This window comes from Macrotis lagotis, chromosome 3 (assembly GCF_037893015.1).
Source record: "Macrotis lagotis isolate mMagLag1 chromosome 3, bilby.v1.9.chrom.fasta, whole genome shotgun sequence".
Lineage (NCBI taxonomy): Eukaryota > Metazoa > Chordata > Mammalia > Peramelemorphia > Peramelidae > Macrotis > Macrotis lagotis.
In genome coordinates, this window is record NC_133660.1 from 204829170 (window position 1) to 204951354 (window position 122185).

At 35.5% G+C, this 122185-nt stretch overlaps 2 protein-coding genes across 4 annotated transcripts; one reads left to right on the top strand and one right to left on the bottom strand.

Annotated features, from left to right (window-relative positions):
* Positions 1 to 6972: 6972 nt before the first annotated feature.
* Positions 6973 to 39262, bottom strand: BST1 (bone marrow stromal cell antigen 1). 2 transcript variants are annotated; one of them, XM_074229755.1, is made up of 10 exons: positions 39067 to 39261; positions 38746 to 38943; positions 35348 to 35474; positions 30589 to 30724; positions 29135 to 29217; positions 25119 to 25195; positions 21934 to 22026; positions 16098 to 16184; positions 11050 to 11109; positions 6976 to 9153 (listed from the first exon to the last, which is right to left on the bottom strand). In XM_074229755.1, exons 2-10 carry the CDS (start codon positions 38910 to 38912, stop codon positions 9045 to 9047), a joined length of 939 nt encoding a protein of 312 aa, XP_074085856.1. In that variant the 5' UTR covers positions 38913 to 38943; positions 39067 to 39261; the 3' UTR covers positions 6976 to 9044. The 2 variants fall into 2 exon arrangements, with proteins under 2 accessions (XP_074085857.1, XP_074085856.1); XM_074229756.1 differs by lacking the exon at positions 21934 to 22026 and having other exon boundaries at positions 6973 to 9153; positions 39067 to 39262.
* Positions 39263 to 67412: 28150 nt separating this feature from the next.
* Positions 67413 to 119315, top strand: FBXL5 (F-box and leucine rich repeat protein 5). Of its 2 annotated transcripts, none has more exons than XM_074229757.1 (11): positions 67413 to 67605; positions 83287 to 83502; positions 87411 to 87506; positions 89300 to 89486; positions 91645 to 91827; positions 93760 to 93888; positions 99566 to 99714; positions 100017 to 100099; positions 100310 to 101032; positions 105946 to 106094; positions 118521 to 119315. In XM_074229757.1, exons 1-11 carry the CDS (start codon positions 67522 to 67524, stop codon positions 118595 to 118597), a joined length of 2076 nt encoding a protein of 691 aa, XP_074085858.1. In that variant the 5' UTR covers positions 67413 to 67521; the 3' UTR covers positions 118598 to 119315. The 2 variants fall into 2 exon arrangements, with proteins under 2 accessions (XP_074085858.1, XP_074085859.1); XM_074229758.1 differs by having other exon boundaries at positions 67414 to 67605; positions 93763 to 93888.
* The last annotated feature ends 2870 nt before the right edge of the window (positions 119316 to 122185 follow it).

Below are 122185 nucleotides of genomic sequence, written 5' to 3' on the forward strand. Positions count from 1 at the left end.
GAATAAAACAGATTGTAAACTCTGTCTAAATTTAACAGGACTGCCTCTCCCTGAGGCATACAAAAGGCTTCAACATTATGAAATCTCTGGAAAACCCAGCATTGGGAATTCCAAGGAAATGCCAAAATATATACAGGGAAAACAGATACAAGATGGGTCAGATAGAATTCCAGGGAAATTAATAGTTTTGTCCCCCTTACCATACACAGGAATATATGAAAAAGATGGTGAGAAAATAGTTAGTACAGGTGACTGATATGTGAACTCCAGCAGCCTTAGTTTCATGGGAAAGAATAAAAAAGTCACAGAAACTGTGGCTTCTACCAACTAGGCCAAAAAGAAAAATTGGTTATTGTAAGAATTAACGGATGGGTGGACAAGCATAAAGACCCTCACTACAGACTGTTAAGGAAGTGTATCAAAAAAAACATTACCTACAGAAAAAAATAAAAATCTTCCCATTAAAAGAATTGCTTAATTAATAATCCTAAATGAATTAACAATTATACAATGTAGTAGTAATAAATATGGTAACAGACAGGTTAAGGTCATCATGGTCTGAGTAGGGATAAGAAATTAACTATATGACTATTACTTAAACTTGTAATCACATGATTAAAACTTGTAACCATATGAACTATGTGATTGATGATGAAAATTGTACACTCTTGTAACCAAGGAAATGATCTTAGCTTGCTTGCTTGAAACATACATGATCCTGAAACTATAAAAATAAATCCAAGCAGCTGACAGTCAGTCAACTTGCTCCTGCCTTTACCCACTTGTTGACTCAACTCATTTCGCCGACTCTATCTCTCCTGTCAGGTTCCAAGAACCCCGCGGAGGCTGGACCCCCGCATAATTTCAACTCTGACTTTCAAACAGAAGAGAATGAGAGGTTACAATAGCAAAAAGAACCTTCAACCCCTCCTCAAACATGCAAAAACTATGATACAGGAAGAAATGTCTCTCTTTGACAGGTAGCAGTTTTCTGTAGATATTCCTATCTGCACTTGACAGAGCAAAACTCCATGAAGAAAGAAAGAAAGAAAGAAAGAAAGAAAGAAAGAAAGAAAGAAAGAAAGAAAGAAAGAAAGAAAGAAAGAAAGAAAGAAAGAAAGAAAGAAAGGAAGGAAGAAAGGAAGGAAGGAAGGAAAGAAGGAAGGAAGGAAGGAAGGAAGGAAGAAAGAAAGAAAGAAAGAAAGGAAAGAAAGAAAGAAAGGAAGGGAGGGAGGAAGGGAGGAAGGGAGGAAGGAAGGAAGGAAGGAAGAAGGGAGGGAGGGAGGGAAGGAAGGAAGGAAGGAAGGAAGGAAGGAAGGAAGGAAGGAGAAAGAAGGAAGGAGAGAAAAATGAAAAAAGAAAGAGGGAGAGGAAGAGAGGAAAGAGAAGAGAGAAAAAGACAAAGACAAAGAGGAAGGAGAAAGAGAAAAAAGAATGAGAAAAAGAAAATGGAAAGAAATAAAGAATAGAGGGAAGAAGGAAGAAGGAAGACAGAAAGAAAAGAGAGAAAGAAAAGAAGGAATGAAAGAAAGAAGAGAGAAAGAAAGGAAGGAAGAAAGAAAGGAGGAAGGAGAAAGGAAGGAAGAGAGAATGAAAAAGAAAGAAAAGAACGAAGGAAAGAAAGAAGGAAGAAAAAAAGAAAAAAATTTTCTGTCAAAGGCTGCTATAAGTCCAGTGAAGCCTGATGCCACCTTGTGTGAACTTGGAGAAACTGCAGAAAGTTGCAAACGTAACAATATCAGACATTCCTGGAACTCAATGAGGAGCTTCAGGCATCAGCTCTATGGGGATCTCTTCTTAGTGGTTGCTGTGGCTGAGACAAAACAACCAGTATCAGTGGGTCATTGAACAGTGTCACTGAAGTCCAAGACATCTGTTGTCCATTTCTATAAACTGGTGATTATAAAGGGAATTGATGCCAGCCTACTAGATGGTGACAGGTAAAATTTTCCAAATTTTCTGAATGAGGGCTACCTTGCCAAGAGTAAACACATTTTTTTAAAGAAAACCTAGATCTTTCATGTCATGAAAACTTCTGACACAATAGTTACATATGTGATAATAGTGTATTTATGTTGCACTTCAAGGCTTTCAAAGTGCTTTATGTTTATATTTTTAAAATTTGGTATTTATGACAGTCCTGTCAAAGAAGTTGATGAGATTTTTAGACATTATTATGCCCATTTTATAGATGAGGCAAGTGACCTTCAAAGAGGTTGTCCTCTATCCCAAGTCACACAAGCAGCAATTTTCAGAGGCTAAATTTGAAATTAGTTCAGTGGATTACTAATGCTACCTCCCTGCAAGATAACAATGTCAGATATGACTTGACAAGAGGTTATTTTAAACAGGGAGGACCTCTCAAGGCCCTTCCAATTCAATTAGTATTTGTTTAGGATTCACTTTGTATTTAGCATTTTTCTAGGCTCAATGGAAGATGTGAAAGCTTAAGGTTACTGTATACTAGCTTAGGCACTGCAGAAGATAAAAAAAAATTATTCAATTATAATCATTTCAAAGTCAAAGTCAGTATACTCTGAAGTATACTGGCCATAACAGGAAATGATAAATTTAGCCATCTTGTCAGGGTTTTTTTTTTAATTAACAAGTATTTAGTCTTAATCTATCTCTCTCTCTCTCTCTCTCTCTCTCTCTCTCTCTCTGTCTGTCTGTCTCTCTCTCTCTCTCTCTCTCTCTCTCTCTCTCTCTCTCTCTCATCCCCTTCCCTTAGCCCCTTCCTAATAAATAAAAAAAAACCTAATGAGTTGTTAAGTATAAACGACATTGGCCTTGTTGCCTTAGTTTGTTAATTAATCTATCACATCTCTGTAAAGAGGTGAGTAGCACAGTTTATCTTCAGTCCTCTGGAATCATGATTTCTTTTTTTTATTATTATTATTTTATTTATTTTTCTAACAACATGCAATGGTAGTTTTTGCCAATCATTTTTTGGTAAGGTTTTGAGTTTTATAATTTTTCTTCCTCCCTCCCTTCTTCCCCGCTCCCCCTGACAGAAAGCAATCTAATACAGGCTCTACATTTATAACTATGATCAACATAGATCGATACTTAACATATTGTGAGAGAAGAATCAAATCCAAACAGAAGAAATAAAACATTGGAGAGAAAAAAATATTACATATTACAAAGACAACTTTTAAAAATTGAAGATAATAAACTCAGGTCTTCTGTTAAAGTCTATAGTTCTGGGGTGGCTAGGTGGCGCAGTGGCTAAAGCACCGGCCCTGGAGTCAGGAGTACCTGGGTTCAAATCTGGGCTCAGACACTTAATAATTACCTAGCTGTGTGGCCTTGGGCAAGCCACTTAACCCCATTTGCCTTGCAAAAACCTAAAAACAAAAAATAAACTCTATAGTTCCTTCTCTGGTTATATATTTTATTTTGCATCACTAGTCTCTTACAATTATCTTTGATTATGTACTGCTGAAATGAACAAGTCCATCATGGTTGATCATCACCCCCATGTTATTATTAATATGTACAATGTTCTTCAGTTCTGCTCATTTCCCTCAGCATCAATTCATCCAGTTCTTTTCAGGCTTTTCTGAAATTCTGTCCCTCATGATTTCTTATAGAACAATACTATTCCATCATATACATATACCACAATTTGTTCAGCCATTCTCCAATTGATGGACATTCCCTCAATGCCAATTCTTTGCCACTACAAAAAGAGCTGCTATGAATATTTTATGTACATCTGGAATTTTTACCCTTTTTCATGATCTCTTCAAGATACAGATTTAGTAGTGGTACTGCTGGATCAAAGGGTATGTATATTTTATTACTCTTTGGGCATAATGGAATCATGATTTCTAACCATATTATTGTGGAATTAAATTAATATAGATGGAAAGAGGAAGGAGCTTAAAGTCAGAAGTCCTGAGTTGCCTTAGCTTGTTACTTGCTAGATTTTTGACTTGGCATAAGTCACTTAACTTCTCTGTAAATTGAAATTATTAGAAAAGTCATTAATCATTGGAAATAGTTCCGTAATCTACTTAATAAGATTACATTGGTGAGCCATAGCTTGAAGACAACAAAAGGGCATCTTCTCATGGGATGTGGCATGCTTATTCACACCATAGAGTGGACCTGTTCAGAGAAACCCTTCTGTGGAATGGAACCCAGATCATATACTAGAGAGTAGATCCCATCAGGTAGAGGAGAATGAGAATGAGTAAAAGCCTGATGACACTCACATTCCAAAGATGGGGGGTAGGGGTAGAAGTAGGAGGAGTGAAATTCCCATCCCTCTTCCCACTAGCAGTTCAGCCAGAGAACTTCTTTATCTCTTATGACAAATCTTCACAGACTAACTATTGCAAAAGTTTAAAAGGTATGTCTAAAGTTATGGGCAAAAGAATATTTTATTCTCTTCTTAACTGAGATATAACTATATCTTGGTTCCATCAGATATACAGGTCTTCAATTTGCTTTTTCAGTGGTATTTCACCTTGCTCCCTATGAAGCACTAAATTCCTTCCAAAATGGCCTATTTTAGGGTGGCTAGGTGGCACAGTGGATAGAGCCCTGGCCCTGCAGTCAGGAGTACCTGAGTTCAATTCCAGTTGCAGCCACTTAATTACCTAGTTGTTTGGCCTTGGGCAAGCCACTTAACCCCATTGCCTTGCAAAAAAAAAAAAAAAACCCTTAAAGATGACCTATTTCCCTAGACCCCAAGAAAAGGACCCATATGTGTAAAAATATTACAGCAGATCTTTTTGTGTAGCAGAGGACTGGTCCTTAAGGGGGTGTCCATCAATTGGGCAATGACTGAAAAATTCATTCATATGAAGATAGAGCCCTTGACATAAAAAAGATAGTTTGGAGGATGGAGAAATTAATGGAAAAGATGGATTTGAGGGACATTGAAGAATATGTAGAAATTATGTTTAGGAAAGAGATGAGACCTACAAAGAGATAGGAATTGGGAGCAAATGAACTCACCAAAAGGGGGAAGAGAAGAGACTCTTAAGATCAAGCCCTGAAGAACACCTAGGATAGGAAACTGGCAATGAATGATGGATGACCCAAGAAAGACGAATATTGAAAAGGAGCAGAGTGATAGGAAGAGAATCAGGAAACAACAGGGATAGGAAGAATTAATGAAAAAAGAGCATCAAGGAAGATAGGACACCAAAAATTTCCAAGAGGCCAACTGTTTTCTTTGGCCACTTTATCCTTGAATTTGATATCCAATACCTAGACTGAGGTGGAGAGGGAAGGAGGACAAGCACATGAATGAATAAATGAATGAAAAGCATCCAAAGAAGAATGAGGATTGAGGACTAGCAACTAAGGAGAGAGCAGATTCAAAAAGGGTTGGGGCTAGAAACCAGATTGCAAGAGTCTGATAAGTGATTGGGAAGTGAAGAAATAGAAGTAGGTTAGATTAGGATAAACATGAAGATGATTCTTTCTTGGTTGCAATCTTGGAAAGGGTGAACAAAGATATAAAATGATAGCTTTAGTGGACGGGGTCAATTGAAAGATTTTTATTTTTTTAATTATACTTTTTCATTCAGCAAAATCTGCCCTCTTACTCTCCCCTCTTCTAATTCAGGATTGGAGCCAAGCAATAGAGGAATACAAACACACAAACACACACACACACACACACACACCAACCAAACCCTATTATAAACATTTATTGTCAATCAAAATACATTGGTTGTGCCTAAAAAAGTTATTTTTCTTATTCTACTCTGAGTCCCTCATCTCTATCAGGAGACGAGTAGCATTTTTCATCATTAATCCTCTGGAATAATGGTTGGTGTTTATGTTGTTTACCTTTATCAAAATGTTGTCCTTGTCCAAAGTGTTCTAGTTCTGTACATTTCACTTGTATCAGATCATATAAATCTTTCTAGGTTTCTCAGAAATTACATCACTTCATCTTTTCTCATAAGACTGACCATAGTATTCCATCATGTCTATATACCATAATTTGCTCAATTCCTCTGTTTATGGACACTCCCTGAGATTTCCATTCTTTGTTACCTGAAAAGAATTACAAATATTTTTATGCCTGCTTAGTTAGAGTTTGTTTTGCCTAAGACTCATCCCTACTCATCCCACATCTAATCTCTCCCTAATTCTCCTTCCACCTTTCTCCCATTTTCCTCCTATTTCCCTGTTGAAAGAAAAATATTTCTGTACCTAATGGTATTGTGCATGTATTCTTTCTAAATGAAGATTAAAAAACAGAGATCTAGTTACCTTTAAAGGCCCAATAAGAGCTTTTGTCTTGTCATCATGACCAGCTATCTCTGCCTATTATTGTTCCATTTATCCCTCTTTTTAACATTTCTAGATGTTCTCTAACCCTCCCTAGGAAAACATGTTCTAAAAATTTCCCAATAATCTAAATCCAGTTCACTACTTTACAGTTTGTGAATTCCATTATTTTTCTTTTTTGAAAGTTGGGAAATCTGGCCTTTTCTGATCTCGCAGCAACATTCTTATTTCCCATAAACTTTCTTTCTTTTTTTTTTTAGGTTTTTGCAAGGCAAATGGGGTTCAGTGGCTTGCCCAAGGCCACAAAGATAGGTAATTATTAAGTGTCTGAGCCCGGATTTGAACCCAGGTACTCCTGACTCCAGGGCCGGTGCTTTATCCACTGCGCCACCTAACTGCCCCTCCCATAAACTTTCAAAGATCACTGCCAGTGGCTTAGTTGTCACATCTGCTGATTCTTTCAGTACCTTGGGTCTGGTGATGTTCCCCAAGGAAAGTTCTTACTATTTCACTATATAGCATAAGTGCTATGTCAGTGCTATGCTAGTTATTTTAATTTTGTCCAAAAATCATTCTTGCGGGGTGGCTAGGTGGCGCAGTGGATAAAGCACCGGCCCTGGAGTCAGGAGTACCTGGGTTCAAATCCAGGCTCAGACACTTAATAATTACCTAGCTGTGTGGCCTTGGGCAAGCCACTGAACCCCATTTGCCTTGCAAAATCCTAAAAAAAAAAAAAAATTCTTGGCAGGGAAAAAAAAATCTATGACAAGTATAAGCCACCAAGTGCCATCATTGAGCAAGGCAGTCTGAGCTGTCCATGGTGCCCTGGGACAGAGGTCTTCCTGCCTGAGCATGCTTGGAATTGCCTCATCCCTCTTTTCAGAGTCATGATTTTCTTTACAAAATCAGAATACCAACATGGCCACCCCAACCTTGCTCATTCTTGGGAATTTAAAAAAATATTCAAATTTTACTGTTTGCCCAATATTCTTTTACCATTTACTATTCTTTGTGATTATGAACTTGATTGAAAGCTCCCAGTCTTATTCAATTAAATATCTCTAAATTTTTCATCTCTGAAAAGGAAAAATCTACCTTCTTATAAACTTCCTCCTTTCAGTTAAATACATAAACATTAATTAAAATACAACCATGAACTGGAATTTATGTTAGCCAAAGTTTTTAGCACTGATAAGAAGCATCAGAAAGGTAAACATTTAAGGGAAATATAAGTTTCAGACATGATGGAATTAATTAGTTCCAGGGAGAGCTATTTTCATTGGATTGGAGAAATGGAAATAAGAAGAAGAATATTTACCATTCCCCCTCCTTACTTACTCTGGGTAAGCAACATAGAACTCTCCTATAGATCCTTGGTGTTGATTCCCAGGAAAAAATTTTTCCCAACCTTTCCCTTAGCTTAGTATGTCATCTGTATAATTACTTTCTCCCATCCTCCCGTTTTCCATTTCTTTCTGTTTTTTCTGCCCATAAATCCCCTTCCAATGGATTAGGGGTGGGTGGAAAAATTAGCTAAAGAAGTTAGGTCAGCACACTCCATGGAAGGATGCTGCCTCTAGTTCTCTTGAATCATTGTCATGAGGGTTTCCTAGTAACCTAAGCAGTGATTCTATTCTTTCTTTGATATTCCACTTTTCCCCCAACCACATTTTTGTTATCCTTAACTTTCCTTGGCAATCTCAAGTCATTCTGGTTATCTGCCCTAGTTTTCATCTTTTGCTTTTTAAATTTAAGTTGGAATATTATGGTGACCTAGAAAACCCTGGAGAATTAAATGAAAAAAAAATTGAAATAATTAGCAACTTCAGTAAGTTTGCAGAATATAAAAGAAATGCACATGAATCAATAGCAGTCCTGTATTTTATAGTAATGTCCAACAGGAAAAAATAGAAAGAGAAATTCCATTTAAAACAGCTATAGAAAATATGAAATACTTGGGAGTCTACCTGCCAAGATATACCTAAGAAGTGTATGAACACAACTACAACACTCTTTATATAAACAATAATAGATCTTAACAATTGGAGTCATAACAATTAATTGCTCAAGGGTAGGCCAAGTAAATTTATTTTTTCAATGCCATATCAAATTGTCATAGGATTACTTTAGAGAACTAGAAAGATTACAAAATTCATCTGAAGGAATAAAAAGTTAATATATCTATATACATAAAATTCATTTGGAAATGTCCTGATATTCATTTAACAGTTAAAACCTCCATGATAGAGAGTAGACAGCTAGGTGGGAGAAAAGTAATACAAAGGTATAGGCTATTGTCATTCCCAATAATTTACTATCTTTTATGAAAAGGAAATCAGTGATTTTGGACAGGGGTTCATACCAGGCCTAAAGTCTTCTTTTAGGAGTGAATCACTCTCAAAATCTCCTGTCTTACTAAGAAGTTAAAGTTGACAGAAAAACATTGTACACCCTAACTGCAACAATCAGGCACAATTTTGGGACATCTGCAATGGAGAATACCATCTGTATCCAGAGAAATAATTGTGGAGTTTGAACAAAGACCAAAGACTATTACCTTTAATTTAAAAATAAAAGTTATCTTATTATGTAATTTTGCTATCTCTTATGCTTTTTTCCCTTAAGGATATGATTTCTCTCTCATCACATTCAACTTAGATCAGTGTATACCATGGGAATAATGTAAAGACTAGCAGACTGTCTTTTGTGGGAGTGGTGGGGGAGAGAAGCAAGATTAGGGGGGAAATTGTAAAATTCAAAATAATTAAATTTTTTTTAAAAAGTTAAAGTTGAATTCCTGAAGCCAGTGTAGAGAAAAGAAAAAGGACAAAACTGGAGTGCCATTCTCCTTCAAAAAGAGATGGTAATCTTTGTTGTGTTGATTCTGCTGCTCTGAAAATACAAAAGGAAAGAAATAATCACAGGTCAGCTAGTATAGAAAAGTCCATACTGCCTTCTATTCCCAATTGCAGGTAGAGGTTGGCCAACAGGGACTCTGTGTCAAAGGACAGGCTTGGACTTGGGGTCTTTTACTAATAATAAAAATCTATTTGCCAAGGAATCTAAAGCTGTCATTAAAACACTTCTATATGAGTTGGTCTGACTCTCTCTGTGAATATCTAGTGACTCAGCTACAAGAAACAAGGCAGAGCCCACCCTCAGCTTTCACTTGTATCCTGTCTATCTACTAGAGTTTCTCCCTTATGAAGCAAATAATTGTAGAGGTTTACTTTACCTTATACAATATATGTGTTGTATAAATTGATTTTTAAAACAAAGTACCCAATATAAAATAAATTTTAGAAAACCTTTTCATAAAATGAGTATTTTGTGAAATGAATTTATCTTAGTAAATTGTATTGTCATTTTTTAAAGATTTTCATGTGTCATATGACAAGATCATATATTCAAAACCAAAAGTTACCTTGGAGGTCATCTAGTCTAATCCCAGTTTTATACATGAGGAATCTGAAGGCTGAAGATAGAAAATGTCTGCCATGTGGGCAAGGTGGTCTTGATTCTCCAGAGAACATACCATAAAGTTTCTGTATAGCTGTTTTAATCTTTGTTCCTCCATTTCCTTCACTACTAGCTCAAGGAGAAGAATTTAGCCACCAAAATCTCATGCATGGTCAGAGAATTAGAGCTAGAAGGGACTTTAAGGATCATCTGGTCTAGCTGCCCTGTTTTACTGAGACCCAGAGAAGCCTACTTGCCCAAAGGGTCACAGATGCCAAGTTAGAGAGTTGCAGTTTGAACTTGTCTCCAGATTCCAAATCCAGCTCTAAGGCCACAGCACCATGCTCGTGGTTTGTTCCTGTTGTTTTTTTTTATATTTTCTTTTTTGGAGCAAGGCAATAGGGTTAAGTGACTTACCCAAGGTCACACAGATAGGTAATTATTAAATATCTGAGGTCAGATTTGAACTGTACCACTTAGCTGCCCTGTTGTTGATATTCTTAAGGAAATATGAAAAAAATTGATCTATATCTTGCTTCAATTTTTTAAAAGTGAAAATAACTGATTTCTTATCACTTTAAGGTTTTCAAAGCACATGATATCTAGACACATATATGCATGTATACACATGTACAAATAACATATATGTGTGCATACAGTATATCAAATAACATATATGCATATCTGTATGTGTGGTATGGCTATAAATGTGTACATATATATAAAATGTATCTATAAAAATATACATGGATGTATAGTTTTTTTATGGATATATAGTTTTGTTGAACATGATTGAAATGATTGAACAATAACAATAAAATGGGCAGCTAGGTGGCACAGTGCAGGACCTGGAGTCAGAAAAATTCATTCTCCTGAGTTCAAATCTGGCCTCAGACACTTACTAACCAGGAGACCCTAGGCTAGTCACTTCACCCTGTTTGCCTCATTTGTAAAATGACCTGCAAGAGAAAATGACAAACCACTCCAGTATCTTTACCAAGAAAACCCCAAATAGGATAATGAAGACTTGGACATAAAAGGACTGGTTGGTGAAGTGGATAGAGCATGGGCCCTGGAGTCAGGAGGACCTGAGTTCAAATTACAGAGCTAGCTGTGTGACCTTGGACAAGTCACTTAACCCCACTGCCTTGCAAAATAAAAAAAAGAAAGGACTTGCCCACCATCATACATCTAGTAAATGTCAGAGGTAGAATTCACACCCAGTCTCCTGACTAGAGATCTTCCTGCTTCATCGTGCAAAAGTACTGAGTTAAATTATAGCTTTCTTAGGTAGGTTTGACACTGTTCAAGGGTCAAATGATTACTTACGAAGTAAAAACACAATCAGAGTGGGCGACATAGTCCACACACTTTAGGAGCTTCACAGGTCTGTAAAAAGAAATCATTCTGATTTGATTTAAAGTTTTTATTTCATAACAATCCAAGATAATTTCAAAGGACTCATGATGAAAAATGCTATTCAATTTCATAGAGAGAACTGAAAATCTGAGTGCAAATTGAAACATGATTTGTTTTCACTTTCTTTACTTTTCTTGCTTTTTTGGGGGGGGGAAAAAGGAGTCTAATATAGGGACAGCTAGATAGCCCAGTGGATAAAATGGATAAATGCCCTGCAGTTAGGAGAACCTGAGTTCAAATCTTGCCTCAGACACTTGATACTTACTGTTGATCACGTTAATCCCATTGCCTCACAAAAGATAGAAAGAGAGAGAGAGAGAGAGAGAGAGAGAGAGAGAGAGAGAGAGAGAGAGAGAGAGAGAGAGAGGCAGGCTAATGTATGTTTTGCATTATATCACTAGAATAATTGATATAGTTTGTCTTCTCAATGGGTGGGTAAAAGGTAGAGGGAGAGAGGGAATTTGGAACTCGAATTTTTTTAAAAAGAATATTTTAAATAAATATATTTTAAAATAATAAAGCATCTATTTTTGCCTTGAATGTAAACTTCTGGCTGTGTCTGACTTGCTTTCTTTTCCAGATGTCTTTTCTGCAGTCCACCAGCTTCTCACAATTGACCACATGAGGGCCTCAGAGAATCACAGAATCAGAGTTGGCAGTGCCTTGGAGATCCCCTAAGAGCCCCTCTTTTGCCTGAAGTATGAATTCTGTCTAGTCATGCTGAATGTACTAGCTTTTGCCTGAAAATGTTCAGGCATCAGACAGATTTACCATTTGACCATTACCTCTCCAGACAGCTCCACCCATTATAATGATCCCTATAATTTCTACTATCTGGATATGCTGGAGTCAGCTCTTTCCCATTGTTAAATTTGTAGTAAGCACATTTAGATCTCAAAAATCAGCAAACTCAACAAATTGACAGTTGATTTATTATCTGATTGTCTAGACATAAGAAAGTAATGGAGATAATTTTAATAATGCAAATTAAACTTTAAAGTGTGTCATTCATACATTTGGAAGAAAGGGCACTCAGTTAAACATTTACAGGCACATTCATGCCACTAATCCTAGTTCTGTTCTTTGAAATTATAATGAACAATCATATCCTTTTTTCCTATGGAAAACCCTTCAGATATTTAAGGGACATATCACATATATCCTTACTGTCTCATCTTCTCTGGGTTTAACATGCCCAGGAGCTCCCTGTGTGTAGTTTCAAGACCCCCTGCAATTCTAAAATTATACTTAACCCTTCTCTGGATATGTTCCAGCTTGACAAAGTTCATGAGATTCCAAGATGTCCCTAAGGGAGGACTAAAGGACTCATTTGAGCTTGGATTACTCCACTGGCACCTTCTCTACTCTTTAATTCCTGCTGTCAACCACTGGATTTTCAGGGAACTCTTCTCCTTGAGAGGAGGCAGAGGTGGGAGAGCTCTCAGAGCCTAATCAGGATATTGTGTGGAATATTTTATTTTAGGTTTTATATTTTGTTTTGTTTTTTTTAAGTGGCATTTATTTGTCCTTCGATTGGGGAATGGCTTAGCAAACTGTGGTATACGTATGTCATGGAACACTATTGTTCTATTAGAAACCAGAAGGGATGGGAATTCAGGGAAGCCTGAAGGGATTTATCTGCGTGAACTGATGCTGAGTGAGATGAGAAGAACTAGAAAAACACTGTATACCCTAACAGCAACATGGGAGTGATGATCAATCTTAATGGACTTGCTCATTCCATCAGTGCAACAATCAGGGACAATTTGGGGCTGTCTGCAATGGAGAATACCATCTGTATGCAGAGAAAGAACTGTAGAATTTGAACAAAAACCAAGGATTATTAACTTTAAAAAAAGATATCTTATTGTCTGATCTTGCTATTTCGTATACTTTATGTTTCTTTCTTAAAGATATGATTTCTCTCTCATCACATTCAATTTGGATCAATGTATATCATGAAAACAATGTAAAGACTGGCAAATTGCCTTCTGTGGGGGTAGGGAGAGGGAAGTAAGATTGGGGGAAAAATTGTAAAACTCAAAATAAATAAAATCTTTAAAAAAGAAACAAGAATGGCATTTATTTTAATCTATCAAGAGGAAAAAATTTGTTCTTAAAATGAATGTGTTTATCATTATTATTTCTTTGTTTTTTCATCATGAAGGTTTTAGTGGGAAATAATAATAGTTACAATTTCTAGAATTTTAAGGTTTTCAAAAGTGTTTTACAAATAGCAATTTAAAGCAGAAAAAGCAGTTTAAAGAGTTAATGATATGATTAATATGAATTTATGTTTATATTAGATTGCTTTTTGCCAGGGGGAGGAGAGAAGAAAAGGGAAGTGGGAGAAAATTGTAAAACTCAAAACCTTGCAAAGAAATGATTGTTGAAAACTACTGTTGCATGTAATTGGAAAAATAAATAAAGAAAATATTATTTCCTGAAAAAAAGTTAGTGATAAAAGCTAATATATCTCACTTTCAAGTTTGTGAAGCACTTCAACAACAAGCATTGATTAAGTGGGAACTTTGTGACAGACAATGTGGATATAAAGATAAAATGAAACAGTCCTTACACTTAAAGAGTATATTTTATTGAGAGAAAGTTACATGTACATACCTAGGTGAACCAGTAGATAAAGAATGGGAATTAGATTCAGGAAGATTGGAGTTCATAACCTGCCTCAGACATTAACTAGCTATGGGCAAATCATTTAATTACATTGTCTCAATTTCCTCTTTTGTAAAATGGGAAATAATAATAATAATAATAATAATAATAAATAATAAACATCTCTCTTTACAGAATTGTTGCAAAGATAAAAATGATTTAACATGTGTATAACATTTAGTAAACATTCAAGCCCTAGGTAGCCTAGATAGCCATTGTTATTATTATTATGTTTAAGTACAAAGGATGTAAATAATGTGTTAAAAACACATACAAAATAATATCTGAACCAAGGGTAATATGAAGAGCAGCTGCTTAAAAATAAAACGATGATTCCAGAGATTACAATGGAAAGATGGGCTATTGTACAATGGATGGATGAGATGGGGAAATTAAAGAAAGGGTGCAATAAAAAAAAAGCTTGTGGAGTTTGTGAAGTCCTGGCTCATTTACAACTCAGAAGGGCAAGGATACTAAGGGTGGTCATGGGGGAGACAACTGTTACATCCTTCATAGGGGCAAAGGTAATGTTTATTTGATCATCATCCCCTGAGAAAGATGTGGATAGGCTGGTAGGGTACTTGCAACATAATTTGGTCCTTGGCACTGCTTAACAGTCCATAAATTATCTTTTTTGTTCTTTGCCAGAAGGCTCTGTTTTTATCCCCATTTTTAAAGAAGAAACCTGAGTCTTAGACAGATTAAGTGATTTGCTCAAGGTCACCCAGCTACTAAGTGTCTGCATCAGGATTAGAACCAAGGTCTTCCTAATTCTAAAACTAGCAGTTTTTCAAGCTATTCCACTTCTGTCAGTCAACTTATTGTCCCAAAGAGTCATTTGACTTCTAAAGAGTTGGTAGTATGAGAAAAGAGACCTGGAAGTGAAATCAGAAGCTTCCATCACTCTTGAGACTGGCTGAGTGTTTTCCATTTTCTGGGTCTCAGTTTTTTCTTCTGTAAAATGATGGAATTGGACTAGCTCAAAGGTTATTTAACCATTTTTTTGGTCATGGACCCTTTGGCAGTCTGGTGAAATCTGTGGACTTTCTCAGAATATTTTTTCTTTTTTTCTTTAGCATTTTATTTTTTCCCAGTTATGTTTAGAAATAAATTTTAACATTCATTTTTAAAACTTTGAGCTCCAAATTCTCTCCTTTTGTCCCACCCCACTACCCCCTCATTGAGAAAGCAAGCAATTAAGGGCAGCTAGGTGGCACAGTGGATAGAGCACAAGCCCTGGAATCAGGAGTACCTGAGTTAAAATCCAGTCTCAGACACTTAATAATTACCTGTGTGGCCTTGGGCAAGCCACTTAACCCCATTGCCTTGCAAAAAAAAGAAAAAAAGAGAGAAAGCAAGCAATTTGATATAGTATATAAATGTGTAGTCATGCAACATTTCCATCATAGTCATGTTATGAAAGAAAACATAGCCCCCCCCAAAAAAAATAATTTTAAGAAAAATAAAGTTAAAAAAAAAAGAATGCTTCAATCTGTGTTTAGGCACCATCATCTTTTTCTCTGGAGACAAATAGTATTTTTCATCATAAGTCTTTCAGAGTTGTCTTGGGTCACTATATTGCTGAGAAAAGCTAAGTCATTCACAATTGATCATCCTATAATATTTCTGTTCTCTTGTACACAATACTTTGCATCAGCTCATGAAAGTTTTTCCTGGTTTTTCCCTGAAAATATCCTAGGCATCATTTTTTTATAGCAGAAAAGCAATCCATCATAATCACATGCCACAGTCTGGTCAGCCATTCCCCAAATGATGGTCATCCCCTCAAATTCCAATTACTTGCCGCCAGAAAAGAGTTGCTATAACTATCCTTGAACATATAATAATTTTCTTGGGAATTACATAGCTAATAAATCTCTGAGGAAGGATTTAAACTCCAGTCTTCCTGACTCCAAGTCTGACATGTTATCTCTCATTCAATTACATCATCTTTGTATTTTCTGTTTCCTGATTCTTCTCTTATTAATGATGTAATGCTGGTAGTTAGTAGATATTGTATATTGAGAAACAGATAATGTTTGCAGGGAGGGGCAAATAATAAGATAAAGAGGTTACTAGAGGAGATAGAAAAGAAGGAAGGGCCCTGACATAAATATCCCAATAGTAGCAAAAGTTCTTAGACTATGGAATACTATCTTCTACACCCACAAACCATTAGGGAACTTTAACTTAGTAATTAGCGTATTGCCTTATCAGTTAGTTAATACAAGCTTGCACATGATATGAGCTTTCCTCAAACTATCCACCAAACAGATTTCATTTACCTGTAATCATTAATGCATTCATATTTAAACTGCATACTTTTCAGTCTGTTTTCCAGTATTTTCACACTTCCTTTCCCACAGGATTCCCTATAAAATAAAATTTCAATTACCAAGGATCTTGTCCTAACAATTAGACCAACTTGATTATACAACTATCTTGGAATGATTCATTACCACAAACTCTAGTGATTAGTGGTGAGCCAACTCTGTTTGATAGGAAACTGGCTATCAGCTTTTACTATGGGTCCCTCATTGGTAATCTGATGAAATCTATAGACCCTTCTCATAATAATATTTCAAAATAATATACAATAAAATACATAGAATTATAAAGGAAATTAATTATATTAAAATACAATTATCAAAATATATTTTTAAAAGTCCAAAGACCCAAAGTTGCCACTATGGTTTCCCTTATGCTATAGCAGGAATGTGAAAAGAACATGAAAAATGTTTTAAATTATTTATTATTATTATTAATTATTATTATTACTATTAAAACCTACATGTTTCTCGCAGATTTGTAACTTATGGTGGTTGTTGGAAAATCCTTATTTCCTATAGATAAAATAGATTTACATGCATCAATAGAGGAAACTAGGACCATTCAAAGTTGTAGCAGGTCCTTAGGGAGCTATGATGTCATCCTTTCCTTTTAGGGAAGGATTCTTTTTCTCATGTTAGGTAATTTTGAAAGGAGACCAGACTAAGGCAGAATCACTGGTATAGTAGATAATGAAGAGTTACCATGGAACTCTCTCTCAAACCCCAGTAAGGTTGTGAACATTGAGAATTCAGAAATGTTTCTCTTCTTAGAACCTAACAAGTTGTTATGCATTTTAGGAAGAACTTTTAAAAAACAGGTTATTGACCAGAGGAGCAATGATGTGTGAAAGCAATAATAATTTTTCATAACTGTTGTGATAGAATTTTAATTTTCTTGGTTTTTTTGTTTGTTTGTTTTAGATTTTGCAAGACAATGGGATTAAGTGGCTTGCCCAAGGCCACACAGCTAGGTAATTATGAAGTGTCTGAGGTCAGATTTGAACTCAGGTACTCCTGACTCCAAGGCCAGTGCTCCATCCACTGTGCCACCTAGCCACCCCAGAATTTTAATTTTCTTTGGAAAATTTTTCTTTGGCTTCATATCGGGTCACCTTGCCTTGTTAGTTAGAAATTAAGCTCTCTATGTTATTACAAATTTAGGAGAATAATGCTCAGAATGTAAGGAGACCATCCTCCCAAGAAGAGAAAAGAGAAGAATTCAGGAAAAGGTACAAAGATGATAATCTTTGTAGATCAGTTTTGGTTAAAGGTATGTTAAAGATTTTTGCCATTTCCCAAATGATAGAAGAATCCATTTATTTTCCCAGTATCCTTGTGACCATCATGGGATGGCCTCCATTACCTATAGGTTTTGTTTGGTAAATTTCAGTGAATAAAGTTCATGTTTTCTGTTATGTTTGTTTTCATCATATGTTTTTGAGGTCCTTGCAATTTTAGGGTTTACAATAATAAACTCACTCCCCCATCAATGTAAACTTTTTGAAGGACTTCTGACTTTTAAATCCAGTACTCTTTTTTCTATACCATAACCCTCTGTCACTGATTTTTTTTAGGTTTTGCAAGGCAAATGGGGTTAAGTGGCTTGCCCAAGGCCACACAGCTAGGTAATTATTAAGTGTCTGAGGCCACACTTGAACTCAGGTACTTGCGACTCCAGGGCCAGTGCTCTATCCACTGCACCACCTAGCTGCCCCTATTACTGATTTTTGACCAATTCTATATTAAGTCACTATCAAGAGCATTTATATACTAAATCTAAATTTGTTGTGACAGGTAGTATTACTTGTCAAAGTAACAATTATTTCATTTTATGCTGACAGTTGTTAGAAAGTGAATTAAACAGATGCAATTCTTGCCATCTGAACAATGAGAGTCTAAATGAGATTCAAGGAAAAAGAGAAATGTAAGAAAACAATAAATGGACTGAATAGGCAAATGAGCTCCTTGTAAGGAAATTTATTATCTGCATGTAATAGGGAAGATAGCAAGAGATGAAAGTCACCATGACTTGAGGTTTTTTTATTTCATCCTGGAGTGGGGAAAGGATTGGATTTTCAGGGAGGAAAATCTGAGTTGAAATATTAGTTCTGCTACTTTTTACCCTTTTCCATAGATTGAGATATGAGACATAAAACTGTAAACCTTAAAAATATAAGGTTAAAATAAAATAGCAGAAAATATAGGTTAAAACTGAAGTTTTATTCTCTGGGATTTACCATTAACCTATAGATGGAGATTAACTATTCAAGATGATCATCTAGAAAGAGGGAAATAGACTTATTTATCCAAAGACAAAAGATAGCAGAAGTCATGAACTTTCTTGGTGGTCCAACAATGAAGATTACACAATCTTAAATTACCAAATTGCTCCTCAAAGTCTATCATCCTTATACAATACAATCTGATTGCTATCTCTTCCTGGACTTCAAGCATCAAGAGAGCAGAACAAGTCTTCCAACATCCTGATCATTGTCTCCCTGATTTTATAATTAACATGGGGGGAGAAAGTCAATGACTTCTTACTGTAAAGTGAAGGTTGAATATTATTCTAAAGAAATCAGTCTTCTTACCAGAAAAAAAGTTTTGAAAAACTCATTATTATTATTATTATTATTATTATTATTATTATTATTACTATTATTCTTTAACAGAAAGGAATACATTAGAATTCTAAAGTTATTCCTAGTTCTAAAATTATTATCCTTTAAATCCAAATGGATTTATGTGGGATAAGAGTTTCATCTTCTCTACTGTGAAAATGTGCTACTGAGAGAATTATAAAAATTGTGTTTCAGTTAGGAGGGAAAAGGATCAAGAAGTGTCTGAATTAAGAGGGAAGAGGTTTTAAGCTTAGTTTAAAATTAGAAAACAGCTTCATCAATATAGACATTATATTGAAGACAACCATTGTTCCAAACTAATCATTATTAAATGCCTTTCGAAGAGAGGAGCTTTATTGCAGGTACAAAATTTAAAGTGATCAGAAGGGAATCACAGGCAAAATTCAAATTAAGTGACTTGTCGAAGGACACACAACTAAAAAGCATTTGAGTTAACATTTGAACCCAGAACCTAACTGGAATCAGTGCTCTTTCTAGTATGCCAAGGAGAATTTTATTCCAAACTTTGTCTCATATTTTAACTATATATATATATATATATATATATATATATATATATATATATATATATATATATATATATAAGTTTGGCCTTAAAAAAATAATTAATTTAAAGTGTTAGCTTTCAGAGTTGTCTTAATAAGGAATAAACATTTTAAGGGATGTTAAAAGATGTTCAAAGTAAAAATAGATTTAAGTTAACATAAACATTAAGGAGGACATACCAGGAAGAAGGACTCCTCCTATCCCAGGATCTCTGTGCTTTATCAGTTATACTAAGATCTATCCAAAGCTTTGGAACCTTTCCCCTGATGGACATTGGTGCCCACCTAATTGATATGTTCTGGAGATTCATTAGAGGTCAAAAATATAAAGAACTATCAAGGACTTAACCCTTCTATTTCCCAAAAACCAGGGTCTAATGTGTGTTTTCTCCTAGTGGCCCCTAACTTTTATTAAGTACCCTTTTCACATTTTCTCTATTTCCCTCTTCTAAAATTATTCTCATTTTCCCCTGCCAGTCTCTCCTCCCCCTCCCACCTCTCCAGAAGGAGTGTGAATAAGAAAGTGAAAGATGTTAGGGATAGAATGAAGGGGGGGTGGGGAAGAAAAGAACATCATCGAGTTATCTTTTTTTTAGACATAGAGAACAAAATGGAAACTAGAAAGAATCACAGACAAGTTTTGTCAAGTTCCAAAAACTACAGTTTGAATTTATACTTAAGAAAACCAGGCTCTATGTAATAGAGATTTGCAGTTTCATGGGCATAATTCTGTGAATATGGAAATGGTCATTTTATTTGGAGTTATTAAATTCAAAATAAAAATAAATTTTTTTAAAATTCTCATTTACATGCAAATCTTTCAACAAAGCTCTTTGAGCCTCAACAAACCTGAGTTATAATGCTGTAGTCATCTCTATTATTTAATGAATTTGCATTTTAGGCAATTCCCTTTAAAGGAATTCTTAAAATTGTACTCCAAATGTATACTTCCATTCACCTTCTAAACTAGGTTGGAAGTAATCCACTTAAGTGTGAAAATATTTACCATTTGAAAACTTTCCTGGTTGCAAGCCCTATCCAGGTTGCCCCCCACTCCCCAGGATACACAGCTTTGGAGTAAGATTTCCAGAAGTATTTCAAAAGTTTAGGCATCTTGGTTCCCCGGAGTAGGATCTACTGTCTAGAGAGTTGGTAGATTACCAACTCAACAGAGTGGGGCAAAACATGAGAGCTAAGAGTATGGGGTACAAACTAAATGACCCATCTTTCAGCTAATGGAGCCCATATGAGCCTCACATCTGCAACAACTACTTTATATGGAGGAAATGGACACAGGCATATGAAATGAATTTGATGATGATGATGATGATGATGGTTTGTCCTTTGTTTTCAAAGAAGACCATGACTTCAAAGGAGGTGATGCCATGATAAGTACATGAATTGGATTTGAGTGATGGAGCTATGCTAAGTCACCAGTCTCACTTTCTCCTCCAGAACCATCTGAGTCCAGGGGCCAGATAGGAATCAGAGCAACTTGAGATGGTCTTGGATGAGAGGCAATCAGGATTAAGTGACTTACTTGCCCAGTGTCACCCAGTTAGTAAGTGACAAGTGGCTGAAGTCAGATTTGAACTCAAGTTCTCCTGATTCCAAAGAAACCATCTTTTCTCCTTTCAGTATTTAACAAGCAAACTTAAAAGGCAAAGAAAATTCAGTCTGCAGGATTATATAAAGGAAAAACTGACTCTCAGATTCTATCTCACTTCAGGTCCCACCTAAACAATTTTGATGAAAATAAATGACTACCCTACCTGGATAGAATTGATGAGACAGGTGGCATAGTGGATAGACTGAGTCAGGAAGATACATCATCCTGAGTTCAAATTTGGCCTCAGACACTTATTAAATTTGTAACCCTGGGCAAGTCACTTAACCTGTTGGCCTCAGTTTCTCATCTATAATGAGGTGGGGGGGGGGGCGGCTAGGTGGCGCAATGGATAGAGCACCGGCCCTGGAATCAGGAGTACCTGAGTTCAAATCCAACCTCAGACACATAATAATTACCTAGCTGTGTGGCCTTGGGCAAGCCACTTAACCCCATTGACTTGCAAAAAAAAAAAAACCTATAATGAGGTGGGGAAAAAATGGCAAATGACTCCATTATCTTTGCCAAGAAAATTCCAAATAGGGTCACGAAAAATTTAAACATGACTAAACAACCCAAAAACCCCACTCTCTCCTCTGGTCCTGGTTGCAAAACAATCAAATAGTGCCCTAGGAAGATAAGGAGAACAATGCCAAATCTTCTTCCCCAGCCTTTGAAAGTAGAAGGGGAAAGATCTCACAGGAACTTGATATTTTGATGACTCTTTTGGACCACTAGCTATTCTGTGGTAGGTCAGATTCCCTTGGGAACAACTTCCCCTTTCCTTTATGTGACTATACCAGGCTTCAATATCCTTTCCTCTGTGCCTTCCCAGAGAACCAAGGTCTTTGCCTTTGTCTAATATTTGACTAGAAACTGATAACTTGTCATTTTACATGGAGTAGATTATTTTTGACATACTTTTAAATAACTTGTTTAATGGTTTGATATATTTAGTTTTTAAATAATTGTTAACTTTGAATAAAGTCTCAACTTACAAATATGGTCCTCCAATTTCATGCATAATCCAGATCTCAAATTGTGTGACTTTATCTTTTTGGAAGTTGGGGATTTCATAATCTGCAAAAAAACTCAATGAAAGAAAGAAAATCTTAAACTGTCAAAGCATATTTTTCATTTCAGTTATCAACTCATTTGTATACTATTTTTTCAGCTAAGTTAAATTCATTTACTTTACTTTGAAAACAAAAAGGTGTTTTGGTCCAGGTACTCTTAATTGTAAAATAATTAATATAGTCTTAGCAAATGCTTGAAGCTTATTATTTAAAGCCAGCAACTTTAGCATGATTTTAATGTGATCTGAGAAGATTTCTTAACAATTCTGAGCAATATTCTTCTTAAACATATTTTGAAAAATGAAAGAACTTTGTTTTTAATAAGAAAATTGAATAGTACCTACAGTCATAGAATTGTTATGGAAGTGTTATTTTGAAAAATATTTTGAGAGAAATATTTCCTATTTGAGTTCATGTGTAGATAAGTATTGCTGAAATTTATCTACCTCAACACAGAAACTAGGATTTTAAAATCTAGTTGCAGAGGAGTAGAAAAAATCATCTCTGTAAGAGATTAGAATTTTCTGACAAGCTTTCATAGAAAAAATATTTTGGAGAAACAGATAACTAATTTTTAAATAATACAATCTCATGCATCCTTTTAGGCTATAGAAGTTTAAATTGTTTTTTTAATAATTTCATAAACTCATGCTTCCTTCAATATCATAAAAGTTGAACAAACTTACTTAAGCTGAGTCATTATACATATATTCCCTATGGAAAAAAAACCTGGTTAACAAACTCTATAGGTAAACTAAGTCAGGTTATAGATTAAACAATGAGATTGCAAAATCTTACAATTACAAAACAACAAAGTTATATTTTAAAGAAGTCATGATGGACTAATTGAAAGGAAAGGACTAATTTACACATCAGTAAGATTTAGTGTCAGGGAAATTCTTCCACAAATAAATTATTTTGGGGAGGTTTTAAGACAATATATTCCCTTCTTCCTCTCATTTGATTTCCTAACTAAAGAATATCAAAAGTCTTCCCATAATACTCTTAAGAGTCACATTATGGTCAGATAAGGTTAATATTAAAAGAATACAGTCAAAAATTTCAAAAAGAATAGTTCTGAGCTGTAAATAATAAAAAATAATAAAAGAAAGCCAAAAATTTCCATAGACCATTTAATCCAACCTTCTGACAGACCGATGGATTGTTTCTTCAATAAGCTTATAATGGCTTTTGCATTTTTTTTTAGGTTTTTGCAAGGAAAATGGGGTTAAGTGGCTTGCCCAAGGCCATAGGGCTAGGTAATTATTAAGTGTCTGAGGACGGATTTGAACCCAGGGACTCCTGACTCCAAGGCCGGTGCTCTATCCATTGTGCCACCTAGCCGCCCCTGGTTTTTTTCATTTTTAAGTCTTACTATATTTAAAAATTCTTGGGGGCACCTAGGTGGCACAGTGGATAGAGCACCGGCCTTGGAGTCAGGAGCCGTGTGGCCTTGGGCAAGCCACTTAACGCCATTTGCCTTGCAAAAAAAACTAAAAAAAAATTCTTGGATATCTCCAGAGTTGGAAGAACTCACTAGCTAAAAAAAAAAAAATCAAGCCATTCCACATTTTAACAGAAAATCTTTCTTTGAACTTAGCCAACAACTATACCCTTGATAAGCTCCACTTACTTATTTTATATGATTCTACTCCAAATATGCAATACATTTTAAAAAATTTATTAGCTGAGTGCCTAGTATATAATAGGCACTTAATAAAAGCTTGTTACTTTGACTATTTTAATGTTTTAAATATTTCCAATTCCTTTTCAATATAAAAATCTTTTTGATTATTTTAAGATCATACTCCTATATACTCTAAATTTTCTTATTTAATCTTGCAGTTTCTGGAATTAATCCCTATAGTTTTAGAACCTCTGAAAAAGATTCTGGTCTTTCTCTTTGTGATCTGCTCCAGTGACTCCCCTTTAAAAATAAATACCCAGAAATTAACTAGGCTTTCAAGATGTAGCCTAAGTCATACAGGAAGGGTTGGTACTGAACTTATTAAAGTGGTCTAATTTCATATTTTTTTAGTATTTTATACCACACTATGATTCAGGAAAGTGATATGGCTTCCAAATTATATTTATGGTACTGATTTTTGAATTTCTAAATTATAATTTTATATTTGTGCCTATAAAATTTCATATATTATATGGTGGATTATTTTATTCTACTTGAATTTGGTGGAGGGAAATGTTAATAAAGTGTTTATAGACAATCTAAAAATAGTGTGATTTTTAGCACCCTCCCCCCACAATTATTAAAGAGAATGGCATTTTGTATTTTCCTTTGTGGCATGGGTTGCCATGGCCATTCATCATTAAGGGCTGACCTACTTCGGTTGTAACCTTTCCATGCTCAGCAAGGCTGGTTGCCAGGACAATACTCAAAGTCTCTACAGCTTGCTATAGCCTGCCAGCTTTCACATGCCCTTGGCATAATCCTCAAAAAGGGGGTGGGCACTTCAGCATCACAATGAGGGACACTCCCATAGCCTGCACATATTCTTGAGAACTACAGGTGTGGCAATACCAGTGCTCTAACTTGTTGCCAGATCCACCAGCTGGGCTTGCTAACTTCAATACTTCCAGAAACTATGACTCTATTAGGGTAGATACTTCCTCCACCAGACCTGCCAAAGCATGCACTCCACTGGCCCAAGCAAAAAGAGCCTATAATCATCTCCACCTCCCTATGAGCCAGAAGAATAAGACTATAGAAAAGACTGACTGTGTTTTTTAATTCTAAATCCATGATCTCCTCCATCTTGTCCCCTCTGCATACATAGCAGCCCATACACATATAAACCAAATTCCCTAAAAAATTTTTACCATGAAAAATTACACTACTATAGGTAAAATATTAGTTAAGTAGTTACCAATCTCTATTTCCAAAACTCTTGTACATTTTGTAGCAAGGGTCATCCCTGCTCTCTGAGCTATTTCACTGGTCTTGTGCTATTTAGAAATTTGCAAAGGTTTTCTGTTATATTGCAAGGATTTGTATTGATTTGCAGGTAGTGGTTCACAGTCCATCTTTTTTTCATTTTCCATCAACTTTTTGATTCTTCTCTGATATATTAAGCAAATTTTCCACTTACCCTTTTATTGGATAGGCTCCAGATGACTCTGAACCATTCAACATAACATGTATCACTCCTGAGCTATCATGTGCATACTGTGAAAGAAAACAAATTTTTAAAAAATCAAATAATTAGCAACTGGTGGAATAACACTTAGATGAAATCAGAATTTTTTGAAGTATATGTTTTTTAGAGTGGAAGGGATTATGAACTCCTTGAGGATAAAGCCTATCTATCATCTTTTTTGTATCCCTAGAATTTACCACAATCCCTGGGATATAGTAAGTGCTTAATAAATGTTTATTGACAGAAAAGGAGATTGAATGAACGCCAATTACAAAATGAAGTTGTTTGGATTTGGAAATCAAGAAAACCAATTAGATTCTATCTCAAGAACATGACTCTATCTTGTGCTACCACATGTTTTCTCCTCCATTTCATTGTTTTTCTACAAATCATCCTTGGAAAATTAGATGGGTTAAGCCATCTATTATTTTATAAAATGCTAATCAATACAAGTAATCGACATATCTTTATTCTGGAGAAAAAAGATCCCAAAATCTATTTGTTCCCCTCCCAACTTGACCAAAACTTACTCCTCCCCACTTCCAATTTGGAAAGTTCCTTAATTTTTTCTCCATTTAGAAATCAGATTATCTAATTTGTATCCTGGTTATTTGCTTTCTTATAATTAATTCATTTTCTTTGACTAGTTGTTTTTAATACAAAAAAAAATCTGTTTTACTCTGTATTCTTTGGACTGATTGGGGAGTCCCCTGACCCAATTATTATGCCTGTTTTGTTAACAAATCTTATAGGCTGAGTTGTTTTTCAGTTATTATTAACCGTTAATTAAAACATGACAAACACATGAATTGGATTGAGCACCAGCCTCACTTTCTCCTCCAGAGCCATCTGGATCCAGTGGCCAGATATGAATCAGGATGAGTGTAGATGGCCTTATATGCAAGGTCATCAAGATTAAGTGACTTGTCCAAGATCACACAGCTAGTTAGTGTCAAGTGTCTGAGGGAGGATTAGAATTCCTATCCTCCTGACTCTAAGGCCAATGCTCTATCCACAGCTTCATCTACACTGGGAGATGCAAATAATTAATTAATCAGAGGACATATATGCATTGTCTGTCCCAACATTTATGAAACCAAGACTCTTATTAAACTCATTCCAAATTCTTAGGATTATGATGGGCAATTTACAGTAGAATTTAGGATTGCTCTTACAGATGAATGAAGTCTTCAGTCAGTTAATGTAATACTGTTTGCAAAGAGTTTTGCTCACAAATGTAATTCTGCCAAGGGAATGTAAGCTCCTTGAAGGAAAGAATTGGTTCTCTGCATTTGTATCCCCATAGCAGTTACAAGTTCATGGTATATATTTAATAAATATTGTTGAAATGAATTGAATTATTCTGTAAAATAGGGATAAACTCTTGTTGATGGATGAGAAATAAAAGATCCTTAATTTTATGGATACTGGGGTGGCTAGGTGGTGCAGTGGATAAAGCACCGGCCCTGGAGTCAGGAGGACCTGGGTTCAAATCTGGTCTCAGACACTTAATAATTACCTAGCTGTGTGGCCTTGGGCAAGCCACTTAACCCCATTTGCCTTGCCAAAAAATCCAAAAAAAAATTTATGGATAAAGAAGCTAAAGATTTAATTACTTATCCAAGGTTACAAAGCTAGTAAGAAGGTGAAAGTCAAACTCAAATCTTCTAATTCCAAATTTACTGTCATTTCCACTTTGCCACATATCATCAGGAATCATTTATCCAATTGCCCTCCTTTGTCACCAAATAGAGAGCAAGGCCTTGAAAGAACCTTGAGTGTGTGTTTTGACTGGGAATAAAGGTGATGATCACCATAGTAGGCAAAGGCTATGAGGACACCACCTACCTGGGGAGTGGGATAGGGACAGGAGAAGCTTATAGCAAAAGGAAACAGTGATATAGTGAAAAGGAGAATTAAAGTACCCTTAAACACAAACTTCAACTACTTTAGGAATGTTCAGAGGACTGGTTTTCATGACACAGAATTCAAGTGACCTTCTCTGGCATTTCAGAGCCATAAAAAGGCCAATGGATATATTGTTCAGGGGTGGGAGTTGGGGAAAGGGAAGGGGGACATTGGAGAACCCCCCTTTTAATCTTACTGCACATGGCCCAGATGCCTAATACACAACTTCAAAAAGTCAGTGCAGACCTTGTCAAAGCAATTTGTTACAACTACCTACCTTGTTAAAATAAGATTCTACCATGTTTTCTTTCCTGATCCTGGGTATAAATACTGAGCCTAGTCTTAGCTCTCCTTAATTCCGATTTTCAGCAGATTCTAAGAGTTGAAGCTGAGCAAGCAACCTTGGGGTGGATCTAGGAAGAGTTGAGGGGATGTTAAAAGGGGAATCCCCCTCCTAGAATAATAACTGGGGAATGTTTTTGTCTTTTCCCAAATGACTCATTTCCTGATGCTTCTTCCGCAGGACAACGTTGCCCAGATAGTATTTTGGTTTTGTATTTGGATGGTTATAACAAGTGCTATCACTGAATATTATCCCTGGCCCAGAAGGGGATAATATCCCAGGGGACCTCCACAAGAAAACTGGTTTAGAGAGAGACAGAGAGAGAGAGAGAGAGAGAGAGAGAGACAGAGAGAGAGAGAGAGAGAGAGAGAGAGAGAGAGAGAGAGAGAGAGACAGAGACAGAGACAGACAGAGAATGTTTGTGTATCTGTACATTCTTATATAAACAATTCTAACTTTTATGACTACATTTTCAAACTCCAGTCTTTTGATCTTTTTAAAATTCTTTCTCTATTTCCTCTTACTCCATTTTCTTGGATTTCTTTGACTTACCCAAGTGGGTTCTGGAATGTCCCTGGTAATAGGCATCTTCTAATTCTTAAGTTGTATAGGCTTATTGCCTTATGAACAGAAGTTCCCAAACTGTCAGTATGGTACCCTCCCGAAGTGTATCTGTAATTTTTTTCACAGTACTCCTAGGCCAACAGAAATAGCCAATTCTTCTGTTAATTAAGTAGTTAGTTCCAAACAATTAAATAGGCAACGGGGTGGCACAGTGGATAGAAAACTATTGGGTCTGGAGTCAAAAAGACCTGAGTTCAAATATTACCTCAGATAAACATGGACAAGTCAATTAAGCTCTATTTGCCTCAGTTTCCTCAACTATAAATTGGGTATAAGAAGAGTATCTACTTCCCATAGTTGTTGTGAGGATCAAAGAAATGTACTTACTTCAATACCACATCATATTTGCTGAATAAATGCTAGCCATCAATATTATTTTTACTGCTATTATCCTAGTAAGTTAGTAGTCTTTTGAAAAAAATAATACAATTGAAAGAAAAACTATTTCATTTTATTCTTAAATAATCACATGTGTGCACCTGTTAAGCACTGTATAATTTCTCAACCTTTGAAATCCTACTGGACACTATCACCCTCATTTCTTATTCCCCTTTGATAATCTTGCCTTTGGAAAGATACAGCATAGCAAATGAAATTAGGATTCCGAGTCTTATTATTTTTCATCTTCTTGATCATTGATTGATTGTTTCTCTAGAAACTTTATAGATATTATTAATTTAGAAATATTCTTGATTCCAAGTTATATGTGAACAGAAAAGGCATAATTTAGCAGCTGCAGGTTGACCTAAAAGTAAGGAAATCCCTTATCTACCCCACCTAAAAAAAAAACAAAAAAAAAACTCATCTGCCATACTTCAGTGCAGCCAGTAAACTATGGCTTTGTGAATATGTTTCTCATCAGACCTGTGATTTTACTGATGGAAGGAACTCCAAAACTCCTACTACCAAACCTGAGGGGCATGTTCTCCTCATGCAAGGGGCATTGATAGGTTAAGTGACTTGACCAGGACAGGACCTGAATTCAGGTCTTCCAAGGCTCAGAGACCAGCTCTCATTTTACTACTCCATGCTACCTCTCTCTCCACCCTTGGATTCCAACACATGAGAACTAAACATTTACCAGCAGAATTACCTGGGAGGATACTCTCTTCCAGAAGGCATCCACAGCATTGTTCTCACACTCTTCTGCTGTGGGGCAGGATTGGTAATCAAAATCTAAGGAAAAATTCAAAGTCTTTTATGATTTGTTTTATCACAAGGCAAAGAAGTTAAGACTGACTAGAATATATTAGAGATCTGTGAACCTGGTAGAGGAATGGAACTTATTGGTCAATGGCTTCCCACAACAATGGACTTTAGATCTAGAAATGACCTCAAAAGATCACCTTTTTAGGGCCATGTCTTCTGCATGTGTATTTTTGCCAATTATAGAAGGAATACTTGAGGCTCAGAATAAGTAATATAACTGCTCAAGGTCTAGTGATAAGGCTGCCACTAGAACCTCTGATCACCTACTTTAAAAAAAAAATCACTTCCTCCAGTGATTTCTTGTGCTCAAAGTTTTAGATTTTTAAACTGAATCTTAATAATGATAAATAGCTAGAATTTACATAGCCCTTACCACAGGCCAATGCCCAACTGGGCTAAGCACCTTATAATTATTATCTCATTTGATCTTCATTTTACAGTTGAGGAAATTGAGGCAGATTTAGGTTAAGTAACTTTCACAGAGAGCAAATCTCTGAGGTCAAATTTGAACTCAGGCCTTCCTGACTTCAGGTTCAGTGTTCTACCTACTGTACCACCTAGTTCCCAGTTTTTACCTATTTGTACTATCTTGTTTTGTATTATAAACAGTAGCAACTACTTCTAAAAATAATTTATTTTTTGAAAATTAGGAACTTTCATGGTGAAAACTCCTTTCACCAATTTGTTTAACTTTTTTTATGGGGGGTTTTCTAGCAAGGCAATGGGGTTAAGTGACTTGCCCAAAGTCACACAGCTAGGTAATTAAGTCTCTGAGGTTGGATTTGAACTCAGGTTCTCCTGACTCCAGGGCTGGTACTCTATCCACTGTGCCACCTAGTTGTTTGCTTAACTTCTAGAGAATTGCTTAGGGACTCTGAGGCATCAAGAAATTTGAGCATGGTCTCAAGGCTACAGTTTTATTTATTCTATTGCATTTGAATGGGGGAAATGGATATGTAAAATAAATGTTATAGTTTATAACTAATTTTGATGTTCTCTGTTGCAACAGTTTCTCTCCATAGAAGTGAAAAAGAGGGCACAAGTCAACACAATTCTCTTAAGATAGTAGGGGATCAAAAACCCAGGTCTAGGGGATGGGTGGGTCAGCTAGGTGGCACAATGGATAGAACACCAGCTCTGAAGTCAGGAGGATCTGAGTTCAAAGCCTGTCTCAGAGACTAATATTTACTTAGCTATGTGACCTTGGACAAGTCACTTAATCCTATTGCCTTGCAAACAAAAAAAAAAAAAGACCCTGGTCTCTGTCTCCAAGTCTAGAGCAAACTTATGATCAGCTTCTCTATGTTGATTCTCCTTTGAATGACAAAGTAATCTTACCTGTACCATTTTTTTCTGGACACCAACTGAAAAGATCTCCTACTCTGCCATATAGCATATCAGTTACAGGCATCAACCGGCGGGTGTTATCAGCATAGGCAGTAACAAGCAAGTAGTTATGTTCCCAGAACAATGACTGGAAAGAAAAATATTAAAATGACATAGGAAAAAAAATCTCACTACCAGATTTTAAAGCATATAAATCATGCCAGTTTTATGTAGGACCAAAAGAGTTGCATTCTATCTTACTTTCATTTCTAACTTGCTAGGTGACAAATGGTTAGTCCTGGTTTATCTTAAACTATTTTCCTCTTAGAAAAGGATTTAAATTTTATTTAATACTTTATCATAAGAAAATTTTGCAAAAATTAATGAAATGTTCAACCCATTATATAAAATTCATATATATATATTTAACTTTTCAGCATTTCAATGGCTCATATTCATGTAACAGGGACTCGTCAATGTATCCAGTCTGTATGATCATGTATGGAGTACTCATTCTCCATGAGACCTTTGGGGTGTGGGGAGATTCTTTAACTGGTTCTGGCTCACAAGTTTAAGAGCAGTCTTTTTGTTGGACCATGGGGATGGAAATGGATTTGATTCACAAGGCATTAATCATCAAGAACCAGTTCTTTTTTGTTTTGACTGTTTCCTAATTGCATGCCTTCTGGTTAAAGAAGAGAGTAAAAGGAGAGGGATTCTGACCCTCCTCATCCAAGGCCAAAATGTAACCTATAAATACAAGCCTTTCAGTTCTTTATATTGTGCTGGTTCTTTTCCTACATTCTAGGTTTTATAGCCAGCCAGTCCAACAGCAAAGTCATGAGGTGAGGACCAACCTTTGAGATGCAGCTCATCTCTAGTTTAGACAGGATCTGATCCTGCATGGCAGTTGCATATAAAATTGCTGGGTCCCATTCTATGTAGATACTGCTCTGACTGTGCCTCCAAGGTGTTGGGAAGATTTGTGTCCTTCAGTTCTTTTTCATTTATGTTAGTAAGGAAACTGTTAATAAAGGAACAACGTTAAGAAAGAAATTGGCAACTGAGGGGTTTCGGGCAGATGAGGAAAGAGTCTGGGGACACACCCAAATTCAGTCTCACAATGTGGGTTGTGGAGACCTACTCAAGGATACTCCTGGAACTCTGAGATCCTGAGATAGCCAATCAGTAAATTCATATAGTGCTTTGTAAGATTATTTGTCTTTTTCTTGTAATAGTCCTGATCAGGGAACCCTCTGCTCAATTTTATGAAATCCAACTTTAAAAGACTTAAAATCTTTGATCATTATAATAAGCAATTGTGATTCCAGAACAAATGAAGAATGCTATCCCTCTCCTGATAGAAATGATGCATTCAATATTCAGAATAAGACCTACATGTTTAGACTTAGCCAAATAGTAGAAATTTGTTTTGCTTAACTATCTATATTTGCTACAAGGGCTATCTTTTTCTTTTCCATTGTGGGATGTGGTGGTTGGGGTGGAGGGGTGCTTGTTAATTGAAAGCAGCTAAACATTTTTCATCAATTTGATGAGGTTACAAGTTATAGGCTTTGGTTTATAGGCTACCTCCCTTAGAAGCACTATTTACCTTTCAGTCCTGTGACAGGTCAGAGGAAAGACCCAAATTAATTCCCAATGATTGAGGCTTCCTTCAAGCTGATTGGAAATTTGAGTTTATGGGTTAGGCTCTTGTCAACAGTATCCACCCGCACCCCCAAAGATCTGAATCATGGAACTAGAGCAGTTCCTGTCTAATCCATGTCTGTAAAAGTCTCTCTCTCTTTTTTTTCTTTTGCCTGCATTCTTTTCCTTAGACCTTCTCTTCTCCCTTTTTCTTTTACTTCCCTCCCCCCACCCACAGTCAAATATGGCTATTTAAAGGGCAACACCATAGGACAAGTAGCAGGCATTTGTCTAGGTGACTTAAGGTGCTTAAACCTAATTTCTGACCAACTTTGCCTCTCTCTAGTCTCTCCTGAGCACAAGTTAGAGACTACAGTTTCTGAAAATGAACTTTCCACTCATCATGCTATTGGTTCCCAACACCTAGGAGTTCCTGATTTCAATCCCTTGGCTAGGAGTCTCCTAGAGATAGCTTTCAACTATGTTCCTTTTAGAGAGGAAGAGAAGAATCAAGAAGGGTAAGACCTTTAGTTGAAGGACCAAAGCCATGCTGTGGGGCAAGATATTTGGAGCATACGAACTCATTGTGTCTCCAAGAGTAAAGGGAAAATTTATATTAAGCATTTTGTTTGAGGGCTTCTATGAATCCTCTTGTTTTACTCATTTTCTATGGTGGGCTGTTCTATGTACTTAACACAGTATATAGTATATGATGTATATTTAATAAATGTTTATCTTTGATTAATTGATAACCATGAGATCCTGTGTGCTCAGTCACCTTGACAAAAGTCATACTCAAATTATCTTGGTTCCTACTGTAAAACCCTGGGATGGGAGCATGAACCAGAGACAAAATGATCTTTTGGGTCAGACCCCTAGGAATGGACCTGATTCATGTGTGTCCAAAATCCTTGAGGGGATTCTTGGTAGTGGTTTGTACTCACAACCACCCCGTAAGGTAGTGTCCCAGTTCATTCCAGTTATTTCCAGTCTTAGTAAAGCCTTAACAAAAGAGAGAAACTGAGTAGAGATGCAAAAGCAGTGGGACTTTATCTAGGTACACTTTAACTCACAGAATGGAAGGCATACATTTTACCTTGGGGTGGGTTAAAGCAATCAAGAAAATACCTGGGGGCCAGGAATTCAGAAATACACTAAGAAAGATTACTGAAACCTCAGCAGAAAAGAGAGTTGTGCAAAAGGCTCCCCTTTGGATGAGAAACATTGAAATTCTGCCAAGTTCTTGTCACTCCCCTGGGTGTTCCATCACTTTATTTTTCAGAGCAGTTCATTACACACTATAACTCTTCCTGAATGCTGGGACAGCACCATATATTCTAACACAAGCAAAATTAATAAGAGTCAAGAGATTTTATGGGAAAGGGTGTGGTCTCTCTCAGGTGTGTCTGATTGATTCCCCTTCTATGACATCATAGGCAGAAAGACCCTAGGGATTGACTAGAACACTAGGTATGAAAGTTTCCAGAAAAAGGAAGGGATGTCAGGAGAAGAAGCTACATGTAATACAGAGACAATTTGTCAAAACAAAGGCTGAAGGTTTCTCTGGTCTGTCTGGCAGATAGTAGAGACATTAATATGCCCAGGCAGAATTGGGATGAGAACCCAGGTGTCCTGCCTGATGAATCCTGTATTTTGTCCACTATATCATGTTATCTCACACAAGATTATATTATAACATATTTGTGACAGCCTTGGTCTACATAATTTCATATTGTAATGGGAATGACCTGAAATATTTACATCTAAAATTTCTTTTAGAATTCATTGTTCTTTTGAATTAGACTAATGATGATTTTTTCTGTTTTATTTTCCAAGCAATAGTGATGAATTATGTCAGACCAATACTAGGACTTAGGAGAGGATGGACTGACTTTGCAAAATATCATGGAATTTGGGTGTGGACATCCCACTCCTTAAGAGGGGGTGGTAATTTCCATATACTGACTGATTTGTGTAAACACATTCCACTCCTTCAAGAGTAGGGTTAGAAGAATCTGATTCCTTAACACTTAACTGCAGCAACAATCTTAAATAGCAAAGATGGTTGCTGATGAAAGGGAGTGACTGAAGAGAGAGATGCAGAAATAAGATGAAAGAGGCAAAGGCAAGTTGCAAAAGCAAGTTGATTGCTTATGAAGAAGAGTCCCAAGTTTTGGAGAGAGGGAAAGATGTTTTATAATTACTGTTCTTTTTTTTTTTTTTAGGTTTTTGCAAGGCAAATGGGGTTAAGTGGCTTGCCCAAGGCCACACAGCTAGGTAATAACCCAGGTACTCCTGACTCCAAGGCCGGTGCTTTATCTACTATGCCACCTAGCCTCCCCTAATTACTGTTCTTACTAAGAACTGAGTCTACTAGTTTCCTGATAAGAGGAAGCACTCCAGGGAAACTCATAAACTACATTATTAGGACTATAAGTGTCCAGACAGTTACTTCTAGAACCCCTTAAAGAATAGAAGAAATCACTTTTCTGGAGATTCAGCCTGTTAGTGTCAGTGAGAGTTGGGGGAATGAGCCCAGATGCTACATTACAATTTTGAATTATGGTCATCATTTAGAGGGGAGAAGTATCAGGTGAAGGCAAGCTTACAAGCATAAGTATGTAAGACCAGGGCTTTATTTTCCAAGAAGTTGACAACTGGGCACAGGAGAGATTTCATAAGAGCAAAAAGATAGAAATACTGAAAAAAAGAAAGCTTCCTGTCTGGACTATGCTGGGAAAGATGAAGAAAGGCAGTAACAGAATCATCTAGGGAGTGCATGCAGAGAATATTTGTAACATTTTCCCCATTCCTTTTTTCTGCTCCAATGAAATGATTTTGTTGATGTTTATTCTGTTTGCCTAGGTTTTGGTTAGGAAAGGAATAACTGAATAAGTCAACCTAAGCTGACTTTTAAGGCTCTCAGTTTCTCACTGTGGTGGAACCCCAAGGAATACTCTCACCAGAAATCACTCGCCATAAACATGAATCCAAGTCTCTGATGGGCTAGTGCTGGTTGGCATCATAGTTGATGAGCATCAAGTTCTTATACTTCAGCATTTAGTCATGTCTGTATAGAAAGATGATAATCAAAGGAACCTTGTCTACATAATTAAGAGAATACCTTATCTCTGGGAATGGAGTGTCTTGAAAGATTAATAAAAAGGTCGTAGTCTGAAGGTTGTACAGTGCAAGGATCCTTATGGAGCACAGATTTAAAGGCTTCCCATATTGCTGAGCAGTTTTTCTCACTAGAAGAGAAAAAACAAACAATGATATTTATTCAATATTTCAAAAGATCCATGACTTAATCCAATTCAAGAAATGCTTATTAAGCACTTACTAGATATATAACAAGTACTAAGTATATAACAAAGGTTAAAAAAAATCTCAGCACTCAAGTTTACATTGACTGAAACTTAAGTTCTTTTATCAGGAAGTAATAAATACACAGAAAAGTAAATACACAATATTGATAAAGTACAAGATAAGCAGGGGAGGAAGAAGGAAGAGACTAGAAGGCTAGGTGGTGTAGGGGATCCAGAGTCAGAAAATCTGGCCTCAGAGATATTTACTAGTTAAGCTACCTTTCCCCAGACACACAGCTTCTTAACTCTATCTGTCTAAGTTTTTCCAGTTATAAAATGGAGTTAATAACAGCACCTACCTTACAGGGTTGTTGTGAGAATGTGAGATGATAGATGTAAAAGGTCCTGGCACATAGTAAACGCAATCTACATTCTTTCCTCTCCTATGAATGTGCTCTCCACTAATGAAGAGCACAATTGTCTATTTCTTAGGAGTTAGTCCAAAGCACTATGCTAAGTTATTAAAAAAAGGACAAAAATAAGTTCCTGCCCTCCAGGAGCTTACATTCTAAAGGGGGGGAGACAACTATGAAAAAAACTAGTTAGAAAAGATACTTGTTAGAGAAGATGGAGGGTTAGCTTAGAGAAAAAAGTGAGATTTGAGCTGTCTTGAAGAAAGTCAGGAAAATAAAGACTGAGATAAGGCAGAAGAGAAATTGACCCACAGAGAGCAAAACAGCAGAGATGTTTTTTACAAAGTTTTGGCTAAGAGCTGGCTGGGCACAAAGGCAGGGCAAAATATCCAATAGTATGCAAAAATTGTCAAAGTAAGGAAAGAAAGTATCCTTTAGCGTAGTCATTTTTACCAGATTGAAGAAAACAGCATCTTATCAGTCAGTTAATTAACATTTAGTATGTTCCTACAATAAACCTCACTGGATAAGGGTAAAGAGAAATGGGTTAGATCCTAGAACTAGTTTAAATTCCTAAGAATTTTCTTTTGTAATTGTAAAATGACAAGCAGAAGGGAATTACTGAAGGAGGCATTCAGTGCCTGTTAAAGGCATCATTAAGAAAGGGCAAATGAGGGGTGGCTAGTTGCTGCAGTGGATAGAGCACTGGCCCTGGAGTCAGGAGTACCTGAGTTCAAATCCAATCACAAACACTTAATAATACCCAGCTGTGTGGCCTTGGGCAAGCCACTTAACCCCATTGTGTTGCCAAAAAAAAAAAAAAAAAAAGGAAGGGCAAATGATGTAAGAACACATGAGACAAAAATGGAATCAGTTATGTTCTCTCCCAAAACCACTTTTGACACCATCAACAGGAATAGGAAAATTTTGGAAGAAGGCAAGATTTTTTTTTGGGGGGGGGAAATAATTAGTTCTGTTTTAAAAATGCCTGTAGGACCTAAACATACCTATATTCCTATAGTACCTATATACTATATGTGCTATGTATATACCATGGTTAATTAGTTCTGGATCTTGTTATTGAAGAAGGCCAAAGGCGTCCAATTGTGGCTGATCAGACCAATATGAACTCAGAATGCTCTACCACAGGTCAGGCACAAATTGTACATGTGAATGTCTGCGATGTTTACTCTAAACTTACACATTTCATGTTTCCTTTGATCTGCTTCAATTCTGTCTTGCTTATAGAGAGCAGCACCCTTCTGATGAGGACTTACCATGTGGGCAGTCCTGTCCCAGTGTCTCCCATATTGCACAATCAATTCCAAAGTTCTTAAGAGAGAAATTTCAGAGTATCCCTGTATTACTTCTTTTGCCTCCCCTGTGAGCACTTGCCCTGTATGAGTTCTCCAACAAATAGTCTTTTTGGCAAGGATACATTTGGCATTCAAACAATGTGGCCAGTCCATTATTGTTGCACTCTCTGTAGTAATGTTTGAATACTTGGCAGTTTAGTTCAAGAAAGGACCTAGTGTCTGACATCTTCTCCTGCCAGGTGATCTTCATAATTTTCCCAAGACAATTTAAATGGAATTGATGCAGTTTCTTGTCAAGGTGCTGGTAGACTCTCCAGGTTTCACAGGCATATGGCAATGAAATCAGTAGCTTGAAGACTTTCAGTCTGGTAAACAGTCTAATATCTCTTATCTTCCACACTTTCTTTTGGAATTTTCCAAACACTGAGCTAGCTCTGGCAATGTGTCAACCCCATTATCAATGTGTACCTCCTGGAAAGTACACTGCCAAGGTAAGTAAACTTATTCACAGTATTCATAACTTCTCGATTTGCTGTAGCCACTGGTTCCATGTGTGGATGGTGGTGTGATGGCTGATGGAGCATCTGTGGGGTTTGGGGGTTTTTTTTGTGGTGTTATTAGGCCAAAATTAGCAGAAATGTGTATAGTAGAAACTATATACAGCACATATATAGCACATCTACTATGTATATGACATATTCTATATGTCATATGCATATGACATATAGTATATGCTATAGTACCTATGTCTAGCTATATGCCTATGGTACCTATAGTTTGGAGATACCTATAGTACAGCAGTGGGAACTTTTTTCTTCCAAGGACCATTTGAATATTTATAGCATCTTTTGAGGGCTATTTCTAGTTAAATATATAAGTAATTCACCCCTAAAAAGTTCCTAGATTTATTGAATTTTGAGTCCTACTTGTGGTTGCCTTGCTTGCTTGGGCCTTATGTGGCCCAGAGGCTGGAGGTTCCCTGCCTCCTGTTCTAGCACCTATAATTTAGAGATGCCTATGGTGTCTAGAGTTTGGAGATGCCTGTAGTATAGTGCATATGGGTTGGAGATATCTATGGTACCTAGAGTTTGGAGATGTCTATGGTGCCTAGGGTCTGGAGAAACCTACAGATCCCATAGTGTTTATAGTTTGGAGATGTCTCTTGTACTTTGTAAATGGTCATGTTCTATGGTTGATATTAATACTTCAAATCTATTTTTGTATTGCTTTAAATGAGAAAGTCTCTTGTTCCAAGGTTCTTGAGATAGCAGTTCTGCCTTGAAATTATAAAATAAAAATATAAAGAGAAGAAAAAGGAAAGGCAGAGAGGCAGAGGAATTTTGATAATGAAAGAGAGTGGGGCAGATCAAAAGACCTAGGTTCTCAGCAGCATTTTCCCCCTCTTCTGCTGTCAGACAAATATCCTTCTCTAACTCCACTAGAAAATGTAACGTTTTTCTGAATGAGAAACTCTCTATGACTTACCTGAGCTCTGAGTTGACTATAGAAATATATTCATGACATCTGCCCAGGAAGATACTCTCTATGTAGGGATTAGTGCCTTCTCCCTTCCAGAGTTGCTTTCCTGCTCCCATCAGAAACAGTACCAGGAATAGCGTCAGTCTCTGCAGTGCTCTGGTAGAAGACTCCATGGAGGAATTCCCTGCTGTGTGGGTCTTCTCTCTGCGGTGGAGCAGGAAAAGAGGAAGAATATTTCTCTTTATGCTGTAGACAAGCTGTTCTTGTGTAAATAGCTTAAGTTAGTTGACTTAAGAAGCAACTAAAAAAGAAGCTTTATATTCTTACTTTTCCCCTGTTCCTCTCCCTCCTTTCTTTTTCACTTTCTCTTTCTTCTCCTCTTCCTCCCTCAGCCAGGAACACACATCCCACTGAAACTTTTGGACCTGGCCAGCAAAGCAAGGTATTTGCTACTGTCGGCAAAACAAATTTGCAAGCCCTTCCTTTCCTTCCTGCTTCCTTAGAACTTCCCTTTACTTTCGGTAAACATGAAGACATGAAAGAAAACATTTATTAAGCACTTACTATGTCCCAATTACCTTGCTAAAACACAGGAAGTGGGTAATGACGTTATTAATTTTTACATTTTTTTAATCTAGTATTTACAATGCAGTAGAAAGAGTAGATAGAACTAGCTTAACAAGCCTACTACTCCATGGGTCCTTCAGCCAAACTGGTTTATCAGTCCTCTTAAAGCCTCAGTGTCTTTGTTCATAACACTTTGCCATGCATGCTTTTATCTATCTGTTTGCTAAATGGGAAAACTCCATTAACACATTGTAGAAGGATTTTGAATAATCAAGTTTGATATAGGAGGGAGTATCCCATTCCACCTTTTTAATAAGGCCTGAATTGATCATTTCCTTACTCAAACTCTTGTAATTATTATCCAATATTTTTCATTAGGCATTTAAATGTACAACAGTGTAGTTGCCTTGAAATGTCCATTCAAATATGGCAATTGTGTTTGACTTTTTATGCATTTTTCTTGTTTTCCTAATTATGTTGTAAAGTCTTTAAGGGCAGGGATGGCATCTTTATGATTCTTTGTATCCTCAGGGTCTAGTATCTAGTGGATTCACCACTACACATACTCACAGACACCAACACACAAACACATTATAGAAGACTAAGAAGGATACTGGAATGGCGAACATAAAGCTAACCTTGAAGTCAAGAAGCTCTGTCAAGTTCGGCCAACTCATATTAACTAGATAACTCTGAGAAAAATCATTTAATCTTTCAGAGCACTATGCACCTATCTATAAGTTACCAGAGAATTGTCTATCTACTTTGTTATAAGGAACATCTAATACCAAGAGTTTCCTATAATGATCATAAACAGTTCTGGATCCTTCCTTTTCTCTAAAGAAAAAAAAAAACACTAGAGCATTATTTTTCAGTATGTGGAATCAAAACGCAGGATGATTCAAGTGAGATGACAGTTCTATGTGAATTTTTCCTTTATGCTCCCAGTTTTTAAAAATTTTGCACTAAGACATTTATTTATTTTATTTTTTTCTAATTACATGCAAAGATAGTCTTCGATATTCATTCTTGTGCAAGCTTTTGAGTACCATATTTTTCTATCACTCTCTTTTCCTTCCCCTCTCCCCATGGCAGCAATCTGATATAGATTACACATGTACAATCCTATGTAATATATTTCCATATGAGACATATTGTGAAAGAAGAATTAGAACTAAAAGAGGGGGAAAACCATGAGAAAGAAAGAAAAAAACATAAAAGAAGTTCTAAAAAGTGAACACAGAATGCTTTTCTTTACATTTAGATGCTTTAGTTTTTCCTCTGGATATAGATGACCTTTTCTCTGATGTGACATTTATATTTGCAAAATATTTCAGAGTCATTTTAAAATTTTCTTTGTTACTCAGTACAACTCTGTACAGTAGGTCATTTTTACTCTTTTTCTTTGTAGGTCAATTATACCATATTTTTTGTATTGTTAGGTCACTTGTTTTCAATGTCTGACCCCATTTAGGTTTGGTTCTTTTTTTGGCAAAGATATTAAAGTGATTTTCCAATCCCTTCTCTATAGATGAGGAAAGTGGGGCACATAGGGTTAAGTGACGGTTAAGTGTCTGAGGTTAGATTTGAACTCAGGGAGATGTTTTCCTGATTCCCAGTCCTGTGCTCTATCCACTATATCACTTACTTCGGCATTACACTATACAATCATGTTCAATTTGAAAACTGGAAGGAATCTTAGAAAACAATCATTATTCCATATTTCATAGATGGAAAAAGTGAGGCACACCCTTCTCCCCCTCCCCCCCCAAAAAATAAAATGTCTCATCTAACCTCACAAAGAGTACATTGGAAGAAAAATATTGTTTTTAGTGTCTTGGGTGTTTAAAGTTGCTTAAACTCCTGAACTTCATTTTCCTAATTTGTAAAAGAAGTCCCTTCTAACTCCAGATGTATGATCCTATAACATACAACTGGAGACAGAATTGGAATTCAGATCTCCTGAATATGAAAAGAACACTGGATATGAAGTCTAAGGTTGCTTTTCTTAAAAGTAAGACAACTTTATTTTTTTCCTGAGAATTAGACGTTGCTTAGGTTATTGAATTGTAAATCAGTTACCAATTCAGTAGCAGGCACCATTTTACAAGTCTAACAATTTGAACTACTATTGGGGCCAGGGACTAGGGCACTAGCTCCTATTTTCCACTAAGAGGACTTCTCTGGATCCATTAATGTGAAGACTGGATTCAGCCGTTAGGGACCCTGACTGCCTCAAAGAAGGTTCACATTTCTCCCAATCTTTGATTTAACACACCTCTCTGCCCTCTCTCTTTCCCTCTCCTAAGGAAAATTACTTATATGGCTCATGACTTAGTTCTTTACAAAGATAGATTAGAAAGATACTCATTGTACAATATGCTTCAGTTATGGATTAACTATTTAATTCCTTTATGCAAAAGAAATACTCAAGATACATAAGTATGCTTTGACATAACATTTAAATGAGAATACAGTAACTTACATTCTTTTGGAAGATTGATGCTTAAAATTTCAAGATATATGCAGTTTGCAAATATGTTGCATTTCTTTGCAGTAACAGGTCTATGTGTTTTGACCAACCTAGCCAGGGTTCTTCATTTTGTAGTGGTCACCTTATCCAATGCAGAAACTCCCCCTGCTCTCAGTGAATACCAACTAGAGGACACAAGAATTTGAAACTTGTCAAATTTATAAGACATCCTCCAAGTTCCATCTCTGTATCACTGTTTAAATAAATATAAAGCAAAAAAAAATTTTTTAAGGGGGGGCAACTAGGTGGTACAGTGAATAAAGGACTGACCTTGGAGTCAGGAGGACCTGAGTTCAAATCCTACCTCAGACACTTAATAATTGCCTAGTTTATGACTCTTGGAAAAGTCACATAACCTCATTGCCTTAAAAAAAAATTTTAAAAGAAAAACTAGGCATTGTAAGATTTAGGTTCAATTCAACTCACGTAGTGGGGAAGGCAGCCCATCTTTTCCTCTTCAAAGGAATGATGGACTTTACATGATTTCTTTTTTTTTCTTTTTGCAAGGCAAATGGGGTTAAGTGGCTTGCCCAAGGCCACACAGCTAGGTAATTATTAAGTGTCTGAGGCTGGATTTGAACTCAGGTACACTCTTGACTCCAAGGGCCAGTGCTCTATCCACTGCACCACCTAGCTGTTCCCATGATTCCTATATAGAAAAAGAATATGGAGACCATGGTCAGGGCTGCTCTTTTTAAAAGATACTCAGTCAGCTACTCTTCCTCAGTACCAATAGGTTTGTTTAATCATTTCAAACTATTTAACCCTATTCAAAGGAAGGAGTGTATTTGGGGAAAGAATAAGCCCTATACTAAGGGCTTTAACAAATATTACCTCCTTTCTTGATCAAATTGGGTCAGCATTTCCAGTGTTGTAACAACATATGGGGTATACCAGAAGCAGACACGGAAGTTCTGATCATGCTCAAAGGGTCATGCATGAATTACTAGTCCAATCCCTACCAGATAAGAGGTAAAAGGTTGATATGCTGGATTATAATTAACCCAGATACTGTGAAGGTACAACAGGAAACTAAGATGGAGAAATGAAGGATATCTAGTGGAGGAATACATAATCCTTTAGAATATTATTCAGGCAAAATATTTTTAAAGAATATTTTGGATTTTCAGATTGATTTTCTACTCCAGTGATTCCCAATATTGGCTTTTTGAAATCCCAGACCATCTGCAGGCATAGTAAAGAATTTGAAGAAATTCTCTCCTAAATCCACAGCTTTAATTTTAATTCATTTGAATTATTTTTTAAAGTATACGTTATATTAACACCAGTGTGTAAAAAAAAGTCACTTAACCCCTAGGGACCTCAGTTTCTACATCTATAAATATTGTATTAGATGAACTTAGAGGTCACTTCCAATTATCAATGTATCATTTATGATGTTTTTAAGGCTATAAGAGAATCAGAGTTGGTGACTAGTAAGGAATGTCACTGAATTGAACAATGTTAGGTTCAAAATGGTTAGGGATTACTGGGATTCAATTGGAGAAATGATCAATGTAGCTAATGGATGTCATTTTCAGTTAGAGAACTTGTTCTTTGTGCAAGGACAAAGCCATCAGCTGCTATGTTTCATCAGAAAAGTGACTGGAAGCCTGACAACTTTCAGGAAGTGTGTCAATCCTGGAGATACTTTTTGAGTAAAGCTTTCTCTATGACTAGAGAAACTTTGCCTTTGAATCAAAACAAAGGAAAATAGCCCTTGTGCTTTGTTGCATGTATTTACATAATAATTTCTTTGATTTGAAGATAGAAGATAGTATCAATATGGATATCATTAGAAAGTGAAAAGTAACCAATGGGAAGGAATAAGTGTTTAAATGGAATGTGATCCAAATAATGTTTTGAAAGTGAATCATAGGGGTGGCTAGGTGGTACAGTGGATAAAGCACAGTGGATAAAGCAACAGCCCTGGAGTCAGGAGTACCTGGGTTCAAATCCAGTCTCAGACACTTAATAATTACCTAGCTGTGTGGCCTTGGGCAAACCACTTAACTCCATTTGCCTTGCAAAAAAACCTAAAAAAAAAAGTGAATCATGGGGCAGCTAGGTGGCATAGTGAATAGAGAACTGGCCTTGGAATCAGGAGGAGTTCAAATCAGACACTTAGTAATTACCTAACTGTGTGACCTTGGGCAAGTCACTTAGCCCCATTGCTTTGTTAAAAAAAAAACTTTAAAAAAATGAATTACTATGGGAAATATTTATTGTTATTGTTTTAGTTGTTCCTATTGTTGCAGTGATCCAGATCCATGATTTCATTGGTCAGAGAAGGTCCCTTTTTCAATACGACAGTTCAGCAACTTTGATTCTAACAAATAACTTTGAAAGACTTAGGTCCACTGCAAGACCAATAGTAAAATAAGTTTACCTATTAGAAAACATACAGGATAAAGCATATATTTTGGGATATTGTCAGTTTGGGAATTGATTTTACTTGACTTTGCATACTTATAATTTTTTCCCTTTCTTTTTCAGTGAGAAGAGGGGGAAGATGGGAGAAAAACTAAGCACATATCAACTGAAAAGTAAATTAAAATCCATAGAAGACAATGAATTCCTAAATCCAAACACCATACAACTTAGAAAGTTTTCTGACAACTTGAGAATTAAATCTGTCAACCACAGTCAAAAATTTATAAGCTGGTTTCTATGCTTTACTAAGGGAGGGGATACCAGAAAGGTAAATTCATTCTCAGCTCTCAAGAAGCTTAAATTTAAAAGGGTGCTAAAGCTGAAAATAATTAGGCAGGCATAAATAACATATATGTAGTGTTACTGTGGGATACTCATCCAAATCTAGGTCAGCTGCATCTTTCATTCAGCTTTCTATGGAGTATCCATGAGGGTCAAGGAAATCTTTTCTAATGTTATTAGTTCAATTTTGGTATATTTCTTATTTATTCTGTTAGTCACTCGTAATTATGACTTCAGTTTCATTGAACCAGTTAACATTAATTGTTTATACAAAGAGGTCTTTTTAAAAATATATATATCAAGATTATACATGTACAACTTATATCAGATTGTTCAAGGTCCTGGGAGAGGGCAGGGAAGGGAATGTGATAGAAAAAACGTGGAACTCAAAAAAACTCATAAAAGGAGGAATATTGAAAATTATATTTGGAAAACAAAAAAAATAAAAAATGAAAAATGATATATCAAGAATAGACAAGATAGACAGGACTAGACATTCTCCCCCCACCCCAACTACATGGGGCACATTCAACATACCTCAATAGGTTTCCTTCCAAAATGACATAACTGATAGATGGATTGATAAGTCTATATCTCTGCTACTGCTGAAATGGGCCTCACAGGTCACTTTACTCCCAATTAACTTTTTTTTAGGTTGTTTTTTTTTTTTTGCAAAGGCAAATGGGGTTAAGTGGTTTGCCCAAGGCCACATAGCTAGGTAATTATTAAGTGTCTGAGGTCGTATTTGAACTCAGGTCCTCCTGGCTCCAGGACCAGTGCTCTATCCACTATGCCACCTAGCTGCCCCCCAATTAACTTCTAACCCATTCCAGAATGGCCTCTGTTTTTGACTTTCTGTAGATGAAGTTCCTGATCTTTTAAAGCTCGCAAAGTCATAGCCATCTTCACCTAAAAGCAGAAAAGAATGTATAAATAGAGAAAGAAACAACAGCAATACAAAAGAACTAAGAGAAAATGGAGCATGGAAGTTATGTTATAGGAACAACAAATAGATTTGTGTAGCTAGATCTTACCCTAATCTCCAGAGTAGAAAGGTGGAAAGGGACTACATTAAGCAATTCACTTTGCTAGAATATGTTAGGCCTTCTTTACTCCAAAGCCAACTCTCCATCATTGTTATGTTGTTATTGTTGTTCAGTTGTGTTTCAGTTGTTACTCTTTGTCACCCCATTTGGGGTTTTCTTGGCAAAGATATCGAAATAGATTTGCAATTTCCTTTTCCAGGCCATTTTTACAGATGAGGAAACCAAAGCAAAGAGAGTTAAGTAACTTGTTCATGGTCACACATTTAGTAAATGTCTGAGGTTAGATTTGAACTCAGGAAGATGAATCTTCCTGACTCTAGAACTCAACCCACTATGCCACCTAGCTGTCTTCCTCTTCATCTACTTTCTCTCATTCAGTAACTTAGGTAGCACAGAGGATTAAAGCGCAATATGATGCCAGATCTGATTTCAAATCCTGTCTCATATACTAACTGTCTAACCTTGGACAGGTCACCTATTTTCCTATTTGCCTCAGTTTACTCATATGTAAAATGGGAATAATAACAGTACCTTTCTTTCAGGGTTATTGAGAGTATAAAATTATCTTTTTTTTAGGTTTTTGCAAGGCAATGGGGTTAAGTGGCTTGCCCAAGGCCACACAGCTAGGTAATTATTAAGTGTCTGAGGTCGGATTTGAACTCAGGTACTCCTGACTCCAGGGCCGGTGCTTTGTCCACTGTGCCAACTAGCCGCCCCTGAGAGTATAAAATTAGATTATATTTGTAAAATGAATTATAGACCTTAAAGCATCCTATAATGCTAGTTATTAATATTATATAAGACTGAGAAATACTTTAATACTTCAAGAACTTTTGGTTTCATTGTCAACTGATATAATAGATGGTATTTAAGAATTGCTATGTCTTAAAAAGAATTCATCCTCAGGGGCAGCTGGGTGAGGCAGTCAATAGAGCACTAGCCTTGGATTCAGGAGTACCTGAGTTCAAATCCAGCCTCAGACACTTAATAGTTACCTATCTGTGTGACCTTGGGCAAGTCACTTAACCCCATTGCCTTGCAAAAACTAAAAAAAAAAAAGAATTCATCCTGCTTGATCCTTCCTAGTTTAATCAAGTTCATCAATGGCCAACAAATATATTGTCCATCATCAGACCCATGTTTGAAGCCTTTTCGATTTAGTGATTGATAGAGCCTCTGAATATCAGAATGGGATTGCCACATCAATAAAATGAAAAACATCTTCACTAGATATAGGATTTTACAATAGAGAATTCCTTTAGAGAAGTCAAACAACCCATGTATAACCTCTCTTTGTGGTAACAAAAATGTAAAGGGTTGCTTATCAATTGGAGGATGGCTAAATAAATTTTGGAAAATGAATGTAATGGAATACTCTTCTGCCATAAAAAAATGAAGAAAGTATTAAGTTCAGAGAAAATTTGGAAGACTTGTATGAACTGATAGAAAGTAAAGTGAATGGAACTAGGAAAACAATACAATGACAGTAGCAGTGTTATGATGACTTCGAAATACTGAGCAATGCAATGACCAGTCACAAATCCAAAGGGGCTAAATGTGTAGCACTCACCTCATGACAGAGAAGTGATGGGTTCCAAGGTACATAATGAAACATACTTTTTCTTTTGGTTAAGGTCAATATGGGAATATGTTTTGCTTGACTGTGTATATTTGCTACCAGGCTTTTGTTTTATCTATTTCCAATGGGGAGGGGAAAAGTGGGAGAAAAGAACAGAACATTTTGTTAATTGAAAAAATAAATCAACTTAAAAGCAGTGACTATTTTCTTCTTTATCTTTGTATTCCATATGGAAGGTATTTAAAAAGCTTAATGAATTAAACAAATTCCTTAGTCTATGTTTATAGTCTACTACCTCATCATAGAGAAGTGAGGTTAGTTTCTCTTCCATGCTTCTGGTGTAACTATAGAGAGAAAATTTTTTAATCAAAGCAATTATTTTTTTTTAAATGAAGCAATTGTCAAAAGCCTGACCATCTAGGGAAAAACCATAACTCCTATATCATCCTCACTCTCTACTTTGACTAGTTTTCAGAGGAAGAAGGAACCCTTCTATTTGCCTCAGACTAACACCTCTATTTGTGTCATTAATCAAGTCCTTACTGTTTTCCTTAATATCTTGTCTCACCCCATATTTCTTTCTCTCTTGTCTTCAGATTTTCACTATCTAGTGCAATTCTCAAACTTTTTTGATCTCCTGACCACTTTACATTCTTAAAAAACTATTGAACATCCACTTTGCCACCCCCTTCCCTAAGAGCTTTTTTTCATCTGTTTTATATCTATTGACATTTACATTAAAATATCTTAGTAATTGGGGTGGCTAGGTGGCACAGTGGATAAAGCACCGGCCCTGGAGTCAGGAGTACCTGAGTTCAAATCTGGTCTCAGACACTTAATAATTACCTAGCTGTGTGGCCTTGGGCAAGCCACTTAACCCTAAAAAAAATCTTAGTAAAATAGTGTTGACCCTTCAGATATCCTTAAAGTGTCTTGGGAAATCCCAAGAGTCCCCAATTCTATTCTGAAAACATTGATCTAGAGATTCTTTTTCTGATGCTTAAAAATATACCCAGGTCATGCTTTAAAAAATGTTCCTTGATTCTACTTATTAGCTTAAACACCTCTCTCTCTTTACTGCCAAGCTTACTAGGGGCAGCTAGGTGGTGCAGTGGATAAAGCACTAGTCTTGCATTCAGGAGGACAGGAGTTTGAATCTGACCCTCAGACACTTCACTTATTACTTACTAGCTATGTGACCTTATCAATTGGAGGATGCTTCACATGCAGGGCCATCTCTAGTCATCCTGACTCATATCTGGCCACTGGACCCAGATGGCTCTGGAGGAGAAAGTGAGACTGTTGACTTGGCACAGCACTGCCTCACTTAAATCCAATTCACATGCTTGTCATTGTATCACCTCCCTGATGTCACGGTATTCTTTGGAAAAAAAAAAATAAGGACAATCTTATTCCTTTTACTTTACCAATTAAACATTTAATCAACTTTGGGCACTGCTTTACCCCACTACTTTATTTAAAATATTTTTCTCAGAAGTTACCAATTTAGGGAGAGTTAGGTGATTTAGTGGATAGATCACTGAGTTCAGGAGGACCTGAATTCAATTTGATCTCAATCACTTGGTACTTACTAGCCATAAGATCCTGGGTAAGTCATTTGACTCCATTGCCCCCCCCCCCACCATGTTACCAATTTAGTTCCTGCTAATTCAATGGTGTTTTTCTCAGTCTTTATTGTCATTGACTACTTCTTGGTAGCTTTTGACATTGTTGGCCATCTTCTCCTTTCTCTTTCCTTCCCTGGGTTTCAATACTCAGCTCTCTCTCTATTTGTATCTGACTGTCCCTGTATGTCTTTCTCTGGTTGGTTGTGTCTGGCTGTGCTTGTCTGTCTGTCTGTCTTTCTGTGTCTCTCTGTCTGTCTCCGTTCTCACCTTGTCTGATGACTCCTTTTTAGTCTCCTTTGCTAGATCTTCGTTTAGTTTCTGCCCTCTAAACTTGGCTATTCTACACAGATCTGGCCTATGTAATCTTTTCTCTCTCTCTGCACTCTCTGCCTACACTTACTCCTATGATTCCATTATCATTTCTGGACATGCTTAGTCTATGTCTTAGTCTAATCTTTCTCTCATACTGCAAATCTATATTGCCAACTTCCTATTGGACAACTCTACTGAATTTCCTTCCAGCATCTAAAACTCAGCATGTCCAAAATAGAATTCATGGCTCCTTTTACCCCTTGAAACCTGTTCTTCCTTCTAATTTGTCTTTTTCTCTTGAAGCCCTCCTCCTAGTTACTCAGGTTTACAATCTCACAGTCATTTTAGAGTCTTTTCTTCCCTCATAAAAACTAATTGCCCCACCCATTATTTCTATCTTCATAACATCTTCTATCCCCTTCTTTCTAATTATACCACTATCTCTTTAAGGCAGCTAGATGATAGAGGGAATAGAACATAAACCCTGGAGTTAGGAGGACCTGAGTCTGATGGCCTCAGACAATCAACACTCACTAGCTGTGTCACTTAACCCTGATTACTTCTCGTCCAGGGCCATCTCCAATCATCTTAATTCATATCTGGACCCTGGACCCTGGACTCAGATGGTTCTGAAAGAGAGAATGAGGCTGGCGACATAGCATAGCACCCCTCACTCAAATCCAGTTCACTTGTTTGTCAAGGACAAACATCCTCACTTTGGTTCCGTCCCTTATTACTTCTCTCTAGGGTCATTTTCAGTAATTCTGGTCTGAGGGATTTAGGTCATCCTAGCTTAGTTCACTGTTACTCCCTTCCCCAAGTCCCACTCCATACCTCCACTAAAGAACCTTTAATGCTTTTGATATTATGCAAACTCCTCAGCATGGAAATTGTTTGAAATCTTATCTTTAATTTATCTAATCTATCCTTTTTATTTTGTACTTACTTCAAACTGTATTTTTTCATTACAGACAACTGGGTGGTGTGGTGGGTCTGAGCCTGGAGACAGGAAGACTAAAATTCGAATTCAGCTTTTGGGACTAGCTGTGTGATCCTGGAAAATCACTGAATCTCTGTTTTCTTAAATTTTCTCAACTGTAAAATAGGGATACTGGTATTGAAGGGATCAATGAAATATTTGTAAAATGTAGTGCATGGTATATAATAGCTTACTATCAGCTGTTAATGTTCTCTTACCCAGAAGCCTCTGTGTGAATTTATTGGTGTACAGTGTGTTGTGAGATTTAAGCAGCTTATAGTTAAGTCATTCTCTCTCTCTCTCTCTCTCTGTCTCTTCCTCTCACTAACATTAGAATCAAAGTTGAGTAAAAAATTTTCCTTGAATTGAATTGTTTGTTTCTGCTAAACTAGTTTTTATCCAGGCACAGATTTGTCTGAGTTAAAAGGCTTATAAAAACAGTTTTAAGTCCCACCACCCCCCACCCCCGGGGACCTTGTTATTTGGGTTAATTATGCCCCTCTAGGCCTCATTGTAGAGAGGAATTCCCTCACCTGCCTCCCCACCTGCCAAGGCACAGAATAACATTTTAAATAAAAGTAATACACTCTTCTTAAATTCCTGGAGGATTTGTTTAAAGGTATTTTGTTAAACCATAAAACTATATATAATTGGTTGCTATATTATTGTCACTATTTTGTTTAATTGGCTCATTTTTATTCTTTCTAATAAGCAGTTTTTATTCTTTCAAATAGCAGTTTTATAAGAAAGAGTGAGGTAGGTTTAGGAAGGGAATTTTGATGATAGCTGCTACAAGGGGTTTAAGAGTTGCTAAAATATTTAATTTGATTTAAAGGAATGTTGGGGAAAATCCTCAACCCAGGGGTCCTAAGATCCTCTGGGAGAATAACTCTTCCCACTAGATTGATTTGATTCATTCATTTGTGCAATTAGCAAATGGATAGTAATGTCAAGGAACAAAGGGAGATACATAAACATAGAGAATTTTATACATCCTTAAGGCAACTTATTGTTCAATTGTTTCAGTCATATCTGACTCTTCAAAACAACAGTTGGTTTTCTTGACAAAGACTTTGGAGTGGTTTGCTATTTTCTTCTCAAGTTTTTTATACAGATGAGAAATTGAGGCAAAGTTAAGTGACTTGCCAAGAATCAAGCAAGCTAGTACTTTTCTTAGTTTCTATTTGAACTCAGACCATCTTGATTTCAATTCCAGCACCACCTTACTTTCCCCAAGGAAACATTACTGCAAGGCAAATGAAGATTATCCAGTGAGGATGCTCAAAGATCAAGCTTTGTTCATAATATCCTGATGAGGCAAGAAATCTCTAAGATAGCAGAGGTCTCGATTAATATAGAAACCGGTAATGTTTTTTGTCCTTCTTTTTCGAAGAAGACATCAGGGAGGTGATTCCATGACAAGCAAGTGAACTGGATTTGAGTGAGAGGGTGAAGTGCTAAGTCACCAGCCTCATTTTGCAGTGGCCTTGGAGTCAGGAGGACGGGAGTTCAAATCCAACCTCAGACACTTGACTCTTACTAGCTGTGTGACATTGGGCAAGTTACTTAAACCCTGATTGCCTCACATCCAAGGGTCATCTCCAGTTGTCCTTATTCATATCTGACCACTGGACCCAGATGACTCTGGAGGAGGAAGTGAGGCTGGTGACTTAGCTCAACACCCCCTCACTCAAATCCAATTCACTTGCTTGTCATGGTATCATCTCCCTGGTGTCATGATATTCTTTGAAAATGATGGACAAACATTATTATAGAAACCAGTAAAGCTTATCTTGTTCTTGCCAATCTTAGTGTTTCCATTTCCACAACTATGCACCTCTGTTTTTTTTTTTTTATTTCTAAGGTTACTATTTAGGGAAATGTGTTTCCCCAAAACTCATAGTCTATCCACTGGTGTTTTGAAGGAAATTCTGGACTTAAATGAGGGTGTATTCATTTTCATTTTTTTTCATTTATTTTGGCCATTTATTCTCCAGTTTTATGTTTTCCTTTGTGCTTCTCATTTTTTTCTTCTTCTTGGGTTCCACTTTCAATGTCTTTGCATATGTGTAATTCAGTAAATATCTAAGTACACAAGATATGAGAACATACAGATGGAAAATTGCAATTACAAAATGTTCTAGAAAAATTTGAGGAATAATCATTTTTAGCTAGGAAGTAGGACTCGGGGAAGAAGAATCAAGGGAGACTTCAAGAGGAATGAAATGAGTTTTAGAAGAAAGAAAGAAAGTTCCATAGGCAGCGAATGGAGAAGGATTTCAAAAAAGCTAGTAAAATTTACCTGAGTCATAGAATGTGGTCTATGTGGTTGCAGAATCACAGAATTTTAGAGTCTTAAGGAGGCTTTTAATCTAAACCATCTAATCTAAACTATCACTTTGATTGTCTTTACCATTTTAGTTGGGATCTTAATGTGTGTCTAATAAGGTAGGAAATGTAGGTAGCTTGAAGCAATTAAAATAGGCCAAGTAAAAGAAAACAAACAAATTAGAATGTAGGGCATTGGCTTCCACAGAATGTAAGAGAAGATTGTTAGTTTAAGATATATATTATATCTTAAACTAACAATCTTCTCTTACATTCTGTGGAAGCCAATGCCCTACATTATATATATATATATATATATATATATATATATATATATATATATATATATATATGTATATGAGAAATGAAATGACCCTGAGAAAGGTCAAAAATTAGCCTCCAACTAGTCAAGAGTTGACCTAGGGTCCTTGTTCTCTGCAATGTTCTTGTTCAATGAAGTTCATACATATTACTGTTCACTCCCCAGTCCTCATCAGTATAATGACTAGGGTGGGGAAAACATATCAGAAAATGGTGTGGGGTGGGCTATTGATTAGATTGTAATCCTGAAGATTCAGACCAATGGCTGGTTCTAAGGGGGGGAGAAAGCCTTTCAAACAGCATATAAGACTGATACATGGAAATGAAGGGGAGAATTGTGGATGTAGCTTTAATGCTGTTGTAATCTTGTTGGTTGTGGAGGGTTGTTTGCTCCTGAGATGTAAATTGACCTCCTGTTGATTGTATCCTGTCTCCCCTTGACACTGTTGTTTTGTATCTTGTCCCTCATTTTCCTCTTCACCTCACCTTGATCATGGATGATATGTTGGACTTGGTGGTCCAGCACCTTGGGATAGGAAGAACCATTGGAAGATACCAGACCCAAGGTGAAGGATCACTCCCCAAGCACTACCCTATGCTCAACCTACCACAGAGGGGTATTTAACAGGAAGTACCATAACTTCTGTGATTTTTTTTTCTTTTTCCTCTTCTTCCTCTTCTTCAATTTTGGCAGGATGGGTTTTTCTAATGCTCTTTCTTAGGCCTTATGGAACATCATGGGTCTCTCCAAGCCACGTGGCCAGAATAAGCCAAGTCTCATGGCCGCCTTCCTTTCTCTCTCTCTCTCTCTCTCTCTCTCTCTCTCTCTCTCTCTCTCTCTCTCTCACTTTCACTCAAACTTCACCTAGTCTATTCTTAAAGTAGTTACAGCTTTTTCTAGGAGTTTTAATATGTATATTTGTAACATTTTGCCAGAATAAAACCCTGAGCAGTTTTTACATTCCCAGAGAGCGTGCAAATTCCTTCACCTTTTCAATGACCTTAAATCTTCTGTTGGCAAGGAGACTAGACATCATCACAATTCAAGGCCTTTCTCACTAGGGAAAACAGTCCTCTTCTGTAGAAAAGTTTGATTAATTAATAAAAAGATATTTTAATCACTCTGGACTAAGTTTTTATAATTATAAGTCATTTATAGCAGATGTAGAATTGATACGACTGGTCAACTGCAAGTGAGGATTGAGGAACTGACCTTATTTTTCACTTCATTTTACTGATTCTTCTATTTAGAAGTGAGAATCAGGGTTCTTCTTAAATAGAAAATAAAATGATAAAGATTTAACTAGCAGGAAAATTGAAGTTTAGAACGAAAATTCTCTTGAAAGGGTTTCACACATAAGTGTAATTATATTAGAAGGTGATTATGCCATTTGAAAAAAAATGTTTCTTCTTGATTAATCAGAAAGGAGAAGATAAAATAACACAAGATTTTCTATAGACCAGGAATACTAGGAAGGTCAACAAATATATTTATCCCATTAGTTTGAACAGCCTAAGCAGAATGTATAGATAGTCTGTGAGCTTGACAATGAGACTATAGAATCATATTAGCTCAGGAGATGCTGAGGAGGAATTTTCCATGAGTTTTGACCTTGAAAAATAAAAATTTAATTAAATACACATTAACCTTCATAGTTTGTCCTAATAAGGGACAAATGTTAACTTCTAAAGTTTGACCTTAAGAAAGAACAAAATAGAATTTGGTTAACATACACATTTATTGATATTTCTCAAGTGTCTGAGGTCAGATTTGAACTCAGGTACTACTGACTCCAGGGCCAATGCCTTATCCACTGCACCACCAAGACACCCCAAGTCCTTCCATTTTATAATTTAGTCCCTCAAGAAACATATTTCAAGTTTATTTCTCAATCTTCACTTCTATTTGACCTCTGCTTTACCCATAGTTTCCCTGCGTAAATTTAGAAAAAGTTTCTAAATGTTATTATGTTACTGCTTTCACCCTTGGTTATTGTATTTGTTTACATTCTTATATTTCTATTATCTGAGGTGTTTGAGAAGCAAATAATCTCTTGGGATTTAGTTAGTTTTCTCCCCAAGACTGTTTTCAATTTTCAATTAAAAATACTTTTTTTTTTCATTTATGGTTAGGCTCAGATTTGTAGTGTAGGTCACCTTGGCCTATATACATCATGAGCTTCATTGACTTCTGAACATATTCTACCACTTGTGCTATCTGGAGGGAGAAAAATAATATTTTTCTCCCTTTCTATTTGAAGAACTTTCCCCATATAATTGGTAGAATTTGCTGTTTCTCAGGGGAAAGTTAAATTTACCATTATGTGTCTTGGAGTTTGCAGCTTCCAGGTGTTGTTGTTTTCCTAGAGATTTATGGATTATTTAATTGACAATATGTTTTCTGTATTCAGAAGTGCTGAGCAGTTTTCGTTATTAATTCTTTTCTTATGATGTTCAGGATTTTTGACTTGTGCTCTTCTGGGAAGCATATTTCTTAAGTTATATCTATATACACCCTGTCTTCAAGATCATTATGTTTCTCTTATATAAAGAATAAGTTTTCTTTTATGTTATTTTTTTTACTTCTATTCTTTCAGATTTTCCTTTACTTCTATGTATTTTCTTCCTTTTTCCTTCCTTCCTTCCTTCCTTCCTTCCTTCCTTCCTTCCTTCCTTCCTTCCTTCCTTCCTCCCTTCTTTCTTTCTTTCTTTTTGTTTTTCTTTCTATAAGGAACATGGGATGTTTGGCCTCCACAAAATATAAAGGGGGATTGCTAATTTACATTAAAAAGCCTGGGACCTGCTGGTGACTGTTGGAGCCTATGTGCAGGTATGTGAGTGTAAGTCAAAAGAAATGATCCTTACCAATCATTGAGCTGAGTGATGTCTCCTCAACTGATATTAAGCCTGCTTACCTAGAGAGGTCAAAAACTAGCTTCAACTAGTCAAGGGTCGACTTAGGGTTTGTGTCCTTGTCCTTTGCACCTGCTCAGTGAAGTTCATACATATTACTGTCCACTCCCCTGTACTCATTAATATAATGACCAGGGAAGGGAAAACATATAGGGGTAAATGTGTTAATTAGATTGCAATCCCTACCAATGATTGGCTCAAATTGCCTTTCAAATTGTATATAAAACTTATATTGTTGTAATTCACTGCCTTTCTCACTAGGAGAGATAGTCCTTCTTTGCAAAGAAGTTAATTAATAAAAGTTATTTTAATCACTCCGAACTAAGTGTAATTACAAGCCATTGATAACATTTGTTTGTTTGTTTGTTTGTTTGTTTTACTTCTATGTATTTTCATTCCTAATAAGTTATCTTCTCCTTTGTTTCTTTGTTGATACTTGCCACTGTAGATTCGAGTTTTTCTATTTTGCCAATCATTTCTACTTACAGTTCATAAATTCTACTCTCACAATTTTTATTTCTTTTTAAAATCATTAAGGAAGTGTGTTGTGATTTTATCCTCTTCTAAAATCTAGTGTCCTCTGCCATATCAGGTGCTGAATTATTTTAAAAAAAAATTTACACTATTCATAGATTCATGAACTCTCTTACTAGATCAGAAGTCATATTTCCATTTTCTGTTAACATTTTCCCATTATCTGTTTGTGTTCTTAGTGTTTTCTTTCTTTTGAGATCTTTGGTAATTTCAGGCTTTCCCCCTTTATTTTCCCCCCATTACTTCCAGATTCCTTTTCCCATGGTGATAGTTTTCTAAATGGCTGGATCTCAAGGCATCTCAGATTCCTCCCATACTGAGCAATTCATAGTTCACTAGATTAGGTCTCTGACTTAAGTGACTTATGGGGCAAAAGAATTCTGACCCAAATGGATATTGGACTCTTTCCCTCAAGCTTCTCTGGTTGCCACACAACCCTTCCCACACATAAGTCCTGCCTAGTTTCCTCTGTTACTTGGCAATTTGTTTCAGTGGCACAGAATATGGCTACTATCATAGCCTTGGCAAATTATTGTTGTTTGAAATTTGGATCTCCTAACATTGTGAAAAGGGTTGGGTGAGATATAGAATTGAACTCCATTAAAACCATTGACACCTATCCTGCTCAATTCCTTCTATTCCTTAACCCTCTGGTAGAGGTCTGTTGAAGTACTGAAGATTCTCTGGTGCCTACAGCAGCTTGAGCAAATTTCTGCATTTTGTAATTTGTATGTCCTTGGCACTGCAAAGAAGGAGAAAAGACTGGGATGTGAAGTTGAATTCCATTGCCCTTGAATAGCTTTACTGATGGGAGTATGATGGGTAGTGGGTAGTTCTAGAGGATGCTAGGTGAGCTCTTATAAAGGGTTTGTGAATTTTGACCTTCTCTCCAGTTCATTTATTAGCATTTATTAGCTTTTACCTTCTTTAGATTCTTACTATTCTAGTCCATGGAGACTAGATCATTTTATGGCTGTAGGATTTTTCCTATTTTGGAAAGGTTTGAGAAGAAGAAGATGGGAGAAAATGCCTAGTTCTCCACCTTGTTAGTCATATGACTCAGAAATTCACATGAACAAACACCACTGTCAAAACCCTTACTTTGCTTTCACTCAGTAGTTCTTAACTTGTAATCTGTGAACAGTGTGATAATTGTAATTAAAATATAATTGGTTTCCTTTATAATCCCATGCATTTTGTAACATTATCCCAAGAAGGGATCCATAGACTTCACCAGATTGCTCAAAGGATCCAGGACATTAAATAGGTTTATGAATCCTCACTTTTAATTATTTCTACTAATTTGATGAGTGCAAGTAGTTTTAATTTTCATCTGTTATTGTTAGTGTTTTATTGTTACACTTAATATTATAAGTGTTAATCAAGTGATTTTTAAAAAATTTTTATTTTATTTCATTATATTTCATTTTTATTTTCTCTTTTGACAATTTGACAGATCTTACACCTCTACAGACTTCTTAAACAAATAAATAATACATAATAGAGATACAATATAATAAATCTAAATAGAAAGTTGTCCTGGGATGAAGGACTGGGGAAGGAAGAACTTTTCCATGAGATAAAAATGATAAGAAAGGGAAAGGAACATGAATATGTAACATTAAGGTCTTTCCCCAATGGATAAGTGGTCCGAAAAATAAGAACAAATGATTCTTCAATGAACAATTTCAAACTATTAATAACCTTATGAAAATTGCTTTAAATCACTAATAATATTAGAAATGCCTGTCATCTTAAGGACTTGCTACAAGGACTATTTACTAAATATTACTAAATAGAGCATGGTTGGGGAGAAGAACAAGGGAAAGGCTTAACTAAACAAAATCATTCTTTCTGCTTCCTTTGAAATCATTAAATACTGATAACCTATATATTTAATTATTGGGAAATTGCATAATAAATTGTAATGGATCTGCCTGCCTCAAATCTCTCCTTACTCCAATCCATCCTCCATTTACTTACCAAAGTGATTTTCCAAAAGTCAAAATCTGATTGTGTTACGTCCCTAGTCAATACATTCCAGTGACTCACAGATGAGATGCCTCATGTTTCTTTTCAACTAATGCAATTCTACTTAATTCTTAGAGCACATCTCCTTTATTGTGGGAATGGTATGCTGTGTGGTCCTTTGCTAATAATGTCTCACATGCCATGTAATTGATTCTAAAGTTCTTCAGAGAGAGACCTTGAGAATGTCCTTATATTGCTTTGCCTGACCTCCCCGTCAGTACTTGCCCTGTGTGAATTCTCTATGAAATAGTCTTTAAGGCAAGCATACACTTGGCATTTGAACAATATGACTAGTCATGGGAGCCATTCCCTGCAGGAAAATTTAAATGCATGGCATTTTAGCTTGAGAAAGGACCTTAGTATTAGGTACCTTATTTTACCAGGTGATTTACAAGACAATTCAAATGGAAGTGATTCAGTTTCCTGGCATGGTGCTGATGTATTGTCCAAGTTTCACAGGTATACAACAATGAGGTCAGCACAATGGATTTTGGGTTTTGGTAGTTTGGTAGGGAGTCTAACACCTCATCTCTCCCACACTTTGCTTCAGAGCTGCCCAAACACTGAGCTATCTCTCTGCCAAAGTGTGCATCATTCCAGGAAAATGTAGTGCTTAGGTAAGTGAACTTATCCACAGTATTCAAAATTTCTCCATTTGCTGTAACCAATGGTTCCATATTGGTGTTGACTGGTAGAGAATCTCTGTTTTCTTGGAGTTGTAGGACCAAATTTAGCAAAAGCTGTGGAGAATCTATTCATATTTTTTGTTGCATTTTTGCCTTAGAAGTTAAAAATCAGTTACAATCAGATTTGGGTTTTTTTTTGTTTTGTTTTGTTTTTTTAGTTTTTGCAAGGCACTTAAGTGACTTGTGGAAGGCCACACAGCTAGGTAATTATTAAGTGTCTGAGGCTGGATTTGAACTCAGGTCCTCCTGACTCCAGGGCTGGTGTTCTATCCACTGTGCCACCTAACTGCCCCTACAATCAGATTTGTAAGTCAGTCCAAAATCAGAATTATGAATATAGTACAATATATAAACAGAAAAAAAGTTAAAAATCATACCAATGATTGAAAAGAGCCTAATTCAAAACTTCTTCTTCAGTTGGAACTTCAATGAGGGAATGATAGACTTCAACTTGAGGTAAATGGTCAATGAGTTCTTCATTGATTGATGATGATCTGCTTATAAACACCATGGAAGTGTTCAGCCCATCTCTCTAGGATCATGTCCCTATCGTTAATCAATGTGAATCCATCAACACTGAGTAGTTGAGATACACCCTGGGTCTTTGGCCCATAAATAGCCTTCAGGGCATCATAAAAACATTTTGGTTTGTTACTGTCTGCATAAAACTGAATTTCATCTGCCTTCTTACTGAGCCAAGTCCTGCATCTCTCTAAGCTTCACTTATTCTTTACTGTTGATGGAATTAAATGTTGCTTTCTTAGAAATGGATGAACTATCCTGCTGGCATATCCTGTGGAGTTCTTGTTTTTCATTTAACAGCTTCTGTATTTCCCCATCATTTTCATCAAACCAGTCTTGAGGTTTGTGAATATCTGGCCCAGATGAGCAAATGCAGTGCTGTACACCAGATCTCTGTAGACTGCCCACTCTTTTTCTGCTCCATTGTTGACAACTGTGTGTTGGTTCAGTTTTCCTTCCAGGTTAGCAACAAATTGTTCATTCTCAGAGAGATACTCTAATCCCTTGACACTAATTCTTCTAGTTGGTTGAATGTAATTATTTAGCTTAGAGAGGATAAGTCTATGATCAGTATAGTACTCTGTACCACACATTGCCTTTGTCACTCTCACATCTTGTCTGTCTCTTCTCCTTATTATCATATAACCAATTTTGATACAAGGGTGCATCTAGGAAGTTTTATTGTATTTAGGTAAGTAGAAGACAGTGTTTGTGATGAGGTCAAGTTATGCTCAAGTTTTCAGTATTAGGTAACCAATGCTGTTGCTCACTAGGACTCTCTGCCATATTTGGTAGTCTCAGCCTATTGTAGCAATTAAAATCACCCAGAATTATGTTTGCCCTCTTGAGTACATTGATTATAAGAGTCTTCAGATCTTCATAAAATTTTTCTTTGACTTCATCAGGGTTTGTTATGATGGGTGCATAGATATTGAAGATGGTGGCATGACATTTTCCTGCAAGTGGCAATCTCATTGTCATGAGACCGTTATTCATATCTTTTGGTCAACATTCAAGCTTATTGACTAGATTACCTATCCCAGCTTTACATAGCTCCCCTTCTCTGTGGCTACTCCGGAAAAAACATGTCTCTCTAGCTCCAACTTCAGTAAGCTGGCCTTCAATTGCCAGCCTTGTTTCACTCAGGGTTGCTATTTGGATATGATCCTTGCTGAGTTCTCTTGCAACAAGAGCTGTTTGTCTTTTCATGTTTATTGGGTCTTGTGTTGCCTAAGAGTATGTGCATGTTTCATGCATCAATGGTGAAGGAAATCTTCTTTGAAGAAGTTTTGTAGATTTTTTTTGTAGCTCTACTGCACTGTGGGATTCCCACCTGCCAAAATAATCAAGCCGAGGTTGGGTTAGCAGACAGTTTTTAGGGCATCTTTTCTAGCCCCTTCCTCACATGAGCAGGTGAGCAGTGCAATCCTTACAAGGGCTGCTCAGTCACCTAGGGGGCTGATGAATCACATTGCTGCTTTCAGTGGGGAAATGACCTTAAGGCCTGGGCCACCTGTGTGCAGGGTTGTGTTTCCACACCTGCTGCTTCATCATTTGCCTGTTGCCATAGGACTTTGAGGAGTGGTAAAGTATAGGCAATATCTTTTGATGCATGCAAAAATGAGGTAGAGCTGCACAAAGTTATCTGCCTCTCTCTTCCAAAGCCATCATGATCCAACATGGCAAGACAGAGTCAAGGCAACTAGTTATGGTTCTAGATGCAGTGGATGACCTTGGTGTCTTCCATATCTAACCAGACTTTAAGTGTTCTATGGCACCTGCTTCAACTGACTTCATGACTGTTGGAAGCAAATATTCTCATCTGCCCATTCCACCAGTGGAAGACTTCACATGCTTAGGGTAGCCCCTCATGACTCACTTATGAGTTTGGGACTCCCTTGGTTACCCTAAACCTGGTTTAGCCTGCCTGTTTAAATGGTTTACTGGGGTATGGGCACTGTGCATGCTACAGCTTCTTGGATCCACAGGTGGACATCAAAGATTGAAAGCAGCCCTCACACCAAAGATACCAACTAGTCTTTTTTGAACATAGCCTACATCCCAGTTATAGAAATAGTGATTTAAAAATGATACAAATACAAAAAAGCATGAAGTTTAAAAGTCTGCTATATTATTAACTGAAGAATAACCTTTATAATAATTTTCACAGTAACTACAATATTATAAAGATAACCAACTATGATAGACTTGATAACTGATTAACATAATGACTCACCAAAATATTAAATACCTTTAGATTGGGAGATTCAGAATGCAAATTTAAGCTTTTTTTTTTTTTTGGTAACATGGCTAACATAGAAAAGCATTTTGCATGACTATGTATATTTGTGACAAGTTTTAGTGAATAGAATACCCATCCTGGAGTCAGGAGGGCTTGAGTTCAAATTTGTCCTCAGACACTGACTGTGTAACCCTATGCAAGTAACATAATTCTGTTTGTCTCAGGTCCTCATCTGTAAAATGAGCCAGAGAAGGGAGACAAAGCCAAGAAAATTCCAAATAGGATCATGAAGAATTGACTATGACATTAACTAATCAATAATTTTCTTTCTTGCCTTCTCAATATGGAGGGGAAGAATTTGGACCTGAACAAAATATAAAGTCTCTTTGCTTTAAAAAAAAAAAAAAGGAAAAAGAATAATTTAGATCTCAACTCTAAGACCCCTAGTTATCTCCAATTCAGTGGAATTTTGGGGGTATTGTAAATAGGACTTGAGTTCTCATTTCATTATAAAGTCTTTATTTAAACAAATAGGAGGCATAACTTAAAAGTAAATTATTAAATACAGAGTAGAGTATCAAGATAATGAGACAGGAGAAAATTGGACAGTACAAGTATTCTCATTCCTTTAACCGTTTCCTTGTACTTAAAATGGCATGATTTTTTATAGCCTTATGGATCAATGAAAAGTATTCAACCCTCAGAAAAATTAAGAAATTCACCAGACTGTCAGCATACTGAGATGTACTGTTGCCTCTTGGATTTGGGGGTCTGCTTCATCTTTGATGCTAGATCTCTTTATTTTACCTCCAATACCTCCTCTCTGGAATTTAAGTCTGTTTGTGTATGGGCTGCAACACCAGTACTTCCCATGGCATCAGTTTTCTCTTCTCCCTGCCATTTTCAGTATGCCTTCTTTGAATGGCAAGAAAGCAATGCTGCCATTATCATACCTCTCTTTTCTTTTAATTGTTTTTTGAATTTTACAAATTTCCCACCCTATCTTTCTTCCCTCGCCTCACCCCCACCCCAGATAGTCTACATTGTTTCCATGCTATACATTGATCTTAATTGAATGTGTTGGGAGAGAAATCATATCCTTAAGGAAAAAATAAAATATAAGTGATAGCAAAATTACATGATAAGATACCTTTTTATTTTTTGAAAGGCAAATGGGGTTAAGTGGCTTTCCCAAGGCCACACAGCAAGTAATTATTATCTGAGGCTGAATTTGAACTCAGGTACTCCTGACTCCAGGGCTGGTGCTCTATCTACTGAGCCACCTAGCTGCCCCCTAATCGCCCCCATAAGATACGTTTTTTTTTTTAAATTAAAGGTAATAGCCTTTGGTCTTTCTTTAAATTCCACAATTCTTTCTTTGGATACAGATGATATTCTCCATTGCAGATACCCTAAACTCATCTCTGATTGTTGCACTGACAAAATGAGCAAGTCCATTAAGACTGATCATCAACCCATGTTGCTGTTAGGGTGTACAATGTTCTTCTGGTTCTGCTCATCAAACTCATCATCAATTTATGAAAATCCTACCAGGCTTCTCTGAATTCCCATCCCTCCTGGTTTCTACTAGAACAATAGTGTTCCATAACATACATATATCATACTTTGTTCAGCCATTTCCCATTTGATGGACATTCACTTAATTTCCAATTTTTTGCCACCACAAACAGGGCTGCTCTGAATATTGTTGTACAAGTGATGTTTTTACCCTTTTTCATGATCTCTTCAGTATATAGACCAGTAGTGGTATTGCTGGATCAAAGGGAATGTACATTTTTATTGCTCTTTTGTCATAATTCCAAATTGCTCTGTAGAAAGGTTGAATGAGTTCACAGATCCACCAACAATGTATTAGTGTCCCAGATTTCCCACATCCTTTCCACCATTGATCAGTCTCTTCTGGTCATATTGGCCAGTCTGAGAGATGTGAGTTGCATACCTCTTACTCTTAACTCTTTTCTTTAACAAAGCCCTTTGTGTGCAATTCCTGCATCAATGTAGAAGATTTATGAAATCCCAAAGTCCTAGAATTTTCTCCCAGTTAGCAATCACTTTCTTGTTTTAGTCAATTGGCATTTATTAAGGTATTATGTGACAAGTGCTGGGTATATAAAGACAAAAAAATAGTCTCCATAGAATTCAGACATTGTGAGTAAATGGCCAATATGCTCCCTATTACAGAAGCAACTTCTCTTTATCCAGAATAGTATATTTCAAATTTTTTTTTACAGAAAATGAATAAAAAGTATGGCTTAGTATAAAAAAGGGATGACAGAAATATACTATAAATATAACTTATAGGTATATTATATGTAATATATTGTTTTATTCAAATAATAAATATAAAAATCAAATATAAAAAGGAAATAAAAGAATATATATGCTTCATAAAATAAAGAAGTTATATTCAAAATTACTTTTAGAAATCTAGAGTTATGATAATTCATTTCAGTAAACTGATTACATTTTCCCTTAATATTGTTTGCTCCTAAAACTATTTTATATTCAGTTTAAAATGTTCTTGACAAATCTCGTAGCAGTTATCAACTGACTAGTTTGACTCTGGTATTAAGTGAGTCAGTCATTTCAGTCTTTTTTTGTTGTTGCAACACACTTTTTGATTTTGTAAGCCAACTACCGGGAAAGCATAGTTTTGCATAATGTAGATAAATAGATGCAATACTGTGAACTCACACAAAGACTCACAAATAACTAAATTTAAGTTTTAATAAGAACATTTTGACTGTTTGAAAAATTAATGACATTTTGCCAACTGTGATTTATTTTTTTTAGGTTTTTGCAAGGCAAATGGGGTTAAGTGGCTTGCCCAAGGCCACACAGCTAGGTAATTATTAAGTGTCTGAGAACAGATTTGAACCCAGGTACTCCTGACTCCAAGGCTGGTGCATTATCCACTGTGCCACCTAGCCACCCTGTGATTTTGTGAAATTAGGAATTACTCAGTTCATAGAAGATTATGTGTTCTAGGCCTGGGAAGGACCTTTTTATTAAATCTAAACTCTTCATTTTACAGTCGAAGAAACTAATGCTCAGAAAGGGAAAGTTACTTGCTTAAGGTCACAACAATAATAGTAGAGTTTTACAAAGATAATAAGAGCTGGGATTTGGATACAGGTACTCCTCCTTTAAATCCAAAGTTCTCACTGATCCATATAGGCTCTTTTGTATTTTCTGTGTTATTATACTGATACAGAGGGCACTCTCAGTTCAATAATCATTTTTAAACTGCCTGTCATGAGCAAAGTACCAACACATTATTCTTTCACATCACTATGGAAGCATTTATTGGTATGATATGCCATGCTTGGTAAACAAAGATGACCCTTTTGACCTATCATCTATAGGGTTTCCATTCAGAGTATGGATGGCTCCCTTGTGACCAACAGAATATATTTGTAATATGGTTGACTGGGGTCAGAGGTGTAGTATGTGGTCATGGAACAGAGATAACTCATCCAGAGAGGAAGTCACTGGTCTTTATAAACTGGGTCTTATCCATGACCTTGGCTTCTTTTCTCTTTTGTAAGGGTAAAGTTCAGTTTACATCAGCTGTTTAATTCTGGCTATCTCATGTGATAAAAATGTCATACTTAGCTTGTGGAGCAAGAGTTAATGTTTTACTGATTTAACTAAAATTCAGCTTTGAAAGGGAAAAGATAAGCATTGAAATTTATCTTGTGTTAGTATTTCAGTTCTGCAACTTAAAGAAAACTCAGTTCAATTTATATTCAGAACCCGGGTGGGATACAGTGGAGCGAGATTCCAGTTGAGAGGACAGCTGGGCTCAAATGTCATGTCACAAAGCATCTCTCAGGGTAGATTTATTATTTTTTCCTTTTTCCACACTGCATTGTTTGACATATGGACCTATCCTTGAACATTAGAGTGAAAGTACCCAATAAAAGAAAAGTGAGAGTAGAAGGTACACGTAATCTAGTTGCCCTCTACCTGGAAATAGGAATTGCAAATGAAGACACTTTCTAAAGCAAAATTCAGATAACAAGATAAGGCAACAATAGGCACTAAAGAGCAAGGACTTTGTGTCTGTCCTCAATCTGAGTCAGATGAGCATATTTTGTGCTTGTTGCTATGTTTTGTGCATTAGGCTACCCAATGGACCCCATATTAAAAGTTTATCTGTATTAGTCTGATACTTTGGTGTCCTATTTATTATAGGTCATATAAAGAACCTCTAATTGACTTTATGATGACTTCTGTTTGGTCTCAATCTAGACTTAGAATTCTCTTAGTTCAAGGTTTTTTTTTCAATTATATAAGTATTTTGTTTGTTTTCCAATTACATTCAATTGTATTTTGTAAATTATTTTTTTAGGGTTTTTTTTGCAAGGCAATGGGGTTAAGTGACTTGCCCAAAGCCACATAGCTAGGTAATTATTAAGTGGCTAAGGTCGAATTTGAACTCAGGTACTCCTGACTCCAGGCCCGGTGCTCTATCCACTGTGCCACCTAGCTGCCCCTCGCATTTTTCTTTTTCTTTTTTGATGAAGGAATGGGATCAAGTGTCTTGCTCAAGGTCACGCACACAGGGTCTGATGCTGGAGTGTTCCTGACTTCAGGAAGTACACTCCCTCTGCCCTGGTTCACTACCTTTTTACCAGTGTTCTAGGACAATTTAAGCTTATCTTTCTTTCCCCTCAAGTTTCCTTACTTCATCCTGTAAGGAGTCAGTCATTCGGTCAAAGTGTTTGGCAAGATTTAGGGCTACTGCCAATCAGTAACAGGCCCCGCTGGTAGTAGTGGATACAAACCACAACAAAGACACAATGTAGCAACCCTGGCTGGGCCACTTCCAACCGGTTTCCTTTAAAGGGAGAAGGAGGAGGCCTCCATTCTTACCTTCCTGGGCCTGATGGACCTCTTTTGTGTCTCCTACCTGAAATGTCTCTTTCCCTATCCCTAAGTTTTCCTACTAGCAAAAGGTCGGTTACAAAGTATCAAAACAGCAAGAAGTCTGGGCCTGATCATGAAGAGGAGAAAGAATTCAAACAATCGGCAGCAAGAGCTTTAGGTCCGGATGAGGCCATCTCGTCCCTTGTGCTCTGTCCGGGGTAGAGGGGAAGGACCCGAGCCCCGGGAAGTTTCGGGGTCGGGCGGAGGAGCCGCTTTGGGCGGAGGCGGGCGCCGGGGCCCGGGCAGGCCCCGGGGCCAGCCCGCCTCTTATCAGGCGGCGATCAGGCCAGCGGGATCCCTTTGGCCCGGGGCAGCCGGGGCGGCAGCTTCCTGGTGGAACGCTGTCACCTAACCGCAACACCGTTACAATCGCGGCTCGCGTCCTGGTTGGCGCCGGAAGCCGCGGACGGCCAACAGGAATCAAAAACAAAAAACCCCAACGCGGCGCGGGAGGGGGGGGGAGATTAAGAACCGCGACCGGCATCCCCAGCGCGTTTAAAAAAAAAATTGCCGGAAAGTATCATTTTGAAGAGCGCCAACAGAAAACAAAATGGTTTTTTTTTCTTTTTTTTTTCCTAGGGGAAAAGAGCGGGTGCGAGTAGTGGGAAAGAAGCCTGAAGAATGCGCGGCGGGAGCCCCGTCACGTGGCCGGGCGCTTTTTTTTCTTTTCCCCTCCCCCCGGCCCCACCCCCCGGCCGCATGGTGGCGGCCCGCGAGCCCACGGGCCGCGGAGGGAGGGGCCGCGGGGCCTCGGAGGACGCGCCTGACGGAACGGCGCCGGCGCATGCGCGCGCAGGGGAGGGGCGGTCGGCGCGCGGCCGCCTCTGCCCGGCCGTGAGGGAGTCTATGGAGAGGCGGCGGCGGCGGCGGCCGGGCTGGAGGCGGCGGAGGAGATGGCTCCCTTCCCCGAAGAGGTGGACGTGTTCACCGCGCCGCACTGGCGGATGAAGCAGCTGGTGGGGCTCTACTGCGACAAGGTAGCGGCGAGGGGGCGCCCCCCGGGCCGCAGGCGGGCGGGGGGCGGCCCGGGCGGCGGCGGCCCCTCCTGGGCGGCCTGCGCGGCGGCCGCGGCCCGGGACGAGCCCCGGCTGCGCAGCGCGCCTGTCAGCGCCTCCGGCCGGGGCCCCGGCCCTGCGCATCCCGCCCCGCCCCTCCCCCAGCAGCCCCTTCCCCATCGGGGCCGCCCCGGCCCCCACCGCTCCTCCCTGACCCCTCCCCCAGCCCCTCTCCCCGCCTCTGGCCATCGCACTCGTTATTTCCCCCATTTCGCTCATGTTGTTCACCTCCCTCCCCCGTGTGTGGACTCGCGTGGCCCACTCCCTTCCACGGGTGTATTTGTTGACATGGAGGTCCAGAGCCTCCGTCCGTCCAGCCTCTGACCGGGAGCGGTGTCCGCACGCGCCCCATCCGCCTCCCGGAGCCCCTGCCCCCGCTGGGAGGGGGCTGTGTTCCCCCCCTGGCTTGGGCGACTTCAGGCAAGTTTCTTGATCACCCCGGGCCTTACTTTTCCTCATGTGCAGGATGACCAGCCCTGAAATTCTTTTTTTTAAAATTTTAGAATTTCTGTACCAAGATTTCCTTACTTTGAGAGTGACCCTGTCTCATTTTAGTACAGGATTCAGAGTCACTGTTTTGAAGTCAGCCAGGATCCTTTTCTGCTACTTGCTGCCTAAAAATAAATACATTAAAAAGAATTTAGCTATTTAATTCATGTGTATTTGATTTCATTATATATGGGTAATGCTAAGCATCGATTATTTTAGGGATTTTTTTAGGTTTGGGTGTTTTTTTTTTTTTGCCAGGCAGATGGGGTTAAGTGGCTTGCCCAAGGCCACACAGCTAGGTAATTATTAAATGTCTGAGGCCACACTTGAACTCAGGTTCTCCTGACCCCAGGGCCGGTGCTTTATGCACTGCAGGATCTAGCCACCCCTGTGGATTATTTTAAATAACAATCTGGAGGACTTGCACATTAGGCACCAATTCATAGCATTTAAAATTTCACATATTAGAGTCTACGTAAACCTAAAAACAGAAGAGGTAATAAACTTTGTGTTTGTGGATAGCCAGTAATCATAAAGTTTACCTGGAGGACATTACAATTATTCATTAAAAATCTCATTTGATGGATGGAAAGGGTTTTTTTTGTTTTTTTGTTTGTTTTAGTTTTTGCAAGGCAAGGGGGTTAAGTGGCTTGCCCAAGGCCACAGGGCTAGGTAATTATTAAGTGTCTGAGGCTAGATTCGAACTCAGGTACTCCTGACTCCAAGGCCAATGCTCTATCCACTGCGCCACCTAGCCGCCCCGATGGAAAGGTTTTTAACTGTTGTATCAAGTTCTTTATTGGTAATGCCCAAATAGTTTAGTACTGATGCAATACCAAGGAACTACGCCTAGCCTTACCTAGTGTAAATGAAGAGTGGCCTAACAGTGGAGGGTCTAGGTGTGAATCTCCTTGTGCTTACTAGCTGTGGGATTTTAGGTTAGTCACTTAAACTCTAAGGGCTTCAGTTTCTTCATTAATAAAATGGTTGAGTTAGATGACCTCGAAAGTCACTTCCAGCTCTAAATTCAACAGTGTTATGAAATGGTCAAAGATAGGAAAAAACTGAGAGGAAAAAAGCATGTGACCTCAACAATAGATAAAACTGGACATTATAGAACAGAATAATTGGTTGTTTAGAGTAACTTTTTAAAAAAACAAATGTGAAACATTTTACCATCCACTACCTCAACATGATTGTGGTAATACATGAGGGAAAAAAATGTGATATTTCTGTAACTTTTAAGACCAAATGGTAACTGATGACAGAATCTGGATCATGAGAACTAATGAGACATGGCATTGGATTATTTGGTGACTACTCAACTGTTTAATGATAAAACACTTTGCCTCCTTTTTTCACTGACTTAGAAATGTTTACCCATTAGTTTGTTGAGAAAAGCTTCCTTTTGGACTGCATGTTAAAATGAGCTTAATTCTAGCAACTATATGGGATTCTAAGTTTTGATGGGGTAACAACGAAATGAAATGATTTTATTTATGCAAACAATAAAGATGGAGTGATTCTCATTCTCTGAATCATGGATTAATTAGTCATCATATGATTAGTGCCTACTGTATGGCTGGCATTGGGCATACTAAACCCTGGGGTAAACATGGAAAGCTTGCCCTCCAGTTTCTTGGAGAAGCTAATTGCTGCAAAATTTCACATGAAAATCCTGAATCTTTTGGTTATTGGGAAAGAATTGGGCTCCATCCATGGGATAGCATTTGAGTTCCTTCAGACCCGAAGTGGGAAACTTCTCTAAGCATTAAATGGAAAAATAGTTATTCTTATTTCAGATAAATTCTGAGGATTCATCTCATTTATTATATTGACCACTTGTACCCAGCCAAACTATCAATGCCTTTTTTTTATTAATAAAACTTTGATACTTTTGAGGAAATTAACTCCTCCAATGCAACTGGGCACCTGCTCAGAAGATTGGTTACTCAGGGCATTGAGAGGTTCAGTGATTTGGCTAGTGTAGCACAGTCAGTGTGTGTTAGAAGCAGAATTTGAATCCAAGGTTTCTGACTGACTGCATCTTACTATGCTACTACCTCTCTTGTACCTTTTAAAGAAAGCTACAAAGTATGTTTTATTTAGATTCTAAAAGATTTGGTGGGTACAGAGATTAAGTAAGAGTCAATTCATAATTCATTATTAGCATGGGAATTATCATTTTAGAAATAGATGTGTATGTATATGATTTTTAACCTTTAAGTGAGTGGGCAGCTTGCTGGAACAGAGCACTGGGCTGGGAATCTGGAAGATCTGTTCAGGTGTGGCCTCCAACACATACTAGTTGTTTGACTCTGGGCAAGTTATTTAACCTTTGTCAGCTCCAATTTCCTTATCTATAAAATGGGAATAATAACAACCCCAACTTCTCCCAGTTGAAGTGAGGATGAAATGGGGTAATAATTGTAAAGGGCTTTAGCACAGTGCCTCAGGGCACCAAGTACTAAGTAAATGTTAGCTGTTAAGTAAGTCCCTGGCAACATTCTTAAGCTAAATTTTGGTAGTATCCATGATATTTCCTTGTGTTTCTCAAATGTTTAAACTTTTTCAAAACATTTTTGGACTTGTTAAATCAACAACAACTGATAGACCTTGTATTTCTGTTTTGCAGATGAAAAAGTAAATACTGAATAGCTGACCTAAAGTCATTTAAGTCCCTTAGTAAAGTTATAAAAAGAATCCAGGTCTCCTAAATGTAAGCTGTCTCTTATTACTTGAAGGAGTTAAACTTCTTTTCTTAAATATGTAAATACTTCAAGGATTTCGTGTTTGTCTGTGTGTGTGTGTGAGTGTCTGTCCCTTTCCACTGTCATATTACAGGTTTGCTATTCTTTAAATAATCTGAGTTTATAATGCCTAAAAAATTGATCACTAGTGACAATCTAATTGTGATGATCTTGTCTTAACTTAGATCTATGGACAACAGGCTGATGTCATCACTGGGTTTGCTAGGACCTTTCTGAACTGTTAGGGTGTGCAATGTTCTTCTGGTTCTGCTCATCGCACTCAGCATCAATTTTTGAAAATCCTTCCAGGCTTCTCTGAATTCTCATCCCTCCTAGTTTCTACTAGAACAATAGCGTTCCGTAACATACATATATCACACTTGGTTCAGCCATTTTCTACTTGATGGACATTCACTTAATTTCCATTTTTTTGCCACCACAAACAGGGCTGCTCTGAATATTTTTGTACAAGTGATGTTTTTTTACTCTTTTTCATGATCTCTTCAGGGTATAGAACCAGTAGTAGTCTTGCTGGATCAAAGGGTATGCACATTTTTATTGCCCTTTTGGCATAATTCCAAATTGCTCCCCAGAAAAGTTGGATGAGTTCACAGCTCCACCTACAGTGTATTAGTGTCCCAGATTTCCCACATCCCTTCCAATATTGATCATTCTCCTTTCTGGTCATATTGGCCAGTCTGAGAGGTGTGAGGTAGTATCTCAGAGATGCTTTAATTTACATTTCTCTAATAAGTAATGACTTAGAGCAGTTTTTCATGACTATGAATCAATTTGATTTCCTCATCTATAAATTGCCTTTGCATATCCTTTGACTGATAATGGTCTCATTTAAGAAAGGAGAGGTTTTATACTAATTTACCAGTATTCTAAAATGCATTAGTTTAGATGCAGATAATATTTCTCTAATATTAGATGCAATATAAATTTCTTTTTTCAAATAACATCAAATCTTAATGTCTATTAATAGTGCTAACTAGTCTTGTGATAGAAAAATAGATGTAAAAGGGTCCCTACTCTCAAGGAGTTTGCATTTATTTTATTGAAGGGAGTGAAGCCATTGATGTAGTTGAATGATGTTTGTCCTCCTTTCTCAAAAAAAAGACCATGACATCAGGGAGGTGATGCCATGACAAGTATATGAATTGGATTTTGAATGAGAAGGTACACCAGCTTTACTTTCTCCTCCAGAACCATCTGGATCCAGTGGCCATGTAGGAAGCAGGATGACTGGAGATGTCTGGATGGATTCGTGACAATCAGGGTTAGGTGACTTGCTCAAGGTTACACAGCTTGTAAGTGTCAAGTAGTGGAGGTGAGATTTGAACTCAGGTCCTCCTAGAGTCCTCCTGACTCCAAGGCCAGTGCTGTATCCACTGTGTTGCCTAGTTGCCCCTCATTGATATAGTTAGCTTTAATACACAGGACAAGATACAGATAAAGTTCTCTAAGATCTTTAATATCCAATAGATATGATATAAGAGATTTCTCTGGTCACATCTTTAACTGATGGCCGAAACTGCAAAAATTTTTTCCTTTTACCATTTCTTTTAATTTTAGAGGGATTTCTCTGTGCAAAATCTTTTTAGTATAGGTAAACCCATTTAAATTTCAGATTATTTTCCCATTTACTTAATAAAGCACTCATTGTCTTCATATTTGAGGTTGTTTCTTCTGACTTTAAAAAAATGGCACATTATTTACACTATTCATCTTTATTATATACGTGAGGTATGCTTCTAAACTCATTTTTCATCTTATACCAGTTTATTATATTTTCACATTATGTATTTGAGAATTCTTTTTAGTCATGATTTTATGCTGTTCTCTTAACTGTATTGATTTTATCTATACTATGCAATTTTATAATTATTGCTTTATAGTAAATATTGAAATTTGGTAGGGCAAATATTTTTGTCATTTTATTTTTATATTCTTGCTTGCTTAAAATTTGTCATGATTTTAGTGAATAAAGTAAACTTTTGATATTGTGATTGGTATTTTTGTTAAATCTGCAAATTGGGTTTTTTTTTTGTTTTTTTTTTAGGTTTCTGTAAGGCAAATGGGGGTTAAGTGGCTTGCCCAAGGCCACACAGCTAGGTAATTATTAAGTGTCTGAGACCGGATTTGAACCCAGGTACTCTTGACTCCAGGGCCTGTGCTTTATCCACTATGCCACCTAGCTGCCCCCTGTAAATTGTTTTTAACGAATTTACTCCTTTCAATTTATTTTTTTTTTTTAAATATACAGCAAAGGAGAGACCTTTATTTATTCAGTTTCTTGGTTTTTCTTGTTATTGTGTAAAAGGTAATTATTTCTTGATTCTTGTTCATAGTATGTAGAATTGACCATTTTTTGGGGTGAATTTTTCCTGATGTCTTGCTATTTTACTGACATTTAGATTTCAATTCATTTCCTTTTTCTCCATACTTTTCCCCTTAGAGATCTCATCTGTTCCCATGTGTTCAATTATTAGCTCTATACAGATAACTCCAAATTCTTTGTATATAACCCTATTCTCCCCTGAGCTAGGGTTCTGTATCTCTAATTGTTTTCTGGACCTAGATGTCTTGATACTGTTAGGCACCTAAAAATCAAACTAACGTGAGATTGAACTCTTAATTGGCATTTTTCAGATTTAAGCCCATTCTTCCTAGTTTCCTTAGTTCTTTTGATTGTATTATTATCTTTACACTTAAATAAACTTGAAAAATCAGCTTTTCTTTGATTCTCTTTACTCTCTTCACCCTGATGTTTCAGTTAACCATCAAAGTCCTATTGATTATACTTCCATAATATTTTTTTCATCTGATTCTAGTCCATTTAGATAGCACAACTCATCACCTCTTTTCTGTACTATGCTATCAATCTCCTTAGCAGTCTTTCTACCTCAGATTTCTCTCCTTTTCAGTCTGTCTTCAATATAGCTGACAAAATAATCTTCCTAATGCTCAGGTCTTATGTTTCTTCCTTGCTCAACAACTTTAATTGGCTTCCTTCTGCTTATGGGATAAAATATAATTTCATTGGTCTGGCATTTGAGAGCCCATGCAATCTGGGTTCAACATTCCATGCACCTTTTTTGATATATAAATTACTTTTCAATTATACATTCTTGCTGGGGGTTTTTTTGTAGATAGTATTTTATTTTTCCCAATTATATATAAAGATAGTTTTCAACATTCGTTTTTATGTTTTTATGAGATTAATTTCAAATTTTTCTTACTCCTTTCCCTCCCTCCTTCCCTCTCCCCTAGAGTTCAAGCAATCTGATATAGGTTATACAAGAGAAGTCATGGAAATGTAGTTCCACATTAGTCATGTTGTGAAAGAAGAAACAGAAAGGGGGAAAAATCACAGAAAACAACAAAATTAAAATAATATGCTTCAATCTGCTTCCAGGTTCCATAGTTTTTTTTTTTCCCCCTCTGAATTTGGATAGTGTTTGCACATTATTAGTCTTAAGGAACTGACTTGGATCATTGTATTGTTGATCCAGTAGTTGATCAGTCATAGTGGATCAATGCAGTATTATTGTTATGTGTACAATATTCTCCTTGTTCTGTTCACTTCACTCAGCTTCAATTCTTGTAAATCTTTTCCTGGTTTTTCTGCCTGGTCACTGTTCTTTTAGTACAGTAGTGCTCATTACATTTATCTGTCAGAATTTATTCAGCCAATTTGAGGGTCATTCCCTTCATTTCCAATTCTTTGCCATCACAGAAAGTGCTACTGTAAATATTTTTGTACCTGTGGGTCCATTTCCCCTTTTTAATGATCTCTTATAGACTTAGTAGTGGTATTGCTGTATCAAAGGGTATATGCTGAGTTTTATTGCCCTTTGGGCATAGTCCAAATTGCTCCTCAGAATGGTTGGATCATTTCACAATTCCACCAACAATGCATTAGTGTCCCAATTTTCCCACATCTTCTTCAGCATTTGACTTTTTCCTTTTCTGTCACTTTAGTCAATCTGATGGGTGTAAGATGATATCTTGGAGTTGTTTTAATTCATGTTCTTTTTATTCTAATTCATATTACATATCTGAATTTTGTTCCCTTATTAATACCTTGTTGAAAGACTCATTCAAGGTTCAACTCAAATGCCAATTCTGTGAAGCTTTTCCAGAATATTTTAGTCAGTAGCGTTCTCTTTCTCCCTCCTTATACTTTCACAGTGCCTTTTGTATAGATTTTATCTTTGCTTTGTTTAATGGTCCCTTAAATCATTTTTACCTCTGTGCATGTCTCAATCCTTGCAATTTTATTATTATTTTTATATATATATATATATATTTTTTTGCAAGGTAATGGGGTTAAGTGGCTTGCCCAAGGCCACACAGCTCTAGGTAATTATTAAGTGTCTGAGGCCGGATTTGAACTCAGGTACTCCTGACTCCAGGGCCAGTGCCCTATCCACTGTGCCACCTAGCCTCCCCTTGCAATTATATTTAAACTTACTTTGAGTCTGGTACTATCTTTCAACTTTGCATTCAGGACCTAGTTCATAAAATGTTGGCCAGCCTTGGAATCAGAAAGACCCTAACTTCATAGTCTATCCCTTACATAAGATTAGGTTTGAAATCTTGTTCAGGTCACTAAAGATTTCATTGCCTTAGGTGGGGTATTGTATCATGCTAATAAAAACACATTTGGAATAACTTCTTTTACTCCCCAGAGTATTTATTAGAACTTCTGGATTATTGAAGTATTTGATCTACACCAGCAAATTAAGAGGTGTCAGATTTTGAGTTATCCCTTATGTTGTATACTTTTCCTAAATGATCAGTTTCTCAGGCTTTCAGAGCCATGGTGAATAGAAGCATACCTTGGAGATAATTGTTCAGTTCCAGACCACCACAATAAAGTGGAATTTTTTGGGTTCCCAGTGCATTTTAAAGTTAGATATATACTGAAACCTGTTAAATGTACAGTAGGGTCTTTGTTACAAAGATACAAACCTTAATTTAAAAATATGAGCCTTCAGTGACTTCTAATCTTTTTTTGCTGGAGGAAGGTTTAGTCAGCACATTGATGACTGCTTATTGATTCAGATGGTCATTGCTGGTGGTTACTGAAAATTGAGATAGCAGTGGCAATGTCTTAAAAGAAGATAGCAATGAAGTTTGATGACTCTTCCTTTCACTTGAGCACTTGTAGGGTTTAATTGACCTAACTAAAGTGTTGTTGTATCTAGGGGAATAGGGAGGCTAGAGGAGAGGAAGGGATAGATGGACACAGGGAACAGCTTATGGTTAGAACAGTCAGAACACCACATATGTTGTGTGGCACCCCCAAACAATTACAATAGTAGCATCAAAAATCACAAATCACCATAACACATATAGCTTATAAACCAACATAATAAAAAAAATATTGCAAGAGTTACCAAAATGGGATACAGAGATGTGATACAGAGATGTGAATACAAGGTGTTAGAAAAATGACACTGATAGACTTGCTCAGGGTATAGTTGCCATAAACGTTCAGTTTGTTAAAAAAATTAATATCTGCAAAGTGCCATAAAGCAAAGTGCAGTAAAATCTATACCTTGCTATCTTTGGTTGATTTGGGTACTTTGTTCTCTAAAAGCACCATTGTGGTTATGGATAAGTGGGGTTTTTTGTATTATGTTCTACAACTATTGTGTTCCCTAAGAAGTAGAAAAACTTGTACCCATCTTTATTTAACTTAAAAAATTAACTTCAAGGGTAGTGTAGTTTGGATGAGAAGAATTTTAAACAAATAACCACTGAAAAAGTTCTGGACTTGGAGCCAGAAGATGTGGATATGAATCCCAGCTTTTCTACTTGGGTGACCTTGGATAAGTTATTTTTACCTCTGGGCCTCAGTTTTTCCTCATTAGTCAATAGTGATCCTATAATAACTTAAAGGGACCATATAGGGTTGTGGTATGTATCTCCCAGGATTTTTAAGGGTCAAATGAGATAATATTTATAAAGCACTTTACAGTCTCTTAAGCATTGTTTAAATGCCATTATTATTATTATGACTTTATTTTTTCTTACTGCAATTTTATATATTTGAATACCTTTATGTTTGTATAGGAAAATTTAAAAATTTGTACATATTTCAAACTTTGGGATAAAGCTAGCTTGCATGTTCCTAATTGTTGTTCTAAGGGAGAAGAGGGAAGAAAATAAGTATTTATATAGGGCCTACTAGCCTGACCATTGACAGTAGACACCAGTATGCCTTATTCATTCATCTTTCACAATTCCTTTTACAAATGGAGGGGAAAAAATTGACTCTTGGCATTTTAAGTATTTTGAGAGAGAAAAATGCAGAAAGATAAAAATCTCTCTTCAAAAAACATATTCTAATAATAAAGCATTTGTCATTAAAATATATCCAGAATATTTCATTTATTTATTTATTTATTTAGGTTTTTGCAAGGCAATGGGGTTAAGTGGCTTGCCCAAGAACACACAGCTAGGCAATTATTAAGTATCTGAAGTTGGATTTGAACCCGGGTACTCCTGACTCCAGGGCCGGTGCTCTATCCACTGTGCCACCTAGCCACCTCCTAGAATATTTTAAAGAATAGCAAGCAGATGCAGTGTTAAACATTTGAGGAATCTGGAAATCTATCAATACACAAGCATCTATTAAATTTCTGCTATATCATATAGATTAAGTGGCATGTACATTGAATCTTGATTGGAACTAGGGATTCTAAGAAATGGAAATAATGGAAAAAAAAAAGACATTCCAGGCATAGAGAAACTGCCTGTACCAAGGTATAGGGAAAGGAAATGTAATACCATATGCAGACCATTTTGACTGGAATGTGGAATCCATGAGGGAGTCATGGAGCTTATGTTCAACAAAGGATATTATGTATATTGTATTCTAAACAAAGTAGGGAGTCACTGAAGGTACTTAAGTAGGCGATTGATGTGTTCAAACTTGTGCTTTAAGAAATATCAATTTAGGGGCGGCTAGGCGGCAGTGGATAGAGCACCGGCCCTGGAGTCAGGAGTACCCGGGTCCAAATCCGGTCTCAGACACTTAATAATTGCCTAGCTGTGTGGCCTTTGGCAAGCCACTTAACCCCATTTGCCTTGAAAAAAAAGAAAAAGAAGAAATATCGATTTAGCTATCCAAATCCAGACAGAGAACTGATGGAGACTGAATGCAGATTGAAGCATGCCATTTTCACTTTATTTTTTTTAATAGTTTTACCTTTTGTTCTGTTTCTTCTTTCACAACATGTCTAATATTGATGTGTTTTACATGATTTCCCAAAATATAACCTGTATCAAATTGCTTACCATCTCAGGCAGGGAAGGGAGAGTGGTAGAAAGTTTGAACTCAAAATTTCATTTAAAACAAAAAATTATACATGTAGTTGGAAAAATAAAGTACTATTAAAAAAGGAATATCAATTTAGCAGTTACTTGTAGAGGGGTGGATTAGAGATGAGAGACTGAAGGTAGGTAAACAAGCTATTTCAGTAGACTTAAATGAAAAGTTTTGAAGGCCTCAAGTATAGAGTAGTAGCCCTAAATGTGGAGAAAAGAGATGTGTTAAGAAGTTAGAACAATTAATGAAAGACTCCAAACTTGTAACCTAGGTGTTTGGAAGGCTGGTGGTATAACTTCCTCAGAAATAGTAAAGTTCTGAAACACCAACATGACCAACATTTTTTTTTATGCCTAATTATGCCTTCTTATTACAGAAAGGAGCATTTTATTATGGAGGAAAGGTTATTGGGAAATGATATCAGTATTTTAAAATGAGTAATTTTTTTAAATTTATTTAAGACAGTGAGGTTAAGTGACTGCCCAAGGTCACACAGCTAGGCAATTATTAAATGTTTGAGTTCAAATTTGAACTCGGGTCCTCCTGACTCCAGGACCTGTGCTCTATTCACTATGTCACTTAGCTGCCCTAATATCAGAATTTTAAAAAAACTTTAAAGTCCATGAGGGGATGCCCATCATTAATTGGGGCTTATGCATGTGATGTAACACTATTATTCTATAAGAAATCCTGAGGGGCATGATTTCAGAAAAACCTTGAAAGACTTCCATGAATTGATGGAGAGTAAGATAATTGGAATCAGAAGAACATTATACACCTTAACTATAACATGGGATGTTGATCAACCTTGATAGACTCACTCCATCAGTTCAATAATCAGAGACAGTTTTAGGGGATTTATTTTATTATCTTCAATTTTTAAAAGTTGTCTTATATACTATACAATTTTGTGCTCGCTAATGTTTTTCTTCCTTATATATCTGTTTCTTCTCTCAACACAGTCAATTTTGATTTATACATATCATGGAAGCAAAAGTAAAGACTAATTCATATTGTCTTCTGTTGGGGGGAGGGAGGAAAAAAATTGTAAAATTGAAAACCTTAAAATATATAATTAAAAAAATTCAATCCTAATGATAGCCATTCTTTGCTTTTGTTTCTGACTTAAATAATAGTACATTTGAGAAATTAAATACATTTAGTTTTATAGGTGTTTGAATTGAAATTAAATTCTAACATCACCTGACTAAATATGTTATAATCAATTATTAAAAATACTTTAAAAATTGAACTGTACAAGTTATTTCCAAGTTGAAAACATAATTGGCTTGTAAATTGTTCTTTCCACAGGAGCAGATCCTCAATTTGGACCTTGAATGAATCTTTTTGGTCATGTAACCAAACCCTTTCATTTTACAGACGAAGGAACTCAAACACAGAGAAGTTAAATTAAGCTTTGGTCAGAATCATGTTCCTTGGCTCCTCAGAACCTGTACTTTTTTTCATTGTACTACCCTGCTTCCCCCTCCTACTTATTACCAGAACTATCCATTTCTCCTTACTTGGATTTTTAATGTAAAGGAAAAATCAAAGACCAAAAATGAGAACTGTAATTTTTTTTTAAGGTTTTGCAAGGCAAAGGGGGTTAAGTGGCTTGCCCAAGGCCACACAGCTCTGTAATAGCTTTTTTTTTAGGTTTTTTTCTTTTGCAAGGCAAATGGGGTTAAGTGGCTTGCCCAAGGCCACACAGCTAGGTAATTATTAAGTGTCTGAGCCCGGATTTGAACCCAGGTACTCCTGACTCCAGGGCCAGTGCTTTATCCACTGCCCCACCTAGCTGCCCCAATCTGTAATAGCTTTTTAAAAAATGTTTATGATTCTTTTTTTAGGCTCTGTTGTAGTTAGAAGAGTACTTACTGGGTCAGAACTTTCTGATTTAGAATTCTAGGAGTCATTTTGAGGGGAAGGGATTGTTGTGATTTTTATCTCCTAATACCTGGAATATAGCATGTGCTTAATCAATTTTTTGTTGATTCCTTGGATAGTAGAAGCCATCTAGTCTAACCGCTAAAGAAGTTGTAATTATCCTAAAAGTTTTCAGATGTGGCAGAACCAAGATATAAGTTCCTTGAGAGGTTTAGATCTTCATTGACTCCAAGATTTAAATTTTATCCACTATAACATCCCTTTTCTAAAGGATTATTCAGTGCTTCTCATCTTTTGGGGGCCTAAATTATTCTCATTAAAAAATATGACATGGTCAACTTCCTGTTGATTTCAAGTAGGTTCCACATTTACTAATTGCAAATTTTAGTTGAAAGATTTTTTTGCCTGTTTTTTCTTAAGCCTCTTCACATTGATCCTGACTTAAAAAAGAATATTTTGTATTAACAAAAAATTTACATATACTAATTGTATTACTTTTAGATTTACCTTTGAAAAAAGAATGTCTTCTATGTAGCTTCTGACAGATACAAATAAAGCTTTTATAAAAACAGTCTAATCTGTGGCATAAACATGGCCACAGATAAAAAGCGCAAAGCTGGAAATCTTCACTGATAAAGTTTTCAGAAAACTTCCTTTTTCCATTTTTTTTCAACCGGAGATATTACATGGAAAAATAAAATATGTGTTTCATAAAAACTCTTAATGGTATTCTTTAGTCAATACATGTTAATATATGCACACCCAATTTTGCATAAGAATGATGCTTATTATCTACTTCCCTTTATTTTTAATGATGTGCTGTCATTAGATTCAAATTAATTGAAAAATAGTATCAAGACAGATTGGACTGAAGGGTTGAAATTGCAAAATACCTTTAGAAAGTAAAGTTTTTTTTTTAAATCAAAGACACTTTATTATGGTTGAGTTAGTCAGAAAATATATTCAGTCCAGTAAACATAATTGACTAATGTGTTCACTGTTTATTAGTATGGCTCCTCCTTTCCTTGACTCCATTTAATTATTGACCTTGGGAATTGATATAATAGGTAGAAAACAGTCTTAAGGTTTGCAGGGTTTGAATATTTGCCTTAATTGGATATTGTAATCTGATTTTGAAGTGTATCTTTGGCTATTTTAATTTTGTAATTTAATTGAAGCTCAAGTAGCTGTCATTGTTGCCTTTGGACACTCAAATTTGAGAAAGTTATCCAATTTTCAGAAAGTTATCCAATTGTGAAACAGCTTTTCTTGTTCTTTATATTAAATGGTCTCCTATACCCATTTTTCCTACTCTTTAAAAAATATACTGATTCCTGTATTCTGCATTATTTAGTTAATATTCCTGATATTTGTGAAATATTCCTGGAAGAGATCAAAAATACCTTCTTAGACAAATTACTGAATATTTAGTATCTTTTGTTTTTGAAAGAAATGCTTAGATATCTTATAGCAACTCAGGCAGTATTTGAAGTGCTTAATTTTATGTAAATACCTCATTGATTCATAGTTTAGAGGGAGCTTATATATCCTGTCATCCTTAGAAAGATACCTGGAGAACAGCTACTTTATCATATACTTTGTAAAACAGATTTATAGACTTATTAATCTCCCAAATAATGCATGTTTTTTTTTTAAATGTTCATAACGACCCTATTACTTTCTTAATGTTGGGGGAATTGCATTGTAACTTTTATCTCATTTTCTGAGACCAACCCAGTTTTTCTCCTCTATGCTTGACTCAGTCCTTTCTGAACTGTTTCTCAAGTTTATAATTTTATTCTTGAGTTCATTGCCCCCTTAATTATACCTAAAAAAATGTCATAGAACCAGCCATTCCTTGATATTTTTGTTGATGTGTAAATTCAACAAGTGGTTGTTTGGAATTATAGAATTTTAGAATTTAATGTATCCTTATCTTTGGGTCATAAGAGCATAAAGGATCCACAAGGGTACAAAAATATTTATAACAACTCTGTAGTGGCAAAGAATTGGAAATCGAGGGCATGACAATCAGTTGGGGAATGGCTGAACAAATTGTGATTATATGTATGTGATGGAACACTATTGTTCTATTAGAAATCAGGAAGGATGGGATTTCAGAGAAACTTGGAAAAACTTGCATGAATTGATGCTGAGTAAGATGAGCAAAACCATTGTATACCCTAACAGCAACACAGGATGATGATCAATCTTGATGGACTTGTTGACTACATTTCACTTTCTCAGTAGCCTGAGAAAGAATTGTGGAGGTTAAAAGTAGACCAAAGATTATTATCTTCAATTTTTTAAAAAAATATTGTTTTATGTATTACATAATTTTGCTTATCTTTAGTATTTTTTCTTCCTCATGGATGTTTTTTCTCTCACCACATTCAATTTACATATATATATGTATATATGTATACACACACATATCATGGAAACAAATTAAAGACTTAGCAGACTGCCTTCTGTTGGGGGAAGGGGGAAGGGAAGAGAGTTGGGGGAGAGAATTGTAAATTCAAAATCTTACAAAAAAGTGATTGGTAGAAACTACTCTTGTATATAATTGGAAAACAAATAAAAATATTTATATTTTTTAAAAAGAACCTATAGGGGCCACAGAGGAAATCTGGTACAAACCAGATGAAGAAACTTTTACCTACGATGGAAGGTTTCAGATGTAATATTTGAACCAGGTTTTTAAAAAAATTCTAGTGTGTAATGCTCTTTCCTATATATCATGCTGACTAAAGATGACTATAGAAAGAGGCAACTACACAAGATGTTGAATGTCCACAGAATTTAGTCAAAAAAATTTCTAACAATTCAAATAGTCTAGGTTTGTGATCTTGAAGCTTACTGACTCTTTTTTGGTCATCTAAACAATTTGTTTTAGAATATGAATCATTTAGTAAGAGGGAACTTGAGTAGTTTGCCCACCATTACACAGTTTGTATCAGCATCCAGATATTCTGAATTCTAATCCAATAATATGGCAACTTGCTGCATTTCCAGATCCAAGTATAAAGGGAGGGGTTTGCAAATAAGTTAAAATAAATGGGAACTATTGTAATATTCTTTGTACATGTTAATTTGAATTTTTTATTTTGAACACTTATTTTCATTCAGCTTTCTAAAACCAACTTTTCCAACAACAATGATTTCCGTGCTCTTCTGCAATCTCTGTATGCTACATTTAAGGAATTCAAAATGCATGAGCAGATTGAGAATGAATACATTATTGGCTTGCTTCAGCAACGCAGCCGGACCATTTATAATGTACACTCTGACAACAAACTCTCCGAAATGCTTAGCCTCTTTGAGAAAGGGTTGAAGAATGTGAAGGTAAGCTTTAAAATAATATTTTTATAGTCTCAAGTCTATGTATTGGGGAAAATTTGCTAAACTTTTATTTCAGTCAAACTACAAGTATTAAAGATTTTTAAAAATATAATTTCTTGGGGCGCCTAGGTGGCACAGTGGATGAGCACTGGCCCTGGAGTCAGTAGGACCTGAGTTCAATCTGGCCTCAAACACTTAATAATTACCTAGCTGTGTGGCCTTGGGCAAGCCACTTAATCCCATTACCTTGCAAAAACTTAAAAAAAAGTAATTTCTTACTCTCAAAGGGTTTGTTTCCCATCCGGGAGATGTAGCTATGTGTCTCACCATACCTATGTTCAGAATAAATATAAAACAAGAATAATTTTTAGGCATAAAGGATACTACTCAATATTTTTTGGGTTAACATGGCTTTCATACTGAACTAAAGTGAATTCTTCCAGATCTTCCTAAATGCTAAGTCTAATGGAAAGATTAAAAATTTCAAATTTCTTTGGCTTAATCTAAAGGACTAATTTTCAACTGCAGTATTAAAACTTAGAAACAAATACTTTATATCCACTCTTAAGTTTTTTTCCCAGTTCAAATTTATTCTTCTATTTCTTTTGTTATTGAAGTAGTATAATGAAATACTGAAATTAGATGATAAGTGATACAAGATGTTTGTGAAGGTTGTGGTTAAGTTCAAGTTCTTTCCTCTTGATATTTAAAAGTGTTGAATACAAGTTACTTTTTCCCCCTACATTAGTATACTACATGTTTTTGTAAAAATTACAAGATAATACTATTTATCCATTAGATACTAGGTGGTGACATTTAGATTATTTTTGGGGTAATTTTAATGAAAAAAATTAAACTTCTGATATATTTGTCCTGATATTTCACACCCTATCTACTCTACAAAATTTGTGAAGAAAGGACTCTATAAACCCTTTAGCTATATAAAAATGAGTTATATTTTTAGGATTAAATTTCTAAATTGGGGTGTGTAAGGGTATCTGCTATTGTTTTTCTGAAAAGGAATTATTTTTGATTAATTCAAATATTGTTAACTGATTATGTAGTGATTTTTAGATTTTATGAAGTATTGCATAGAAGAAATAGTTGCTATGAAGGTTGATCATATTAATGTTCATCATATTAATGTTCATCATATTAATGAACCTACAGAGAGAGGTAAGTGTTAAAACAAATATCAAGTTAATTATATGGATCTTTGAGGATTTTGTGATCTTCAATTTGGAACTCTTCACTCTCAGTGGTGACTGAAGTTTGTTTCCTCCATTGACCAAATGGAAAAAAAAAGGGTATCTACAAAAGAATTTTAGGGAACCTATGGAAGTAATGTCAATTAGTGACTAATAACTGCTGGGTCACGATGTGACTAGGCTACCAACTTATGCTCTAAAATTTGATGAACAGCTTTTAAAAAGAAAAATTAGATAAATGCTTTTAAGTATGATTAGTTGAACCTGTGAATTGTTAGAGAATCCTTTTTGCATAAGGTACCCTGATATAGTGAAAAATACTGAATTTGTAGTCGGAAGACCTAAATTTAAGCTAGATTTAAATTTCATCATCTGTAAAATGGGAATAATGTAACTACCACTTTTTTCAAAGGATTATTATTATTATTATTATTATTATATTTTTGCATGGCAGTGGGAGTTAAGTGGCTTGCCCAAGGCCACACAGCTAGGCAATTATTAAGTGTGTGAGGCTGGATTTGAACTCAGATCCTCCTGACTCCAGGGTCGGTGCTCTATCCACAGTGCCACCTAGCCACCCCCTCAGAGGATTATTAGGAAGAAAATGCTTTGTAAAACTAAAGAGTACTTTATAAGTATTGATAATTAAGTCATTGGTAATGGGCAACTAGAGTGGGCAATTAGTGTAGTACATAGAGCCCTGGGCTTGGAATTACACAGACTCATCTTTATGAGTTCAAATCTAGCCTCAGACACTTAATAGCTTTGTGACCCTGGGCACCTTGTTTGCCTCAATTTCTCATCTGTAAAATGAGCTGGGGAACAAAGTGAGAAAACATTCCAGTATCCTTGTCAAAAAAAAAACCTCAGTTACAAAGAGTTGAATCTGACTGAACAACAACATCCTGAGTAAGGGTTCTTTTGGAAATGATATTTTTTCATATTGCCTCAATGTTTGTCCTACATTTTCAAAGACCACAACATCAGGAGGTGATGTCATGACAAGCACATGAATTGGATTTGAGTGAGGGAGTGCTGTACTAGGTCACCAGCCTCACTTTCACCCTCTGAACCATCTGGGTCCAGTGGCCAAATATGAATCAGGATGATTGGAGATGGCCCTGGATGCCAGGCAATCAGGGTTAAGTGACTTGCCCAAGGTCACACAGCTAGGAAGTGGCAAGTGTCTGAAGCCGGATTCCTTCTGATCTAAGACCAGTGCTCTATGCACTGCACCATCTAACTGCCCATATTATCTCATTGCTATTATGAAGGAGTTTATTATCAATGTATAGTAATACTTAAAGGTGTTAATATTAATTATTCTATGAAATTTCATTTATTGTGTTAAGGAAAATAGAAAGTCACTATTTTTTGTAATATATGGACACTCAGCTGGTATGCATTTAAAAAACAAGTGATTAAATTGCAATCCTATGTGCATTTAAATATTTTATTTTCTGGGTGGTGGGGTGGATGTACACAGGCTTTATCAGATTGCTTAAAGGAATCCATGATAAAAACACAAAATGTTAGCCAGCCTGTCTTTAGATGTAACTGCTTTCCCATAACTTACATTTATTGGTTTTGAAGTGTCAGTCAAATTAAATTTATTTTTCATTTTCTCTTTACATTAAGAGATTCCATCTTGAAATTTGTGACAGGACAAAAGAAAACTAGGCATGGTCTGATGTGTATGTTATTTTTGGAAAGCAAATGTCAAGGGAATCAGAAATGACAGCTAGGGTTCCGTGACTCAAAATTCTGGAGAGAGAATTCATACTTAGAAGGATTGGAAATCCTTAGGAAAAAATTCTGAAGGTAAAAAGAGAAAAAGTTCTGATGAGGGAATAGGGAAATTGGAATGTGTAAGGAACATGTCAACTAACATAGATGTTAAAAGCACATGTGTTAAAATGGAATCCAGTACAATTACTGGTTCTTGGTTGGTTCTTGTCCATTATATGGAGTTGAATGAAATGGAACGATAACAGTGGACTATCAATAGAAGGCAGAGCTATTCAACTTATTCTCATAAGTTGTGTCTCACCAAGTGCTGGTGATTTTTTTTTTCCCCTTAAGGCTATATTTATTTTTCTCCTTGGGTTAAGCCCTCTCCCAGCTCTAACTACAATCCTGTAATCTTTGTGAAATAGTACCACTAAATATACTTAATAAAACTATGTATCCCCTAAGAATGCTGCAATTAACATGGTTTCCAATTAACACCATTATTAATACATCATAACCAAAAGTCAATGTCAAGGTCTGAGATCTTGTTATAATATTGTTTGGCCAATTGTCTTAAAGCATTTATGGTATTCTTTTGGAATAGCTTGTTTCCCCTGTTATATTGTCTGTTATAATTATTAGAGAAGGGATTACAGTGAAATGAAGATAAATAGGAATTAATTTAAATTCTTATATAAAAATAGATTTTTGGATTTAAAAGTAATTATATAATAATTTAAAAGTAATTAAAAATTTAGATGATAATAGAGTAAAAATGCATATAATTAAAATTTTAAGATCATGTAGCTGTTATTTTATAGCAGAAAAAAGTTGTGCTCAAGAAATTGAAGTTTTACTATTTTAAAAGCAATTTTCCCCATTAGAACTTGATATATTTATTGCTATAACTTTATACAAATAAAATCAGTATTTATTAGCTTGATTTTAAAGAACACTTTTTGTTTTCTTCAGAACGAGTACGAGCAGCTAAATTATGCAAAGCAGCTGAAGGAGAGACTGGAAGCTTTTACAAGAGATTTCCTTCCTCATATGAAAGAAGAAGAGGAAGTGAGTATAGCTCGAATTTTTTTTTTATGAATTAGCCTTAAGATATTATATTGCTTTGATAGAGTTGAAATTGACTCCACACCTGTCTGTTTGCTTTACACTGACTATACACTATAGAGAAACCCAAGGAAGCAAGAAGGTCCAAATTGTTTGTGGATTGATTTCTTCATTTAACAATCCAAGTTCCTTTTATGTGCATAGCCTTGCACTAGTTACTGGGTAGTTTACAATAATTCTTTGAGTTTGTTTTAACACCTGTATGATGAATTTGCAAGCTGATAGGCGTATTTCTAAGTTTGGAGGATCATAGTGATGTTTTTGCACTAGTGGTCTTTGAGTTTGTATCAGGGCAGTTCAGTTGAATAAATATCTGTGGAACATTTAATAGAGCCTTATGATAGGCAATCCTTGTGGAACTTATAAACAAGTAAATATCTTTTCTAGTACAGCCTGAGTTTTGATTTTGAAAGCTTTTTTTTAGGTCCCTGAAAATAACAAAAAATTGGACACATTTTCCCTTGCTCAATAGAATACTTTTAGATTATTGTGTTTGTTTTAGAGCCAGCCACCCTGACTATGTCTCTTTTTGTATCCTGAGAGAGTGTGGACCAAAATTGCCATTGTTGTTTAACAAACCCTTTTAAATAGGTAGGTGGTTTGTATTTTATTTACTCTGCTTTCTGATGAGTAGAGATGCCCTTCTTGCCCATCCTAGCCACCCTCTCCCCATCTTTTCTGACTACCTCCCTCTGTAAACCCTGAGCATGACATCATCACCTGTTGGTTTCATTTTACCTAATGTGTAAAATAGAGAAAATTAATAGTACCTCCTGCTGTTTGCATAAGTCACTCATGTATGTATTGAATAAGATAATATATGGAAAATGCTTTGCAAAACTTAAATCCCTTATGTGTTAGCTATTCCTACCATTATTGTTACATTTTTCAAATTAGTATAACTTAAATATCAAATAATATGTATTTAATAAGAAAAATTTTACAACTGTTGAACTTTTCCGTCATACAAAAAAAATGATCAAAAGGAAGCATCACCACAACCAAACCAGATTAAGTTGAGCTCTTCTTTAGTCATTGCTTCTCATTTTGTGCAGCCATTTTTGAATTCATTCTTTCAACTTGGAATTTATTTCTAGATGGTTTGTTACTTGAATTTTGAAGGAGAAGATAAGTGATTTATATCAATAAAGTGGATATTCATTTTTATTTACAAAAATGTTCATAGATTGATTTTGGGTAGTAGTAATGATGGCCATGTAGGTTGTCTTGTTTCCCTTTTAGATAAGCCACTTTTAAAATTTCTAGTTAAATAAATATATAGTTTTAATTAGAATTATCTGGGCATTAAGTCATGAGACCTGCTAAAAAAACATGCTGAATGAGTATAAAAGCTTAGACTTCTTTAATTTAGTAGAAGTAGTCACTTCAGTTTATTCCATTTCACTTTTGCTAATTTTGATTTGATTACAGGTAAGTGAATATTAACAACAGATATCATTTACTGTATATTTAAGGTCATTATTGTGTTTCTCCCTTTTGGACCTGGTGTGAAAAATGCTAGATATATATTTCCTTTGTAGTTGAAAATTGGATCAGTGTCTTATTACTTTTTAGAAAGATTTGTATAGTGCTATAATTCTGAATATTAAGATTTTTCTAAATTTGAGATCAAGGAAATTGCTTTTAAAAAATAGGAAAAAAAATTTAAAGTGACACTAATATCTGAAAGTTATGACAGTTATTTTCAAATAATTTTTTGGACTTTTTAATAACAGGTTTTTCAGCCAATGTTGATGGAATATTTTACCTATGAAGAACTAAAGGACATTAAAAAGAAAGTGATTGCACAACATTGCTCTCAGAAGGACCCTGCAGAACTTCTTCGAGGGCTTAGTCTCTGGAATCAAGCTGAAGAGAGACAGAAGTTTTTTAAGTATTCTGTGGATGAAAAGTCAGATAAAGGTAAGACTTAATGAAGTTAAAAAGAAACTATTTCTAGTTCATAGGGCAAAAACCTTTCAGCTTGTTAAAATGAAATGTAGATTTTTTTTGTTGGAATTTTAGAAATGAAGCTTGTTTTTAAATTCAAAACTGAAGTAATTATTTCAAAGTAGAAGATTATATGAGCTCCTTATCCAGAACCTCTGAATATGTGCATTCTAAACAAAGGCATTTTAATCTCACATGCTTTAGGTGACCTCTCACACTCACATAGGTGACCTCTGGGACTTTTTAGTTGTAAATCATGGAAATGAGAAGTTAAGGAAGATTGATCTCCCTCATATTTTTTTGAATTAAATATGTATTTGATATAATATACACACACATTATATGTATAAATAAAACACCGAAGCATTTTTTCTTTTATTTTGCCAGCATACAAAATATTTACTTTCTTGTTTGTTTTGATGACAATGTAAATATTTATCAATCAATCAAGTATTTATTGAGTGCCAGGCTCTGCTAGGTGCTGGAGAGACAAATAAAATGAATGATTAAGTCCTTAAAAAGAGCTTACTTTTTAAAGGAGGTGACAAGGATATATGAATATGGATAGACACACACACTATAGACAAACACATTATACACATGTCTGTTGTACATATATTCACCAGTGCATATATCTTCCTATTCTGTATGTGTATATATATCTACACCAATACTCATGTATTTATGTGTGTGTATCTCTATATAGATATATATCTGTTCTTTCCCATGCACACAGACAAATACAAATGATCAGGAATCCTTTCACAATTCTGCTTTGTTATATTAGTTTCTTTATCTGCCAAATTAGGAGATTAGACAATGTATCCACAATAATGAATATTATTCATTCCTATGACCCTCCCTCTCATTGTCTTTACACTGAGTCCAGTGAATACACGGATTTTGTTTGCATAGAGTTCATTAGGAAAGCAATTGCAAAAAAAAAGCTATGGGTGGCTTTGAGTATTCCCTTTATTTCTTATTTGTCATTATTCTATTAATTATTAACCTTTAATGAAGTATTTGTGACTACATTTCAGTGGAAACCCCTTTCTCTTCCAAGACAAAAGATTTAGTTATAATAATGCTATTGAAATGTTTTGAATGATGTTTGACGAAATTCATTCCCACTCTATCATTTTAAACAAATATATAGGATATCATTAAATCCATAAAACGTCTTCCCTGGATTTTTTATTGGGAAAATACTTCTGTCTGTATGCTGGTTCTGTCATGTTTTATTGTAATTATAACATACTATTTTAAAGGCATCATACATGGTATATTTTAATTTCCCACCTCTTCAAAGAAAATGCTGTTTGCATTGTTTGAGCTTTCTTCCTTTCTTCCTTCCTTCCTACTTAACTTTTTCGGTTTTCTTCTCTTCTCTTCCCTCCCCTCCCCCGCTTCTTTTCAATCAGTGTAAATATAATCTTCGAGTTTTCTTGGTATAATTTATAAGATGAAGTTTTTATATTTTATGTTCCATTTCATATTTTCCATACTTCTTGAGAAATGTCATTATTAAAGTTATAGATTTGGTTTGTGAAATTGTTCATATTACAATTGCATTGAAAAACAGTACCGTAGTAGAACACGATGTGTGAGATTTTATACAAAAATCAAAATATATTGATACTGACTTATTTAATTTTGAAAATTAATAATGTCAGAATCTCGTTAAGCATCTAGTAAATAAAGGGATTCAATTTTTGGATTTCATAATTTGGCACACTTCATAGATATTATTTGTTTTAATAAAGGCTTGTCTGCTTTTAAAGCTGTACAACCTGTCTAGTTCCTTTCACAAATGATACTGTCTATGCCACAAAGTGGAGATTGTTTTCCTCTGACGCCTTTGTAAAAGGAAGTTAACTCAGTTTCTTCATAGTGGTGCATCCCATTAATAAAGTATTACTTATGTCATAGTAGTTTGACCATACGGATCTGTAGCAGGTTAAGCATTCTCATGGTATCTCTAATGCATATTGTTTCATTTGTGCACCTTGCAGGGAGGAGGAATCCAACTTCAGGCATTGGTTTTTATATGTAGAATTTATATGATTGTGTTTTTTTTTATTTATTCTAGACTGTAATGTTGAGTGGTTTGTATTTTTTTTCCTTCTTCCAGAAACTGAAGTGCCAGATTACTCTACAAATATTACCCATCTTCCTCCTGAAGTAATGCTGACAATTTTCAGTTATCTTAATCCTCAAGAGTTGTGTAGATGTAGTCAAGTTAGTACTAAATGGTCTCAGCTGGCTAAAACTGGATCTCTCTGGAAGCATCTTTACCCTGTTCATTGGGCTAGAGGTAAGTGATAATATGCTTTTATAAAAATATTGTCTTAAGCTGTTAATTTAGAGATAAGATGCTTCTAATTTAAATAAAGTGGGAAAGCTCCAACTAACAAGTTGATTTTATAAAATAGAAGTATTTTTTTATTATTTTAAAATTAAAATCAAAACTAAAATAGGTTAGTAGAAGTTTAAAATAAGTGGAAGAGCCTAAATAGTGATTGAAAATAGAAATTCTGTTAAATTTGGAAGAGATATAAATATAGATAGTTCTTGGCATAGAATTTAGGAGAATTCCAAAATAATTTTCCTCTGTTGAATGTCATGTTGATGCATCATTTTTCTTTCAAAGCATTCAATTTCAAATAAAAATTTTTATGATAACAATCCCTTTTGCTTCAATACATTATAAAAAAAAGTGATTTTTTCATGAGGACTCCTTGCAGGCATGAGATAAAATTTCACCATAATATGAACTACATTTTTGTGTCTTTGACTTAAAAGTACTTTAAATATTGCTTCCCTAGGGAGTATTATTTAGCTTTAGATTCACCTTGTAAGTTTTTTTAGCCATTTGGCTTGCTAGCTGATTGTGATTATTAACATTGAAAAATGTGTTTTCATACTTAATTTTGTAAATGTGAAATAAACATAACTTGATTATGTTTTTGAGATTCCTTATTGTAGAAATTCAATTCCCTTTTTAAAAAAATGTTACTTAGAAATTATATTCTATGATAATAATTAAGAGGCAATTTGAGACATTTATTTAGATTGATACTAATAGATCTTTTTCACTAACAGTTTTCCTAATTTCCTTTATTTTTCTTAGCATATAAAATGAAATAATGAATCATGGGTCCAAAAAGGAAAAAAACACTGGGCTCTTTTTATCTATCTATCTATCTATCTATCTATCACTCTTTTAAATGTTTAATTAGCGTCTCAGAAAAATTAGGTACCATGTAATATAAAGGTTTCTATAAAGTTTATTATTTTGAGGTATTTGAGCCATTATATATACATACGTGTGTGTGTTTATGTATATGTGTGTGCATCCCTAAATACAGGGCCAACATAAAGATAGTTGATTCCCATGTGAATTCTACATTTTTTTTTTAATTAGTTTAGTCAAAAATTCTGTGCAAGAAGTAATAGTTCTTTTTGGTCATCAAATTGATCATCTTGGATGTATGTATTATTAAAATAGTTGAGAAAACTAAATTATATGATAGACTTTAGCTGTACAGATGTCATGCTTGTATTAAACTAGTATTTGCAGTATGTTCTGCTAGAACTTTAGCTTTTCCTTTTATCTTCCCCTTTGACTTCTGTACCCACCTACTTTTGTTTTCCTGATCAATTCACTGCAGACCAGAAACTCCTGCCTTTGTGTATCAACACCAGCATATTGGGGTACTACTGCCATGGCCAGTATGCAGCCACAGTTTTCACCAGTAGGGGTCAGAGGTTAGGTCACTTTCATTGACTTCTAAGATTGCATGAAAGATTATTGCTGTATTGATATGATTACTGGTAGGAATGGAATTATACCTGTTTTACTTTTCAAGCTAAAACGAACCAAAAAAAAATTCAGACTTCAAAAATAAAAGAATGCAGACTAGTATATGTATTTATATTTTTTTTTTGGAAATTTGCAAACTTTCAAAAGGAAGACATTATTAGTTAATTTTTCCTCTGCTAACATTTCATGTTGAACATATCAACGTGCTAAAGGTCAGATCCTCTTCATTGAACTTCAATGAGCTATCCAAATTATTTGTTGAACTGGAATTTTGCTGTATTTTTTTTCGAAATTGATGGGCCATTCTAACACATAAATCTCTTCAGAACTTTTTCATTATGCAGTGATGTTTGCTCTAATGAGATTTGTTGAAAGATGATTTGGTCTGCACTTATTCTTTTCCTTTTCTTTGCTTTTGTTGAGAAGGTGACTGGTATAGCGGTCCAGCAACTGAACTTGATACTGAACCTGATGAGGACTGGGTGAAAAATAGAAAAGATGAAAGTCGAGCTTTTCAGGAATGGGATGAAGATGCTGATATAGATGAATCTGGTAAGCCAAATTATGGACAGAAATTAATAATTTTGTATAGTATTTTCTCAGTTCTTTCACAAATTCTATACAAATAATTTTGCATCTTAAAACCATTTTTAACTTAGGTGATTGCACAAACAAATTGATATTATCATTGCTTACTGATAATAGTTTTGTCAGTACAGGATTGTTTTATAGCCATGTTTTTGGATAATAAAATTTACTCTAAACCTTTTGCAGAAGATGCCAGTGCTTTTATTTTAACTGTGAAACAGAGTCATTTAATAGATGTGCTTATTAGCTATATCAGACAGAAAACATCCTAAGAGTCCCAGCTTGTTTTTCTCCCCTAAAACCAAATTTATAGTTCAATTCAAAGCTGTTCTCTGGAGAGAACTCAGTTGCTTGTGAAAGTAAACTAATACTGTTATGTACTAAAGTACATTCAGTTGAAAACATGGACTAGTTTTTTGATATCATTTTGGAAGATAATGATATATATCACAAATCTCAGCCTTAGAGTAACAGGATCTATATATCACTAGTATTTTAACTATTTTGTATCTAATTGTTTTTTATTCTAGTGTGTTTAAAGTGTGACATAACCTACAGTTGCATTTATTTTTACTTTTTTGTTCGAAAGTAGGTAAGAAAAGATAGAACTTGTCTTTAAGTGGGTATGTGGTAAATTGAAGAACTGAGAAAATGACACTTAGTTGGGGTTTTGAGGTTCTAGTGGACCCTAAAGACTTTGCTCTCATGACCTATAGAATGGTGATTCTGTTTAGTTTTAATAAGCATTTTTGCTGTCTGCCCTTTAAACTTGGAACTCTCTTATTCCTCATTTCCTCTTACTTTACTGTTAATTAGCTTGTTGCTTCCAATCACCATTGAATGTACTCTCATTTATGTGTAACATAAAATCCAGTATACCTGAAAGATGAACAGATAACTCGACAATAACACAGTTAAACAACGGCCTGGAGTAAACAAGACTGACAAATGAAGGCCAATTTGCAGAAGTCAGTGGGTACACATTTTTCAGAAATGACCACAGTGATGTGATGTTCTGGAAAGCTGGCTTAGGAATTGCAGTCAAAACCAATCTAGTCAGCAAGCGTGCCCTCTTTCCAAAAGAAGTAAACAACAGGTTTATGACAGTGCAATTGCAACTTGTAGGGCCATCACCATCAGTGTTCATGCTCCCAGCATGAAGAACCCTGAGGAGGTCAAAGAAAAATGTTATAGAGACCTGGAGAACCCTCATCATTGATACACTGAAAGTGCTGAAACTTATAATTCTGAGTGACTTTGATGCCAGAGCAGTCACAGACTATCAGACATGGCAAGAAGTCCTTGAGAGGAAGGTATTCAGAAACACAGTAGCATTGATCCCTTTACTACATAAGACTTGAGTGTCTCATGACCTCCCCATCTCCAGTGCTATCTTTCATTTACATAAGTGCTCTAAAACTTCGTGTATGTGCCCACACAGCAAACACTGGCATTTAATAGATTGTCATTCTAAGGAGAAGAGACATGATGAAAGAGACAGGACAATGTGTGATGCAGAATTGCTGGACTGATCAAAGACTCCTCCTCTCCAAGCTAAACATTCACATTCAACAACAGCTGTGGACCTCGGCTACACTCATTACCAGAAGATTTAATGACAATAGAATAGAGTGCTTCTCCCAGTTTGAACAGTTTGTGTCTAACTTGGAGGGAAAGCTGAGCCATTATATGGTTGGCAACCATGGAGAAGAAAAGGAGGGGGCAGTTTTCAGAGAATTAGTGTGTAGCATTACATTTATTCATAGATTTGTTTTGATGAAAATGTTGCGTGAAATGCAAAAGCTGAATGAAAAAATAAGAACTCCACAGGTTTCTCTGGCAGAATAGTTTGTCCTTCTCTAAGAAGTAAAGTTCAAGTGAAGCTTAGAGAAATGTAGAATTCTTGGCTCAGTAAGAAGACAGATGGAATTCCATTTTATGCAAGTAATAACAATCCAAGGCCCTTTAAGAAGCCCTGAAAAGTAGTTATGGGTCAAAGATCTATAGTGTATCTCAACTACTCAATATGAGAAAGCTACATGATAAGGACATGATCCTTGCAAGATGAATGGAGTGCTTCCATAGTGTTCTGAACAGACCATCATCAATTAGTGCTAAAGGCATCGAATATACCAGGGATGGGGAACCTCCCGTGCACCTAGGTTTTAAATAAATCTGGGTGATTTTCAGGGGTGAATTAATTATTTGGCTAGATATGACCTGTGAATGATCTTAAATCCAAGAGAAAAGGTTCCCTACCCCTGGACTATATCCTTAAGATGAAAGTAATCCCTTTCTATCAAACTTCCAACTGCAGAAGAAGTTTGTAGACTCTTGGCTCCTCTTGTGTGGCACAGTGTCCAGTATTGATTTTATTCCAATAGAAATTTACAAGGCAAGGGGGTCTACTGCTCCTAGAAAAGCTGGCTGAAATTCCTGGGTTACATGACAAAAAGAAGTTATCAGGAAGGCAAAGATGCCGCTATTGTCTGTTTATATAAAGGAAAAGGGTTTTCCTGTGACAGTTGCATGCTGAGGAAATACCTCACTCTCTTAGTCATTGCTGGTAAGATTCTTGCTAGAGTCCTTTTTAATAGACTAATCCTTGACTTGGAAGATGTCATCTACCTGAGAGCAAGTGTGACTTCAGAAAGGGCCAGGGAAGAGTCAGTGTGTTTACTGGCCAACTACTTCAGGAGAATTTATAGAACAGAACAGAAATCTGTTCTCGACTTTTGTTGAGCTGAACAGGGTCTTTGATAACTGTCAGTCTTGAGGGTTTTTGGAAAATAATGGCAAAATTTGCCTGGAGAATTTTGTCAGTATAGTAGATCAGTTTCATGATGTTGTAGTTTGCCTTGGTTCTATAAAATACTTTCTCAGATACTAATGGAATAAAGCAAGTATGTGTGTGCTTGTTCCCATGATTTTTTTTTTTGGTAGTGTTAGATGACTTATGGGGACAAAAATGTATCAGGGTCACTTAGTTACCACACTGATAGTAAATTATATAACTTGAAAAGTCTATGTCAAGACTAAAGTGGGGGGGAAGTTGGTGCATGATATTTGTTCATAGATGATTGTGCACTCAGTGCATCCTTTGAAACAGGTACAATAACATTTGGATCAATTTTCTGCTGTTTGTTAATTTTAGTCTAACCACACAAAGAAAACAAGTTCTCTGCCAGCTAGCATCACCCAGCATCTATATATCTCCATTGGTTTACAGCAAATGGAAAGACTTTGAATGCTGTGGATAAGTTCACTTACTGTATCTGTGCACTTACATACAGGCTTGTGTACATAAATGAAGAGATTGATCCATGCACTGCCATGACTTGTTCAGAATTTGGGAATGCTCTGAAGGTGGGTGTGGGAGAAGTATTATTAGACTGCCTATCAAATTGAAGGTCTACAGAGCTGTTGTGCTGACCTCATCGTATGCCTATGAAACCTGGACTGTATGCCAGTGCCATGCCAGGAAACAGAATTACTTCCATTTGAATTGGCTTAGGAAGATTTCTGAAGATCACCTGGCAGGAATATGGTGCTGGACAACTGAGGTCTTTTCTTTAGCTGAACTGCCAGATATTCAGATTCTCCTGCAGAGAAGTCATACAAGGCATGCACTACCTAGAGGTCAGAAAAAAAGTACAAGGATCCTTTCATGGGCTCTCTGAAGAGCTCTGGAATCCACTGCATAACATTGGAGATGCCAGCCTCAGACTGCCCCTCATTGTGTCCCTGCATCAAAGAACCTGCTGTGCTCTGAGGCATGCAGAATTGTAGGAACTCAAATGAACCATGAGATGTGCACATTTAGAGACAGCTGCATTGCCCCTGTTCTCAGGGGCTCTAGGTGCTTGATCCTGGTAGAGTCTTCTGAGCTGCCGTGGCTGTACATCACTGTGAGCCCAACATAGTGATGTCATCTTGGGTCTCTTCAGGAACCAAGGACAGCAACCATCACTAAAGGAGCCTTTCCTGGTCTCTTAATATTAGTGCCGTCTCTGAGATTATCTTTAGTTTATCTTCTAGCCCTCTTGATTGTTTGCAGGGCTTCACATCTTATTGCCCATTGGGCCGTGAACTCCTTGAAAGTAGCGACTGTCTTGTGCCTTTTTAAGAATCTTATGCAGTCAGCTTCTGTCTGGCTCATAGTAATTGTTAATAAATGCATCTTTGTTTTTTAAATTTTATTTAAGGCAATGGGGTTAAGTGACTTGCCCAAGATCACCCAGCTAGGCAATTAAGTGTCAGAGGCTGGATTTGAACTCAGGTCTTTCTAACTCCAGGGCCAGTGTTCTATCCACTGTGCCATCCTAGTTGCCCCTTTAAAACATGCTTCTTGACTAATATAGTTTCTTTTTTAAAAATTCAGATTCGAATTTGATGTGGTATAATGAAAAGTACTAGAGTACTTAATTTTAATTCTTGCTTTGACCTTACTAGCCTTTAGGCCACTTAACATCTTAAATAATCTATGATTTTCAGAAATTTATCCTTTTTTTTGTGTGTTCAAAAGGAATTTTTATTTTCTGTTCCAAATTCTCTCCCTCTATCCACTCCTCCCCTCACTGAGAAGTCAACAATCGTACTCATATACAAATGAAGTCATCTTTTTTGCTTCCTTTTATTTTACTTTTAGTAGTATTTTTTCCAGTTACACGTAAAGATAGTTTTCAGCTTTCTTTTTTTGTAAAATTTTGTGTTCCAGATTTTTTCCTTTTCCTCCTATTTATTAAAAACATTCTATATTGCAAATAGAAAGCAAGAAAAATAAATTCCATTAGTTCTCTTTCTGGAGATGGATAATATTTTTTCATCATGGGTACTTTGAAAATGTCTTGGATCAATGTGTTGTTCAGATTCGCAAAATCTTTCACAATTAGTCATTGTTAAAATGTTGGTGTTACTGTGTTATATTTGTTGAGCTCATTTCACTTCGTATCAGTTCATGTAAATCTTCCCAGGTTTTATGAGAAAGCAACTTGCTCATCATTTCTTACTGTACAATAGTATTCCATCACAAGCCTATGTACAGTTTGTTTAACTATTCCCTAATCAGTGGGCCTCCCCTCAATTTCAAGTTCTTTGCCATTACAAAAAGAGTTCCTCTAAATATTTTTGTACAGCTAAATCCTTTTCCGTTTCCTGGGATCTCCTTTGGATACAGATCTAGTAGTAGTATTGCTGGATCAAAGAGTATGCAGTTATAGCTCATTGGCATAGTTCCAAATTGTTCTCCAGAATGTTTGGTTATTTTACAATTCCACCAGTAGACATGAGATCTATTTTTAAATGATAGTTAATTTTAAGATAGACCAGGTTAAGAGAGGCCAAAGTTGGAGGTTAAATAATTTTTCTTTTTGCCATTACAGAACCATGTAATAATTGACTAATTTGTATTGTAAATAAAGAAAAGATTTTTCATGCTTTTTACCTACATTACCAAAAGTATATTTTTTAAATTAAGTGCTACCTGTATAATATGTAACATACTCTGCCCTGTGGGAGGACTTAATAAATTGTGAATGGACAGTTATTGCTACTTTCATATTTGTTTTAAGTCATTTAATATGTGTAATGTGCCCCTTAAAATGACTATATCTTTAATAATAATAATTATTTTTTTTTACAGAAGAGTCTGTAGAAGAGTCAATTGCCATCAATATTGCACAAATGGAAAAACGTTTACTCCATGGCTTAATTCAAAACGTTCTCCCACAAGTTGGCACGTCTGTAAAAACTTTAGTATTAGCATATAGCTCTGCAGTTTCCAGTAAAATGGTAAGAATCAGTATCATTAGATTATTTTGAATGAATGCCTTTAGTAATAATAGTAACTTTATTCAATGGGAGGTTTTCAGTCGATGAGGTGGTGTGGATTTGGACTAAAAGTAAATCTTGAGGTTCCTTTTAGCTCAAGAAATATTATGACTCCAAACAAACAAACAAACAAATAAATAAATAAATATGTGTGTCTTTATGTTTTGGTGATCAGAAATTTGATTGCAATCATTATGTTTCAAAGATACAGTCTCTTTTGCCTTAGAATTGCAAAAATTCTTATTCCCTCCTTTCCCTTTCAGGTTAGACAGATTTTAGAGCTTTGCCCTAATCTGGAACATTTAGATCTTACTCAAACTGACATCTCAGACTCTGCATTTGACAGGTAAGTTATTTTTCAATTTCCAAATTATCCATTTTTAAAAGTAATAATTTTTTCTTTTTGTAGTTTATATTGTGATTTAAATAGTAATATTTTTCTCTCCAGATATGTACCACTTGAATTGTATTACCTCTGTAATATTTTAGTCGATTAATTATTTTTTTAATTTGAAGGAAATAGTTAAACTAATAAACTTTTATCTTTTGGTTCTAGTTGGTCTTGGCTGGGTTGCTGCCAGAGTCTTCGACATCTTGATCTCTCAGGTTGTGAGAAAATTACAGATGTGGCTTTAGAGAAGATTTCTAGAGCTTTGGGAATCCTCTCATCTCATAAGGGTGGCATTCTGAAGACTTGCAGAAACAAAAGCACATCGACTACATGGAGAAGTAAAGACATTACCATGCAGTCTACCAGCAAATATACTTCTTTGCATGGTTTAACTAATGAAAGTCTTGGCAAAGAAGTAGATAATGAACACCACTGGACTAAACCTGTTTCTGAAAATTTCAATTCTGCTTATGTGTGGATGTTAGATGCTGAAGATTTGGCTGATATTGAGGATGCTGTAGAGTGGAGACATAGAAATGTTGAAGGACTTTCTGTAATGGAAACGGCATCTAATATCTGTTGTTCCACTTCTGGTTGCTATAATAAAGACATTGTTGGACTAAGGACTAGTGTTTGTTGGCAGCAGCATTGTGCTTCTCCTGCCTTCACATATTGTGGTCATGCATTTTGTTGTACTGGGACCACATTGAGAACTATACCCTCACTCTCAGAATCTTCTACACTCTGTAGAAAAGCAACAAGGACTAGACAGTCTGTGGAAAAAGACTTACTTTATTCTGGGAGTGAAGAATCTGATCAAGAGACTGGACGTGTACTGCTTTTTCTCAGTTTATCTGGCTGTTATCAGATCACAGATCATGGTCTCAGGTAGGTAACTAATTGTAGAATGTTAGGAAATAGCAATTGCCCAAACCAGTTAAATTCCAAAATTCTGATGAATGATGAAATAATATAACATGGTCATTAATAATATCAGTAAGTCTACTGAAGTCTTTACAGATATTTGTGACTCCTAAGATGATCTGTATTGTAGATAATGCTGTATTGTGTAAAATTTCTGTATTCCTGAAAAGTTATTTGTAAGTTGTCTTTGTAAATTAAATACTGTTTCATTGCACCTTAAAGGATCATCTGGTTGAATCCTTTCAGAATGAGCAAATAATTTTATAATGGAAAAGTCACTTTAAACTGTTTTCTGAGTAGTTTTTGTCTATATTGACCTTAAAAATATTAAATTGCTATAATTATAACTGAATTACCAGTCTAGGTTTTATATACTTTAGTAATATGGATTCATGCATTGTATAATGGGGAGATATGCTGTGTTGAAGGACCCCTATAGGTTGGACAGTTCTCTGAAAGCTATAGTTCCTGTTGTAACTTTGTGAGGAGCAATTTCTAGATTGGATGTAAACTAGCTCAGGCTAGTTTGTATTTTGTGTATGGTTGTAATATAATAATTTTCATACTGAATTGGCATACTGTATCTCTTTGTGAAGGTACAGACTTCATATTTATATTTATTTGAGGAAATATTTAACATTTAGTAATTTTTTTTTTTAATTTTTGCAAGGCAATGGGGTTAAGGTGGCTTGCTTGCCCAAGGCCACACAGCTAGGTAATTATTAAGTGTCTGAGGCTGGATTTGAACTCAGGTACTCCTGACTCCAGGGCCAGTGCTCTATCCACAATGCCACCTAGCCACCTTGTAAATTTATTTTAAAAAAAAAATTTACTTTTTTCTCAATTACATTGATTTTTGAAAAATTCTTGAGTTTTGAATTTTTTTCTTTCTTTTACCTGCCCCTGAAACTAGCAATTTGATATGTTATTCATGTGCAGTCATATAAAACAATTTCTATTATTGTGTTGTGAAAAAAAGACATAGACCAAAGAAAAAAAACACAGAAAAGTGAAAAATAGTATGCTTTGATATTATCTAGAATATAGTCTTTCTTTTGATATATCAGTAACTTAAAACAAATCATTGATTGGGACTTAAACATTTATGATTAGATGATAAGATCTCATGAAATTTTCCTTTACATAAAAGTATAGAATAAATTAGAGCAATTAAAATAGCAGTCTGAGGGAGGATGAACTTGGCATTGAATCAATTGGGCACTACCTTGGACTAATCCTATATAAATTGATGCTGCCTGTTACTTGAGTTACATTTTAGCATTCCATTGCAACCTTAATTAAACTGGTTGGTTGATTACCCTTCCTATAAGAATGTTGAATCAACTTTTCATTGTACCTTAATTCAGTTAAGTTTTTATTGCAGATTATTATTTGCTGCAATGTGAAGTCTGAAATGTCTGCTGAAATGAAGTCATTTAAGTCAGAAAAGCTATTAAAAATAAATGTGTTTTATTATAAAACTTCTCTTGAGAACAGTTTTCAAAAAAGTCTTATTGTAGTCAGAAAATATTTTAAAAATGAGTACAGATCACTATAGGCTTAGTAGAATTGTTTTGCAAGATAAAACACTCTTAGCACTTACTCTATGCTGTGCCAAATTCATTTTACATATGCTTTAAGCTAAAAGCAAAAGACTTCTGTTTCTCTTGAGATAATCCTTTAAATTTTTCTCTGATTGACTGCCACATTCATTCAGTTATTGTTCCAAAGTTTATTCCCTCTTTTAACACCTAGGGAAATGAGAAAAATCTTTCAATTCCTCTTTCAGTAAATGTCTTTGCTCCTTTTTTAATTAAGAAAAAGAAATTAAGATTTTTTTTAATAATCTTTAATCATGTTCCCTCTTTCTGCTTAATCTGTACCTCAAAAGCCTGTTTACTTTGCTCCAATTTCTGAGGAAGCTTTTCCTTTTTACTTATACCTATGTCTCCTTTCCTCTTGTCTCTTCTAAGACTTTCCTCACTGACAGTTCTTCTTTGTTTTCTCTTTTCCTCCCTTCCCCTCCCCTTAGTTTTCATCATAGCACCAAAGCTGCCTTGTTTGTATTTCTTCTGTGTTTTTAAATGGTTCATTGACATGTTTTTTTAGTACTTTACAGTTTTTTCCTATCCACTTTCTGAATAATATATACTCAGATCTTTCTTGTCCCAAAAAGCAAGCAAAAATAATTGAAACTTCACTAGACCCCATTATTCTACACTTCTCATCTTTACCTTCTAGAGTAATTGTCTTCTTTTCCAGCTTAGGTGTCCAATTCAGTTCAACATATATTAATACATGGAAGCCTTGATTTTTTTTTTAAAATCCATCCTAAACCATTGATTTAAGGTCTTCTCTTTGCTTAAATTATATTACATTTATTTTTGTATATAGTATAGCCTCTTCTGAGAAAGTAAACTCTTTGAGATCAGAGACTTTTAAAAATTTTTTTGTGTGGTTTGCATATAATAAATGCTTAATAAAGTTTTTGTTAAATTGAGATGTGTTACTGGATAATGAAGTCTGGTATTCCAGACAGGAAACTGGGAATTTAATCTTGCTTCTATTGGTAGGTAACTTTGTGATCTTTGGCAAATCACTTAATCTCTCTGGGTCTCTATTTCTGTGTCTGTAATGTGAATGAACTTGATGTCAAAATTACTTTAAATTCATGATCTTAAACTCATTTTTGTATTCCTTGAACTTTTTCTCTATGATTCTGCCAGGCTTATAGAGGAGATTGTTTCATTTATTAATTTTTAACTAGAGCAGTGTTTGACATATAGTAGAGACTTAAATACTAGGTTGATTGATAATAGATTGAAAACTTTAATTATAAATATAACCTTTTAAACTATGTTAGACATATGGACAGGCAGCATTCAATTTTGTCTAAGTGTTTTTGAGATGGAGTTTTGATTTTAAAATTTGCTTTAACTTTTTATCTGCAAGGGAAGTTTGTTGCAGAGTTTCTCTGAACTTGTTTGGTCATTTCAGTTGTGTTTTTGGGTTTTGCTTGGCAAAGATAGTGGAGTAGTTCACCTTTTCCTATTCCATCTCATTTTACAGATGAAGAAACTGAAACTAACAGGGATAAATGACATGCCCAGGGTCATATAGCTAATGATTGTCTTGAGACTGATTTGAACTCGGGTATTCCTGACTCCAGGTTTTCACTATAGCTTAGACTGTTTGAATGATAGACATGCGCTCAGTGTGTCTGTCACTCCAGGGATATTTTTAAAGCCTTTAATTCTTGGTTGAACTTACCAGAACTAATCTTCTGCTTTCGTGTATATAGTTGTAGAGAACCTAGCTTCTCCATGTCAGGAAATGAGGAATTAGAAAAGGATTGTTGGAGAATTGGCCCTGGAATCAGGAGGACTTGAGTTCAAATGCAAAAGACACTTAATAATTACCTAGCTGTGTGACCTTGGGCAAGTCACTTAACCCCATTTCCCTGCAAAAACCAACATAAATGAATGAATGAATGAATGAATGATTGTTTTTGGATCCTACAGGTACACTACCTTGATTATGTTAAACAAAGATTTTTGCCGTTCATGTTAAAATCTAAAATCTAAAATCGAGATTTTAACATGAACGGCAAAAATCTTTGTTTAACATAACCAAAGTAGTGTGCCTGTAGGATCCAAGGACAGTTTTTTTTTGGGGGGGGGGTTTGCTGGTCAATGGGGTTAAGTGACTTGCCCAAGGTCAATCCTTTTGCCCAATTTAGGGCAATAGAACTCTTAATCTACTTTTGCCAAGCCTGCAGAGATTCAGAACTGCTACTGTTGTGACCAGCACTTACTGCCAAGTGTTTTATTGAATTAAAACATTGTATTTCCTTATCAAAATTTTTGGGATGTATGTATGTTTTATGTTGTATATTTGACATGTTTTCAGATACTATATTCTGTTTCCATCTTTAGTTTTCTAAATTTTTCCATTATATAACTTTTGTAATTTTATATGACTTCCTCAATTATAGATCACTTTTTATGCTGTTTTTATGGTTTTAGTTTTATAAACATTTTACTTTTTGCTAGCTTTTTAAATAAAAGTTCTAGTTCTTATTTTAATTTGGCCTTCAGAATGACTATAAATCACAGAATGTTAAAACAACAATTTTTTTTTAAAGAATTTTGATTTACTGGAATATACCATGCTAAAGCAGATCTGGGGTTTCTTTGTTCACAGATCTCTCAAGATCAAATTAACTTGAATATAATGTATAAAATTTACTATTTAAAAATGTTTATTCTATATATGTGTATTTATATGTGTGTGTGTATATATATGTAGAGATAGATACAGAGAGAGATAGTGACTTCAGTACTGTGGATCAGATTTCTCCACCATTATAGACTCAACACCTGCTCTGAAACTTAGGTAGTCTTAGAGTAAGGGTTTCTTACCTTGGGGGGGAAAATTACATCTTTATTTTAATTATAATTAGTTTCCTTTATAATCTGATGTTCCTTATTTTGTGCATTCAAAAATCTGAGGAGGGTTCATAATTTTTACCAGAGAGTGTAGAGTCCATGACACATGAAGAGTTTCTTAAAAGAGTAGCCTGGGATCTTGAGAAGTTAGTGTTTTAAGTTACTTTTCCAGGATCACACAGCCTATATGTATATGTATCAGAAATATAGTCCCTAAAAATAGATCTTTTTGCCACAAAGACCAGTTCTCTGTCTATTCCACTGTGCTGGCCTGATTTATACATATTGTCAAATTCTTTTTATTTCTGGTTCCCATGGACATAATATAGAAAAATAGATTTTAAATATGTTCAAATGGACTTTGAGAATTTTTGCTTAATCTTTTCCTTTGGATAGCTTAATGTGATTTGATTATCACTCTTTTAACAGGGTTTTGACTCTGGGAGGAGGACTGCCTCACTTGGAGCACCTTAATCTATCTGGTTGTCTTACTGTAACTGGTGCTGGCCTTCAGGATTTGGTCTCAGCATGTCCTTCTCTAAATGATGAACACTTTTACTACTGTGACAATATTAACGGTAATGTTTCTTTTTTTAAAGAGATAAAAATTGTGCTTTAAAAATACTAATATTTATGTTCATTTGCTTGGCTATTTTTTTTAACCAGTTTATCATTTTTTTTACATTTTGGCATATTTAACACTTAAATTTACATTTAATAGCTTCTCTTAAGGTAAGTTTTACTTGTGAATAAATAGATGCTTAAATTATAAGCTATATCAGTTGTTACTGAAATAAATGGCAGTTTAAGTATTCGGATTGGTGGGTGTTTCGAAGTGTTTGGAATTTAATTGGTTAGAAGCATCTGGAGCATGTCAGAGCATCCCCTCTTAATGACTTTGAGGTATTGGACTGACTTTCTATTTTCTAGTTGTTTCTGTGGTCTTCTTAGAGTAATTTTTACTGTATTCTTAAAGTCATGACTACCTATGGAGACAAAGGGTTTGTCTCTGAGCTGAGTGATAAACTAGAATATACATTTGAAAAGCAAGCCTTAAAAATTAACTAATACAATCACTGATTTTCAGGTGAAGAAACAAATCAAAAGAGGTAAAGGGTCTTTTACCATTAAGCAAAGTATAATCAGGATTTAGGATTAACATTGTCTTTTTCTTTGATCAATGGACAACTCTTTTTTAGGTTTTTGCAAGGCAGATGGGGTTAATGTGGCTTGCCTGCCCAAGGCCACACAGCTAGGCAATTATTAAGTGTCTGAGGCCGGATTTGAACTCAGGTACTCCTGACTCCAGGGCAGTGCTCTATCCACTGTGCCACCTAGCCACCCCTAGTGGACAACTCTTTTAAGAACTTTTTAAAATCCTTGGAAATAGTGCACAGGGTAGAAACTTTGCCTGGAACTGGAAGGTGCATCAACTTTTAAAGAGCAGTAGAACAATTCTGTCCTGGAAGATTACATTTTAGGAAGATTACATTTCCATTGAGTCTTACACTATGGACTGTGATCTTAATTCTAAGAGGGAGAGTGGAGGTGGTGGTGTTGGATTCTCAATTTAGCATGCTTGAATTCCATGGGATCGCTCTGGAGTTAATCACAATCCCTAACCTGATCCTTAATTCCTTCTACTTAGAAGGTTCTCTATTTTTTTAAAGATTTTTAGAATCTGTAGGTTAGCTTCAGTTGTCTCAGACTGATGAGACATCTTAATGACCTGACATGAAAGGTGCAGATTATTCAAGGTGTTGGTTAAGGTGATTTAAGTACTTTAAAAATAATAGCTAAGATTCAAGTAAAAACAAATAAGGCAAGTATTTCATATATTCCATCCCCAAATCCCCTTCTTCCTGATCTTCTTCCCTCCCCTTCATATAATAGGTAGATTTCTATTTAAAAATAACAATAACTTTGAAATGACTTGGCTAGATGGAGGGAGGTACTTTGGTGTTTTTCTTTAGGGCAAAATCAGCAATTTAGTGTAGAATATTAGAAAAAAGAATTCTTGCTTAAATGGAAGGATAGAAAAGTTAATAAATAAAGATTTTATAGGTTTCTGGTGGACTATTCAGCAGAGTTGCAGTCAGAGTTAGAGTGGGGTGGGGAAATCATCCCTTTTTGTATCAAAATTACTAAGACAAAAAATTTTTCTTGCCATTAGGAGAAAACTAGAAAGGCATATGGGTACTTTGGATTGTCATTGTATGAAGTAGAAATTTTTTGGTCATAATCTGTTAAACTTAGGGATTCTAAATATCTCCAAACTCCAAATATTTTTTTTAAATTTGAATAAATCTATATTTCATCAAAAAACAAGATCCTTTACTTCTCTTACGGTATAGACTTTTAAGCAAGATAATATAGATGCTTTAATTTTTTCTCTGCCTTAAAAACCAGATTAAAAAGAATAGGATATTAAAACAATATTATATGTAGATATGTATGTAGATTTTTTCATATAAATATTTATAGTACTACTTCAGTTCAACAAATTAGGCTCTTATGCCTGTGAAGAGAAATCTGTTTACAACTATTTAAATGATGATGACTACTATCCTCATCATGGGTTGTGTGTGACATTAGTAAAACATTAAATTGTTCTGTGTCTATATTGTATTTACATATATACCTAGTATGTGTAAGATATTGAGATATGATAAAATATATAGCACAGGCCACTGCCCTCAAGGATATGAGAGGGTAGGAAAAAATACAAATAACTGATCTAGTGGGATAGTGAACTTATAGAAGAGGGAGGTAAACTTTTATCTTAAGACAGAAGGCATGAGGCAAGGGGTCAACTAAGGCTTCACTGGAAAGTGACATCTGTCCTTGAATAAAAATAGCTGACACACATTTGTATATATACGGATGTGTATGTATTTGTTTTCATATATGTAAAAAATACACATATATATATATATATATATATATATATATATATATATATATATATATAGTGCTCTGAGTTTTTCAAAATACATTTAACCTTTAGCAAAGACCTGTAAAGGTACTTTAAAACACATTAAGTCCATTTTATGGTTTAGTACTAAATGCACATTTCAAGTCAAGTTTGAATCCTGGCTCTACCATTTAACTACCTCTGTGACACTAGGCAAATCACTTAATAGCTTTAGTTTTCAACTTTCCCATTTCTAAAATGAGCAGACTGGAGCAGATGACCTGTAAGGTCCCATAGAGTGAGTGCTAGATCTGTGATCTTATGACTGCTCATTCACTCATCTAGTAAGTTTCAGAAAATGAATAAATTAAAAAAATCATTAACATAGAGCCAATTTAATGCTAAAATCATTCTCTGTGCAGGGATAAAAACTGAAAAATGCCAGTGTCTAGCCCCCAGCTTTGTTCTTTTATAGGAACACAACACATGTAGGCAATGGGGACTAGAGAAAAGAAAGCTTTGTTTTCAGGAATTAGAGTAATGGTGAGTAGTGAAATAAGGCAATTGATTATCCTTCCTCTAAGAAGCCATGGCAGTATTGATTTGACTCTTCTTTCAGAGTAAGATAAAAACACAGGGTGGATTGGGGGAGCAGTTTAGAGAAGAGATGGCAAAATGATGAATATGAAACATAGTCTTAACTCAGGTTCTTATCTTGGGGTCCATGGATATCAGTGGGCTGTGAACCTGAAAAATACATCTTTATTTTGATAAGATTGGTTTCCTTTGAAGTCTGTAAGCTTCACCAGACTTCCTAAAAGGTCCTTGACACACAAAAAAGTTAACTTTAATATAATTCGATAAAGAGTGTATTAGATGAGTTTTCATTCTTTGATCAGGAATGCTGTACCCTGGAGTGAGAATTCAAAAATTGAGGAGATTAACTGCTCCAAGAAGGGGAGCATGGTCAATGAAAAATTTGGTTTGGGTGAGCACTTTTTCAAGTGGAGTTTTTAAAGGATCAGTGTTAGGGCAGATGGGAGACAAAATTGAACCCTTGTTTTTTTTGACATCAAGTCTGTTACTTTTTGCAAGCTACTTCTTTAAATCTTGGTTAGGAGGTTGGAACCAGATTGTATGGGGAGGTGGGGTTAGAATGCTACTCTGGAGATAATAGTTTATTTAGTGACCCTTAGGGAGTCAAAAGAGGAGTGACAGCATAGTAGGACATTAGGAAGATTACTGAGACAGTGGTATTAGAGTATGGATAAAAAGAAGAAAGAATGGAGACAAAAAGATCAGTTGGTAGTTACCCATTACAGTAGCTGAATTTAAATTGTAAATACTCAGCAGAGTTTTCACTTATCTTGAAAAAAAAGAAAATTCATATGGTAATTGTATTAATTTGGTCTTCCTTGGGAAGCAAGTAGTCAGTTTACTGACCTTAACAATGATATATAGATATCTAATATATACATATCATATATAGTCAGTCATGCTTCAACTTTCAAGGGGTTAAGGGCGCAGGATTTTTGCAAATGGGACAAACCATAAATAGCTTTAGGCTTCCGCCCAAGTCTTTATTTTTAATAATTCTAATCATATTATCTAATATAAAAAACAAACAAAAAATAATGCACTGTAGCCCATAAAAAAATTCTATATAAACAAGATTATCATCATGCAGAGTCTTTGAAGCTGCCCAGGTATCTTCCTGGATTTCCTTCTATGAAAAGTCTAAGATTTAAGGATCACTTCTGGAGAAAATCATGTTTACTTCTGAGTGGTAGAGAGAGACAAAGAGGAGGTGATCCCAAAGAGAGTATGTAGCTTGCAGTTCTTTATCACACTGAAACAAAATTTAACTGTTTATTTTTATTTATTTTCTTTTTTGAAGGCAGTCAAGAGTCAAAAAATTAGTAAGTATTTGAGGCCGGATTTGAACTCAGGTCTTCCTGACTCTTGGAATGATTTTATCCACTGTACCACCTAACTGTCCCAAATTTTAACTGTTATGATAAAATAGGTGAATAATATGCAATATTTATGCAGTTATGATTTCCTAAATTTAAAAACTTTTTCTTTATTTATCTATGTCATCTACAATTTTCTCTAATATGCCAATAATCTCCAAAAATTTCATTTAATTATTGATGGCCAATACACAAATAACCAAAGCCGTGACTATGAAACCAGCAAGTGTTGACTAGTGACTATATATAGACACTAGAAAAACCTCAAATTTAAAAACACTTCAGAAGTCATCTAGTTAAAACCTTAATATGTAATTATCTTTTCCTTTAGAGTGAATAGAAGCCAATTTTATACTCCTGTTTTGGATGTTTAGTGAGGAATATTTCTTGCATTTGACATATTGGGAGAGTTTGACTGTGTCACCTAGCCGTCCCAAGGCATAGATATCTTGACCATAGAAAAGTTATTTTTAAAAAAAATTGTCAGTTTTTTGGAGTCTCTTTCAGGAGACTTTTTCATCTTTTCTAGACACTTCTGAGAAGGGTATGTTCGTAGTTGGAGACAAGTTCTAAAATCTCAGAATTATAGAATGTCACTGATAGAGATCTTAAAGCCAATCCAGTTGGACCTTTTTATTTTATAGTCCGAAGAGTTGAATCGACCTGTTTTAAGTAGATATAGAGAAATAACCAACAATATTATAAAATTTAAATTACCATGTAATATTATCAGATAAAAAATAACTTTTTAGTATTGAGTCTATTTAGTCTTTTTTTTTTTGGCAAGGCTATGGGGTTAAGTGTTTTGCCTAAGGCTACACAACTAGGCAATTATTAAGTGTCTGAGTCTGGATTTGAACTCAGATACTCCTGACTCCAGGGCCGGTGCTTTATCAACTGTGCCAATTTAGTCATTTTCAGCCTTGACCATAGTAATTCATTTTTTATGAGTTTTAGCTTATCTGATATTAGACTGTGGTTTAAAACAATTTGGTTGCTCTTTAGAGGGTTCCATAACTATGATTTTATCCATACAGAATATTCTACTGATGCAGATTAACAACATATCTCTAATTTAGTATTTGAGAAGTTAAATGAATTGCCCATGGTAACACAGCTGTAAAGTGTGTAAGAAGCAGGACTTGAAGTTTTAGATCTTTCTGACTCCAAAATTTGTCATCTAATCCATCTATGCTATGCTTTCTCTCTGGAGCCACCTAATTTAGAATTAAATAGATTTGAATTTACTTGCTATTGCCATGTTTCTCATGGTTTTAGTTGTAAATTCTTGTACAGATTCAGAAAGTGAAACTATGTTTTAATGAACATACTGTTCATACTTAAGATATAGTATTTTGAATGGATAGAAAAAATTAAAATAATTCCATAATATAAATGTTTTTATCTCAGTGTTAAACTTGCTTTTTGCACCCCCAACAAACATGATTTCAAAAGCATGGCAACCCTTCCAAGTTTACACGGAAACTGCTTTATAATGTTTATTTAAACTTGTACCCTGTCATTCTAGCCAATTTCCCTCAAAGCAATGTTGTGGTGATAGAATCTTTTTCCTTATGGCATTTGAACAAATTGTGTATTACCTGAAATGTTAGAATAAGATTTCATTGTACTTAATTTTATACAATGTTCCAATTCTTTACTTTTTAAAAGTACTCAATATTTATTGAGCTTTATGATGTTGGCATTGTAAATGATTTAGCATAAATGTTTTGATTCCCTAATTTTCTGTTTGTGTCTTTTTAAAAAAAAAGATAAAGTGTGTTAGTAAGTATGTCTTCTGCAGATTTATAATAGGATTTGTATATTTGAGGAAGTATGCAAACGAGAATGGAATTTTTGAAATTTCCAACAGTAGCATTTTAGCATGAAGATTTGGGAAGTTATTTGAACAAAACATTTGAAAATGATTCTGTTTGTCAACAATGAAGGAAAGAATGTAGGTTTCATTGATACTTAAGATAACTAGTAATATATGATATATAATGTCCAACCCTCTTGAATGTAAGTCTTTTGTAACATTAGTATTTTGCAGGGAGTGTAAGGAAGTCAACATGGGAAGGAGGAATAACTTATCAAATAGTAAATTTGAATTGTCTGTGCTTGTGTCATGTGCTGATTTAAAAGCAAGTTTGTGGAAAATTATATTTTTTTTCTCTATATGGCACTTAACAGTTATTAGAACAAATTCAATTTGAGAATGGGAAAAAAGCTTCTGTCTTAAGGCTCAGACTTTTATAATTCCTCATTACTTACAAACACATTTTTACTTTGGGTTGTGCTGTTTAGGATTCTAATTTAAAAGAATATTGACTACTGCACTTTTTAAAAGTACTTAATTTGCTATTTAAAACATGTATAAAATCACAGTAGGTTAATTCATAGTTCTGTGAGTAATACAACCTTAGATGATTTGCTGTTCTATGTTTTTAATTTAAGTTGAAGAAGAGTAGAAGGTAAGTTAAGGTAAGTGCATATGTACATCACAAATTATATAAATGAAATTAGATAAATATCATCAGCTTTCCAGCAGCAAATTTTGGGGGACAGTGATCAGATTTGCCTTAGTTGTTTTCCTTCAAGTGATATTTACTTGGAAATTTATTTTTCTCATAAATTGCATTTCACTTTTATGTCCTGAAACATTTTAGTTGTCATTTAAATATTTTACTTTTGATTTTTTAGAATTGCTTAGAATAATTTGATTTTAAAATATAGTCACAATGAGCCTTATTTGCCTATGCATTGTGATTTTCTTATTTGATAGGAATTTTCTCATGATACAAGTATTTAAGAAGGATTACTTTTTGAATTATTATTTGCTGTGCAGTAAAAGTATCTTGTACAGTCTTATTTTAAAAGCTATTTTCCTTAAGTAGTATATTTTACTCATTTCTATAATCCATTTAGCTTTCCAAATGGGAAGTTTTTCATCTATGGTTTTGCTTATCTACTAAAATATTTTCATTATCTCTTATTGCCCTCCATACTTTAGATTCTTGTGATTCCTGGGTGTTAAGAATTACTGTAACCTTTTGTCTAACTTAAGCCCAAATTTAAGGTGAAAACAGTGCTTGTTTCTAAAGATTGCATTACCCATTCACTTTCCTTTTTTGTCCCTCTTTGTCATAGCAATTAAGGAAAATCAAGGGAGTTACCAACACATTCAGGGATTACAAGAGATTTGTAAACAGATGGCTATGCCATTTATTATGACTTTTAATTTTTGAGTTGGTGAAGATGACAGAAATTACAGCTTATCTGTAAGTCTTGCTTTCTGATTTTGACATTTTCAGATTTAGTGAGGCCATGGAAAGAGCACTGGATCTGCTGCCTTAGGACCCTAGGTTTGATTCTAAACTTTCCTCCTTATTTGTGTCCTTGAGCAGGTTATTTAATGTCTCTGGACCTCAGTTTTTTTTTTTTTTATCTGTTTAGTGTAAGAGGGTTGGATTAGATCACTCCCACATTCTTTGTCCTTGATCCTTTGATCTTTGTCACATTGATCTCTGTTTTGCTTGACAAGAAACCTTTTTTAATTCAGAATACCTGCCCTAATCACAGGACTCTTTGAGAGAGAGAACTCTTTAAATCATTTTTAGAGAGAATAGTTGATACTGAGCATTGATTATTGCTATCATAAGGGTATAAAAATGGGTGACAGCTTTGTCCTGAAGCAGCTGTTCACAGTGATTTCAGAGTTTTGTTTGACATGAATTCTCAAGTATACTGGACATGTTCAAGCATAAACACTTGAACTGAGCTTTGATTTGAGTCCTGGATTTCAAGAGACAGAAATAATGAAGGAAAATATTCCAGACATGGGGGTACAGACTGTGCATGTGCAGAGAGGCAGGAAATGTACTGACATTTATGGAGCAGGAGACACATTTGACTGGGAACAGAATGTATGAGGGGGAGTGATTACATTTAATTCTAGAAAGAACTCATATTGTAAAGGACTTTAAATTCTGAACTTAGAAGTTTACATTTTTTCCTTCATGCCAGAGGGTGTCCTATCTGTGCATTAGGAATATCAGTTTTGTTGTGATTATAGAGGACGTTTCAGTTTATAGGAGATGGGAGATCAGTTAGGAGGTTGTTGCACTAGTTTAGGGGAGAAGTCATGAGGGCTTTGAACTGTTGTGTTTGTAGTGTTAGTGAAAAGAACAAATTCTCCCCTTCCCCTCCTTTCCCCTCCTTTCCCCTCCTTTTCCCCTCTCCCCAAACAAAGGTATGGAACTAAAATTGGTATGATTGGTGACTGATCAAATTGAAGAATTTAAAGTTGTGACAAATAGCTGTGAACCTGGATCACTGGAAGGATGGGGTAATGGTGTCCTTAATAGAAATGGTGAGTCTTATGGAAGAGATAGTGAGTTATTTTGTGGACATGTTGAATTTACGTTGCCTTTGAGTTGTCCAGGTATAGATATTAAAGCAGTGTGTTGAACTAGATAAGGGACCGGGAAACTTTGATTGGGTGTATTGGTCTGAAGTTGCCAAGGCAATCACAAGTGTTTGACCAAATATAGCCCACAAATGATGTTATATACAAATGGCCCTTGACAGAAAAAAAAGATTCCCTACCCCTGGACTAGAGTTTAGAAGAGAACTAAAAAGGCTGGATTGTAGGTTTGAGAGTCATTATTATAGAAATGACCATTGAATTTATGGGAAAGATGAGATCATAACTAGTGAAAGAAGGTGGAAGACAGAGCCAGGGTTATATTCAGGTATAGGGGCAGGCCATAGGATCATTGATTTTTGAGCTGGAAGGGATGAAGAGAACAGAGAACAGGTCACCTGTTCTCTTCTAATGCCTGCATTTTACAGAAGTGGAAACTGAAATCCAGAAGAGGTTAAATGACTTGCTGAAATTCCAAGACAAAAAAGTCTACTCTTAAGGATTTTAGATTCATTCTGTAATTAAATACAAGGTAGGAAGAGGAAGCCAATAGCATTTGGGAGGGATCAGGAAAGGTTTACTATAGAAGGTTGTTTTCTGAAGGGAGTGAAGTATTCTCTGAGGCAGAAATGAGGAGGGACAGAGAAGTGTATTGTAAACATAGGAGATGGCAAGTGTAAAGGAGCGCCATGTATGAGGAATAGTAAGAAGGCTTGTTTGTCTGGATAGTAGAGAATGGGAGGAGAGTGATGTACAATGAAGCTGAAAATATATCTGGGCCAGATTGTGAAAGACCAAACAAAGGTGTTTATAGGGAGACAATGGAATTTGTTGAGTAGGGAAATTTCATTTAAGGAAAAAAATACTTTACAGTTTTGTGGAGATCAGAAAGGAGTAGTAGAGAGGAACTTGAGGCAGTGAGACTAGGAAAATTCTGAAGTCCCTTCTAACTCATTAATCTAGACAAGAGCTGAATTGAACATGTGAAAATGGACAAATTTGAGAGGTGTCTTGAAGGTAGAACTGGCAGTTTTTGGCAGCTTGATTAGATGTGTAGGTTGAGGAGAAGTCAATGCCTAGTTTATGAACCTGTGAGACTGGAAGAATAATGATGCTTTTGGTAGAAAGTACATTTGGTAGATTTATTAGTAAAGATGGTGCTTTGTTTTGGACATGTGGAGTTCTGGATGGGTTATCAGTTTGAAATGTTCTATAGATATAAATGTGAGTTTGGAATTCATGAGAGACCCTGGGTTGGATAAATAGATATTAGGAGTCATCTGCATACAGGAATAATTAAATCCATGGGAACTGATGAGTTACAAGTTTTGTACTTAAAGGTCTAACTCCATGTCTGGTGTTCTGTTCTCATTGTACCATCAATCTACCACCAATTACAAGAAAGTAGAGAGAAAGAGGTTGACCCAGGTTAAAGCCTTAGGGTAAACTTGCACTTAAAGCTGTCATTGAAAATGAAGCAGTAAAGAAAACAGGATTATACAGATAAACAAGAGGAGAAACAAGAGGGACTAGTATTGTCATAAAAACTCAGGGGAAGAATATTTTGGAGAAGGTCATCAGCCTTGTTAAATGATGCAAAGGAGGAATACTGAGAAAAGACTATCTGATTTGGCAATTAAGTGATCACTGGTAACTTTGGAGACAACTCTTTCATTGGAGTGAGGCTAGAAATCAAATGAGGGTTGAGAAATTAGTGAGGTGAGAGGAAATGAAGGAAAGGGAAGATCACCTTTTTTTTTAAAAGGAGTTTGAGAAAGGAGAGAAGAAAATAGAGTGGGAGTAAATAATTTGAGATGATTAAGCTAGAAGAATGTAAGAATTTTATATCATGGCAGTGGAACATTTGTGGGTTATGGGGTAATCTAGGGCACAGTCATCATTGTAGCAGAGATCTTGTGAAAGGAGTAAGTAATGAGATTTGAGAAAATTTAGGGTGCTTGTCCTATCAGCATATTAAAAAATATTTCAGCTTTTAAAAACTAGAATAACTTTCCAAGTGATTGAACATGTAGTTTATTAATTTCCTTTACTGCTTACATATTTTGACATTATATTGAAGTGTGTGTGTGCTTGTATTTTTTTAAAATTCCTTTGATCATTTATACTGATAAATTTACTATTCTATAGTTTCTGTAATTTCACAATAAAAGTGACATGGAATTAAAATGTCAAATCATATACTTTGTATTTTACTTGCATGCAATTATCAATTTATAAAATGATCAGCTGGACTATAGTTTACTTTTTTATTGTTTCAGTACTTCATAGATCAGTTGCTTCAGGTGTAAAATTCATGGCTTGCAAAATGCCAGAACAAATTAATATATAATTGGGAGATGTTTCACTAAATAACTTAATTTTATGATTTTCTAAGTCAGGATACTGCCTGCAAGGACTTTCTGTTTGAGTTTAATACTATTAGCCATAGGCATTCCCTTTAAAGATGCAGATTTCCACCCTACTATTTTTGAGTTGCTGGTGCTGAAAAGGCTAACCTTTTGCCAATCCTCTGATGATGGACTAAGCTAGTACCCAGATGACAGAAATATAGTCCAACTCTGGGCCTATACAAATCTTTCATATTGGATTTTTTAAAAGGTGACTATGTTGCTATGAATATTTTTGAAGTTTTGTTCTGAAATTGACATGAATTGTAAAACCATGCTATTTAAGTCTCTTAAGTGAAATATTTTATAGAAGTCATCTTAAAAAAATTCAAGCACTTCTTAGGAGTCACCACTGCCAGTATTGTAGGTTGATTTAATTGATAAAAACAAGATTTGGCTACTTTTGAACTTTTCAGTTTTTGAATGAGATACAATTTGATGAGGCCTTGATAGTTAAAATATACTTTGTCACATTCTTTTTTTTGTTTTTTAAAACTCACATTGATCCATTTACTTTAAATGGAAACATCTGTAATGAAACCTTTGTGATGGCAGTAATTTTATCTTGAACTTGACTCTTCATGCCATGCCCCATGGTTCCTTCATTAAATGCCTAGGCATCGAAAAGTCTGGGACAAGGTCTTAACAATGTTGTGAGTGAGTGGTTGGTAATTGCTGCTTTTTATATGAATTATAAACTTCATAAGATCTTTGTGTCATTAATCTTTCATTACTAATATTAGATATATAAACTAAATGCTAAAAATTGTATTTATCCTGAGAGTCATTAACAAAATTTTACTTTAAATATTTTGAACTAAGATGCTGCTTTTACATCTGAGCTTTATTTTGCTTTCATTTTTTAGAGTTTTTATTGCACTTGCTTATAATACTGTATTTTGGTGGAACAAATCAGTACATTTTTTTACTTGTGTTTTCTGTTATGAATGTTTGGATTTTAACAAACCTGTTGTGATCTTGCAATCTTTTTTTTTTACTTTTCTTATTGTCTACTTAGAGAGGCATATTTATATAAAATTTTGTTAACAATTTCTTTTTTCTCAGTTCATCTTTTTGAAAACAGCTAAAGTCAGGCTATTTTGACATTGTGTCTCTTATAAAATAATTCTTAGCAATTATATAAATGAAATTTGTATTTCTTAGTTTTATAGCAATATATAATATAAATTTGACCAATTTACTTTTAAAAGTACAATTGTCTTAGATTATCCTCAGATTAAAAAAAAAAAATTCTTCCTTTCACATTTATTCTGTTTCCACAGGTCCTCATGCTGAAACCGCCAGTGGATGCCAGAATTTGCAGTGTGGTTTTCGAGCCTGCTGCCGGTCTGGTGAATGACCCTTGACTTCTGATCTTTGTCTACTTTATTTAGCTGAGCAGGCTTCCTTTCATGCACTTTACTTACAGTACACCTCTTGTGTTAACCATCCCTTTTTAAGTGTGATCTATTTTGGCCCCTTCCTGAAAACCTCAGAAATTTTAATTCACCAATGAAATGTTCAGTGTTGTATCTCATGCAGATCTTATTTTGTTTCAGAACAGGGTTAGGCTTTGTGATGGGGGTGGGAACAGACATCAAATTTCTTTTTTAGTGTCATTTTTTTTTAATGACACATCAATATACTTTGGATTATTTTGTGTTATAGAGTATGTGGGACCTACTGTTTTTCTTGAGCTAAACAAATAGCGTAACAAGCTTCGCAGATCATTTTAAGTTGTGCATCTTTAGAAGTATTGTTTTTTCCAAACCTTCCTAAATGGAAATTTATGGAAACGAATTTATTTTCCATTGCATTTTCTTTTATTTGACCATATCTATTAGAGCCAATATAAACATAGCCAAATACGAGGTTACTTATCAAATAAATTGGCTGCTTGGTGGATTAGCTGGTGTGAGCTCTATAAAACATTCACTATGTATGAAGTTCCCTTCAAAACCCCTAGATTCCCGCCAATGTCCCTAAACTTTCAGGAATGTTGAATCTTGGAAGGGGTTTTCAACAATTTCACAATCATATGAACAAATGTATAAATAAATTCTACTTTGAAGACTTCACTGACTAATATCTTTGTGTTTTAATTTCATTGTTGGAGGTGATGATAGTTTTACTTTGTTATGTATTTGGGACAAATTACCTTTTTGATCTCCATAAATTGATGAGTCCTGATAAATCAATCTTTGATGTGTGTAAATTTTGTGGAACTACATTTTCTATTTCTAAATATATACTAGCCAAGATTTAAAATTTTGTAAACTTGTGTTAGTTGCTTTTTAAAAAGATATAGATGAGTAGATAGAGATTATATTGAAAAAACCTTAAGTGTTGAATCTTTTAAAGAAATTTTGCATGATTTTGACATGGGAGAGCTTTTTGAAGATAATTATTGCTTTTTTTTTTTTTTTTTGGTTTTTACAAGGCAATGAGCTTAAGTGACTTGCCCAGGGTCACACATCTAGGTAATTATTAAGTATATGAGGTTGGATTTGAACTCAGATTCTCCTGACTCCAGGGCCAGTGCTTTATCCACTGTGCCACCTAGCTGCTCCCCGAAGATAATTATTGTTATTTGCCTTCCTCCTCCTTTAGTGATAGTAACAAAATTTCAAGAAGGTGACAGGTGAGATAGGATACTAAGATGAGTGTCACAGTCCTTAGATTTTCTGTAACATAATTTGACTATTGGTGGTCTCAAGTGTGACCAAGAATGTTATTTGGCTGGTTTCTAACTTAAAAGGATATGAGATCCAACTGTCTAAGAGTTATGCCATTATGGAATAGATTGTTTTATGAAGGTTCCTCTTAATTGGAGGGTTAAATAATTTTTTTGTTTTTGTTTTTTGGATGGGCAATGGGGTTGAGTGACTTGCCCAAGGCCACACATCTAGTAAGTGCCTGAGGTCAGATTTGAACTCAGGTCCTCCAGACTCCAGGGCCGGTACTCCATCCACTGTGCCACCTAGCTGTCCTTGATTTATGAACTTTTAAAGACATTTTGTTAACTTTATAAAAGTAATTGGTTTCTTTCATAACCCTATGTATTTTATACATTAAAAAATATTTTAAGACTTCCTGATAAGATTCACAAGGCTGATAGTTGGTGCCTGTGACACAAAAAGAGTTAGGAATATCTTAATTGACATCTTCCTAATTTCTTTTTAAATGGTATGAGATCAGTTTATTTTGGACATCATCCTGTGAATTCTGTGCCTAATTTAAAGACATCTTATTTTGATTTTTATTTCCTATTTCATTTGGCAACAGTGCATTAATGTAACAAAACAATTTTATATCTTTTTCAGAGGATTCGTTTTTAAACCTACTTATTTCCCTAAACAGTGATGATTAAGCTGATAATATTTAGAAAATGACAGGCTTTATGTGGAGTAAAGGTGGTTGACATTTAAATTTAAATAGTTCATAAGGGATCTCAATAACCTTGAGGAGATCTCACCTGTTGTAAATACTAGAACTAATTTATTTCAAATGTAAAATAAGGGGTTGGATTAAAGGACCTCTAAATTTATGATGCTATGACAAATCATCACAAATATTTTTAATTTTGGTAAAAGAGCCATAACATTTGACCTCTAATGTACTTATTGGTGAAGTAGACTTAACTTAGGAGATGCAGTTGGGAAGAATTACTAGACCTGACTAAATATATAAGGAAGAAATGTAGGTCACATAGTCCTGACTCTAAAACAATAGAAAGATGTACAAACAGCATTCCCTTTTCCCCTTCTGTAGGTGATATGAGCTTATTTACCTTTTCTATAAAACCTGTAGAATAATTTTGCAGTCTGTCAAAACTAATCAATTTCTTTGACATTGTTGAGGGAACTGTGCATCTTGTAACATGCATATATTGGGTGTCAAATGAAAATTTGAGAGAACTGGACAAATTTTCACAAGCCATTTTGTCTATATAGCCATATGATTGAGTAAAGTGAGGCAAATAAAAGCTCTTAGGGTCCAACTTGATTACCAAAACAATACTTAGTTAAAAGGTTTGACTTTTTTTTTCCACATGAGATCATGAAAGATTCCTTGATGAAAACTTAAAAGTTAATTGTTTGTTATTATTTAATACTAAGTCATGGGAGTGATGACTTGGCAAATGAATTTGCCAGCTTCTTGCATGATATGTGCAAAATTCAAATTGAGATTTCTTGTTGATGGTGAGATTCTCTAGATTGGTGGTGTCGAAACATAGAAATGGGGACCAGATACATAAAGATTTCTATGTACTTCATATGAGTTTTAAAAAACTCCACAATTTGATGCCTCAGTTCCAGAGAATCCTGGATTCCTCACTCTTCATATATTTGCCAAAGCTTGCCATTTTAGTACCTTCTTTTTTTTTATCTGACTCAGTCCTCATAACTATTGTACAGGACTTCTGTCACCTCATTTGACCATTGTAATAACCAATTGTAGTATGAAGCTATCTTAAGTCTCTCCTTTCTTTGGTCCATCCTGAGTAGAGCTACCAAACTGCTTTTCCTTCAGTATAGGTCTGACTGTCATTCCCATATACGATTTAATGACTCTATCTTTACATAATCTGGCCTTTAACTTTACATCTTCATATCTTGCCCCTTTTTTGTGTACCCTGCAATCCATCCAAACTTGACTTTTTCTTCTTTACAAATGACACTCCACTTTCTGTCTCTGCCTTTCTGTACTGGCTGGTCTCTAACTTTGGAATACATCACCTTCCTCCACTCTGCTTCTTAGAATCTGTATTTCCTTTGAGACCATATACATAAACTCTTTATCTCCCTTATGTTCTTCATCCTCATAAATATTGCTTCAGTGTATAGAATGTAAGTTTCTTGAGGACAGCATCCATTTCATTTCCATCCAAAATACCTAGGACAATGTCTGACACTTGGGTACTTAGTAAATATATGTTGGTTAATAG

Excerpts from the sequence above, each read along its gene's own strand:
- BST1 (XM_074229755.1), bottom strand. The coding sequence starts at position 38,912 with ATGGAGTCTTCTACCAGAGCACTGCAGAGACTGACGCTATTCCTGGTA. Across the intron at positions 29,218-30,588 it reads TCCAGAAAAAAATGGTACAG|ATTTTGATTACCAATCCTGC; the intron begins GTAAGATTACTT and ends ATTTTTCCTTAG. Across the intron at positions 11,110-16,097 it reads GAATGCATTAATGATTACAG|ACCTGTGAAGCTCCTAAAGT; the intron begins GTAAATGAAATC and ends TTCTTTTTACAG.
- FBXL5 (XM_074229757.1), top strand. The coding sequence starts at position 67,522 with ATGGCTCCCTTCCCCGAAGAGGTGGACGTGTTCACCGCGCCGCACTGG. Across the intron at positions 93,889-99,565 it reads TGCTGATATAGATGAATCTG|AAGAGTCTGTAGAAGAGTCA; the intron begins GTAAGCCAAATT and ends TTTTTTTTACAG. Across the intron at positions 100,100-100,309 it reads TCAGACTCTGCATTTGACAG|TTGGTCTTGGCTGGGTTGCT; the intron begins GTAAGTTATTTT and ends TTTTGGTTCTAG.